The sequence below is a fragment of the Labrus mixtus genome, chromosome 1 (assembly GCF_963584025.1).
Source record: "Labrus mixtus chromosome 1, fLabMix1.1, whole genome shotgun sequence".
Taxonomy (NCBI): Eukaryota; Metazoa; Chordata; class Actinopteri; order Labriformes; family Labridae; genus Labrus; species Labrus mixtus.
The window spans coordinates 14,353,636-14,496,621 of NC_083612.1; the positions used below are offsets into that span (position 1 = coordinate 14,353,636).

Consider the following 142,986-nt stretch of genomic DNA (forward strand, 5'->3'; position numbering starts at 1 on the left):
AACCTTGCCGAAATGTCCCTTCTTTGCACAGTTATTGCATTTAACATGTGTAGCTGGACAGCTTTTATCATTAGCCAAGTGCTTATTCGAGCCACACCTAAAGCAATTCCGTGGGTGCTGGCTACCACTTGCCTGTTTCTGATGGCCTTGTGGTTGTCCAAAAGTATGTGCTTTAACTGGTTGGGTTCCTCTTTTGCCTTAAAAACGTTTATTTGTAAAGTCTACAGCTTGTACAGGCAATGCAGGTGTCGCACGTGTTGAGGAAAGCAGTGTGGAATTTTTAACCGCTGCTTCAACTTAACACGAGATCATCAGGGCTTTGTCCAGCGTTCAATTTTCCTCCTTCCTCCTTCCAGTAATTTATCTTTAACAGCACTGAGATAAGCATTGGATATAAGCTGGTCTCGAATCAGCTCACCTTCCATCTGTCCAAAGCCACACGGCGCAGCCAAAGCTCTCAAAGCAGCCACGAGCTGGGTCACGGTTTCATCAGCTCTCTGAAGACGCTGTCTGAATGTGTGTCTGCATGCTAACACATTCACTTTCGGGACAAAGTGCTTCTCAAGCGCCGTCATGGCTTCATCAATTGTAGTACCTTGTTCCGGTAGTGTGTACATTAACCATTGTCCCTCCGGGCCAAAACAATGTAGAAGTACTGCGCGGCGTCATGCATCGGGCCATGTCTCCTTTTGCGTTTATCACTAGCATGTAGTTAAGTTCTACCATGTTTCAAAAGGTAACAGCGGCTCACCAACGTGCTGCAGGAAGGACGGTGGGCACGGCACAGAAACGCTCATCCTCGTCGCCAATTGCTATGTTGGTGAGTCAGGCAAGGGAGACGACGAACTGTTACGGTTGTTTATTCACTGCTTGTCTCTACATGTGTGTCACACTCAATCCTGTATTACAGCTGTTCTTCTTTCCTTTACCTTAAGCCTGGTACACACTACACGATTTTTAAAATCTTAAACGATTTTGATAAAGTGAGACACCCCACACATTACAACAATCATGTCCGATTAACAGTTCAGATCGCATAGTGTGTGGTGTGCAACGAGACGATCAACTCAGCACACCACACACTAACCGATTCAATCGCCGACAACCAGGGTCTCGACTATCACAACGTGTAATCTTGCGTGGTCAGACGCGATTTAAGAGTAAACAAACATGACAAGCAAGCTAAATGTGGCTAGCTGTTAGCTGGTACATCCATTACGGTAAACATTTTGGACAAACTCCTTTCCTTGTCAGGTGGATTGTGGTTTGTTTTACAGGACACGTTGTATATAACTCGTGTTGTTGCCACAAATCAACAAGTCGGTCCTGCATTCATGACATCCATTTAACTTTATGCTACGCGATTGCTTTTGTCGCCATTGAAATGTTTGCTGTGCTTCCTGCTTCAGTCAGCTTGCTTCCCTATTGGCTATTGTTCCGTTCCACGTGACAATTCACAGAGTCCGTGCTTGGCCGTCCTCGGTGTTCTCCCCACACCACAGGATTTCTGATCGTAAATGTTGAACAAGTTTAATATTTACGATTTCAAATCGGGGCGGCCCCGATCGTCTTCCGAGCAGATCGGGGAGGTTAAAATTACTCTTAACACACCTCACACCGCAGGAGAATCTGGCAAGATAATCTTTGGAACATCAGTTAGACGGGCCTTTGCTGACTTTGGTCGGAAGGGGGGAATCGGGTCCAAAATCGGCACGATTATCTTGTAGTGTGTACCCAGCTTTAATTGTCTCACCTATCCTCCACGGTGTCTCACTGCGCCCCCTAGCTGACTGAAGGTGTAACTACACTCAAAGTATGCAGAACGAACATTACAAGTATTGCATTTGTAAACACAACAACTACGATACGAAGTTACCAAAATAACACACGAAACACTAAAGACTAAACTAGAAAACACGCAAGGGAAACACCAGGGACGAATGAGAACTAAAAGATAAATACATCTAAATTGTGACAAAACTAAACTAAACAGACCAAATCATGACAGTTTGTGAATACAAAACTCTGTGTCTCTCTCTCAGGCCTTTTGAGTTAGAAGTAAACATTTCTGTAGCTAACAGTAAAAAGTGAAAGCTACAGGTCCTGGGCTTAACTTGTGCATTCTTGCACTCAGGCTTTTGTATCGCGAGAGCAGGGAAAGGAAAGAAAAAACAGTTTTGGTGTAAGTTGAGCAGAGCAGGGATGAGGGAAGAGCTGTGCAGAGAGGGAGAGAGAGAGAGAGAGACACGCTTAGTTTTGCTCTTCTCATCCTCTGGAATGCATCAGCTCCTGTAACTTATCTGTGCAAAGTCAACACACGACTGGATGCGCACGAGCAGACTCCAAAAGTTACCATGCGCATCTATTTATAGCATCTCAGCGAAAGATTTGAGTGACTTTTCTTCTACTTTTCTTCTTCTTCGTCTTCGAAGTTTGCTCCTAAACGTTTATCCAGCAATACCTGCAAGAAAAAGAGAAGCAGTCCTCTGTCGGGTCTCAGGCGAATCTCCTGTTCGGGAGACAAGGTAAAGTAACCGCTTAGTGCGCAATTTTGCTCATTTTTCACAATGCTTTTTTCTTCGATTGAAAGTTCAGTTATTTTCTAACTTCTAATTGGTAAAAGTCATATCCTACCAGCTACATTTCAACGCGTATAGTTATTTTTCTTTTGTGCGCAGAAGCATCTCCTGCGCTCTTCTCTGCGGCTTTTTTTTTTTTAAATTTAATTTTGTTTGTTATAATTTTGGTTTGCAGCTTTGACTCCAGACTGCAGAGGTCGACAGGGTTGGGAAACTAGTTTCGGAGACTTTTACTCTCCCGAGTACTGGACTTGTGCACTTGAGATCGGATAATATGCCGGACAGGAAGAGTAGAGGACGGCTGCTGCAGTTGGCCGTGGCTCTGGTGGCCTTGCTGTCGCTCTGCGCCGAGCTTGGAGACTTTGCAGAAGTGCTGGAGACCGGGGACAGCGAGCTGGTGACCAAGCAGACCGACTCCAGAGCCAGCAGGGCCAAGAGGAGAGGAGGGTCAGACGTCCTCAGAGGGTAATGTGAACACAGTAATCCACATTAGTTCAATTTAGGATTCACTTATTTTATTTTATTTCTGGATGCCCACTGCTATGATTAAAAAGAACATATTTCTGTGTGTTTTAATTTGTAAGTGGCTCAGAGCAGGTGTTTGACAGTCTTAATGTAAGTTTAAAAACTTTTGCTTGTGTTTTATTAATCTGGCTGACTGAGTGCCATGAGTGGCATTGTCTATGATGGGAAGTTTGCAGCGAAGTTTGGTAATTAAATACTGGCAAGACTATCACATTCCTGCTGACTGCAACAATAAATTACATCCAAACAAAGGAGGCCATTGGTCGTGTGTGGCTGGGGCAGAGAGAGAGAGAGAGAGAGAGAGAGAGAGAGAGAAACAGCTTAATCCCCTTTCTGGCCAAAAACACCACACCCCAGTTGTGGATAAATCACATCTGCAGCTGTACACAGTGGGTCACTGCTGGAGAGGTTGTGTGTGTGTGTGTGTGTGTGTGTGTGTGTGTGTGTGTGTGTGTGTGTGTGTGTGTGTGCGTGTGCGTGTGCGTGCGCGTGCGCGTGTGTGTGAATGTTAAAAAGTGATTGAGAGAGAAAGAGGGTGGAGGAAAAGGATAGAACGAGTGTCTGTGTCCAGTGATGACAGCAAACAGCTGATGAGGGTCACACAGTAGACAGCTCAATGAGCGTTCTCCACAGGCATTTTTATTTGACATGCTTTAAGTTAATTTATCAGAACATCTGGCTTCACGGGCAGGAAGTGCATACAGGCTGCACACTGTGTCACGCTGACTTACCACAATAAGAATGTTTCAGAAATCCGACAGGCTTCATTTTTCACCTCATGGATGTGGATGTGGAGTTACTGTGTGCAGTATATATTCTGACCCCAGGGCCAGTACAAGCCCAGCAGGCGATTTACCAGTCATGTAGGCCTGTCATAGACCTGTAGGGGGCAGGATGGCCCAGGGTTCACTCTTATGCCACATTCATATTTTATACAGGTGCTGCACATTCCTTAAATCACCTTGAACAGTGACATTTTTTCCTAACAAAAGGAAAAATATTGTACAGCGAAGCTCCAAATGCCTGTGTGTGCAAGATAACTGCACGATGTAAAACTGTCCTCAGTCCTCCAAAAGTCCTCAGTGCAGATAAAGGTCTCATGTGACTGCTTTACTGTTAAGTATTATGCCCCTTAATTTAACGGGTCATGGCTTATATTCAACTTTTTCATGGATTAATGTAAAAGCAAGACTTTCCAGTTGTATTGGATTACGATGGTACCCATTTTCAAGTATTTTGTATAGGACAACAATTTCAAAAAATGCAGTTTATTATTGATTAAACTACTGGCTACCCAACGGGTCAATCCATCAATTAAATAGGCAATTTCAATAACAGAGGTTAAAGGAATATTCACACGGCTTATTTTTTCCAACCAACTGTCCAAACCTATAAAGCATTACAAATATGTTTAATATTTAAATTCTTGTCCTCCTCCTCCTCCTCCTCCTCCTCCTTCTTCTTCTTCTTCTTCTTCTTCTTCTTCTTCTTCTTCACCTTCTGGACTGTATTTGTCTCTTTTTCTCATGTCTGTGCTTTCTTTTTGGGTTTGTCTTATATTTCTTTTTTGCTGCTGCCATTTTGGCCAGGCCTTGCTCGAAAAAAGAGGTCATTTGATCTCAAGCAATTCTGCCTGGTGAAATAAAGGTTAAATAAATAATCAAAATAAATAAAGAACAGAGCAGGAACTCCTCATATTTGAGAGGCTGTTACTATGAAACACTCGATCAGAATATGGCCGAATAGTTTTCTTGATCTGTAACATAGCCAGTAGCTAAAGCTAGCGGACACGTGCTGTGGAAAAAAAGGAAATCTTTCCTTTGAGTCTTCAAAGGACTTATAAAGTGTAAGCCTACCTCAAATCTATACTTCACCACAGTACTCGAGTAAAATGACTTGGTTACGTTGGAGGACTCTAAGTGCACATCCTGCAGTTTGTGGATCAGGTCTAAGTTTGTAGAACCATCTCAGGTCTATGGAAAGAGGAAATTATGTCTTGTACAAATCTTTACATATCTTAAAGCCCAATAGCTCAAGCCTGAAAAGGTAAATCTTTTTAAAATGGACCTAATTGAGAATTAATCGAACTGTGTAACTCAGATTATTGACTTTCTGATTCTCCGTCATTCACAGACCAAATGTTTGTGGCTCAAGGAACAACGCCTACTGCTGCCCAGGCTGGAAGACTCTGACTGGAGGGAACCAGTGCATTGTTCGTGAGTATCACCTCTATTATTCCACTACTGTTGTTAAGTTTTAGTAGTAGTTTTTCACCAATCCTCCTGACGTTTGTATCGGAGCTACCCAAACCCAACAATACGCCAAGGATGCAAAGTTGTTGAAACCTCCTGACACTTGTTGTAGAGAAACCCATCAGGCTAACCAAAAGCAAAAATGTAGCTCTCTTGAACATTGTCCAATCAGTAGCATGAATGAAATTATTCATTATTTTATTTTAATTGATGACTTGCAAAAAGTGAGTCTGATCAGGATCTTTTTCAAATGTATAGATTTCTTCAATGGTCTATGCTGTACCATCAACAAAGTTACATTTGAAATGGGCCATTACTTTTACCATGATCAGGCTAGAAACACACTAGACAACGACAAATGTAACCTCCTTGGTTGATGTAATAATTCTTATTTGGTTGCAATATCAATAACCTTAAACATTTCAGTACATATATTAAAAAACGATGCAAACTGTTAAATGCTCGTGTTCTTGGACTCATCTGTCTTTTCAATACATGTTTGCAAAAGCTTTTATGTGTAATGATTTTCCATTTTCCGAATTATTGACTTACTTATAGCATTTTACACAGACACTCACAAAATATCTCCTTTGAATTGACCCAATCATTTTCACAAGAGATGGGTTAGTGTGGCTAATGGTAGGTGATAAGCCGGTAACATGACCTTAAACAATTGGGATAGGTGATTAAGTTTGGTCCATTTACTCTGGTATTCTGGCTGTGATTTATTTTACTGTTTATTTTCTTCACTCTTCACTCTTCACTCTCTCTCTCCCTCCTACTCTCTCTCTCTCGCTCTCCCTCCTTCTCTCTCTCTCTCGCTCTCCCTCTCTCTCTCGCTCTCCCTCCTTCTCTCTCTCTCTCGCTCTCCCTCTCTCTCTCTCTCTCTCCCTCCTTCTCCCTCCTTCTCTCTCTCTCTCTCTGGCTCTCTCTCTCTCTCCCTCTCTCTCTCTCGCTCTCTCTGGCTCTCTCTCTCTCTCTCTCTCCCTCCCTCTCTCTCTCTCTCTCTCTGGCTCTCTCTCTCTCCCTCCCTCTCTCTCTCTCTCTCTCTGGCTCTCTCTCTCTCTCTGGCTCTCTCTCCCTCTCTCTCCTTCTCTCTCGCTCTCCCTCCCTCTCTCTCTCTCTCGCTTTCTCGCTCTCTCTGGCTCTCTCTCTCTCTCTCTGGCTCTCTCTCTCTCTCTCCCTCCCTCTCTCGCTCTCTCTGGCTCTCTCTGGCTCTCTCTCCCTCTCTCTGGCTCTCTCTCCCTCTCTCTCCTTCTCTCTCGCTCTCCCCTCAGTAGACAGGAAGGTCTGAGAGGCTGTAGGGTTGTGTGTGATTGCAGTCTGGCCGTTCGGCTGGCCGGATGCCTGTCACAGCTTTAATGACGTTGTTTAGCAGTGGGGTTCAGGGAGTAGGGGTCAGTGGCTGGTCTCTACCTGATGGGAGGTTGGGGAAGGGGAAAATGGTCTGTGGGAAAGAGATTAACTGAGCAAAAACAGCCTGCTCCATCTTAATACACGCACTAGTACACATCTATGGCAAAAAAACTCAAAGAAGAAAATGGCTCAGTGTTGTTGCCAATCAAGCTTCTTCCATGAACCCATGATGAGGGTTAGAAGGAAGAATTGGCCATATTTGGACTGTGGTCTGTTTGAGATTTGAAATATTACAGATGAGGGTTCAGTATGAGGTTTAGATCGTGGACCAAGTTGTACCAAATGAAATTTGAACCTAAAATTCAAAATCTGCAGCTGGCAGCATGAGGAGCAACAGATACATTACATGAGTTTTCTCCCACGCACAATCAAGACAAATGCTGGTGCAATAACATAAGTGCTGTTATTCCATCTTGCACCTGACAGAGGACGTGTTTCTGTTGTTTGACCGGGTGTCATGTTCTACTTCTTTGCAGCAATCTGCCGGAGCACATGTGGAGACGGATTTTGCTCCAGACCCAACATGTGCACCTGCCCAAACGGCCAGATCTCTTCATCCTGTGGATCCAAGTCAGGTCATTATACAGCACCTCCTCTTTTCTCCGGGAATGAACTCCTTTGAAGCTCCCTATCATCAGCATGATGGGTTTTATTATATAGTATAGTGTGCTTAGATTGGGTGGGGGTTAGCTGGTACATGGCCAACATATAAACACGTCAGTGGTATGATTTATGTAAGGAGTGTTTGTCGAGGCTAAATGCTTTTTGGAAAGCGAAGCCTTGACTTCATCTTTTTCTTTGCATTTATTTAATAAAGGATCTGTAATCTTAAGAAGAAACATTTCAGCATGCAGAAACAACAAAGACAAGCAGTGATACAGGACACAAAATAGGCCGTGCTGTCATTTCTTTTCCACTCTAAGACAAAAGTCACATCGACTCTAAATGACTCAGACCTTTTAAGCTTTGACCACAATGTGCTGTTTTTAATTTTTCCTCAACTTTTCTTCTCCTCGTCATGAGTAATGAGCACTAACTAGTGGTGCAAAGTATGAGATACTTAGCCAAAAAATCTCCTCAAATCATCCAAACAGATGATATATGTTGCAATCACATTTCTGCAAATAGCGGTCAATCTCATCGGTTGTTGTGTGTGTGTGACTGTGAGTTTGTATGCGTGTGTGTGTGTGTGGATGTTGGAAGATGTCCACAGTAAACTCTTCCATGTTGCTCTCTTGCTCCTCTACTTGATGTGCTCATCTGTTTGCACACCATAAACTTCTAGGAAAACATATCTGAGCATGATTTTTTTTCTTCTGAAACACGGCTCAGAGTGCATTCTGTTCATGTTTAAAATCTGATATGATGTGCATGTTTGTGTACCCTGAACTTAACTCCAGTGTTGCTTGTTGTTTGTGTGTGTCTCTGTGTGTGTGTTGGTATTTTCTTCCCACAGTACAACACTGTAACATTCGTTGTATGAACGGGGGATCGTGTGCTGAAGACCACTGCCTGTGTCAGAAAGGCTACGTGGGAAACCACTGCGGTCAACGTAAGGATCATTCTGAAATGTCACCACTGTGACTCACTTCAACATTTACTTCTTAAATCACAACGTTTGCGATTTTCTGAAGAAAAAGATATGCTTAAAAGTCTAAATTTCTGAAAATGTCTTTTGCAGTTTCTGTTTAGTGCTAGTAAGGAAAGGTTTAGAAGTCTTCCGGGTTTAACTATGATGGTTTGCATCTACATGTTAACATTAACCCTCATGTATCATTATGGACATTTTTTTTCCATAGTGACTTAAGAGGGTAGTAAATTAAACTGATGCCTGAGGGTTAAACATGTAAATGGGAGCATGATGGTAAGCTTATGTTAGCATTTAGCTCTGCTGTGCCAAAGTGCAGTCTTTGTGCTACAATGTAGGAGCTGTTTTAAGAGTCTCTTATCTTTTTCTGTTGGGAAGTCAATCAAACTTTCAAAGAGGTATGAAACGACTTGAAATAGATGCAGAACTACTAAGAGACACAACAATTACAAGAAAATACAAAACAACCAAAATGAGGCACAGAGTTACCACAAAAAGACAAAAACTCACCAAGCAAAGGTGCAAAACAACCACTGAGACAGAAAAAACTCGACCCAGAGAAGAAAACGTGTCTTTGAATCTCTCGTTCTTGCTTTTATTTATGATGGTTCGGGGGCATTTTCGATTGCTTCACAATGCCATCAATGGGGCAAGAAACATGAGCGTTTAAATGGTACGATACCAAAAACCTCCTGGTTAGTTTGGAAGCCCAAACAAAGGCGAACTGAAATATAATGACTCAAAATCTTTTAAACATCTTTCGCATACAGACTTCCTGTTCAACTCTGAGCAAAAACACTATCTATGGTTGTGTGTGCACTGTTTTCTTGTTTATTGAAGGATCCTTTCCAGCAGTTTGGGTGTGCTCACTTTTGTTTTACATCGAAATAAAGCTGTTGACAGATTGTGCTCAAACTGTTAGCTTGTCTGCGGCTGAGTGATGGTTGCTTGTTTTTTGCAACTTCTTTTTCTTTTTTTTCTTTTTTTTTTAACAATGTCACTATGTTCCCAGATCTCTGCAATGGATTTAGTGACTTAAATGTTTTCCTAACGAATATAAATGATTGCCAAGATGATAAACATGAGACCCAAATTGTATAAAGTAGAAATACTGAATCCCAATTTGTTCTCACAGTAATGCCCTCATGTTGCTGTTTGTCATTGTTTGTTTTTACCTCTCTTCTTCTGCAGCGGTTTGTGAAAATGGCTGTCAGAACGGAGGACGGTGTGTGGCTCCCAACAGATGTGTGTGTACTTACGGCTTCACCGGGGCTCAGTGTGAGAGAGGTACGGATCACCACACTGCACTACATAGCATTTCTCTCTCTCTCATCTTACATCACACTGTCTCTGTGCTCTACATTCCCCACAAGTGAAGTGGTTTTTCAAAGCCACATGTGTTGCTCTTGTGAACGTGACTTGATGTTGTACAGCGGTTTGTTTTTTTGAGACTGAAGATGACTCGTGCTTAGTCATGCCGACAGCTCCAGGAATGTGGTTTGTTGTGGAACATTTGCATGTCAAGCTCAAGCTCCGAAATGACCATTGTTTTCCACATCTGCTCTCGAACAACGCTCTGGGAAAAGTAATTTCTGTGACTGTGACTGATCGCTGTTTGTTAACCAAAGACCTCCCAACCTTGTGAGTAAAAGGCTCCAAAGTATACAAACACACGCAAACCAAGGGCCGCCTGCGCTGTGGTTGTGAATCAAACGTGCACGTATAGAGGCGTGTGTGTGTGTGTGTTTTTCTGTGTCAGTGCCAGGTTCTTCGGTAGTGATGACCTGTAGAGGTCAAAGAGGTGACCTCGTAAAGCTAATATTTGGATTGGAAGCCGAGCTCCTAATTAGTGACGACTCTTTTAATGAGGCCATGCTTCAGAGGCCTGTTAGTGAGGTCTGGATTTGGGTTTTTCCTCTGGTTTACTTTAGTGTTTTCTTCAACCCTGGACCTATTAAGACACTATCTAGCTGTGTGGTGGGTTAGCATCAGGCCTTATCTGCTAGAGCACACATCTGTTCCTCTGGTTTCTTGTAGAAGCTTATCCAAAGGGTTTATGAGACTGAATCACTTTCTTTTACAACACACATTATCTTCTAGTTTATATTCTTCATGGAACACAGCACAATATTTACAGTAATTATTTCTACAGGGAAATGATTTACAGGCAAAAAAGATTGTCCACATTTGGTTTTGAAATTTTGATTCAGTGTGTAAGGTGACAAGCATGTGAACCGACCGCTCGCTGCCTGCTGCTCTATGAATGCTACTTTCTTGTCTGTTATAGTGGAATAGTCGTGGCATGAGAGAAACAGGCATACTTTTCTGTTGTTTGTATTTGTTATTGTGTGTCTGGGAACAGCTCCCTGGAGACCAACTTCCTTCTTCATTCATTCACTTTAGCATAGTGAATGGTGAACTTATACCCGAGGCATCCATATGTGCCACTGTGTGTTCATACAGAACATTTGATTTGCCGAGCTGGCCAGTACAAGATATCCATACGGTGGAAGTGCTGAATATGAAGTAATACAAATCAATCAATCAATTGAAAAAGTATGGACTAATCTGTCATGAATTTATTTAGAGATATTTTTGTGCCTTTGTGTATGTTATAATTCTGCTATAAGCTCATTTTAAATGTATGACAGTGACAACGCTATCCTCCACTTAAATCCCATTAAAAGTGATGCTACTTAATTCTAACATGGTGGAGGACATCCTAATGCCAAACATGGAGGATAATGAGGAAGAGGACTATCTTAAACAGGCTACATTGATGCTGAAAGTTAGTGACATGAGTTGAAGAGAGCTTCTTCTCTTGTTTGTTTTCAGTAGGGAGCATTTGATGAATCAACTTGACCTTAAGGTATTTAACTCTTCATAGTGATTAAGTCAGTTTAGCTCACAGGTAAAGCATTGTGTAAACCCATGGTTGCTATTTGTTAGGCTTTGATTTGGATTGTGACTCCTCGTGGTTGCTGCTGTTTTCTTTTTAATGTATTTATTGTTGGCAATGTGCTTGCATTGTATCTTTTTTTTTGGTGTCATAAATCCTTAGATCCTTAGAATCCTTAGCTTCCCTTGCTGCTGCTTGATGTCATCATTATTCACAATTATATTTCATTATTCAGGCTTCAATATTGGACCACATATTGTATCATTATTATCACATACCAACAAATTGATCAACAATAAAGGAGTATCAGTATGTACAGCTCTGTAGCTCTCTTGATTACTCCTGGAGAGGTAGAGAAAGTAGGCCAAGGGATACAGTGGCGTTTTGGGTTAAGTTACTTTCACTGGAATTTCGTTGGCAAGGATCCATCACATCCCATGGGAAAGCCATTGTGCTCTCACACAAACACATGCACTTTCATTAAGTACATGTGTACACACATTCTTGTGCACATGCACAACCCCACACTGTTTTTAATGCAATTTACAGAAACGTGCCCCACTATGGCTTGATCTTATCACATTAGCAGGAACACAAGGTATTTTGCTGACACGTGATCTCGACAGGGGAGACGTAGCTGCACTCAGGAGATTCTCTTGGATGCAGAAATACGCTGGTGCTATCAGGGCTCAACATGACCACATCACCACTGCAGAGCTGTGTGCTGCCAGAATGAATGGTGATCTGCTGACCAGCGGTCCCACAGGCACAGCTGACTGCCGTGAAAATGCAGCCTGGTACATCAACGTGTCCTTTGTTGGTCACAAATATGATTTAGATTGGAATGTGGGATGGGTGAGATCCAGGCACACTGCTGCTGATTGCCCTCCGTTTCTTTTTCTTTTGCTCCTGCTGCAGTCGTTTAGATGACGAGTAATAGACTCGAGCTTTTGCTGTGACGCCATTGCACTTGGGATGATGGTGAAAGACAGGCCTGAAACTAGGCTACACGTGAGATCCTGAGTCAATAAGTCAGCAGCCATGCAACAGTGGGGAAGTCGGTCAGTCATCTGACGGGCTCTCTAGTCTCTGAATGCCTCGCTGACTTTCCCCTATCTGGCTCCGTTCTAGCCCAATGCAAACCTCAGTAGACAGATAACTAAATATGTGTGTCAGTGTGTGTATGGATGTTTAAGTGCGTGTTCAACTCATTAGTCCTGGGAGGATGAAGAAATCTGCTGACGGGCCAATAGGGAAGGCCCCACCCAGATATAAGACCCCATTACACACAGACACACACACACACACACACAAACACACACACACACACACACACACACACACACACACACATACACATAAACATATGCGTACACGGGTACATGAGAACACACATTACGCATATATTAAGGTATGTAAAGATTATGTGAGCAACATCTGCAAGGGTTAGTTTGAGGAAGGGTGGGAAAGGTGGACAGATTTTTGAGCGTGTGTACAAACATTTTGGAGTTAATCCAGGAAACTCTTTTGACCCACTTCCCGATCGGCTTCCCTCCTGTGGTCGTTGTTGTTAAACTCAAATGTCATTTGCATTGTGCTCTTAAGGTAACTACACCTTTTTTACGAACATGAAATCGCTTGTTTATACGGGTCCAAATAAACCTGCCTCCTCCATATTAAGATTATTTACCAGAAAGACCAACACGAATATGAAACATGTTTACAAAAAGTAGAGCAGTGGTTTAGCAAAAAACCAGGGCAACATTTTTGTGTGTTTCGTTCTGTTTTGAGATCATCTTTGGCTCGACTGCGAACGAGGGGTTGGGACGTTGGCTGAGTTTCTGTGTGTGTGTGTGTGTGTGTGTGTGTGTGTGTGTGTGTGTGTGTGTGTGTGTGTGTGTGTGTGTGTGTGTGTGTGTGTGTGTGTGTGTGTGTGTGTGTGTGTGTGTGTGTGTGTGTGTGTGTGTGTGAACATGTGCGATTGCTCCCAGATGTACAGGACATGGGTGGATCTCCCAGCTGTATGCCGTTCACAGAGAGACAGTGAGATGACAGATGAAATGACACCACTTTCACTCAACAGCTGTCTGCTTCTCCCTGTTTACCTCGGCTGACTGTTGAACTGTGCGCATGTATTTGTATTTCATGTTCAGAGAAAGCCGTTTTCACATATGCACATAAGAGTCCTCGCTCAGCAGTACGTTTTTTTTTAATAAGCCCTCTGAGAGTTAATAACTGACATTCTTGAGTTTTTTTTAGGAAGAGTTTGACAGTGTCAGAAACACAATCTTTATGGCCGAGAGTTAGCTATGCCAGGTCTGATATTAAACATGAAGTGAAATTAAGTTTTTGACCTTGGTTTAGTTTAGTTCAGCATAGAGAGCCAGAAACAAAAAAGAAACAGCAGACCCAGCTCCGTCTGAGAGGCAACAAATCTAACTGAAAGTTCACTTATTAATATTAAGACATTTAAGAAAAGACTGACCAGTAGACCAAGCCAGGCTAGCTTCTTTTTAGTATGTATGCATGCTGCTGTATGCTAACCTAATCTCAGCTAGCTCTCAGTGAGAAGGACAAATGAGTGTGTCCCCTAAAGTGTTCCTTAAATTCTGCATAATTCTAAAGTAGTAAGTAGTTATTTTCAGGTCGCTCTTAAATTAATTTAGTGACTGCAGAAGTCCAGTATTCTCCTCAGAAATGTACTTGAGTACACCAGTTACTACAAGTTAGCAGATACTTTCCAGAACTGTTTGAAGGGGAGTTAGATGAAAAATCCCCATCATCGGGTCTCCAGTGGAGCCTGAGCAGAAGGGAAACGCGAAGGAGAAGGAGAGATGACCCAGTTCTGTTCACACAGCGCTGGTGCCAGAAGCAGTGAGACCGGGGAGGCTGTGGTGCACGTGACGGGTCTGGGCTGGGCCCCGGTCCACACGGGAAACGCACAATGTCTCGTTTGTTTTAAACAACTGCGCCGTTGGAACTGGTCTCCCTCTTTCCCCTCGCTGTCTGTTGTCTGCCGTGAAATGTGGAAATGATTTTTGCCTTTGGATCTCGGCCAGATTCTTTTGGGAGGGATGAGTTTTCTCCCTTGCTCTTTCTCTCTTTTTTTTTTTTTTTTTTACCTATCTCTGTTTCAAATCATTCAGCTGATAAAAAAACTGATTTTGTTAAAACTGTGGGGAGTTCACAACTGGGGAGTGGGGTTTGGAGAGAGGACAGAGTAAGGGGAGACATGCATGCAAGCAGTGACAACAAGGGAATAAGGATTTAACCAGTTTGAAGAGGAACAGAGGGGAGGAAACTTTCTTCATACTATTGAGTTCAATTTTTTTCAAACTAAAGATATTTAGTTTGATTTCTAGGCCGCTGCAGTTAGTGTGGAAATCACCCTCTGTGCTCCTTTGACACGCCCTGTCAGTCAACCTCTGATGAGCTTGGGGACGGTGACTTGTTCTGTAGATTGTGATTTACTAGAAAATAAATAAATAGATTAATAGAATAGCAGCACACCACATGGTAAATGTGGTAAATTTCCCTGAAGAACACAATACAGGTAACTGAGAATATGATGATCATTTAATGCGTGCACCAGATTGATTTTTCATTGTCTGTGTGTCTCCGCTTATTCAAGCTTGTGTCTCTGACTCTCCACAGCCGCCCACACAACTTTGAAAGCTTTTCCAGACTCCTTTCCTATCTCGACTCAGAGACACACATATGCACGGATACTTAAACTGCACGCACAATGCACCTGAGAGCCAAACCAATTAACATGCCAGGAACAGACAATACATTCTTTATGGAGCGTGTTACTGTCAGCCCTGCAGCACTTTCATCACATATAATGTGAATGAGTTGTAGCTGTCATGCAAAATTACACTCAATTTGAGCTTTTCTATTTGTTAAAGCCAGAGACAGTTATTCACTCGCAGAATCAAGGTCAGGTGTTTCAGCTTTGACTTAGCTGATTTTTGCAAAGTTTTGGTGTAATATTTTTTTTCTCCAAATCTCTCTTCTCTCTGCTTTTGTGTGATGAACGGCTACCAAACGATTTTTTTTTTGCTTTGCATTTTCACTGAAAACAAGGAGACAAAAGAGAGGTTTTCCAAAAAGCTAACTTTTTTTTTTTTTTCTTTTGCCTCTGCAGATTACCGTACTGGGCCATGCTTCGCCTCGGTGAATAACCAGATGTGTCAAGGCCAGCTCACAGGCATTGTGTGCACAAAGACTTTGTGCTGCGCCACAGTGGGACGGGCGTGGGGTCACCCCTGTGAGATGTGCCCTGCTCAGCCTCAGCCCTGTCGGAGAGGGTTCATACCAAACCACCGCACCGGGGCGTGCCAAGGTAAAGTCTGTTTCTCAGCGTCTCTGTCTCTCTTTCTGTTTTTGTCTCTTTTTTCCCTGTCACTCTCCCTCCCTCCTTCTTCAAGTATAGTACTTCAAGCTGTTTCCTTCTTCTCTGTCCATTTAACTCCTTCTTTCTCCTTGTCTGCTTTCAATACTCTCCCTTTGTCATCCCCTCATCTCTACCCATCATCCCCTCTCCAGAGGATTAGTTCTAATTGGGTTAAATTGGGGTGGGTGGCAGTGCCTCCTGCATGTGTATGGAATGCCCGCAGATACCTGCTGTGGCAGGACTGTCAGAGTCAGTAACACGGGTCAGTGGCGGTGCCACGTGGGAGAGCTCATTTCTGGTAAGACGGCCCTCAGCCTGCCTGCTCCAGACCCAACAACATCAGAACCTCTGCAGGGGAGGCCGACCTGAGCCAGGACCCAGAGACTGCTTTAGGTCACAGCCTCTTGGAGGTTTTCAGCTTGAGACCTATGTTTTTAATCTGTCAAATTCATTAAATTAATTTAGATTTACTCACAGGATCACAGATTTCACCATCAAGTTCAATACGAGTGTAGTCCTCTTCTTTCTGTGTTTTCTTTCCTTTTTCTATCTCTCCCTTGGAATACTTGGCTTTGATTTCTGTTTCTTCAGCAGGAGACATTCCTCTCTTGCTTTTGCTTGTCCTTTGTCACTCTTTTTAACACAGGAACGTCAAAGCCAGACTATTAAAACAGACCCAACTTAATGGATCAACATACAGGCTTGTGTAGAGTTGTGTGTAAAAGCAAGTCTATATACGTGTGCGTGTGTGTGTGTGTGTGTGTGTGTGTGTGTGTGTGTGTGTGTGTGTTTGTTTGTGTGCATTGTGTCATTTTTCTTCTTTTACACATAGGGAATTTGCTCAAGTATGTGATTAAAAATTGTTTGCTCTTCATGCACAGATGTGGATGAGTGCCAGGCCATCCCTGGCATCTGTCAAGGAGGAAACTGTATCAACACAGTGGGATCCTTTGAATGTAAATGCCCCGCTGGGCACAAGTTCCACGAGGTCACACAAAAATGTGAAGGTAAGAATCAAGCTAGCAGCCATTAGGTGAAAACTGTAAAATGTCTGACGTTCAGCGTGAGCTTGAATGATAGAGTGGGCTAAAACATTTTTTTCCCCAAAGTTCCTAATTAACAACGTTAAAGTACATTTAAAGCCACATCCGTCTACTCGTGGTTAACTTCACCTCAGTCGTGGTTTTTTGATTATCACTTTGTGGGGAGAGACCACACAAATGCCACTTTGCCCTTCCCTTGAAATACATTTAATTAAACCAAAGCAGTGCTCTGCTTTTTCTCAGTATTCCTGTTTAACACTTAATTGTAATGTTTAAAAGAAAATGTTTCATACTATACTGGATGTGTTAAAGCAAGACTACGGAACTTCTGAAAGAAAAAATAACAAATTTCCCCCTAACAAATGGAAAGTCATGATTCATTAAAGACACTTCTGCCTGATTCAATAAATCAGGAGTTTTACTTCTACAACTTGACCTCATCTGGTATGTCCAATAGCTTATGGCGGCTAATGTTAGATAATGTAAATATTCCATAACATTAGCCAATGTAAATATTGCTGTTTAATGAGTAATTTCACTGACTTATGTTCTCGACTAATGTTTTTGTGTCTTTTGTTTAGCAGTATATGCAGTTATGTGTATGCAAATGGAAAAGTACCTTGCTTTGGGACAGCTTCTCAGCCCGGGCTGTCATTGTACAATATGAATCACAAGACAGCCAGAAGATATTTTTTTCCATGTCAGTTTGGAGAGACATTTTTCTCACAGCCGGGGATCCTAACTATTTTTACGACTATATTATTCCATTCTGACTGGCTCACAGAATTGTTCGATCTTTCACACTTCATGCTCTTAGCCACTGAGAGACTCACAATATTTATCAGTTTAGCTGACAAATCTTAAATAAAGTCCTTTTCTCTGCTACACTTCTGTTGTACCACATATAAAGCCCGCAGTAAGCCTGTGAAAAATATCTGCTCATTAGGACATGAATACGACAATTTCCAGACCAAGTTAAAACTCAGTCTGAGCAGGGTTTTGTGGCACCCATTTACAGAGTGAAATATGTGTGATTTTATGCCCAGAAATAATTGCAGGAAAACTTCTGGACTGTGTAAAAGACTTTTTAAACGAGTACGAGTTACAGTGAATTTCTCAACAGGCTCTGTGCATGAGGGTTTGCACTCAATGGTGCTAACAGAAGAGTAGCAACGGAGGCCAGGGGAGATTAAATATCCTGTGACTATGGCTTATTTCCATTTTCATCGGAACAACATGTCCGCTCGTCACTCTCTTCGAGATTTAATTTTTTTTTTACGTTTTTTTTTGTTCTTAATCGTTCTTTTATCAAATCTTTTGATTAATTAGTGGTAGCAAAGAAAACACAAAAACAAAGTAATTTCCTTCTCTCTTCTGTGCAGATCTGGATGAGTGTGCAAACATTCCTGGTCTCTGTGGCGTAGGTGAATGCTCTAATACTGTTGGCAGCTACTTCTGCAAGTGTCCACAGGGATATTATACCTCTGTGGATGGATCCAGGTGTATAGGTGAGTCCTCATACATTGTTGTTGTCTCATCTCTCTATGGACTTCCCTGTCCTTTCTTTCGTTTTATACATCGGATATGTGACACGCAAATAGTCAAGCAAAATATCTTTCCTTTTCCCACCACATTTTGGTTCTTCTCTTCCTTTACGGCTGGCACTGAGAGAAGGAAGAACTGAAATCTTTCTCGCGTTCCAGCTGGTAGAATTTAGGTCAGTAGTCACTTGACTGTTTCCACAACAATGAGCTATATTTCTTTAAACTCAGAGAATGTGATGAGTGAAGTAGGGTTAGCTTCTCATGCTCAGATTGCTTTGTTTTTTTTAACATCATGGATGGAAAAAGTCAAGTATGTGTTCAACTGTCAGTCGGTCTGGATGAACAGTGAAGTGTTTGCTTGTGTGTCATTGAACAGTCCACATCCTGGGAAGTTGATAACAGTGTATATATTCAAACACACACACACACACACACACGCACAGTCACCAAAAATGCCTGTCCAGCTCGCAAGTTCAGCTCCGACTGACCCAAAACAAACCAGGGAGGAATTTGGGTCAGAATGGTCCCATTTAATGTTCATGCACATACTTAGATGTGCATGCGTACACACAAACATATGCAATCACACACAGCTACAAACCCCCCAGGAGAGGATGTTCCTGAGGAAGGAATGTCTGAGTCTTTTGCTCCAGAAAACTGTTGCGCCAAACAGTTCAGCCAGTTTCCCATGCAGCAACACTTAAGCATTAATATCTTCGCTGGCCCCTCAAGGTACCGACTGATTGTCCTCCAACCAATTCTGCGCTTCACAGACATCTTGTCGAGCTTAACCGAGCAATCAGCATTGCATTCACCGGCCTCTCCATGTAAATGCACTATACAGTATGAGCTTGGTTTGAAACAAGACATGATATATTTATATTAGCAGGGAATCTGAGTGTTAGTCACACCAGTGCACAGTGCCAGAAACTGCAGGATGCAGGAAAGGTTGTCATAAATAGGAAATGATGACTATTTGAAGTGGCTTCCATCTTTCAAATGATGGAAAATCTGAAGCTATGATGACTGCTTTTTTGATTGTACTTGTGCCAATTTGCTCAACATGCAGACAACACATGCCATATTCTAAACAAAAGGGTTAGGTTAACGGACGTCATGCTGTGTTGTTTCCCACAGATGCTCGTGGCGGGTTTTGCTACGCTAGCCTGCTGAATGGGCGCTGTGCCAACCAAAACTCACAGCCGTTGACTAAAATGCAGTGCTGTTGTGACAGTGGACGGTGCTGGTCTGATGGGTCAGCTCCTGAAATGTGTCCCATCCGTGGAACAGGTGGGGTCCTCAACATCTCATGGCCTTTAACATCTCTCTCTCTCTCTCTCTCTCATACAGTATGTATCTGTTTCTCAACACTGGATTTTACCTCCTGATTTTTCTCCCATGTGCTTCTTTTAGAGGAGTACCAGAAACTGTGCATCCAGATACCTGATGGCAACGGTGGAGGGTTTGTACCTGGTCGTGTTCCAGGAAGCCCCGACCTACTTCCGTATCCTGGTCAAGCACCTGGGCCAGGTCCTGGCCAGGTGCCCTTAATTCCTGGTCAAATTCCCATCCCGGGCCAAGGACCTGGTCAGACTCCAGGCCAATATCCAGGTCAGTTTCCAGGCCCATTCCCAGGACAATATCCACATTTTCCAGGACAGCTACCTCTACAGCCTCCATTGCCAGGTCAGCACTTCCTATTGCTTGTCTTTGATTAATTTTTCTACTTAGAAATGAATTCTTCAAAGTTTACATTTAAGCCATCAAAGCTAATAAGTCACAATTCCTGGTGTGAATCAGTGGATTTGCGTTGCTTGGCTTCCCAATGAACTTTTCTGTTTCATGCCATTTAGCTAAAAAGTCACATGTTAATGAAGGGAAACTTGACCTTTGACTAAGTCTTGGTTGTTTCCTAATATAGAGTTCCCTACTTTATTTGAGTGTTGGTACTAACAAATCCTAAGTGAATGTGCAGAAAATATACGATCTGAAAGAGGACATTCTTTCATAATTGCATACTCGACTATGTCCAGAGTCAAATGAGCCATTTTCAAAATCATCAAACATTTCCTCTTAAATCATTTTCATCGTTTGGCCAAGTTTATGCTAACAGCAGTGCCTCAATGTAAATCATGGAAGGTCCTGCCAGATTCTAGTACAGTTTAGGTGTATTGTGTTGGGCAATGCTTTTTAAAAACTATTCTTCCATATTCGGGGCAATTGAAATGTAATGTTTCCTTCACAACTTATCTCCTAATATGTCATTTTTTTCTGTTATCTTTTTTTATGAAACCAATTTGTGATCCATCCATGATGCATGTGTGTAAATGTTTCTGTTAGGTCCCGTTATCCAAACCCAGAACATCACCAACATGTGCCAGGCCTATCGCAACCTCTGCCTGAATGGGAGGTGTATTCCGACGCCAGGCATTGGATATCGCTGTGAGTGCAACATGGGCTTCAGGTTGGATTCGCGAGGAGAATGCTTAGGTAAGAACTGACAGATTGAGGAAGAAGTTTCTGACCCCACCGGAGAGCATGGAGAAAATTAAAGACGGAAAAATGTAATGAGCTTTATGTTTCTTTTAAAGATGACGACGAATGTGAGCGAAACCCTTGTGCACATGGAGAGTGTGTGAACACGCCCGGGTCTTACATCTGTCAGTGCCCCGCTGGATTCCAGACAACAGCAACCAGAACAGAGTGCCGAGGTTACACACACACACAAGCACACAACGCACACACGAACACACACTTCAAGAGGATGTATGTGTTTACAACACCATTTGTTTATTTCTGCTAGATCTGGATGAGTGTGTGGCCAACGGTCGAATCTGCAACAACGGCCGCTGTGTAAACACAGTGGGAAGCTTCCACTGTGTCTGCAATGCTGGCTTTGAGATTTCATCAGATGGCAAGAACTGTCAAGGTCTGTCAAGTTTTACATTTATAGAGTACAGACATTTTTAAAGTGTAGTATTCCGTCATAACGTCAGCATGTGTAATGTTTAGGTTTAATGGGCCATGGATCTCTTGAGTGAGGTTATTTAATACCAATGCCTGTTGAAGGAATGTTCTGTAAGAGATGTCGTTTTAAAGGATCATGCTGGTGGTTTTGTGTGTTTTAGCCCATTTAGTGCAAAATATACACATTTTATACCACTGATTTTATCCAAAGGACCCATGCATCCACATTTTTCAGCTCATTTTAGGTTTTATAAAGTGTTGAAAACTTGCAATGCTATCAAACTTGCTTTAGCTAGGTAGTTTATCACAGATCACCCTTTTTCCCATTGAGCTGCCAGTGAACTCTAACCCCATCCCTTGCCTTTACTCTCTCTCTGGCTCTTTATTTTTATTCTAGACACATTTATTTCTGTCACTTTTTCTTGGGAACAAGTGTAGGCAACTTTATAAATGCCTTCAAGGATAGGCTGTGTGAAAATATGCTGTTTTCCCAGATTTTTTAAAACACAGCTTTGAAGTATTGATAACAGTGTTGGACCAAGCCGACCATAGTTGGCTGTTTCGAGCGGCTACAAAACACCAATTCTGATTGAGAATACTCTTGTTTTCTCATGTCACATTTTATTATGTACACGTAGGAATTAGGTTGTCAGCCGGGGGTGTGTTGTAAAATTTTGCCTGTTGCTCAGGAATGGTTCAAAATCCAAAATGACAGAGTTGGCTGCTCAATTCTCGACATTTTTCACAGATTTATGTGGTTTCTTTGTGTTTTTCTCCTAGACTTGATTTTCTATCAGAATTGGTAGCTCGCCGATGTAATCTTTTGGTGTTCAACATCCAGTTCCTTAATGTTAGAGAACTGAAATGTACTACGAAGGGTTTTGAAAATAGTGTTAGCTTGCTAATGCATTGTTAGACAGCAGCAATATGACTTCAATTGAGCTCAATCAAGCTCTGTGACAAACTGATTGTCAAGACGGTCATAAAGGAAACATGTATAAAATGTATTGTTATCGGACTCAACCATGCAAAACCACCAGTATGTGCCTGTAACCATTGTATCTTTATGTCTTAATGCACTGTTTACCAATCTTTCAATGTGTGTGTGTTCAATCACAGACCAGGACGAGTGTCTGATCAGGAATATGTGCCTCAATGGATTGTGTATCAATGAAGATGGCAGCTTCAAGTGCATCTGTAAACCTGGATTCCTGCTGGACACTAGTGGACGCATGTGTGTAGGTGTGTTTCTCAGACGGCCCACGGACTGACGGATTATTAAAATCACGTCTCTACACCACCAGAATATACTTTGAGTCAACTGTTATTCGACCTGTATTTTTAGCTAGCTAACCTCTCTGTAATGTTAGTACTTCTATTATTCCAGCATTAAACAACAAGCCAAAAATCCCCTTAAAAACCACGGAAAAATCCCTCAGCATCCTGGCAAGCCAGCTGGACTGGGGATAGTTTGGGCCCGCCTTTTTTCAGATTCCAGCAGACAGCCTTCCTAAAATTATTCAGGGCAATGAAACGAGATTGAGCCTTTAAAATTGACACAACAAGCAACAATGGTCAGCTGTTTGATCGGGAGACAAAAACGTGCGTGTCACATAGTGTTTGACCAACAATTTTGTCATATTGCGCTAACAGAGACTGTTAAAATTACTGTAACATTTTAACCTTACATCAACAAATGTCCTGGGAAGAAAACTCTTTTTATTTCCACCATCTTGTTCCACAACGCTGCAGATACAGACGTTTGATCTCAGAGACACTGACCTGGTTAAGTCAGGGCAGAATAAATAAACAGGAGAGCAGGGTGTGGGTGAAGTGTGCTGATGTATGCAGTCATTAATGAACTGTGTAGTCTAAAAGGGGCCCTGGGGCCTCTTCATCTCCATCTGCAGTCTTGGTGTTCCCCTTACACACCCACTCAGAACACACACTTGATATGTGCACGTCCTATCATTGTTCGTGCTCATTATGATAATTGTTGTTAAACGTTGGTGAGATCAAGGTCAAGGAAACACATTTCTTCTTAGTTGAGGAAACTTGTGATTTATTTTGGGGCTTTTTGCCTTTATTCGATCGGACAGTGGATAGAGTAGGAAACTGGGGAGAGATGAGGGAAAGGAACCACAGGTCGTGCTTGAAACCGGGCCGCCCGCTTGAAGGATTTTAGCCTCTGGGGCGATCTAACCGTTAGGCCATCTGCGCCCCTTGGCTGTGTTCTTAATAAACCCAGTATCTGGGGGACTTTAGCAACCACATTTTCAGCAGGAAATGGTTTACTTTAAATTGTTTCTGGCCTCTGACCATTCATTTTTAGGACAGAAATGTTTGAATGAATAATTCTCTGCATCTGTTTGTAGACATTGACGAGTGTGAGACTCCAGGAATGTGTATGAACGGCCACTGCCTCAACACGGAGGGATCCTTCCGCTGTGAGTGTATGGCCGGGATGGCTGTTGGCCTGGATGGACGGGTCTGTGTTGGTGAGTACAATTTGAATGTGTTGATGTGTTCATTTGTCCATCTAACTCCCTCACTTCATGAAGAAGCTTTACAGTCACGCATTTCGTAAGTCATACAAGCAAATTTGTCCAGATTTATTCTTTAAAATGTGTCTGATAAAAAATGTCTTTGACTAAGTTTGGGAAAGAATTGGTACTTCCAGCTGTTTCCTACAAACACACATGTTTAGGTTTAAAATTATTTTCTCTGATCTGACAAAGCTTTTACCAAAATGTTTGTCTCAATTTGCGAGGTTTCATCTCCCAGCTGTCTTATTTATTTGAGCTAGAACCTTGGTACAAATATTTTCCAGTTGAGTGAGAAATTGAGCTAAACTGAAAGTGACAAAATGACATTTTAATAAACTTTACCACAAACATCCCATCCTGTTTACCTGCTGCAAACACATGCTCATTATCATTAGTCACCATGTTTTGATCAGTTTTGATAAATGTTGTCCTGTCTCCTTGTGCTCCAATCTCCTGGACTGGCACTCAGGGACTATTTATTTGCAACATTCCTATATCCCCCCTAAATGACATTTCTTTGTGTATTGTGCTGGAAGTGTTGAAATGCTGTTGTTCAGTCTGGGTGACTTTTCTACAGGATGATATCAGCGCACGAGAATGCCTCAAATCCCAGGATATTATGGAGAGAGAACAGCCGTTTGTTTTGCCAGTGTTGTTGTTTATTGGAGCCATGGACCCTTGCCTCCCTCCTCTCTTTTTTTCAATCCATCTCTACTCTCTTTCCAGATCTCTTGCTTCATCTGCGTTTCTCACAAACTCCGTCTCTCTCATTTTCCCCAAAACAGACACGCATATGCGCAGTTCTTGTTATGGTGGCTACAAGCGAGGGCAGTGTGTTAGGCCTTTATTTGGAGCTGTGACCAAGTCGGAGTGCTGCTGCGCCAGCACAGAGTACGCCTATGGAGAACCATGCCAACCCTGCCCACCACAAAGCTCTGGTACGGATATTCAAATCACTCCACCCTTTATACATATGGAGCAACCTCCTGCTGCCTGTAACAGAAACACACACATAAAAACAAAGAGCTTGTGTTTGATTTAAGACACATACATGACAAAATGACAAGATCAGAAACGAGGGTAAGAAGACAGAAACTCCTATTGTTAAAAGTCATTGACATCCTCCACAGATGCAGACACACGCACATACATTTACACACACACACACACACACACACACGCACACACAGCATCCAGTCACTTGTCATTAGTCCTGCCAATTAAAGTTTCTGTATCAAAAGATGCCAGCGCTGCACCACGTTAAGGAGGTGGTTTTATTATACATCCAGGCTTAATGAGAAAGCATGGAAATGGATAATGACATGCTATTTAACGATTCCCCTTGAGATCTCTTAGATTTTGGCAAATGTGAAAGTTTCTGAAACACTGTAATTTCTTCTCTTTATCAACTGAGCTGTGCTTTTTTTTTTGCTTTTTTTGCAGCTGAGTTCCTGGCTCTGTGCCCCAATGGGGGTGGCATAACTGGTGATGGAAGAGGTAAAGAACTCAGAATCATCATTTGTATTTTTCATTGATATCATAATGGACCAAACTAAGTTCGATAAATGAAATGTGATCATTACTCGAGCTCTATTACTTCGATAATGTTTTGTGCCTTCACAGACATAAACGAGTGTGCACTCGACCCTGACATATGCCAGAATGGCGTGTGTGAGAATATGTTGAGGACCTTCAAATGTGCCTGCAATGAAGGATTTGAAGTAGACCTGACGGGCAAAAACTGTGTTGGTAGGTTCACTGTTCTCAAAGTCCTCATCCGCCAAGAAAATTAAGAATTACAGCCCTCACAAAGCCAAGGTGAGGAAAGTCATCAAGTGTCTCTCCTGTGTTTTTATCCTTAGATATTGACGAGTGTCTGATGAACAGACAGCTGTGTGAAAACGGTCTGTGCAGGAACACACCTGGCAGTTTCACCTGTCAGTGCCCCAAAGGATACCAGTTTGATCCTGAGACAGACATCTGCAAGGGTCAGAAACTCCTTCGTTCTGTAACACATTTCATCACTGCATGTACTATGTCTGCATTTTTAGAAGAATGAGAGATAGACAATTTAATGGGGGAAAAATGTGGGGTGTGTTTTTGTCTCCTTCAGATGTGGATGAATGTCTGTCTAGCCCGTGTATTAATGGAGACTGTATGAACAGCCCAGGCTCCTATGTGTGTTTGTGTACACTCGGCAGTTCTCTGGACAGCTCTGGACTGGAGTGTATCGGTAAGTAAACATTGTGTTGTTTGAGTCTTAGATCATCACCAAAATCAAACTTTTTTTTTTTTTTTTTTTTTTTAAAGATTTATTTTTGGGCTTTTTGTGCCTTTAATGGATAGAGAGGACAGTGGATAGAGTCGGAAATCAGGGAGAGAGAGAGTGGGGAGTGACATGCGGGAGGGGGGCCACAGGCGTGGGGGCGAACCCGGGCCGCCCGCTTGAGACGATAGCCTCCATACATGGGGCGCGCGCACTAACCACTGCGCCACCAGCACCCCGCTCTTTCCATAACTTTTAAGCAAAATAAACTCCTGGAGACAGACTCTAGTGGACGTGTCTTCAAGTTTTCTTGCAGCTTCAGTCGGATATTTGATATATTGAAAATATTGATGAAGGCTGCTGTGAACACATGATTTCTATCTATATAAATGACAGGCCTGTGATGCCATGTTAATATTTCCTACATTTAAAATGAGTTTTTAATTAATGAGGCAAAGATAGTGGCTCCTATTCATTTGTAAAGTAACCTGATGAAGGTGGTTAAATTCTTGTCAGATTTCCCATAATTGCAGGTGCAGATGGCTGTGTGCAGGAGTTTCTTGTTTCCAGGCAAAATAGATCTGAAACTTGAAACACTTGAATGAACTCAAGGAGTAAAACTAGTGATCTTTTTCACAAATGACTGATGTAGATATGATGAAGTCCTAGACAAAATGGGCTTAAACAGCTATCTGTTTGCTATCTATTTCTACATAAATGTGTAGTAAGTAGAGGTTTTGTTTCATAAAACAGAGACAACTAAGAGCACATGCTGGTTGAAGATAGTGAATGATCGCTGTGAGGTCAACATCAATGGGGCGACTCTGAAGTCACACTGCTGCGCTACGCTTGGAGAGGCCTGGAACAGCCCGTGTGCCAAATGTCAAAAAGGTGAAATGACAAATATACACACTTTTCTAACCACATTCTGATTTTACCAGTTACCAGCATTGAATGACACTGTAATATGTGCTTTGAACATTCTCAGATCCAATCTGTGGTAAAGGCTTAGCTCGAGTGAAAGGAAATGTCTGTGAAGGTAACGTCCATGTAGACACAGAAATTCAGACCGTTTGTGTTTAATGTGAGGGACTTGAAACACTGGAGCTGTTGTTGATCCTGCTCTGGTTTTTCTCTGCTGACTGTCAGATGTGGATGAGTGTCAAGTGTTTCCCGGAGTGTGTATCAATGGAAAGTGCATCAACACGCCAGGCTCCTTCTTCTGCCAGTGCCCTCCTGGAATGACTGTGGATGTCAGTGGCAGGACGTGCATTGGTGGGTGCAGCATAGATGTAGTGGAGCTAGACCTGGTTCATCTATCTTTACTGTAAACTAAGCTGTAAATGATGCGTCTGTGGTTTTCCAGACCTGCGTACAGAGCAGTGTTACCTCACCCACGAGGACGAGCGCTGTGGGACTCCTATCTCAGGGAAGCACCGTGTGGACGCCTGCTGCTGCTCGGTGGGTGTAGCCTGGGGCCCCGAGTGTGATGAATGTCCTGAGAAGGGAACTCCGGACTACACCCAGCTCTGTCCTCGAGGCCCAGGCTTCTCACACAGGGGCGACTTCATCAACGGCAGACCCTTCCTTAAAGGTAAGGTGACATCCACAGACTGGATCAAACTCACTGAGTCGTTTCCTGACCGTTCTTTCACCTGTGTTTCTGCTCTGTACTTTAGATATAAATGAGTGCAGGATGATAAACACCCTCTGCTCGAATGGAAGGTGTAGAAACACAATCGGGAGCTTCCGCTGTCGCTGTGATAACGGCTACGCCCTGGACTCGGATGAGAGAAATTGCACTGGTGAGAGTTACTGACTGAAGCAATTTGCTGTTTAGTGGTTCAGTCAATGAGCTTATAAAGAAATTAATCAACAACAAGTTGATGCTTCAGTCAACTTTTAAGTACTTGTAAAAACAAACATGCTGACTACTTTCTGATTCCAACTTCTCCAATGTGATTATGTGTTGTTTTTCACAGTTTATATTCTCATTTCTTTTTCTTGTTTATTTACTCTTTGGTGTCTTGGCATCTTGAAAATACTCCCTACACTTCTAAAAAAAAGGACATATTCCATTATTTTCTGATGCAGTCTAACTGATGAGTACTTCCAAGCTCATTAATCGAGAAATGGTTCATTCTTCAGTTGTTAGAAGAGCGTGTATACATGTAGCTGCTGTTTTTGGCTGCAGTGTTTGCTCAACATCAGCTATGACAATATCTTAACTCCATTGTATCCTCACAAGTCAAACCACACTCCATCAGTCCCCCCCCCCTTTCTGAACCCCTCTCCCAACACTGATTACAGCAAAGTGGTGTTAAGCTGTTGCCTACATCCAGCTCATTCGGTCTAATGGCAGTCTGGCTGCTTTGGACTTGTTGGAGCCAGTCCCTGTAGTCTGCTTAGCTACATTACTCCTCTGCTTAAATGTGCACACATCGCTTTAGGTTTAAATTCCAGTGCCATGGATTTATTCTCAAATAATTTATAGGCTCTTAGTAAGTAAATGATATCTGGGACCTTTTAACCCAACATGAGTGAGATCCCAGCCCAGAGTCTTTTTGTTAAGTGTTTGAAAATGTGGATTAAATTCAAAAGAGATCAGGCCTTTAGCTTTAGACTTCAGAAGAATCTGTTTGAAGAGTCAAGTCTGCATGAACCATCTTCAGTTCAGCTCTTGATCTCATTTTATAGCCTTCCTTTATGTTGTAACCTTTTGATAAATATGTTGTGCTTTTATGCTTTGTTTGCCTAACATTGCAAAGGATCGCTTAGTTTCTTTGACTACTAATCCGTTTCACCATATCTCCTCCGTCTCTGAGTTTAAAATAAGCCAGAGTAGCTCTCTGAGGGATCTCCTGTGCTCTTTTAAAGGAACGTTCTTTGTGTCTGAGTTTTGTTGCATTTCTTTCCCTTCAGACATCGACGAGTGCCGCATCTCCCCGGACCTGTGCGGACAAGGCAGGTGTCTTAACACACCAGGAGATTTTGAATGCGAGTGCTTCGAAGGCTATGAAAGTGGCTTCATGATGATGAAGAATTGCATGGGTGAGTGACAGACTCTGACACACCAACACCTGCAGACCCTACAAATACACGCATATTAAATTATATAAATTCTTCTGCTCGAAACGATTTAGTCCAGTTACATGCAGAGGCAGCGCTCCTTAGCATGAAGTCATGTAGTCTTTTTGGACATGAATTAGAAACCTGATCTCCTTAAAGGCTCTCAAGCACACCCTGTTTAAGTGGCATCTTCTGAGAGCAGAAGAAAAGCTTTGCCAACCTATAAAGTTTAGGGAAAGCCTGCCGCACAATCCAAGTCCCCATCACAACCCTGCCGTCTCTTCCACGCTCCCTCATGGGCAGTAAGCTCTGGACGAGGTGCTTAGTCGAACATGCCAGACCTGAAACTCTCTGTTTAGACGTCTGATGTCATCTGAAATTTCCAGGCTGTGTGCATTTGTATATAAATGTGGTTGTGTCAGAGAGAAGGAGAATTAAAGAGACTTTATGTAACCTCTGCGAGTTTTGAAATGGTCTAGTCCGCACACTCCGGGTGTCGTCACAATCGCTTTGCAAAACTGCGCCATGAAGTCTTAAAGATAATTGTTCTTCATTACATTTTTAAACTGCATATATGCGGGGAACACAATCATCTGCCCAGGAATACGATTTTTTTTATATGCAGCTAAACTCCTAATGTTCTGCCATCTGTGAAAATACTTGATGCTCTATTTTTTGCTCTGGGCTGCCTTTTCGACGCCGTTTGATTAAATTCTTGGGAGAAATCGTACACACAAAATGGAGAGTCTCAATACTTTTGTTGGCGTAAAGCCGCCGTGAGGCCAAAATTGGCGAGACAAATTTACTCGCACGCTGTGGCCACAAAAGCAGCTGGTGTTGGAAATAACGTAGGCTGGGTTGCAATCAAGAGCCGTCTGGACTGACTGGACGAGCAGGCTAAGGAAAACAACTAACAAGTACATTTTTGAACATTTTTTCTTTAAAATGTATTATTTTGTCCCCCCTGCCAAGCACAAAGCTGTTAATTTCTTCCCCTCAATCTCACTTAATCTCATGAACAAGATTACGGTGTAACCGAGATGAATTTGACCTGTAGTTGTGCCAGAGGGTCCTGAAGCTGGCTTTGGAAAAATAAACACAAATTAGAATATTTGAATCTGATGGGCTTCATTGGAAATTCAAAAAATGTGTTTCAATGATTTTCTTGGTCGTCAGAATTTTCAATACTTTCATAATGTTTGATACAACTTGTTTTAAAAAATACGATATCTCTGTTTAATGAGAGATACTATCTAAAGGTGCAGTAGTTTATAAAGAAAGTAAAGATCATCAGTCTTAAACCAAAGCTGCTGCAAGGGAAACAGAGAGAGAGAGAGAGAGAGAGAGCAGTTGGGTCAGTTCAATAAGGGGCAGAGGACTTTTTTCTTTGCTGTGGTTTGAGGTATCGATATCGTTTGCGGTATCGATATTGTTCTATTTATCTAGTACTGTCTCCAAATTTAAAATTCTGTAGTCATGACAACCCTAAGCTCTACCTGTGTCTGTACTGAATATGAGTGCCTTCTTTCACCTCTAGACATCGATGAGTGTGAGAGAAACCCTCTGCTGTGCCGTGGAGGTGAATGTAAAAACACGGAGGGCAGCTTCCGGTGCATTTGCCCTGAAGGACACGAGATCGCCACTGATGGTTCGGCCTGTCTAGGTGAGTGATGATCATCATCAGAGAGGAGAGTCTGGCAGACACTTCTTCTCTAAACCTTTGTCTAATCTTCTTTCTTTGAGAATTGTTTTTGTGCTTGAGTACGGTTTCGACTTTATTTTCTTTGGAGATGAAAGAAAGACCGAAGAATGGAAAGACGCGCAGAGGTTGAGACGTTGTCACAGAGCAGGCAGTCTGAAAGAGAAGTGTGCCTTTCATGGTACCTCCCTCCATCTGCCTCTGTGTGTGGCCTCAGTGGGGCCGATCAGGGGTGAGAGTGTCAGAGTCAGGGCTCTGTACGTGTGAGATAGATGTTCTCTAACACATGGGCTGATATGAACTCAGGACCATGTGTGTGTGACTTCATCTCTGTTGACATGTTTGCAAAATAAGTGTCTACTTAGATCTCAGCATGATAAAGACAAAAGAAAATCGTTTGAGGAAGAAGTGATTTACAGCAGCTTTAAACTGTGTGTGCTTATATTTGACCTTTTGTTAGGTCCTGAAAAAAAAGAAAAAAAAGTGATTGTTTTTTTTGTATTTGTTTGAGTGATACTCTATCTTCTTCTGTTCATATACCTTTAAAAAACAAGATCTGAAATGTCTGGCCTTATCTTGTACTCGTAGGATAATTGACAAAGATACAGCCATCTTGTCTGAGTAGGTTCTGAGTCATCTGAGAAATGTAAGCCTCTGTGGATCATTAGCATGCTTACTGGGTTAACGACTCTGATGTGAGTCATCCTTGATTATTAGTATGCTAATGATCCACAGAGGCTTACATTTCTAGCTCTGTCCCCCAGATAGTAGACCTTTAATTCTCTTGTGCACTGTATAGTTTAACACTCCTCACGTGCAGTTTATAGACTTTGGCTGATCATACATTAATCACTGGGTGTCACTCTGATGACCTAATGGAGTGTGTCAAGGTTTCGGGCCATGACCTAATGCTAACTCGCTGCCCCGAAGCTCATTTCTTTTCTTTATTACCACCCAGAGAAATAAAAACAATGAAAGCATCAGTGAACACTGCCCATCTCGCCCCATCTAAGACAATGGTCCTTATTGTCCTTGGTGAGGCAATGAACTGAACTGTTTAAATGATGATAATGATGATAAACTTTGGTTGTTTAGCAGATGTCATACAGAGGGGTGTGACACAGTGTGCTCAATGATGTCATGTTACTAGTGACTCATTTATCACCATTTGATTTGAAATCCACAATGAAACATCTGTCACAAACTGACCTCCGGTTGTTGGTATTCATTGTACTCCACTCTTCTCAAGAGGGTGGACATTAAAATAATTATACACCATTAAGAGCTCTAACTGAGCAATTATTTGTGGGCGTGGAGTTTAAAAGTTCAAATTAAACCATGTTGACAATCAATTAGTTGTTTAAGTCATTGTCAACAAATCGCAGGTTTCAAGTAGGAATAATTGTTGTTTTTTGGACTTCCATAGTATTTAAATGAATGACTTTTAAATTGAACAGTTTGGTTTGGTTTTCTGGGAGATTAAAAAATGAATTTGAACTTGTTGTTTGGGGTCGGGGTCTTTCTGATGTGAATTTCCTTTATTATTTATTTTTTATTGACTTTCTTGGACCCAACAGAAAAATGAAAATGAATAAAAGGTGTTAGTGCCAGCCATAGATGGGTGCCTTACTCAATCAAACTATGAAGGGCGACTGGTTAGCATCGAGGAGCACGTAACAGATTCCATAAACTGACTTTTGCTGATTTTAAGGATTTCCACTTTTAGCGATCATGAAAATATGATACTGATTGTTTCAGCTTGAAACATATGGTTCATCACAAGTCATTAAAAAATGTGTGATAGAATGTCATTATTGCTTTTTCTTTCACAGATATTAATGAATGTGAGTTGAGCGACAGGCTGTGCAGGAACGGCCAATGTGTCAACATGATCGGTCGCTACCAGTGTACCTGTGACACAGGATACAAATCTACTGAGAACAGACTGGAATGTGTCGGTGCGTACTGAACTATCACCACTTTCTTTCAAAGCTATTGCTTTTGTTACTATGGATACAATCTAAAGGTTAAGTCCTAGCAGTATATCATGTTAATGAATCTTTTTTTGCCTCTCAGACATTGACGAGTGCACTATAGAGAACGGTGGCTGTGAGACTTTCTGCACCAACTCAGAGGGAAGCTATGAATGCAGCTGCCACAGCGGATACGCCTTGATGCCGGATCTGAGAAGCTGCACTGGTAAGTCGTTTTGTGTTTGCATCTCTGATTCCATATTCATTCATAATGCACCTCCTCCTAACAGCCCTGAAGTAGATCAAGGGCACAGTTAAGAGACACCACATTGAAGAGCTGGAAAGAAGCCGTAGATCAAGAAACCAGGTTTATAGAGAGTAATGCTTTGATTTAATTGGAATGTGCTCAAAGAAATCATGCAGTTGTCTGCAGAGAGAGCTAAAGACACAGTCTTAACCTGCCCTTTTGATTGCAGATTCAAAATGTTACTCAATAATGATAATGATGCTTATATATCAGTCGAGTAAATTGCATTTCTTGCTTAGAGGGTATAAAGTTTTTACCCCTGAGGGCAGGCTTCACATGTTGTTCATACTAACTCCTGCCACTCCTTTAATTAGCAGATCCAGATATAGAATCAGAGATCAAGGCAGTGCAGGGTAAATTTCAGTGTAGTTTGTTTAGAAGATAGACTGAAATTACATCTGGATCCTGAACTGACCTTGTTGATTTAAGAGAGTAAAGATTAGTGAATGTACACCAGAAGTTCTTTTCATATACCCATATTTGGGTATGTTTAACTTTACTTCAACATTCCCACCTGGATTATACGTTTTAAGAACAGTTTTTTTCTTGTCCTTTGTATTTTCCCATTTCAGTTTCATCTGAATGTCTCTGTCTTTAATCTTCAGATATCGATGAGTGTGAGGAGAGCCCAGAAATCTGCGATGGTGGCCAGTGTACCAACACCCCAGGGACGTACCAGTGTCTGTGCTTTGACGGTTTCATGTCATCAGAGGATATGAAGACTTGCCTGGGTAATCGACTCGCATTGCAATTCATAAAATAATACGCTGCAGCTTCCCCAGCGATAAGTAGATCCAGCTCTCAGAGATTTACTGAAAAGACAAAATGATCAACAAATGGGATTTCCAAGATATGAGTCATGAGAAAGTGACTTAATGAGTCAGATCTACGGGGCTGTGTGTGAGAAAGAAGAGAGTAATGTTGTTCTTGTTAATTTTAAAGACAGCGAACATTGTGTGATTTGGGGTTTGCAGGGAGGAATGCATGACATTTAGACGTCTGGTTCCACTGAGAGAGAAAACAAAAACCTGACATCAGTGATTGAAATGCTTTTGAACACGTCTGCACAAACACATGCTCACATTACTGCTTTATTTATTAAAAGTAAACATATTTCAAAGCCTTCATATAGTTCATTATGTTATCTTTTGTGACTCGCTTACACATATCCCATCAGAACCTTTCTGGCAGGCCACATCTGCAGTAGCTTCTTCAGGTTCAATTATTGTAACAGATTTTTATTTATTGCAGTTGTTTTTAGCAAATTACCATTCTCACTCTTTTTCTTTTAATCCTTGTTTTCCCTCCTTGTTTAGATGTGGACGAGTGTGAGTTGAACCCAAACATCTGTCTGAGTGGGAACTGTGAGAACACAAAGGGATCCTTCATCTGTCACTGTGAACTGGGATACTCTGTACGCAAGGGCACCACAGGCTGCACAGGTGAGAGACACAAACACACGCTTGAGAGCATTTTTACACAGCACAAAACATCCTGTCAGTGGAACAACGGTGATTGGAGTGAAAGGATGGTGAGTCAGTGGAGGACTGCTGTTGATTAAGTGGTGAATGAAGTGTGTGTGTGCCTAGGTGGTTTTGTTGAAGACAGGAGTGAAACCATGTAGAAGAGAAAGGCGAGAAATGAGAGAATGGAAGGAGAATGAAATTCTGGCTAACCAGAAGCAGCTCTTAACATTACTCAGACTAATTCAAGAGCTCCTGTCTGACTAGATGAGAAACACGCTTACAAACACACAGAACATACCGTCACATGGACTAGCAGCAAAACAGCAGGACCAGTGAGATCACTGTTTTCTGACAGATGCAAGCATCACATTGCACCTTTGTTTATTCCTTTGTTGCTCTTTCATTAAGGTCATTTAAACATTACGTGATGGTTGGAAGAGTTTTGTAGCACGTAATCACCTGAAACGGCTCCAAAACACATAAATACAGTCTTATGCTAGTTTTGACTCACTTCTAGTGTAGCCAGAGATAGTCTATTCCTGATTTATATGGCCACTTTAAAGTTTGGGGATTGGGGGCTAGTAAGAGCTCAATCAGTGATCTTATCCAGCCTCCTTTCTGTGATCCAAGTGAGTCACAGTCAGCAGGAGCATGTCCTCCTTCTAACGCAAATAAACAGGTCTGTCTGACCTTCAAACTCATTCGCACACACTCTTGCTCATTCTAATCCCATTAAAATGTCCATACAGTATATTCCTTGTTTTGAGAGGGCTAGAGTTGCAGTAAAGCAGCCGGTTCTGATTCACAGGTTTGGAATTTCAGCCTCAGAATACCAGAGAATTAAGACACTAATTCCTCTCAGGCAGGCAGGATGTCTTGTAATAGACAAGCAAACAAAACTTGCTCATCTTCAACGGCTCCCCTTCTAACATACAAAATGCATAAGACATTGGTTGTCTTTGTCGAACAAGCTTATCAGACCATGTTGGTATGTGTGGACTGAATCTTCTTGCATGTGTAAATGAGTGAGTGGTATTCTCAAGCTCGATCTGATCCAGCTGTTGATGAAGCTCCCACAAGAATGATTTCCCAAATTGTATTCCACAACACTTAGAGGCAGGGTGCGGGTATTCTTATTTAGCACTTTTGTTTTTTTAAGTTATGTTTTGGAAAGTCAGGAGTGGGTGGAGATGTACTGGTAAAGTTTACAAGGCTGGGAGTGTCTCAGCTTTAAAGAGAAGACCAGGGTGAAGTGTTCAGCGTGTTGACTTTTATTATCTCTTAGGTAAATGACAACACAACCAAACAATTTGGGGTGAAGCAAGGTTATTTTACCTTAAAAACAAAACAACAAAAAGTCTTCCTTTTAGAAATATTTGGTTGAATTCAAAAGCTACAAAACTTGCCCTTGATCAATTGAATAGATACTACTTCAATACTACTTCAACAGTGTTGCTTGCTCCTGCATCAATAGCAGCTTGTTAGGCTAACGTATGCAAGCTAAATTAGCAAACTTTATAAAGTCTACTTTATGTCATTGCAAAGTGAGCTGTTTAACTAAACTCTACTGAACTTTTTTTTTTTACTTTTGCTACTTTTGTAAAACATTTTAATGATCTAAATTATCGAAATAAAACCAGTGGCCATAGTCTCACTGAAACGCATTCTGCTTGGTCGTGAACTAAATAAGCTAATGTGTTTCAATAGCTAAGGCTAGCATACTTAAGAAATCTAGCCTACTAGCTACTATCATTGAGCCAGTTTTCTAACCTTAAATGAGTCCTCTCTTCTCATGCTAACGCCACGCCACAATACTTTTTAATATTGTCTTGTAAAAACTTGCAGTCTCACATTCCTTTTGCTCAGTAAGATGCAGGCTTTTGGGGCTAGTGTGAGTTACTGTTAGCAAACTTAATTTAGTTGTGTAGGTTAGGCTACTGATCAGTCTTAGTTTTTTCACTTTCTGTAAATATCTTTAATTTTTTCAACAGTTAAAATTATTTTTTTTCATTTCCTTAATAGTTGATTTTTTTCTACTATATCTAAAAACTTGAAAAGTTTTAGGATTAATCTTATTTCAAAACTAATATAGCAGCATAACGCTATTTCCAAAATACACGGAAAAGTCAGGGATACAGATAGAAAAAAATCCTGGACACTTTTAAATGAAGAGAGTTGAGAATATTGTATATGCTTGGATTGGCTTGGATTGGTATAAATATTTTTTAAGTATTATCACTCTGCTGATTTTTTTGTAGTATATCACTGCATGTCCAAATTGCCTGAACACCAGCCACTTTAAGGCCTTATTTGGACTCGCAGCCTTAATCAATTTTTATGTTCTATATCCAGATTGTAGCCAGATTGATTTTAGAGTCACAACATCCAAAAAATAAAACATCAAATATGGTTATTACAATTCAGACCCAAACCACATGTGGACATGTTTTGAAATATGAATCTACTCGTATGTTTGTAATGTCTGGACACACTAATCTAATCAGATCACTTTCAAACATTGCGGCCAGCCTGTCTAATGATGTGATTTGAAAAAAAAAAAAAAGATTTCCCGGCAGTCCAAATGAAGTCTTTGACATGTAGCAAGACAGGTGGCAAACATATAGACAGGCAACCAGGCAATCATACAAACTGGGAGACAGATAGACAGGCAGGTAGGCAGATGTGTTGTTCCCTCTTTTCTCCCCTTTTTATCCATGTTTCATCTGTCAGGCATTAGTCCTTGTTAAATCAAGCCTCTTGTTTGACACCAGCTGTGATCGCTGACACGCTTGCATTTTACATTTCCAATTGAGAAAATGTGTGAGTGTTTGTTGTGCTCTCTGTCATCAAAGGCTTGGGGGAAATGATCTTTAACTTTGTCTGTAATCCAGGGAGATTCGCCCTCATAAGAAACCCCTCATCAAATGTAGTGTAAATACACTGTAGCCTCTCCCCGGGAAGACTGTAAACCAGCAGCACTAATCTCTAATTGACAGTGCTTTGAATTACTACCCTCACACACACACACACACACACACACACACACACACACACACACACACACACACACACACACACACACAAAGTGTCTTACAGGCTGATAATACCTCACATCTTGATTGAGTTCTTTAAATGGCTTCTCTTGATGTACAGGGACTGCCACAAAAACACATGACCAATCCCTCTAAAAAAGCTGAAACAATTGCTTTTTTCCCAGCTCAGTGCCAGGTATTGTGTTGATCAGTGTTTCACAGGGTGTTTTGTTTTGGCTCATATTAGCAGCCATTATTGTTGTAGCGAATACAGTTTATTTTTTGTAACGGTGCCATGTTTTCAATCCTGTTTTTGATTGAGATAGCTAGATAACAACCTGCAGGATGTAAACAGAACATTATTATAGTAGCCAATTTAATTGTCTCTATTGGTTTTTGTTCATGTATTACAACAGCGGGCCACATACAAGAGATGGACAAATATAGAGAGGTGTTTTTATAACCACTTTGTCTGCTAAGTACCTCCATTTTTCATCCATTGGCAGAATTCAGATGTAATTACAATGTCTTTCCTGTGAAGGAATGTTTATTTGTAGAGTTGGCACATTACTACATCACACTTTTATGGAAATGATATTTGGAAAAGATTGAATTTCCAAACTTGACATCTGGGGTGGTGAGAAAACCAAACACATGCATTAAAGAGAGCTTTTACAAAAGCCTCATATGAGAGGTGCAGTGTCTGTGGATCTGTGGGTGAAGAGGAAAATCTTTGCCTAAAATAACCTCAGAAATTCTTGTTCAGGCATAGCAGACAGAACAAGGCCTCAGCGTAAGGATATCGTTCTCCCTCTTAGCCTTTTTAGAGCTCTCTGGACGCACAGTGAAACTCCAGAGACCGGGGCTCATTAAACCTCTGCAGGAAGGCTATTAGTATCAGAGATCATGAGAATGTCTTCATGCCCTCCGCTCTGAAATACAACTCTCAGTGGATGAAGACAGTGACCCAGAAAGACTTAGTGCTGTTGCTCCTGCTGGTGTCTTTATACAGTTCAAACCAAGCATCAAGTCGCTTCCCAAAGCCAAGAACTCCCCAGGAATGAGAATGCAAATCACCAGACCATCAGAGCAATGTCTATGTTTCCTTACCTGACTTCTTGTTTGTTTTCTCTTTGACAGATATCAATGAGTGTGAGATCGGAGCCCATAATTGTGACAGGCAAGCCACATGCACCAACACAGCTGGAAGCTTCAAATGTAACTGTGCTCCAGGGTGGATTGGCAACGGCCTCAAATGCACAGGTAAGTCTTGAGGCCTTAAACGATCACAGTACATTGTAGTATTTATATTTGTAATATTTGGTAGTAATATGCATAATATGATGCATTAAAAAGCCTCTTTCAACTATTGACCAAACAAAAGGATAGCTTGGAAGGTACTTGAGAGTGCACAAGTCTGCTAAGGCTCATCGTCCAGTTTATGCAAATATACTCTACATGCAACCGTCATATATGTCTGGTTATATTAGACGGATCAGCTTGTTAATGAATTAGATTTAGATTGGAATCAGCTTCACAATTCCACCATGACCTTCCATGGTGAAGTACCTAACTAAAGTCTTTCCCACTTACTGAGTCCTGGTGCTGTAAACAGTCACATGGCAAAAACTTTTTTTCTACCAGTTCACTTTTTATTTCCCCCCCGTCTGAGGAAAGTCTGTTGTGTGTTGTGTTTCAGACCTGGATGAGTGTTCCAATGGGACACACATGTGCAGCAACAACGCTGAGTGTCTGAACACCATGGGTTCATATCGCTGTTCATGCAAGGAAGGATTCTCTGGAGATGGATTCTACTGCTCAGGTCACATATACAAACCAATATCTGAACCACAATTTTGGCTTTTAAAAGATGCACAAATGCAGTATGTGCTTACGGACTTCATTTGTGTATATGATGACAACTACAGACAGCGATGAGTGTGCAGAGAACGGCAACCTGTGTGAGAGCGGCCACTGTCTTAATCTGCCTGGAGGATACCGCTGTGAATGTGACATGGGCTTCATCCCCACTGTGGACGGCAAAGCCTGTGAAGGTAAGGCAGCAAAACTCCTGACTATGCTGGCTCCACACCTTTACATTGGTGCCCAAATCATTAATTATGTAGAGTGATTCAAACAGGTCTGGTGTTGGTCTGGTGAATGTTTGGTTTCCTGTTTGGAAAAAGAACCAATCCAAAACAGGCAGACTTCAAGTGGAACTTATGAGATGATGTTTTGGACAGGGGAAGTACACAGGATGCTTAGCAGCTAAGTGGTTTTAATCGTGAGAACATTTCTTGGGGAATGACAACAGTACCGGATTATGCTTTGTTTCCTTTTCATATTTGGCTGAGGATTTGCTTTGTTTTGCAGTGGGTGGGGTGGGGGTGGATTCCATCATAGCACTTTGATAGAAGCAAACAAAAATGTAAAAAGCAAATACATCAGGATCAGTCAAAAGTATTTTTTTTAGTTTAGTCAGCAAACCAAGGCTGCATCTATCAGCAAAGAGTTCTTTTTATAGCTTATTTTAGTCAGTCCATATTTGTTTTTCCATCTACAGTATTTTTATATATACTATTACAGTGTGTCTTTGAGAAAAAGAAAACTTCAGGTGGGAGCAGGATGCTTATTTTTCCCGACTTGACCTGGTAAGGGTTAAAAAATGAGCATCAGGCCAATCAGTGGCAGAGAACGGTCTAGATCGGACTATGCCCAAGTGAGAAAATGTTCTTGGGAGTTAGCTCATGACAGCTTGCAGTCATTAACAGGTTAAGTAATGTATGAGATATTTAGACACAAGATTGATTGGGATACATACTTTTCCATTGTGTTTCTTGACTTTATTTATATGAACTCGTTTCAGTCAGGTCATTAGATTTTAATTCCTAAGCTAGTAAAACAAAGCTGCAGGACCTTTTAAGTCCCACTCGGGTTATGGATCTTTGGATCTATAACCTTAATACTACACTTTTATATTCTCCAGGTTAACCTCATATACTGTGCAAAATGTATTTTTCAGGGATAATTTAATTTGGATATAGAATTAAAAAAATTGAAGAATGAGGTAAGATTGCATGTAGACCTTATTGACTAAGGAGGTGTATAAAAACCTAACCTGCGCTACTGTAGTGTTAACATATGAACACGTTTATCACTGGTAGCAGAAAGAGCATGATTCATGCTCCCAGAGATACAGTAAGACATTGCTGGATTCAATTGAATGAGCAGACTGACCTCATTGTGCTGATGTGTCAAACATCCTGAAATAACCTGTCCGGTTCTCCGTGCATCAACTTAGGCAGGACTGGACAGTAATGACTTGTGCAGAGTGTAATGATGTGGAAGAGCACAATTTCATAACCTTGGCTGCAGCTCTGATAGTGTATGTGTGCGTCTGTCTGAATATGTCTGGGCATTTTTTTTTGCCCCAGAACTGTCATTCTTTAGCAGAGGTGAGCGGCCTTCACTTCCTGTTGCTGGCTGCCAATTTTCCACCATGATCCCATGATCCACTAATCCCTCACAGCTGGGTCTCTCTGTCTCTCTCCCTCTCCCTCTATCTCTATCTGTCTCTCTCTCTGTCTCTCTCTGCCTCTCTTTATCTTTTACAGACATAGATGAATGTACCTTTGCTGACATCTGTGTCAATGGACGCTGCAGGAACATCCCAGGGCTTTTTAGATGTGAATGTAACATCGGTTATGAACTTGACAGGAGTGGAGGCAACTGCACAGGTAAGGCCAGTCAAAACCCAGAATCCAACTGCTCGCTTAAATGAAACTGTATTTGTGTCTAGTGAGCTAAGACAATACGAAGGAGTTTATAAAATGAATGTATCCACAGCAGTCAATAAATTATAGATATTTTAACCCCAGTATAAACGTCTCCTGTTTTCCTTGCTGTCATTCCAAACAATGAATACATTAAATAGACTTTTGTTTTGTCTGCTTTCTCAGATATCAATGAGTGTATAGACCCGACCATCTGTATTAATGGAATCTGTGTCAACATCCCTGGAAGCTACCACTGTAACTGCCCTGCAGACTTCGAACTCAACCCCACACGAGTGGGCTGTGTAGGTGAGACTCAACAGGTTCTCAACTCACGCTGTTGGTGCTGATGTTGATCACTCTCAAGCAGAAGTATCTGTACACCTGAACTCTCTTGTGCATGTGTGTGTTTGTGTGTGTGTGTGTGTGTGTACGTGTACAGACACTCGCTCTGGAAGCTGCTACCTGGATGTTCGTTCACGAGGTGATGCATCAGAGAGCTTGGACTGCTCCAATGAGATCGGAGTTGGCGTTTCCAAGGCGTCTTGCTGCTGTTCCCTGGGCCAGGGCTGGGGAAATCCATGTGAAAATTGCCCGTCCGTCAACTCTAGTAAGTCAACACAAACAAAATTAGGACTTGTGTGTATTATGTATGAGTCATTTCTTATGCTGCCTTCAGTTTAATAGCATGGTATGTAACCTCTTGACATAAACAGCCAAAAACAGGTCAGTGAGATTACATAGAACATCTCTTGGCAGCCACCGTGGAAATTTGTGTTGCCCACCTGAGTCTCAAACATTGTACGTTTAAGTTTTTTATATGTCAGATGTGCTTCAAAGTTTTCTCTTTTTCATGAACATGACACAAATTGAACCAAATCACAAATATATAAATACACAAATGTACATTTTAAAACGTTAGGTGTGAGTTTGCTGACAGGGTTCAGGCTACTTGCGCTTGTCATGCAATGAGTGTGTTTTGACTGTTGTTGTTGTTGTTGCTGCTGGTAAAGATGAGACAGCTTTGTGCAACTAACCTGAAATTGTGAACAGATGGCTCAAAACACTACAGGGAATGACTCGCCCTCTTTAGCGCAGGGAAATGCTTGCTTCTATGACAAAAACGGAAACTTTTTTACTTTGGCTTTTGTAATTCTGAGTAGCTGCAGTCATGTCCGGTCCACTGGGCTCTGTGGATCCCTTTGAGATCTGAGACGGCTGGTCAGAATAACCAAAACAGAGTGACAGGAAACGAGATGACGACCAGAAAATATACTATCCCAACTGGGCATGTGACTAGTCACAATGTCTAACAATTTCTGTCAAAGTCTGCACAAAACAAGCTCTCATTGTGGTTTGTGTGTGTTGTGTCATTGTCCCTGGTTAATGTGATGTGTTCTGTGTTACAGCTGAGTACAAGACGTTGTGTCCTGGAGGAGAAGGTTTCAGACCAAATCCCATCACAGTCATCTTAGAAGGTCAGCAGCATGCTTTTATTTTTCTGTGTGTGATCACCCCTGCTTAGCCGTAAACACTCCCAAACAGATAGAACAGCCCCACCCAAGATGCCTCTGACTCTTTCCTTTCTGTCTCTTTCAGACATCAATGAGTGCCAGGAGCTGCCCGGCTTGTGCCAGGGAGGCAAGTGCATCAACACCTTTGGCAGCTTCCAGTGTGAATGTCCGAGAGGATACGCCCTCAACGCAGAGACCAGAGTCTGTGAAGGTATGTTATCTACACGTGTATTTTCATGCTGCGCCACAGACACATGAGCGCACAGGTGACCGATTCCTCTGTAGCTCTTGCCCTGGGACGTTTCAGTTGGGAGGAAATTGAGTCCAGCCGTCGATGCCTTTGTTCGACGAGCACACATGGAGAGGGAGGAAGGAGCACTGAGAGCGAAAAAGACAAAAGAAATATTAACCGTTTTTGTCCCCTGGACAACACTGCAGCTCATTCCTGCTCAATATGTCTCTGCTCTATTTTTTGTCTGTGACCCAACAAAGCTCAGTCAGGAGGATGGGACAGCTAATGGCCTAACTGTGTCCAGAGGAGCAGCGGCTCTGATGTGGTCAGCCCGCTCCTCTGCGAAGTACACTGCATCCCCTGAAGACAGGGCAGAGATGGCGGAGGGAGGGCGGAAGGAATGAGGGATGGGGAGAAATAAGAGATTCAAGGGAAGGGTGTTTAAAATAGAGAAACATGAACACAGAGGAGAGAAGGGGGATAAGGGGCGAGACAATAACGTGGCTCGCAGTATGTTAATTAACAAGTGTTTATTGGCTCAGAGAACAAAAGCTGGTGTCTGCTCTATTAAGTCCAGGACTGCAAATTCACTAAGTAAATCGACAGTTCAGCTGTGTACAAGGAACAAACACTGCATTTACTTTTTGGCATCAATCCTAGTAGACAAATATTTGTTGTGCAGCAAGTATAGTAAGAGGAACAGAAATTATTAAAAGGTATTAAAGCCTCTGCTGTGGTTTTTAGAGTTGTTATTTTGGATTTGGGATGGGCAGATTGTTTAATTAAGATGATGATGAAGTTACCTAAAGACAAGCTGGGAAATAATATGCTCAGAAGAAGACAAATGCAGCCGTCAGATGTGTATCATGAGTCATTATTCTACTAATGGAGTGTTAATTGGACCAGTATTCTTCAAATCAATGAACTCATTTCCTTTCATCTCTCTGTGCACAGATGTCGATGAGTGTGAACGACCAGGCATCTGTGGCCCAGGCGATTGCTACAACACCATCGGGAACTACACCTGTATCTGCCCTGTGGACTACATGCAGGTCAACGGAGGAAACAACTGCATGGGTAGGTCTTCATGACACAGCCTCATGACAGTAAGAAAAAACGACAGACTGTTGAAGCCGTGCAGTGTAAAGTTAAACTGTTTATTTTAATAAACACACATACAGACATGAGGAAGAGCTACTGCTACAGGAACTTCTACACAGACAACGGCACATGTGACGGAGAGCTGACCTTCAACATGACCAAAAAGATGTGCTGCTGCTCCTACAACATTGGCCGTGCATGGAATAAACCCTGTGAACGCTGTCCTGTGCCCAGCACTGGTGAGGTCTCATACAAACGCACACTCAGTAGAGCACACATATAAGTAAGAAAGTAAGCTTTTTACCCTCATGTCCTCTCAGATGATTTTGCGATCCTGTGCGGTAGCGAAAGACCCGGATATTACATCGACATCACCACTGGACGTGTCATTGGTAAGATTTCAATTCAAAGGTTGATGTGGTAAAGAACGACGTTTATTTTGTTCTAATCCTGCCTTCTTGTCTCTTACTCTTGTTCTAGACATTGATGAGTGCAGGGAAATCCCAGGTGTGTGTGAGAACGGAGTGTGCATCAACATGGTCGGCAGCTTCAGGTGTGAATGCCCCATTGGCTTCTTCTACAACGACAAGCTGCTGATATGCGAAGGTGAGTCAGCACTCTAAACTTCTGCTGGAAATGATGCCGTAATGCAAAAATGCTGTGTATGCCTGTTTTAATAATTCTAACCTGTTGTTAAAAGTCTTTGAACACCACTGTCTGTGTTGTTTTTAGATCTTGATGAGTGTCAGAATGGACCAATGTGCCAGCAGAATGCAGCCTGTCTGAACATGCCTGGAAGCTACCGCTGCGAGTGTAAACCTGGATATCGCCTCACCTCCACTGGACAGTGTCTGGGTAAGGCTGTGGGGGGGGGGGGGGGGGGGGGGGGGGGGGGGGGATCAGCTTTGGGATTTAAAGTGGTTAAAAAGTGTCAGCAGCACTCAGATTATCAAGCAAAAGAAAGACCGTTAGCTCAACTTGCAACGGTTAAGTCAACTCCTGACGACCTTCTTGGAGATTATGCAGAATTGTTGGAAGCATGGAGCAGGATTATAGAGAAGATTAGACGAGGCTGTCAGAAGCTGCTGTCTTCCATGAGGATGATGCAGACTCCTCCGTGCTTCCTGTGGCCTGATGCTGTCCTGTCTCCTGAAGCTATTGCATCGAACTCAACCATATGAAACTCTTTAAACTCTTCATTCTTGCCAAAAAATCTAACACCAAAGGCAGCATAATAAGAGTCAGACTGCTGATACATTTTTCATGGTGGGCTTGTTATTAAGGAATATCTGTTGCTTCCTGCTTTTCATGAATCCCCTAAAACAAACATGGTCCGACTCTTTCATTAAAAGTTTAATAATAACGATGTTAACTCCGGTACCATGCAATATTACATTGTTATTATGTAACAGAACGAACGGCCAGTTCTCTTTTCTGCAGAGAAATTACAGCATGCCTGTATTAGTAACTATTTGTGGCAAGTAGAAAATATCAGAAGTCATTTAATAGGTACTAGTTTGAGTACTGAATACCTGCTAAAAATGTATCAAACATTTACAATTAATAGAGAGTCTGGATTGTTTTCCAATCATCAAGCTGCTCGTAGACTAATGACTGCCTGAAGTTTGGATGTTTGTTTATGCAGGACTGTTTCAATTTCAAATTGATGCTTGAAGAAGAGGTGAACTGTCACCTTTGTCTAGGTTAAACTGACATGTCTCATGTAGGAGATGTGCAAAACAACCGTAGAAGATGCAACATTATGGGCTGGCAATGCAAGGCCTATCTTAAAGTAAATATTAACATTAATCAGACCTGTGTTTTTCTCTACACACCTGGAGAGATAAAGGAGTAGTTTTAGAATGAAAGTACATAAAACTGCATTTTGCATGAAAAGATGGAAATAAAGAAGTACATTGAGGGACACTCATGATTTGAATTATTCCCATAAGTTTACCCTTTCATTTACATGTAGAAGAAATTTGAGCCGAAGAAATTCATCACACATTTGTAGTGACAATGTAAGGTTACATTTCCTTTTTCAACACAGCTTACTCATTTGACTGGACCAGGGTTATAATTGTTGCTTATGTGTTGGACTCTGTGTTTCTCTGCATTGTAGTTTGACCTTGAATTTTCCACAGTGTGACAGTTGATTTCCTCCTTTTTCAGACCGTAATGAATGCATTGAGAGCCCTGGTGTATGTAATCCTGGTCAGTGCATTGACATGCTGGGGAGCTACCGCTGCATCTGCCCCAATGGCTTCAAACCAACAAGAGACCAGTCGATGTGTGTGGGTAAGTTGAGTATCATCCTACCAGTTCTGTGATTTCAGCAGTGTTACTCCGTCAAACAAGTGATGTCGTGGTAATGCTGCCTCTAAATGAAACTGATGATTATTTTCTGGTTTCAGACGTGGACGAGTGTGAGAGACAACCCTGTGGAAACGGGACGTGCAAGAACACAGTGGGCTCCTACAACTGTCTCTGCTACCCCGGCTTCGTCAACTCACACAACAGTGACTGCATAGGTGGGTGCATGTAGATACTTCTAATTACTGATAGATAAAATAGAAAAAGCAAGAGCCCTATGGACCCAGTGTGATAAATATTGTTTTGTCTTTTGCATTGAACAGATGTAGATGAGTGTTCCACGCAGAGGGGCTTGTGTCGAAACGGCCAGTGTGTGAACACCGTGGGCACCTTCCTGTGTGTGTGCAATGACGGCTATGAGCTCACTTTAGACGGCAGGCTTTGTGCAGGTAAGGAATCTGCCACATTCTGATTATTATTTGTATTTAATCTGAGTGTAATGATCTGTTTTTACAGTACAATCCATTGTATATTTCTTTATCTCTCAGATATAAATGAATGTGCCGTGAATCCGGGCACATGTGGCGCAGGAACTTGTCTGAATCTGGACGGCTCCTACAGGTGTATCTGCCCGCCGGGCTACTATCTCCATGAGGAAACTTGTGAAGGTACGGCAGCCAAATGCTGGTCCTTTCTGTTTCATGCTCCATAAACATAAGCCAAAAAGAAAATTTCAGCTCAGGCAAGGCAGAGAACCCAAACTATACATGCACAAATCACAGCTTTAACTACCACTGCTTAGGTGTTAAAGAACAGAATGAAGAACATTTATGCCCCCCTCTTTCTTACTCCTACTAAACCCCCCCTCATCTCCCTTTCACACGTGGGAGTGGGCCCATGCCAGAACTCTTGGATTGTTTATACAGTGGAACCGATGAAGAGATATTCGGCAGACTTCAACACATTCCTGCTTTGCGCTCTGTTCCTGGAAGCAGGGAGGAACAGTATTGGATTCTCAGCATCAATTACAGCAGCAGCTGGTCATCGTGATGAGTGAAAACGTGACATAAAGGCTATCCCTAAGGAAACGCCTTTTTATTAAACTATGTATGAGTTGAGGTGGATTCTATTTTATCTCAATAGACCGTGACGTACAGGTATGATTTCACCCCTCCAGCTCTGACGGTAGTTTAAGGAAAAATGAAACATCAATGAACCGTGCAGGGTGGAACTCTGATGGTACAAATTAGAAGCAGATTCAAAAATGTGATGAGGTGGTTGATATCATTTCTCTTTGTGTGTCAGATATCGATGAGTGCTTCCTGTCTCCGGAGATCTGCACATTTGGAACCTGCTCCAACACTGAAGGAAGCTTCACATGCTTGTGTCCCGACGGCTTCCAGATCTCTGACTCCGGACGCAGATGTTTAGGTATCTGTGTGAGTGTGTGTTGGTGTGAGAGGAAGAGTGGCAATGTAACTGTTTTAATGCACGAGGTTGTAAGTGCAAAGTGTAAATACAAGTGTATCTGTATAGTCTGGTTCTGAGTGTGTGTGGAGACTATGCAGCAGTCAGTGGTGTTCGGCTTTTCCTGCTTTTTCATGATAGCACACTGTGTTCCAGCTGGGTCTGCTGCTGCTGCTGCCTCAACAAGGCCAGGGGTGGCTCTGAACAGATCACTTTTCCATTTCCTCAGTGGTGTGTGTGCGTTTGTGTGTGTGTGTGTGTGTGTGTGTGTGTGTGTGTGTGTGTGTGTGTGTGTGTGTGTGTGTGTGTGTGTGTGTGTGTGTGTGTGTGTGTGTGTGTGTGTGTGTGTGTGTGTGTGTTCATGTACATATGTGTGTTTTTGGGTTGGGGAGCACTGAGTCTTCAGTTAGGGAGTTCCCCCTTCCAAACACTGAAGGGATGACATCATCAGTTCAGAGAGGAGGTTCACAGTTTGCATTTCACTTCTCTCTCCGGTGTCTGAGGGCGGGGGGAGATAAACACGTGAAGATGGGTGGAGGGTTGAGCAACATGGGCGGTAAGGGAGACAAAGGTTTTCTGACAAGGACAAATCCTGTCCCATTTACAAAATTATTTGTGGGTCATTGTGCACTAACGATGCTCATATTTTAATATATTTATATTCCATTTTCTTGGATATAGTGTGACAGGAAACCATGACTGTTAATATAGTAGAATAAAGTTATGTTATACTCAATATTTTTCATAGATCTCCATACTTCTAGTTCTTAGAAATAAAGACATCAGTGAATCAATAAGAGATCAATTAAAGACTGTTACACAAGTTACCTCTGTGGCAACAAGTGACAGTTATGTGATAATGGTAAATACATGAATAAAACCCGAGTACGAAAAAGTACTTACAATCAGCAAACAGATTCAGACGGTTACACTACATCATCAAACTACAGGTCTGTAATGTTAGCATTAGCCACATAAGCTGTTAAACCAACCAAGTCATGCTGTAGCTGCATCGCCTGTGTCTGTGTTGAGAGAGCCAGGTCAGGTGTTGATAATGAGTTCAAGTTGAACAGTAAGAATTTGTTGATTATATATAACTTAATTTATAACTTTGGAAACACACTAGCACTAATGACTCTATAGTTTATTGGGTTTTTTATACACTGAGGTGAAAAGAAAACGTGGCCTCAGATAGAAATCATGCACACCCACCTCATGGCCTCAATCCAAAGAATGATGAATGACCACACCCTGCATTTGAAAAATAAAAAATCCTGTTACATCGTGTCACGATAACAATGCTTTAATCCCAGAAACACACAAAAGAAGGCAGACAAGTGTGTGATGAGGACAGAGCGGAGCTGTTGCTCGCTCTGTCGTTAGCTGTGGTCTGAGGATAAGATTAGTTCATACCTGTAGTGTCTGCGCTAAAGTTCACCGTAACTCCAACACTGTTTGCTACCTCAAACGTTGCAGTGGAAACTTCGCCTGTTGTTTAGTCTTAACACAGTTATGTTTCCCTGTAAAAGTCAAACTCCTGCTTAGGTCATAGAAGGCAACGCAATAAACAAAGTGTCATATGCACATGTGATTAAAATGTGGTGATAAGACGTTAACATTAGTGCAGTTAGACGTGTTTTTGTAAAGACAAGGCTTCACATGGTAGAACAAAGGGAGAGATGATTTCTTACATAGAATCATTGGTGGAATGTGATCACTTATTGTGTTGATTAATCAGTATTGTCAGGGGTCAGAATCTTAATAATGGTACATGCAACACTCACCGGTTTGACCAATTGTATGCCGAAACTTGAACGACTGTGAAGGCGTCGATGCAGATCACGATGAGGCCGCCAACAGTGTAGCAATATGGATCAAATGTTAATTCCATAACGATGGTGTATTCCGGAAAAGCCATCAGCTACACCTACTTGCAGTGAAACACATAATGTTGGGGTTGGTGACACAACTGTGTTGGGTCTCTCAGTCGTGGCTTGGCTGCTGGTTAACTGCGGTTCAGCTGAAACCGATGCTAATTTTTCAAAGAGCAACCAGGTCTTTTTGTAGCACATCCGCTGTGTTTTACATCACTGCAGGTTTGTCGATAGCTGGACTGATGAGAGACGATGTTAACGAACAATCAGATTTTTCCTTTGTTGTTTTAATAACGTTAATTGATCATTTCTAAAATCACTGTTTAAAGGAGAGACATGGGGGATGATATGAAACATGGCCCCTTGGCTTGAGTCATACTTCAGATATTGCAATAAGTAATGTGGTATGTGTCTTAACCACCAGACCACTAGGACTCCACAATTAATGACATGTTTTAAATCATAACGCTGTCGAGGTTTTGGAAAGTTCCATAATTATCACGATTAAACCATAAATATCTGTCACCACATTCAGATGTGTGTCATCAAGACTCTCAGGCCGAGTGTTTATCTAACTTTAACTTATTATCATTCATAACTAATTATGAATTTGTTGTCTGTTATTTTATTTTGATCCAGTATTGTAATCCATCTGTGATTGAAAGAAATACAAAGCATTGAACATTTGAACATTTGTATCATATATTCAGGGTCATAAACTATAGAAGAAGAATGACATATACACGTGCAGACGTACATGTGCATGCACTCACACACACTTGCTCAGCAGCTGTGCGCAAAGCACCATAAATCTCTTTGCGGAAAGGCTGACAAATCAGTTTCATGGAGGAGGGTAACATGACACTCTTTGACATTCTCCTCAAAGCACCAGGTGTTCATGTATGTGATCCTTGCCTCTGCGCCAGGTGTGTAAGTGTGTGTGTGTGATCTATGGTGGTCAGAAAGCTTATTTGTGTTGAGTTTAGTGAAGGCCAGAGCTAGCAGGAGAGCACGGCCATATGCTTCTCATTAGAAGTAAGGGCCTGCCTCGTCCAGGAGGAACAAGAGCCCTCAGAAAAAGAGAGAGAGAGAGAGAGAGAGACACTGGCAAACACTGATCACTGAGCGGAGCTGATTAGCCAGCCTTTGTTCTCACTACAAATACTTCACGAAAATATAGAAAACATTTCTATAAATTGGAAGATTTACTTAGAATATGTTGTAGTTAGATTTAATTTATAGTAAGGGTAAGGCAGGGTTGGTAATTTTCTCCAGATACACTTTTTAAGATTTTGGTTGAAACTGTCTTTAGGTCCTGACAGAAATGAATAATTCATGTGCTCTGAAAAAGGAACGAAGAAATCTGTCATCTGTCATCTGTAGCATGTAAAGACTTAGACCAATGTCTGCCACGAGGTACCAATCTGATGACCCAATCACACGCCTCCCTGTCTCCCTGCACGTTCTCTAACCCATACATGCACTAGCCCACACTCAAAGCACGAGCTGAGCTCCGCTTCTGGACCAATGGCGCTTGTGCATGCAAGTGAGGGGCACTGAGGGAATACTACTTTCAAAATCATGTTTTAAAAAATTACCAACCCTGCCTTTAAGCCTACCTGTGTACTCAGTACTGATTTGGTGGCTCTCTTAAAAGTAGTGAAGTTCGCAGTAATCTTCGAGTGATCGGGTAGAGAGTTCCAGGATTTTACTCCTTTCACAGAAAAAGCTGTTTCAGCAAAGGATGTTTTGCAAAATGAAACTTTACAGTTGCCTCTTGAAGCTGCTGCAGCCCTGTCGTCTCTGTTTGTATTTTCAGAAAGGTTGAGGAGCAATTCTCTTTAAACGCTTAAACACAAACTTTATGGAAGTCAATTTCCTTCTTTATCAGAATGATTTAATTGAAAAATATGATGATGAATTTGACATGATTTGAACAGATTAAAGGAGATGCAATTAGTGTTATTTATATTTTTTATTTTTTATGCTTTAGTTAGTTTGTTAACATTTTAGGCAAAGCCAGGCGAGCAGTGAATCAGCTGTTGGCTCTTGGCTGACATGACAGTGGTATTAATGTGATCATTTAACACGGCAAGAAAACAAATCAGCAAATTGTATCCACATTCAAATAAATCATTTGAAACACAGTAAAGTGGTGAAATAAACAACAACCAAACTGACTGCTGTTGTGCAATCCTCCTTTCTGCTCCTTCTTTCCTTCTGATTTGTGTTAATTTCTTCCTTCATTCCTCTCTCTGATTTGTCACGTTGTTCCTCTGTGTTGGTTAACCCTTAGATATCCGGGTGAACTACTGCTATACCAAGTTTGAAAATGGCCGCTGCCAGGCTCCAAAGCCTCAGAACACGTCAAAGGAAGTGTGCTGCTGCACTGGAATGCCCGGTCAAGGCTGGGGAGACCCCTGTGAAATCTGCCCCACTAAAGGAGAGGGTGTGTACACTTACGGTCAAAACAATATGAATGGTGTTGTTATGTTGTTTGTGACTTTTCCAACTTTGTGGTTCCAGAAGGGTATCCTCTTCTCTGTAAAAATGAGGGATATCAACGGGGAAAAGACGACCATCAAAAAGGTGTGTGAGTGTCATTACCATTAAGTCATCATAGTCCTGCTTGTCTGTTCAAGTTTGTATTCACAAGATGCTGATGTATTTCAATTGCAGATGTCGATGAATGTCTCAATAACCCTTGCACAAACGGTCAGTGCATCAACACAGACGGCTCTTTCCGGTGTGAATGTCCCATGGGATACCGTTTGGACATAAGAGGAGTCACATGTGAAGGCAGGTTTTGCCACTGTTCTGTCTCTTTAAATATCCACTTGGTTGATATTGATCTAACTCTTAACATGCTTATTTGGATGTGTGCGACTTTCTTCGATACAGACACAAACGAGTGTGAGATTGGAAATCCCTGCGGCAACGGCACGTGCACAAATGTCATTGGTGGCTTTGAGTGTGCATGTGACGACGGATTTGAGCCCGGGCCAATGATGACCTGTGAAGGTATGCAAAGTTCTACCTGCACACTCGCGTCCATCAGACTGTGTCTCATCTCTGAATTTCTGTACTTCTACTGTAACTTGTTGTTGTCTGATCTTCTCCAGATATCAACGAATGCGCCCAGAATCCTCTCCTGTGCGCCTTCCGCTGTGTTAATGTGGTCGGCTCATACGAGTGTAAATGTCCCACCGGCTATGTGCTGCGTGAGGACAGGAGGATGTGTAAAGGTACCACAGCTAAATGACTCACTCGTACACTCAGCTTTATCAGTTATGGTCCATTTACTGGACCAAGTGTTGGTAGAAAATAAAAAAAACAGTTACCTCATGGAGACGTTTCCCCATCCATAAAGTTACATAACACACTATCTCTGATCCTCTGTCTCTGATGAACTTGAAACAATCTCTGGAAACAGCAACCTGGCCGAGGCACTGTTTACACCTCAGCTCTCTTAGATAGCCCAGTCTCCATGGAAACGGTTGTATTTGGAGGGAAGTGCAGACACGGGAGGAACATCTCAGTGTCTGTAGCCTCACTGTTTATATTAGAGCTCCAAACACATCGTCGACCCTCTTACCACACGTCTGTTAGCACTACAGAGCTCAGTGTTAGGATTAAACCTCTCGTGTGCAGTTTTAAGTATCCACGTTACATCACTGCTATAGGTGCACTCACTTGGATTTCTCTTGAATTGTTTGTCCTCTTACTCCCAGTATAATGTTTATTCTCCAGATCAGAACGAGTGTGAGGACGGTATAGATGACTGTGCCAGCAGAGGCATGACCTGCAAGAACCTGATTGGTACATACATGTGCATCTGCCCCCCTGGATACACACGCTCGCCCGCTGGGGATGGCTGTATGGGTAAGATCATCATGGTTTTATAATGAATGAGAGAATAAACACAAGATAATTGGTGCCCCTGTGGACAAAGGTCTACCTCTTAACTCTTCACTGAGTATTTCCTCTTCTTTTTTTTCTGATAATAAAGCTCATCCTGTTGTCTTTGCACAGTAAAATATATCAATCACTGTGAATCTTTGCCGTGGAAAATGTAACATAAAAGGTTATTTTGGCATTTGGCTGTTAGTTGTTTAGTCGGTCACCTACCACACAGAAAAAAGTTACAGCAATTACAGACAATTATATATCAATAATCATCTTGCTGAAGGTCTTTTTTTGCTTTTATTTGTTATAGAGGTCAGTGTATTTCATTACAGTAGCATTAACTCCACCCATACTCTGCACAATGAATAACATACTTTGGTACAGTCAATAATTTCCATACAAATGTTGACTTCTTGGTCGAACATCCACTAAATGATTTAAAAGGCTATAATGGCACGTCTTAATCTTGTAACTTCTCCTGGTGTATGTACTCTGTCTCAGATCTGAACGAGTGTTCAGCCAAACCAGCGATCTGTAAGAACGGCCGCTGCGTGAACTCAGTGGGAAGCTACCGCTGCAACTGTGACAATGGATTCGTGGCTAACCCTACGCAGACTGAATGTATTGGTACGTACATTGTTCATTCTGATTTGTTCAAAAGCACCGTCCTGTTTGATATCGGCTTTTAGGTGGTATATTTGTCACTTAAAAGAGAAAAGGCGTGTTTAAACTGTGTTTTGTGTCTATATTTCAAACATCCCTGACTGAAATAAGAGGTAGAAATTGGATAAGAGGCTGGGAATGACGGTTCAGGATAACAAAAGTTTAGAAAGATTGTGGAGAATATGTAGGTGTTGAGATATGGGTCTGATAATCATCAAATAAATATGCCTCTGGTGTCACTGGTTTTCCTATTATTTTACTAAAAAGGTGGACGTTTTTACAGTATCAGTGTAAAAAGATCAACATTAAAAAAAGGTTAAATAAATCCTTTATAAAGAAACGTAATGTGTTGTTGTATCTGAGATATAGAAGAAAAGGATATATGTTCTTAATGAGAGTTTCACCTATTCCATGATAGCCTCCTCCGGCTAGTTAAAAAACATGTGTGTTACTGTAACGATAGAGGCAAGGAATTCCTTTCAAAGCCTTTCTCCCTAATCTAAATATATACTTCTGGATGGACGTGATGTGTTGAACACGGAGTGAAAACCCCCAGCTGAAAAACAGTGAGAAAAACTCTAGGGAGATTCTGTAAGTTCTGAGGTCTTGTGGCTATCTCCCTCCTTACAGACAGTGATGATAGAGCGCTGTGGGTTATCTAGGGGCTGTCTGGTTCTCTGAGGCCTGGACCCGTCTGGGTGGTTTGGTGTGATTTCCTCTGGACCACCTCTCATGCTGTCTGTTTGTCTCGCTCTCACGTTTTTTTTCCTCCCTCTCACTTCCGTACCCTCCAGATAACCGTGAAGGCTTCTGTTTCACTGAAGTTTTGACCACTCTGTGCCAGATGACCTCTAGTAACAGGAACATGGTGACCAAGTCAGAGTGTTGCTGTGATGGAGGCAGAGGCTGGGGCTCAAACTGTGAGCTCTGCCCCCTGCCCGGGACCACCCAGTACAAGAAGATGTGTCCTCTTGGACCTGGGTACACCACAGATGGCAGAGGTATCTTAGTCTTACATGAGTTTAAATTAAATACTGTGAAACATTTCAGATCAAACTAAACTCGATGAATTTTATACTGTAAAGTTTTTTTGTTTTTTTAAATATAAAGCACTTACAGGAGGTTTCAGTCCCAAACCATGAATCAAAGGTACTTCATTTGTTAAGTTTCCTCAATCCATCCAGGCAACAACTCATTTCTATTTATTTCAGGGGCTTGCTGTAGAGAGATGGATTGATTTTGAAAATCTATCTTGGTTTTCATTAAGCTACAACATCCACATTTGTGAACTTGCCTGCAGAAAAGCATTTCATTCATTAGCTTTGATATGAGCAGATCAAACCCAGAGCACCAACATGAAAATAGAGTTAGATCTTTTGTATTCCAATACCCCTATTAGTGCAAGACTGCTCCAACGGGGCAGTGTTTTCAAAAGGAAATGGTCTTAGTTAACAGACAACTAAGTATTGTATTGTTTAAAATTATGGATTTTTCAACAAGTCCTAATTTCTGCAAGTGACTATTCTACTTGGAAACCCTACAGAAGATTGGTTGCCTGCAAAGAAGGACATCAATTGTTCTGCTTTGTTAATCTGTTTGCAGTAATTTGTACACATGGAAACACTGTTCTGGTTCTTTAAATCACCAGTGCTGGGTGTTAAATTAACAGATGGTTGTCATCTGAGATAATCAGTTACAAAACATTCATTTAAACTGACACATGAATAAATCAATGCCTTGCACATTTCTCTATACTTGACACAAGACTGATGCATAACTAAATGTGAACAGAATATTTTCCCCCCTAATGTTTAGTGGAAATAGGGCACACAGCTGTTATTCACTACAGAAATCCAGGTCTTGGCAGGTTTTTCTCTCAAAGGAACCTGGACTTAAAGCATACACTCCTATTCCCACTCGGTGAATTAACTGGTAATTCAGTTGTGATGAGTTAATCTGGAGCTAACTCTCCTTGTTTCTGTGCAGATATTGATGAGTGTCGTGTGATGGGGAACTTGTGCAAAAACGGTCAGTGTATCAACACTTTGGGCTCTTACAGCTGCACCTGCAAACCTGGCTACACCAATGACATCAGCAGCACACTGTGTGTGGGTAAGGCTTGTTTTCACCTCCAGTGCTTACACTTAATAGACTCTTTTCCTTCCATGTCTACTCCCTGCTCTCATTCCTGCTGTCTAGTAAAGAGGTGAAGCTACGTGGATGGACAGCCCACACACTCCCTTAAAAAAATGCAGCCCCAGTCTGTCTGTCTGTCTCATCATCTCCCCGTATGGAATTTCTGGCGACAGGATCAAACTCTCCTACTCTGTCTCTGTCTCTCACTCTTTCTGCCTCACCATTACCCTCTCTCTTTTTCTCTCATTTAGATGTGGACGAGTGCATACAGGCACCAAAGCCTTGTAACTTCATCTGTAAGAACACAGAGGGAGGCTATCTCTGTTCCTGCCCCCGTGGATACATCCTACAGGAAGATGGGAAGAGCTGCAGAGGTGACATACACACACACACACACACACACACACAGAACAAAACTGAAACTCTTAATATGTATGTGTCCACATTAGGCCCAGTTTTGCTCATACCATTTGGATTAAGTGGCATGCTTTTAAAATAGGTTACTTCTCTTGCAAAGACCAGCCGAAGGTTCCTGGCTGCAGGACAAAGTTCCTCCTGCAGACAATAAAGTTGAAGTTGAAGATCTCGCTTGACTTAGTTTCCAGGTTGGAGCAGCTGTAGTGCTGAGTAGACCGGGCCCTCTGCCAGCGCTCTCTGCTCACTGTCCCAAGACGCTCCATTGGGGCCGATGTGTCCATATGCACGTGTTCGTCTTTGAACGTGTACCCTGAATCCAGATCCAGTGACACACTGCATCTGACCCTGTCGATGTTTATCAGGCTTGTTTGTGAGTCTAAACAAGTTTGCACACCGTGTTCAGTTTTTAAGGGCCTCTTTCATCTTTATTTACCAAAGTTTAAGTTCCCCCCTGTACAGTCCCCCTCAGTGTTTCCGGCGTCTGGTTCGTTTGCAGTTCATTTGTAGGTCAGTGACTGTAGAAGGACTGGAATTTGACTCATAGAAAAGATCAGCCCCCATACAGTAGTTCACGCAGTGATCTGACACAGATTCACCCCCGAGTATCTTATATGCACTCCAGAAAAGTAGAAGCAGTTTTAGATAGCTCATTTTGAGTGATTCTTCTTTTCTTTTTCAGATCTGGATGAGTGCTCGACCAAACAGCATAACTGTCAGTTCCTTTGTGTTAACACCATCGGTGGTTTCACCTGCAAATGTCCTCCTGGCTTCACCCAGCATCACACCGCCTGCATCGGTAAATAAACACACACAGAACATTTATCATTTACTTTACATCCACAAAGTTTGTTAGAATTGCTTTCTACTCAGCTGTCTGTGTTTTCCCTAAAATACACCCAGCTACTACTACTACTACTAAAATACAAATGTTTAAAAAAGAAAAAAAGATGATTTTTTTAGCACAAAACCAACGTTAACAAAGAGCTTTACAAAACATCCAGCCCAGCAACAAAATACACAACAGTGTAGGGATTAAACAGGAAGACGTAATAAATCATAATGGAGGAACAACTTCTAACAATACAAAAAAAATAGATAAATGTTTACTTCAGAAGTGATTTAAAGGAACATACTGATGTAGCAAGTTAAGGTTTTCCCAGAGACAAAAAGCCCCAAATGCTCCCTCCCTTTTAGGTTTGAGGTTTGAGGAGGGAATGATGAGGAGGTTTGAAACACGGCGTCATACTCAAACATCATCAGACTTTACTTCCATATCATACACCCTGCTTCAAATCCTTCATATTTTTCCTTTTTCACTGGATATTTTCTTACAGCGTTTGCCAGCCCTGCTCCAAAAAAGACCTCTGAACTGCCCTCTTCTTTAACCTTTACTTCAGAGCTAATGGACTCCGGCTGATATCACACTGATCTCATTAGGCCGGACCGGTCAGGAGTCATGGCAGCTTAGCATTGCTTTGTTATGGAACTTTGCGGCGGATCGCCATGACTACCACAAGCTTTTTTTTTTTCCAGACCATAAAGCAGCTCCCATGACCTCACATCAAATCAGGGACAGGGAACCCTCAGTTGTTAACTTCAGGAATATTCCCAGGCTAATGACATTGAGTAGGTGTGGATGTGTTTTTGAATGTAGGAGTTAGTACCATCAAGCACGTCAAGCACTCGTTTGAATCTTACTTTAAGGGATAATGTGCTGAACCCTTTCGGGGCATGTGACTATTGCCTGAAATATTGAACTAAGCACTTTTCCAGACATATTTTATTAACTGTTTGTTAGACCTTCTCAGTCCCTCAGAAAACCTGTTCCTCCTAACTGCTGCTGTTTGGGAAGAGAGTCGGGGTTGGAATCACAGGGTAACTTAAAATATGATGTGATACAATACGCTCTGTGTAGCCCAGGATAACAATAACGTCACAGCAATTCTGCAATAATCAAATTATGTCATGACAATCATTTGACGATATGTCACGATATCTGAGAATGGAGAATATAAAATGCAAAAAGTATAAAATATAAAAGTGCCTTATTAGTGTATTTATTCAATGAAATTTGGGGTCAGTTTCACCTCTTATCACACATCCTTTGAATTCTTTTCACTGACGTTACCTACTTTAGTATGAGATGAAATTTAGATAAGACTTTTTATCCCTGAACTCTTTTACACTGGATTAGTCCCACCCACAGTCCATTTGGATTTGCCCTATTCTTTGATAGAAATATCCACTCTCCACAATTTTGAAAAGTGACTCAGCAAATCCAAATCAGGGTCTCAATCAGCCTTTGTATCACGTTTCCTGTGTAACCCTCGTCTGAACCTTTCCCTCCTCTCTGTGTAGACAACAATGAATGTGCATCGGACCCCAATCTGTGCGGCTCCAACGGTGTCTGCCAGAACACTCCGGGAAGCTTCAATTGCGACTGCCAGCGGGGATTCTCATTAGATCCAAACGCACAAACCTGTGAAGGTCTGCAAACAATTCATCCATAACACATTATCAGCTCGTTCAATACAGAAACAGGCTCTAACAGTAGTTCTGTGTGTGGTCGTCTCTGACAGATACGGACGAGTGTGATGGAAACCACAGGTGTCAGCATGGCTGTCAGAACCTGGTGGGCGGATACAGGTGCAGCTGTCCACAAGGCTACCTTCAGCACTACCAGTGGAACCAGTGTGTGGGTGAGTTATACCACCGCTGCTCTTTTTTATCAGCAAATATAAAAATTCTTTCCTTTTAGGAGCATCCTGGTGACTTGGCCCACAAAGTATGTACCATGCAGGCTTGATTCTCTGGGCTTCAGCTTGGCCTGCAGACCTTTTTTTAAAACAAGTAATTCATCCCTCATCTCTTTCCTGCCACTCTTTAAATATAAATATGTCCAACGTGTTTTTCCTTTCCAATGAAAGTTCAACCCTTCCCTTCTTGTGGTAAGGTCATGGGAAAAGGAAATGATGTGTTAAAAATAAATGTCTGATATCTTCCTTTAAACCCTGAAAGACATCAACGTTGTTTATGATACTATGTATGCACTCTTAATGAATGAAAACAGACAAAAACAGGAACTTTGAGGGCGACAAAAGAGATGTAAGAGGCTAATGGACTGACCAAAGGTCCGCAGAGGGGATAGGGTCTTCTCCTTTGCCGCTCCCACCCTCTGGAACTGACTTCCAAAAACATCAGAGACACTGTCCACCTTCAAGAAACCCCTTAAAACTCACCTCTTTAACATCGCCTTAACATGCCCATCGCTTTTGTTGTTTGTCAGAAAAGTGCTTTAAAAGTCTAATGTATTATTATTATTATGAAAATATCTCGCTCCAGTGGCATAATAAAGTAGTGAAAATTGAAAAACAGGAGGAAGGTGCTATATTTAAATCTATTGGTCATGTAAATTATAAAATTAACTTAAACATGGACAAGAAGTTGGTTCATTTCAGTGTTCCCCCATGGATACCCCCAAAATAAATGTTAATGTTTTTCCTCCAAGCCCTGAACTTATTTACAACAATCGTGTCAGACTTTCCCAGTATTGTTTGTGTCCTTTAACTGGAACGACCCCTTGTTTGTTTACTTCCTGTCAACTTCCCGCCACCCAGATGAGAACGAGTGCACGAACAGCCAGATCTGCGGTGGAGCATCATGCCATAACACCCTGGGGAGCTTCCGCTGCCTCTGCCCCACCGGCTTCAACTACGAGCAGACGAACGGAGGCTGCAGCGATGTCAATGAGTGCTCCACCAGCCAGAACCCCTGCAAGTTTGGCTGCTCCAACACAGACGGGGGCTACCTCTGTGGATGTCCGACAGGATACTTCCGCGCTGGACAAGGGTACATCAGTGAATATCTGTTTGAAAACTATGTGACGATTTTTCCAGTTGACTGATGACCCCGTCTTTGTTTTCAGGCACTGTGTCACAGGTCTGGGATTAACGGGTAGCGGCTCCAGCCCTGGAGAGGGAGGTGAAGAGGACGAGAATTCCCTCTCTCCTGAGGCCTGCTATGAGTGTAAGATCAATGGGTATCCCAAGAAGGGACGTAAACGTCGCAGTGCAGGCTCAACACAGGAGGACCCTCAGGAGGACCCTCAGGAAGACCTGCAGGTACAGTATGCAGCGCTGGAGCAACTGATGAATGCGCTTTCAGGTCCTTTTTAAGGCAACTTGAGGGTTTTAACAACTTAGCATTAAGTAAAACTGAGACTAAGTTAGGTTTATTATTGGTTTATATAAGTCATTTTGGCCCAAATTGTTGGTATATGTCAGTTAGGCCAACAAAATCACTAACAAGTAAAGACTACAGCATGTAGCCCCTGGTATTTTATTCCTTGTAGCCTGGGAAGATCATATGTTAGCATATTTAGATCGTCCTGTTCGTCCTGATCGTCCTCTCTGCCTGTTAATAGGTTGATGTAAAGTTTGTTTGAGACCTCCTTTTCAATATGGGACGGCCCTCGTTCAGTTTAACCACACGCACTAACCACTGCGCCACCAGAACCCCTAGAGAAGCTTTTTTTTAAAACTTGTCCCATTGCCTTTTCTTGATAGAAACATAGTGTACTGTTGTTGGTCATGTGTCTTGATATTAAATGAACTCATTTGGACCATTTCTTCTTTCTGCAGCTGACCGAGGAGAGGGTCAGCCTGGCCAGCGTGGACATCGAGGACACCCTACAGTTCCACCTGAACGTCAGCGACCTGAGTACCCGTGATCACATCCTGGAGTTCACCCCTGCCTTATCCACCCTCGAGGACCATGTGCGCTACAACATCGACTACGGGAACGATGAAGGCTACTTCAAGATCAACCAGAGAGAGGGCGTCAGCTTCCTACATCTGAACAAGAAGAAGGCCCTCCCACCCGGGGCATACTTCCTACAGATCAGCAGCATGCCTCTCTACAGGAAGAAGGAGCTGGCTGAGCTGGAGGACCAACACGATAAAGACTACCTCACAGGACAGCTGGGAGACGTACTGAAGATGAGGGTGCAGATCATCCTCCATTAACCGTCACAAGACTGAGGCGGGCAGATGTTGCCATTAGCTGCTGATCCAACGTCAGGCTCACACTTCCCCAGAGGCAAAACATCTCTGACTCTGGATCAGTGGTTTGAGGTGACTTCTACTTGCTCCTACAAGGAGAAGAGCTCGCCACCAAAGAGACAAGGGGACGGGGGGAGGGACTGCATCATTTGATTGCCAAAGATGATTCTACATATCATAGATACAAGTTCTAGGCAAATGCCAGCTGAGTGGGGCAGTATGAAAGATTTCAGTCAAATGAAGAGTCCTGACACGCGACATGAGCGGTGGGAAGCACTATTTAGAGTGTGAATGGCTTTTTAAATGTAGGGTTTAATGTTGTACGATGATATGTGGAATCAGGTGCCACTTTGAAGGGCATGAGGACTGCAGGAAGCTCTAAAAAATGGTTTGTTTTTTTTAGAACTCAATGTAGGTGGAATAAAAGGGTAGGTCCCAATAGTCTAAATAAATTCATTTCCTCCCCTCAGGTGAATGACTGCACAAACCTGGATCAATGAAAGTCAGCTCATTTTTCCTTCCCCAGATGTTAATTTATGGAGTGAAAATTTGAAGAAAAAAACAAAAAAAGGTATACAAATGCTAAGGAGAGGAAAGGAACCCACTATGGACTATTGAGATGCAGCCACGTCTGAGCTTGAATGACTCCTACTGCATATTTAACTATGCTTTTCCATCTTTTCTACTGACTAGAATATTTCATATTTACTGGTGCTAGCAACACGACCACATAGACTTCTGAATGCACTGTACTACTATACAAAACTCTGTAGTCAACAAGATACAATCCCATCGGCCATTCTGAAGATGTCACGTCTTTGCAACAGTAACAGCTAGCTTCATCGCCTGAGCGCTCTCCTCTATAGTACATGTAAATTGTGTTTATACTGTAATAATCAATGCCACTTTTAATCTATGAAGCATTTGTAAACTCTAGGAAGCCCCTGGAAAAGAGGGGTTTGTAATGGTGCTTATAATGACCAACTACTTCCTTTGTAAACTGTATACATACACACACCTGCACACACACACAAAACACACATTGATGATGCCAAACCTGGGCCTTCATGATTATGCACTGAGGTCTTTGTGGCCACACATTCTCTCACAAGTACAATCAGTGCTGCATTGCCACAGACCTGCCTGACACCAGTCTGTGTTCTCTGTTCACATCAGTGAGGGTTTAGTTGTACATTCACAATAAAAACATATTTTTGGTGTTTATGTATTCACTGCTCTTTAAATCCAGATTGAATTACACAATGTTTGCTTCTTGTTGGATAACCATTTTCAGTCCTGTGTTCAAGAACAGTAAAATATGATTCTGTTTTAGTAACAGATACACACATTATCCTGACACTGTTACAGCCGAGTTCTACTGGTGAAATTTGATTCACTGGGCTTAAATGTTTTGTTGTCCTGCAGTGCCACCTTGTGGCTATTCTAGTCACTTTAGTTCTAAAAAAAATATTTAAAAAAAACTTTGTGTAGGCTCAGATAAAAAAAAAACCTTAATCAGACATGGGACTGACACAGTCCAGTAAACACTCTCAAAAGTACAAAACAATTAACTTTATTTAAATTGATCAATATATTTTCAACATATACAACACAACAAAATGGACTTTTAGTTTCTTCCAGTTGATCCAAAACCTCCAGCACCACGCTCGGTCTCATCAAGTGTCTGAAAGAACACACAGGCATGCAGATTTTGATTTAATATATGACATGGAATAAAACTAACAGCAGCTCGACCAATGGAAACATCTGACAATGTTCATGAAAGTATTTAACAGGTACAATTACACATGATGCAAGTTTATTAGGTACAACTAGCACACCTAACTTTGCCGCCTGGCCTCATTAATGTACAAAGGTTTGAACAAAATTCAAACAAACAATCATCAGTCGTAAAAATGCACTTAAAAATCGCCACATCTTGACAAGTGATTATGAGGTTACCTAAAAAACTCTATTAGTTTGTTTTATAAACAGACTAGTATTAACCTGCAGTGTTATTGGCAAGGTGGCCAATAAACTGTTGTAATTTAATGGATGCAATTTACCTCAAGCTCCTCCAGATCTGGGTAGCAGATCCGCTCACAAACCAGCTGAGCAATTCTGTCGCCTTTTTTCACTAAAGGGTGAATCAGAAGGGGAGAAATTAAATTTGTGAACTGCAATTTTAATTGTTGTACTTCACACAGAGTCCAAGATCCGCCTGACTGGCTTTTAAGACCCCTGTACACGATGCAATGCTAAACAAAAAAGTGCATAGCTAAATACTTAAATGGTTATCATGCCAGACCATAAATGTAAAGGTAAAAACAACATCCAACACAGTAGTTGTAAGTTTACTTTCAGCCAGTTTTGTGCTCTCCTAAAATGAAAAGAATCTATCATCTCTTTGCAGTTAGACCTCACCGTAGTTATACCGTCTATGATTCTATGGGCTACATATCGCCTTGATGAAAAGCTGATGATTGTTTCACTGATGCAAATACTCACCCTCAAATGTTTCCTTGCTGAAGTTAAAGAGCACAACTCCAACATTTCCTCTATAGTCTTCATCTACAACCCCAGCTGAGGAGAACATGCAGAGAAATTGCAGCAGTTCAAATCACTGGCACGACAAGGGTTAAAACATGATCTACTTTAATAGTTTTTCATGGTAAGTAGGTCATGGTAGGTAGAAACTCACCACCAACATCAATAAAGTTTTTCACTGCCAGACCAGACCTCGGTGCTGGGAAGGACAACAAAAAAAAAAGAACAAACCAGTCAGACGTGTTCTTCTGCAGTGCAACTCAATTTTACCAGCATGAGATTCTTTAAATAAACCATGCACATGACTGTGGAAACACAGGAAGACAAACAGGTTATACTTAAGATGGAGGGTTGCATCAGATTTTTTTTAAACACTTACCCACTCTCCCATAGCAGCCATGGGGAACTGCTATCTGGATGTCGGTCTTTACAATGGCCTTATCCAGAGGACCAATGGAGTAGTCATAAGCACTGTTAATATTCAGAATGTTAAGGTCATCTGATTTACATGGCTTTATATTCATATAACAGATATTCACACTCGGTAATGCATACTAAGTGGATTGAATATCTAGTGAAGGCTAGCTTACATGTAAAAACTAAAATATTATACAACATTGTCCAGAATTTCCACACTTTTACAACTGCTTGTTACAATTTCTGTTTACTGGACAGACTTTATAGTCACATTTTTTTTTTTTAAAGTGATGCACCCTGCCATGTCTGTAAACCCAAATATAATTTTAATTCAAGGAACATCTAACCTGTAGAGGTCATATCCTGCTGCTTTTGATGATCCTCTGGTTGGTTTCGTTGCATGCTCAGACAGTTTTGCAAATCTGAGGACAGGTCTTTCTACTGCAGGCTTTGTTTCTGTCCTTGGTCTCTTTGATGGAGAGATTGCAGAGGCATCCGTCACTTCTAGAGCAGGCATGTTGGAAGAAAATCAGAAAGCTCCGAAAATTATTAAAATGGACTAAAGACAAACTACAAGCAAACCAGGAGACAGAACTAAGGCAAACTACGGTGATGGTAAAAAACTTCTTAGCTTCTGCTCAAGCGTCTTCCCGGTTTTACTATTTGAAACTGAATTTCCCGCGCTAGAAGTTGCGCCAAATAAGCCCCGCCCCGTTAAAAACACCATTTAAAGAGACAGGTCGCTTATTTATAATACATCACAAATCACAGTGAAACTAAAGCCTATACGAGTTTCTACAAACATTTCATTACAACTACCACTGGCAGAAAAAAATGCATCATTATCACATTCATAATAATGTATGATCTGTAACCATGACAACCCCGCATAGCGACGCTATGGTAGCAGCGTCCACAAGTTCTCGCGATACTCCCTGACATAAAAACAGCTGACAGAAAACAATCAAACTAAAAGCACAGCAGCAACACAGCATTTTGGAGAAGACAAAGCCTCATTTTACTTACGCATTGCGACAGAATAAAGCGGTGTGCGTGGTGTTGGTGGTATTTACTCGTTCAAAGATAACATGTAACGCAAACATACTCAAACAGAAGCGTTCTGTAATATGATGCTAGGCATGCTAGCAAAGCTAACGTCAATAAGCCCTTGACATATTGCTGATGATAGCGGTATGAATCCGGATTTCTAGCTTGCCTTTGTTTTGATTGAGCGTCTGAACATGAAGTTCCCTCCCTAAGAAACGTGGCGCAATGTCACAAAATAACGAGCCGTGTAGGTAAAGATCCCTTAGGCGTGGCAGCAGTCGTGTCATGTTGTTTCCTAACCTCGTCTGTGAGCTAAATGCTGCTAACTGGGCTTTACATGCTCAGCAGCTGATTTTCTGCAGCACTTCCTCCTCCTGCTGCCACACAGCTCCTCACTCTTTCAAATAACCTCCAGTGATCAACATCAAATATTCACTTGAAAATAAATATAGCGAATCTAAATGTCTGATATTCAGTACTTAATGATACAATTTGGCTGAAAAATCAATTGAAATGTGTTTTCTCAAAGTGTTATCATATGAGATTAGAGAGTCAGACCCTGAGTCTTTGATCCATTGCTGCCCTCCATAGGAAATACTTTGGCATTGGCATTCAGGATGTTTGCCATATATGCTCATTATGATAATATTCCAGACTTTATGTCTGACTTCTGATGTTTAAAGTTCTTATTTATGAAATCAAAAATATGTGTGTTCAGAATTAGTGTCAACCAAATTTAAACAAACCTTGCACTTTTTAAAGAGGAAAATGATTCAGTACTTCTTTGTTGATGTCGCTAATATGACATATCACACACATTGCTGGCTTGTTAAAACTTTCAAGGTGCATGGGCTTTAAGTTTAATTTCTCATAAATGTATACAGTGTGATAAGTTGTAACTGCAAGCATCATACAGCTAAAACAATATTATTATTATTTCTTTATTTACACTCGAAAATCATTGAGAGCATAGCCCTCATTTACAATGACGTCGAGCAGGATAAACAATGAAAAATAACAAACATACATATACATATATATGTACACATACACACATAAGCATATGCATATACTGTATACATAAACATATATATATATACACACATCATATATAAACTAAATCATTTAAAAACCAACAAACAGATAATAAAAACAAAATCAATTAAAACATGTGCAATCAGAAGTAAAGGCGTTAATAATTAAAGATCTAAAATGGCCATAAGAGACCAGTGCCTTGATTTTTAAAGTGCCTTGTAAATGTAATATAATCACTTAATAATAACAGAAACAAAAAAATAAAGCAACTTAAAGTCTTATTAAGTCTTTATTTTCGGGTAATCACAATTATATATTTAAATATAAAGTCAGACATAAGGCAAAACATATACAGAATAATTGGCTTTACAGTCTTTAATTTCACTCAATTTTCCTTAAACCAAAAGTGTGCTGTGATAATAACATGAAACATGTCTTCAAAGTATAGCGTAGGACAGGTAAACAGCTTTTTTATAACAGTGTGCATATTTTATACTTAGTGAGTATCAAAGAATGTTTAAAAAATATAATTTGTACTATATTTTAATAAAATAGATGCTGATCATTTATGAAAGGGTTATTTGCTTGAAAAGTATCCACTGGTGAATTCAGTCTTCTACTATGTACATTTATTTTACAATCACAGCAGCAGGCAACGTAGTCATTCAGTGTAACTATTGAGAGCATACTTGTATATCTGCCTTTGTTTGTTTTACTGATCTGACCAAGCTAGGAAGATGTTTGATTTGACTTTGTTCTAACCCCAAAATGAAGTGCTTTTGTTATTGTTCTTGTCATAGAACAATCTGAGTATCTCACCATATTTTCCATACTAGAGCACTGTTGCAAAGAGCTTAAACTTTGTCCACGTTCCTCCATTCACATTCAGAATGTCTGACATTTGCACTTCTATATCAGAAAAGCAATTTTTCCTTCTTAGACGGGTCTTGTTCCTCATTCAAAGCATTTATGAAAAGCGTTGAGTGCAGCTAAGCAGTTTAAAGTTATACATTAAAAAAATACAAACATGTTAATGGTACATACACACAGGCTGTGACTGAAAAAAAGGTCTTATTGCAACTGTCAAATTTGCCAGCTGACTTCTTTTTTGCATTTTTCCCTTTTAGGTATTTCTTGCATTTGTTTTTTTTGACACTTGGAATGAAATGCCCCCTCCGCAGAAAGAACTATATTTGCTCGTGTTACACTTTGTTGTTCTTGCACCAAAGGTCCTTGCACTCTTTATGACCACTGTCCGACAATATGGCACTACCATTTTTTCCACTATAACTACCTGTCTCCTATGTTTAGCCTGCAGGGTGCTCAGGAGTAGAAAGTGAGCACACTCTTGTGGTTTCCTCTGATGAGAAGGGTTGGTGGAAGGTCCTTAGTCAGTATGTCCAGCCAGGCCATGTAGAGGAAATCAGAGACAGACCCTTTACGAGCGATGGGCATGCTCCTGCAGGAAGTTTACAAAGACTATGTCAGACTATGTCCTCTCCACATGCAGTATCATCCAGGCACGAGTTGTTTATACTTACACAATGATGAGATTGGCTGATTTGGAGTTTTCCTGAAGCACCTCATTCAGTCGTACCTGGAGGTTTGTCTGTAAACAGGCAGCATTCAGTTTTTAAGAATGAGCTTCAACCAATACCAAACTCATACATAGAAAGGTCTACTGCTATATTTGAAGTCTTAATTCAGTGACAGTGTTCTCACCTTCTCCTCAAAGCTGCTCAGCTCTTCGTCAGAGATTTTCCCGGGGTGCTCTTTCTTCATGGCCTCAGCCTCAGCGTAGTCTTTGGAGCCCTCATGCAGACGGAACGGCTCGATCATGTCATGTAACTTCTTCAAGCTGGAGGAGAGCAGATAAGAACATGAGCTGACTTCTTTTTTAATGGTAATAGGCAGTCAGGAGGAGATTACATTTTACTGTCACTGTGTGGTCTTCTGTAAATAATACAAACTCAGTTACCTTTCCGAGCGGGGCTGGATATGGATGTCATCAATAACATTGATGTCGGTGCAGTTAATTCTGAATTTTTCTAGCAGGGATTTCATCCTGCACGACAGATGATAACAAAGTGAATAACTTTAATATGAATTCTGGAGATAATGTTCTATTAGCGGGAAATAACTTTGACTAATGGATGTGATTAGCTGATTACTTTTTCGTTTTTTTACTCACTCCTGTTTATCTTTCTCAGATTGTCCAGGCTGCCCTGCAATGAAGATCCTTAATTTACAGTCCTTCCACTTCTTCCTGGTGGTGAGGATGTAGGGGAGCAACAGAGTGAGACCTGACAGAGGGGAGGTACACAACATGTGGTTAAATGAATGCAGCGGGTTTGATGATACAAAACATGAATCTTTGCATTTCATTTTTGCAAAGGTGATCCTTTTTTTGGTACTTGGTAGCTTTTTTTTTTTCTGTTTTCAAGCAGATCTAAAACACTAACTAGAGAATTACCAAGTCGTTTCTTCCTCTTTTTCCTTGTGTTATAAGGCTGTTGTTTTTAAGGAAGATTCACCTTAACTGAACTGAGAATCTAAGGACAGAATGTGTCCAGGCTGTGGAGATTGTAAAACCTCTGAATACAAACTTGGATTGGTTATTTTGGTCTTTATATTTTGGGCTTTATAAATAAGATAAGACTTAACTGACTTGCCATTTAATCTCATGGTTCTATCTAAATTCATCCTCATTAAATGATCATCAATTTGAATGTTGTCTTTTCTGAGGAACTGTTCAGTATGTGTAGTTCTTTCCTTTTTCTTAGTTTTTTATGTGAATGCTGAGGTGTTGTTTATTACTCTGTCTGTATTAAAAATAACTTGCTGTGTTTCTGTGATCGTATCTATTACAACTTTTGGGAGGTCACCAGATAAGACCGCTTCAGAGAACCAGCACTTACCGCCGTCATCAAACAGCCACCACACATCAATGGTGCCTTTAGGCTGTTTCTTCTTGAACTGCATGCTGGCCTCCACCAGCCTCTCATTCATCTTGGCCACCTGCATGGGCGGAGGGGCGCACACTGACACTGTAGGAGAGAGAATAAGATACAAGAAATGAGATGTGGAGGAGGGAGGGGCACCGTAGGAGGGAATGTAAATCAGTGAACGAGTGCAGAGAGTTAAGTTGGATGGGAAAACTAGCGCTAATCAACATTAAGAGCTGAGCCTACATCAGCAGGAACAGCCATCTTTCAGGTTTAATGTTCCAATGAGTGCCACCCAGATTGCATACTAACGACAAGCCCAGCCTTGCCAAGATGCAGCTCAGTGTAGTGTGTGTGTGTGCGTGTTGGAGTGTGTGTGATTTAGAGACAGAGACGGATCGAGCGAGCGGCTGCCTGCACCCTCTGCTGTCTGGGTGAAAGGGCTGCTCTTAAGAGATGCTCTTCAAACTGGAACCAAAGGGACCGTATTATTGGATTACGCCCTCACAGACATCTTTAGTTGGAGCACTTGATTCAATTATTTCTCGATTGAAGTGTAGAGAAGTCTCCAAAAGAACAACGTGTTATTTGCTAAATGTATGCTCAGTGGAAATATGAGTGTGTGTAGGGGAGACTTATTTTTACTTATATTTAAAGATCTCTTAATGCAATCATGACTTGCAAAAAATGTGGATTGGAATTGGAGATTTTGAGATGGATACCTCTGGTTCTGAGCACTTGTTGAGATGAGTTCCTGGACTTCCTGAAGAGTCCTTTTGATTTCCCCCCGTTCTGCATCATTTGTTTATCCAGCGCCCGTTGCTCCTTCTCTGCCTGTAGCATCTCATCTGAAAGACACACAGAAGTAGATTCTCCATGTTCACATTCAAATGTAGCTGTTATGAACGTGTGTGACATTATTGTGTGTTACCTTTGTTACAGTAAAGATTTCTACAGGGCACAGCTATCATCTGACAGTTGTTTTGTATCTTATCTGTCCACTGTCCGAACATTATAAATACTAAGTAATCTACAGAACAAAGTGCCCTGACTTATCACTGTTATTTTATTATCAGGGACTGCAGGTTGTTGTGAGAATACAAGTTAACCCATTGAAGGATAAATGCAGCTTTTTAGGAATAATTAGTTATTAAATTCTTGGTTTAAAAAAGTTCTAAAGTATATCAAACCAGACCTGAGACACTACATCTCTGTATTTTATAAATACTCATACAAATGTCATTTTCTATGTTTGTTGTATAATTTTTAAGGAGTATATCTTTACTTTATTTCAGACCCATAGGTCCATATGAGAAATATAAATACAGGACATCATCAAAGGGATAACATCACTACAGCTCACAAGTTCTTAAAATACAATAACATGATTGTACACATCCTGCATCCTATTTTTATGATATTGAGCATCACTGTTTTCAAGTGTAGTTTGCTTCTTTTTTTTTTTTAAATATACAATTGTTTGTAGTTATACTGATGCGGTTGTCCCTGTGGATTAAAGCAGACGGTCTAAAGAGGATATGTACTGACCTTCTGCCTCGGCAATGTGAGACACATCCAGTCCCTCGTCCATTCTCAGCATCAACGCCCCGTATTCAAAGTCAAACGCATCACTGTCAAAGGAGAACAAAAATCAGGACACCACTTCCACACACAAACCTCATCTCTGTGTTTAACCATTGGTTAAGTTACTGTTATATGTGCTGAAGTGTGTTTTTATTTGTGACTTACTGCAGTATTCCCACATAACTCTGCACTTCCTCTGTGCCGGAATTCCTCCAATTCCTCTTGAATCCTAACATCAATGTGTTTGGCTTCATGCGCCCAAGACCAGAAGCCTGTAAGGAGAAGCATGACACTTATTGCATAAAGATAAAAACACATAATCAGTTAACTGGAAAAAAAACACACAGACGCCATGTTGCCCTGCAGTTGTAAAACCTCCAAAAAAAAAAAAAGAAATCTCAAGAAGTTTCAGAGTGTCAAAGACAAGAAGGTCGTAAAGCTGTTTTACAGCCAGAAGTTATGACCCAATCACTCAGCCGATCTCACTTTGTCTACAGGGACTCATCCCGACAGTGTTAATCAATTATGGCTTTTAATCTGCCACGCTGTTTGAAGTAAGCAATCCTGACAATGAACCGACACCTTATCTCGAAAGTGCGATAGCCAGAGCAATAAGACTGTTCCTTCTCCTCATTAACTCTACCCTATTCATCCTTCTGCACTAAAGTCATGTCTGGATCCTAAACACAAGTCCAGGCCTGAGTCATAGCACAGCAATAGATACTCAGGTTTATGAGGAGGGAACACGACAATAAAACCTGTTTTTTTGTTTAGCTTGAATCTCACTTCTTAAACATGCAAGTTACACATTAATCAAATGGATTTTTCTTGGTTGACTGTTTTTTTGTTTTTTTGTTTGTTAAAGATCATGACCACACTGACCTGCAGAAGGCTCTCAGTCCCTTCCCTGAAGTGGTCACAGGCCACAGCAGCATAAAATGCCTGACGTTTGCTCTTCCTCAGCCACTGTTGGTTCCTCTCCATACCAGCGTTCATCTCATTGAGGGCCTCTGATCTCGGACCCTGCAGAGATACAAACAAACAGCAGTTGTACAGACAGTTGGCATTTCCCTCCTCCCTGCTTGATATTCGCTTGCAGTCTGCACTCTGCACAATTCAAATTGGCTTGATGTGCAAATCTTGATTTGAATAGAAGGTTGAAATTTAAATAAAGGTTTGGGATGAACAATATGTGCTGCCATGGTCATTTCCATTGTTTATGCATATTCAAGTATTGCATTAGAATATAACCTTACCACAATGACTTCACAGATTATACAGAGTCCATAGTTCTTTGAGAAGGAGTGAGCCAGGTCCAGGAGAGCTGGCCTGGTCCGTGCTGAGCCTGTCAGTGCTAAGATCTGAGGCCTGAGACAAAAACAAGAACATATTGAACGCCCTTTAAGCTTTTTTTTTTTCTCACTATGTTAAGCACAAGTTGTATTGCTTCCAAATACATCGATGCAATGCAGACGCTTACCTGAAGTTCTTGACGTGATCATCAACACCAGACAGAGACAGAGCGTTGCTGACCGCGCTCACAAATGTCACCGCCTGCGTCGACGAACCCCAGTTCACATCTGAAGAGAGGAAAAGAGAACAGATTAGTGCTATGATGCAGGAGTAATGGATGCACTTACAAACAAGCAGAGAAATGTGAACAGGCAGATTGCAGTCACCTGGCTTCTTGACTGTGACGTAGATGTAGAGGAGGATTTCAATGGCGTATGTGAGGAGAGCAGCCCACCAGTTGATGACAAACATAACAGCACAGCAGAGCAGAGCGCCCAGCAGGGAGAGCCACATGTTGTAGAATTTGTAGGCTGGTCGCCAACCTGAGATAGAAGAAAGCGCATATTAACTAACTGTCAGAGTAGTCAAAAGTCGCCTCTCTGAAAAAAACAACAACTTCAGTGCATGCCTTTCAACTCTTTAGACACCCACCTGGGGACTTTGCATAGGATGCATGGAAGCAGGAGAAATTGATAAGCGCGTAAGATGCCAGGAAGAAGTTTGAGATGATAGGAGCGATGGTGTTGAGATTTCCTACAGAGACAAAAAAGTGCATGAAAGTTTTAGTAAGTTTCTTTTATTGGACATCAGTAAACAGGTATTTTTTTTTTAATTGAAGCCTAAACTCAATAATGCACAAGAGGTTGTGATGCTATGGCCTTGCCATGGTAGACAATAAGACTGACCAATGAGAATGAAGGCTACAGAGATAATGAACGTGAGGATGTAGCCACGAATCGGCTCGTTGTTCTTGCCAACTCCCTTTGCAAAGAAGTGCAGGGCTGTGTAGATGTTGTCTTGGCACAGAGCCTGAGGAGAGACAGAGTTTGATTAATCTCAACTTAAAATGAATCTAAACTTTGCATTAGACCTCGAAAAATGTGAGTACGTAACTGACCTGGAAGACTTTGGGAGCACTGACAAGTGAAGCCAGGGCGGATGAAAGTGTGGCTGAAAAAGTTCCAGCAATGATGAGAGGACCAAACCCAGAGACCATGGTCATCACCTGGAGCAGAGAAAAAGTACAGGAGGGCATTAGAGTTTGCAGAAAAACATCCCTTCTAAACTTAAAAGCTAGAGACTAAAAGACTGTATACCTGGAAATTGTTCATTAAGCCATAGTTGCATTTCTCCTCTGCACAGGAGGAGAAGTCGTAGCCCAGCTCACATGCAATTGAACCGTTACACTGTATCGCAGAGGTGATGGCGTCAGTTATGTTCCCTGTAGCATCACGGACAACAGTGGCAGCTGACCAATCAGAGAGAAGAACAGATTAATTGCTTGGCAACCGGCCCTTGCAGAAATACTAACACATCAGTGTTACACATTCTTAAACTTCTTAAGTAAAGGGAAACTCAAGTGACTTCGATGAGAGGATTTTTTTAAACAACAGAAACAGTTTGTCATCGGAGTTGTATTCTACTGGTCGTTGTACTTACAGACACACAGGGCCACACCCATGTAGGTGACACCGGTTATAAGAATGGCCAGCAAGGTACCTTTAGGTATGGCGGCCTGGGCATCCTGTAAAGAAACAACAACACACAAGTGTTTGAATAAAAGTTCAGTCAAAACAGAAAGCATGAAGGAAACTGTTTCTGCATTTGTTAATAAAGTTGATCTTCATACTACAAGTGTTGATGGATTACGTTCCATTACGTTGATGGATTACCGTATTTCGACCTCTTCTAACTGTTTCTGCATAAAATATATTGACCATGGAAGTAATCTCAATATAGCATATCTCAAATATATATCCCAGGATTCGCACAGAGCCCAGCATGTTCCAGTGCAGCTTATGATTAATTTGCACGATTCTTATTAAATGATATCCGTTTGAAAAAGTTACCCGCAAGTCGCCAGAGATGTTGGCTCCGGCCAGGATCCCGGTTGCAGCTGGGAAAAAGATGGCGAACACGGAGAAGAACGATTCTCCTTCTCTAAAGTCCGGAGTGAAATTCTCTAAGAAGATTTTTGCTGTGAAAAAGACGGTGTGAGAGACACGGAGATGGGGGGAAAGGACATACGTTGAACAGTGCTTTTACTATTACTCAAATGCCATTTAGAACCTTTTTAGTTCAATGTTTTCCAGCATTGATTTGATGACGTTTTCTTACAGTTATAATTGAAGAAGCCTTGTGATTTTTTGCTCTCTGTTGCAGGAATGAATGTTCCTACAAATACATTCACAATGGCGACCAGCAGGATGATGAGTAGGACAATCTGGGCCTATTGGGACAAAGACAGGAGCGAATTGAATACTTTTATGGACGGACACGAGGTTGGCAAACCAGCAGAATAATGATCTTCTCTCACCTTGGCCTCCCATTCCATTCCAGCCAATGATATGCCCAACAGCAACACAACTGTGATACAGCCAATGATTCTGATGTCATTTAACGGATCCACCATGATGGAATCGAAGTCCTGAGTTCGAAAGATTGGACAAAAGAGGAATGGATAAGTATATAATCTAATATCCAGGATTAAAAAAAAAAAAAAAAAAACCTATCCACGCTAACACCACACACCTTGAGCAGATCCACCACAGTCTCAGCAAATCCCACCACATACATGGCAACAGCCAACGCATTGGCAAAGGCGAAGATTAGGCCAATGGAGCCGCCGAACTCTGGTCCTAAACTTCGAGATATCAAGTAGTATGCTCCTCCTAAAATGAGAAAATGAGATACATAGAGTAGTGGATGATTAATCTCACATCACTGATTCATTGATTTAATGACAGAAAAAGTGAGGCAGGCTGTAAAACAAAGAAAAGGCCTCGAGAGGTGACATTGAGCCGTGTGTCTTTATCTACACACTCTGTCCTCCTGGTCATTTCATTGTCTCAGTAAAAGATTTTATGTCATGATGAATGTGGGTCATCTCAGGTTATATGCACATATAAATAGTGTTTAAACTATCGGTGCAGCTGCTGTGGCGCTGTTGTCTCACTAGCTGTTATCTGGAAAATTCCAGCCTGAAAGTTGTGTTCATGCGGGGATTGATGACACGTTTTCTCACCTCCTCTGACCACACCGTTAGTGCAAATGGCCGACATGGAAAGGCCGGTGACGGTGGTGACCACACAGCTGAGACCAATGATCACAATTCCCAGACCTGCAATGCAAACAAACCACAGCTCTTAAATCTAGATTTTTTTTCCAGCAGCAACATGAACTGTTGTATTTTTTTTTCAGTAGTCAGTCATAAAACATTGTGATTGTGACATGGACCCCTCCTCCGCACAGTCACCTTTAAACTCAGACAGAGTCAAAGTCCGCGAGGAGTCGGGAGGCTGTAAGTTACAGCCGTCTCCTCTGCCTGCAGCTCTCTCTGCTTCTCAAAACCATTTAGTTACGCAGCCTGAACAAAATACCCGGCCGATCGATACATTCCTAAGCAATGAACACACTCATGAAGCCATTCACACAATTGCCCCTTCCCCTCTCACTTAGACACACACACACACACACACACACACACACACACACACACACTGTACTGCACTGCTCATAGAGGCCCTGGCTCTCAGAATAGACTTTCCGCAGGTTTAGATCATTATGGGAGCTCAGAGAGGCTTGTTCAGTCGAATCTGCCCGATTCAATCACTCCTTTCTAATGAGCAGGGGGGTCTATATATAATCCTGTAATTGTCCACGGAGGCCCTGGAATTACTGGTAACAGCAACCTTATTTCTTTATACCCAGACATGGAGGAGCTGTTGTGGCTAAAAATAGCACACCTGTACAGGAAATATAACTGGTTGAACTCTTGTACATTTTAATGCACGCACCAAAAGAAAGAAAGATGGAAGCTAGAAGTCGCACTCACCCCAACCTGCCTGACCAAAAATCCATGACACGCGAATGAACAACATGACACCCCAGATGTTCAGCATGCATCTCACCTGAGGAAAAGTAAAACAAGTTGAAGTTGATAGTCTTCAATGTGGTCAGTGTTTTACTTTTAAATATCATACCAACTGTAACATATAGATGTTAAAAATGTTTCAATTTCAAACACAGATCAAAACATCCTGAACTTGTACTCTTTTTGGTATTTTTACAAAAGGAAATTAAAGACATTTCCTTTAAATTGGAAGTAATAACCTAAGTCAACGTTTGTATCACTTTTGCTTCACTATCATGATCCCTGGTGTTTATTTTGTCTCATTTAAAGCTAAACTCCTCACACTGTCTAACTCACAAACAAACATTTATTGGCAACATTTCGGGAACAAGACTGAAACGAAATGTTATAAATATTTGTTTGTAAGTTAGACAGTGTGTGGGAGTTTCCCTTTACTTCTTTGATGGACACATTGCTCTCCTACCTGTCTCATGAAATGGATGTGCAAAAGTTTTTTTTATATTTTGTCTTATTTAACATTTCACTGACTTTATTTTATTGATTTCCAAAATGTTATTGTTTTTCTGTTGGGATCCTTTAAGTCTTACATGTTATCTATTGTTGGCAATTTTTATTCCTATTTTTCATCTCTTTGTTCTTATGTAGGGAGATTAGTGCTGCATGTTTGTATGTAAGGTGCTATTGCTACTTAGCATTTAAAGTGGGTATTTTTTTATCTCAAAGCCAGCAGCACAAATGATCAACCAGCAGCTCCTGAGAAAATGCAAATCACTCCCAGTTTGTGAGAAGTGCCTGCACTTGGCCACCGCTGTGTTACGGAGACACGCAGAGCCTCGTCTTGCCGGGCTGCGGTTATGAGGAGCGACCCTGCTCCTATAAAGCACCAGGAGGCCGCCATGACCCAAAATAACTCACCAGGACTCCTCTTATCCAGCCAAACTTTACTGCTCCTTTGGCATTGGGAATGGCGGACTCCAGGTCATCAGAGGGGGTCCCGCTGCTGCCCTCGCCATCATCCTCCACAGTGTCTGGAACTTGTATCGCTCCATTCTGATGGGGAAAGGAAGAGGGGAATAAAAGAGAGAGAAAAACATGTCAACTTGACTGGATATAACATTGAATTTTTTTTTTCATGATTGCACTTTCAGCTTTTTAGGTGTTCAGAAACATTTTTCTGTTGTAAAAAATGTCCTCCTTTTTTTTTTTTTTCAGTTGATCTAAATCTTATAGCAGGGGTGACCCTTTAAGACGGAGGGCTCTTCTGCAGGTTGCCCTGCACAAATAAAAGTAAAACCCACGTAAAACTAATTCACATACAATGTCAGTCAGTTAGATTTTTTCCTTTCATTGTTTTTGAATATATCATTGTGTGTTTGGCTTCCTCCGGTCGTCTCTGAAATACACCAGAGAGAATTTAAAGAGGGAGAAAATCCATAGAGGTCTGATTTAGATGAACATTGATTTAGACATTACACAGCTTTGTGTCTGATGCTGTTGTCAGAGTTGAAGAATAGAGAGAACAACAACATCACATTTAACTGTTGTATAAAGATGAATAATGACTGTGAAATGACTCTGCTGCCATAAACTTTAAGTCAATGAGAGCTCATTCACATTTGTTAAAAAAGGTTTTCAGCCTGTAAGTTGGATTTGCTAGAAGTTTATGATCACAGAAAATGGTTTTATAAAGTCGCTCCGATCTTAGCCATTGAAACATGTCACTTGTGCCAGATTCATTAATTTCTTGAAGGTGTAGATAGTCAAACATTTCTGCATTAAATGCAGATTAAATTAAGTCTGCTCTGTTTAATCTTTCTGGTTAATTTACGGGATCTTGAGTACTTGCTTCCCCATGAGACATCTTACAATTATTTGTCATGTCAAGATGCTGATTATTACATTATTGCATTACATATTCACATTTTATTAGCTAGACCCATAATTTCAGAGTCATTTTCTACTGGTGAAGACTGCTTGAATGCAAATCTTTTCAACCTATAAAATCCTAATGACCTATAACCCCAATTCTTTCGCAACCTGCGGCAGTATAAGAGCCCAATAAAAAGCACTAAAACCTCTAAAGTGTGTCGTGTGTTGAGCACTGTTGTGTCCCAGAAATAACTTTTGGTGTCCTTCTAAGTTTCATAGGTCTTGAGGTGGAGATTTTAAAATGAAGTGATGATGTTTGTCTGAGTAAACAACTGTAAAATAGGCTTTCACTTCCGTGAGTCTTTAAACAGTGCAGATCAGGAGCAGAATAAAGCTGACAGTTACAGAGTCAAAATCTAGAGAAGGTTAAGTGAAGGACAAAAGAGGATGCAGACCTTTTCTTACAGAAAAAACTCCAGAAATGAGAGAAGTAAGGAGGATTAGTAGGACCGTCTCTCACAGACATGAATGCGTTTACCTTCTGAAAGACGTCATGCAGCTCCTGTAGGGATGGTCGAACAGCCCGGTGACCGCTCACACTGCCCGCATTACGATAGAAGTCAATGTTTGGTACCCGGTCCAGTGTGTCATGACCAAAGGCGCTGACCACAGAGGGCCTGACGGTGCGGTGCTCCTCATAGACAGGAGGTTCATCCAGGTTGGCATCATACGCGGGGTTCACATGCTCCCCTCCGTTAGATCGGATCCTCTCCATCAGGTCTTAAGTGTTTTAAAACAGCAGAGCACTGCATGCACTGTTGTGGTTATCCTTGTTTATTGACGTATAAACTAGGCTAGGATTAGATATATAGAGATGTCTTCCGCTCCTCTGAGCGTCTTGTGCGTAAACTGGGTTTGTCTTAGATGGCCTACCTTTATACCCTGCATCCCAGGGTCAATGCCTGGCTGCCTGCTATTGGCTAACAATTTAGATCAACCCTCAGAAAAGTGAACCAGGGGTGTCAGATATGTCCTTGCTCCATCCTTAGGGGACACAAAGGCATTGCTTACTGATTAACCAAGTCATAAAAGCCGAACGAAAGAACTCTGGAGAATTGATTACTAATATTATTGTCCGAAGTGCAGGGAAACAGCACATGTTGTTCTGTGGGCGCAGTTTATGGACCTGTGGGTAGTATTTCCTAAGACCTCTTTGCATGAATCATAGAGGAAAACTCCTTACAAAAGTTCAGAAAAGAACATAACTAATATGGCCACTCGGAAAAAGTTTCAAGGTCACTTACCGTTTATGATGTGTATGACTATGACAGGAAAGACAAGATTAATATTAGTTGATAAAGAATGATTAATTTCATAGCAGATATATTTGCAAAGGATATAATCAGGAGAGCTCTGATAACAGGAGGGAAACCACTCTCTTATATATCGGGCACATTAGAGTTTTATAACTGATTATGTCTTATCTCCAATAACTCTCTGTCACAGAAGAAACTGCGATATTCATGAGCTAAATGTGAGTTAATATGAGACCATGAATTACAGGGACATGCTGGAGGCACTTCTTAACAGCCACATGACTTCTAAAGTGCCTTTAACAGACCTCTTAACAGCTAAACTTCCTTATTACTGATACACCGCAGTGATTTATGCACACAGTAAAAGGCAGGCTAATGACTGGAAATATGACCTTGGCAGTACTGCAGGCTGAGAAAAACACTCCAACACGTGTTTTATGTGCAGATTGAAAGGAAGCATCAATTGCACAATGGTTATCAGACTCTGAATGCAGTGGATCAAAGTAACTGAAATAAATTTTTCCACATGGACCGTAATGAAAACTTCAGGTGCCTCCGTGTTCCTCAGAGGTCGTTTGAGGCTATGCAGTGAGTTCATAGCAGCAGGTGCATATGCTCCAGTTTGCACAGAACAAGGGAGTCTGCTCTCTAGTTAATGTGCAAAAGTCCCAACAGAAAGAAAAGTGATTAAGAGCCAAAAAGTGAAGAAACCAGCAGACAGGATTCCTGACATCTTAAAGGGGGTTTTAAAATACAACAGGGTGGATTCACTTCATGGCATATATTTGCAACTGCAATTATCTCAATTATGCTTATTATAACAAAATAAAACATCTCCATCAAACTTGTTATATTATGTTTGCTTTTCTGTAGTGGACCTTGTTAGACATATCAGATATGGATGTCTTCATTATTCATCATTTGAATTTCACTCTGGATTAATAAAGTCTATCTATCTACCTAGTATGTGATCCTATCAACTGACCTTATCTATCCTGCACTGCAGATCAGCAGATCAAGTTATCTTAGATTAAAAAGAGAACAAAGTATGGAATAAGTTACTAACTACAAAGTAAAACTTCCACACGTAGTTTATAGATCTCCAGACTCTGCAAACTGTCTCACAGCCTTGACTCAAGATTTTCTTGACTGTGATAATTCCAGGACTGTAGCCCAGTAGCTTAGTCTGCAGGGACTTGGGTTGGGAACTGGAGGGTGGACCAAGCCTGGAAATTGGTCTGGAGACATGCCACTTCCTGAGCACTACTGGAGTACCCTTGAGCAGGGACAGCTCAGGAGCATTCACTTTAATATTGATATTCAAAAAACAAATGAATTAAATGAAAAAATAATTTATGTGTGTAAATCTGTTAGGCTTCCTGAATTAAAAAATATTAGCCTTAAATGGACTCAGCTTCCTAAACATTCTTTAATCCTAATGGTAAGACTCATTTTGAAGTGAAAGAAGTGTAGTTTTCATTAGGCCTATTTATATTTGAAAGCAACAGTCACCTGCACATAACCAACAAAAGATACTGAAACACAAAGCAGACACAACATTTTGCTCTGGATCAGTTAAAAGTTAACTATTAGATTAATAGCTTTAAAATGATTAATAACTGCTATAAAAAAAAAAACAATAGGTAATGTGAAGTAATCATTGACCTGTCCATTCAGGCTTCTACAGCTGACGTCTGAACTCTAACTCAGCCTGGACACTCAGCAGAGTTATAATGTCACATCACAGATGATTTTTTTTTTTTTTAAACCACCTCTTTATTGTCTTTTATAATAAAGCATAAACAGTGTATAGCAAAACAGTACACACAATACGAAAACTAAAAAAGAGGAAATAAAAGTAAAAATAATAATAATAATAATAAAAACAAAAACATAGCAGCCCTACTGACAGTCAGATCTGTTCATCAGTCCAAACCTCATTTTGTATGTCATTACCCTCCATGAAGTTGTAAAAAATAGTCCATACTTTCCAAAACTTGTCAAGTTTGTTTTTTGAGAAATAGCTTATCCTTTCAAGAGCAAGAAAGAGAGTCATTCCGTTCAACCACTGAGAGACTCCACAGGTTGTCCGTTTCTTCCATGAGCGAGCAATGCATCGTTTGGCCTCCAGGAAACAAACATTGAGTAGATATTTGACATTATTTGAAAGTGCAAAATCATCAGGATAGATATTAAGGAATACACAATTTAGGGTTAAGAGGCACCTTTTTACCGATAATTTGACTGCACGAGTCCAACACCTTTTCCCAGAAGCAGATTATCAGTGGGCATTCCCACAAACAGTGAGAGAGACCCCTTGTGGACACCACATTTAATACATGTGTCAGGGATATTTGGGTTAAAGTGACGCTACTTCGCTGGAGTAGCCTAATGTAGCCTATTGTCCGGTAAGCCATTTGTACTGTAATAATTTGGAGTGTATATTAACTGTTTGAGTTTGAACTAAGGAGCATGCCACTGACCATTCCTCAACTGTTATATTTATCTGTAAATCCCCTCTCCAAGCCTGAAGAATATTTCCTGAGGATTCTTTACATTTTTTTACGAACAGGTTATACAGTAAAGACACCTGTCCCCTGGACTCAAGATTATCTAAAATAATGCCCTCTAGGGTAGATAGATGGGGAAGCTCTAGGCTGTTATTTTGCCTTGACATTATAAAACTTCTAAGCTGAAGATATTTGAAAAAGTGCTTATTGGGAATGTTGTATGTAGCTTGAAGTTCCTGAAATGACATTCATTTATTATCCTTGTAAAGGTCAGATACTTTCGCTGCACCCCTACTAGCCCAGAATTTAAATCCAGGGTCTGCCCTGCCTGGCCGAAAGTCATCGTTACCAAAAAGTGGTGTAAAATGAGATAGCCGTTTACCCTCCCCCAGATGCAAAAGAGCACTGTACCATACCATTATAGTGTTCCTCAAGAAAGGGTTTTTTGTTTGTTTGATTAACTTTTTCCTATCTGCAGAGTAAATATACAAGTTTAAAGGGATTGCAATTGACTGGGATTCCATAATAACCCATGATGGGGGGTTATTCATAACAAAATAGAACATAGCTGCTCTAATTTGAGCTGCTCAGAAATACCACATAAGATTTGGTAATTGCAGTCCACCCCTATCGTAAGGCAAATATAACAAGGAAAGTCTAAGTCTTGGGCGTTTGTTGTTCCAGATAAAATTGGAAAATGCTTTTTTTAATACTTGAAAAAAGGAGGGTTGTGGAGAAAGAGGTATTGCTTGGAAGAGGTACAGAAACTTATGCAAAATTGTCATTTTTATGACATTTATTTTTAAACATTTATGCGCCCAATCAAGGATATGGGTAGTTTGTTCCACCTGTTAAGGAGCTGCAAGACTGAATCTGTGAGGGGGTTATAATTTGCATGGATAATTTGGCTGATAGTGGGGGTGATTTTAACACCTAGGTAAGTAAATTCCCATTCACAAATGGGGTTGAAATCGGAGGGTTGAGTCATTCATTTTCAGCCAAAAACATTATTACGGATTTATTATTATTTATTTTGTATCCTGAAAATGCACTGAAGGTTCGTATCAAGTCAAGTAAGGCAGGTAAAGTTTGTTGCAGGTTTGAGCAAAACAAAATTACATCATCTGCATACAGGGCAATTCGATGTTCGATATCTCCTAGTTTTATTCCTGATATATTGATATGTTTACGAACAAACATGGCTAGTGGCTCAATAGCCAGAGTGAATAAAAGAGGAGACAGGGGACAGCCCTGTCTTGTTCCTCTATTGAGCTTAAATGGGGTTGATGTAAACCCGTTAGTTAAAATCTCAGCTTGTGGGTTAGAGTAGAGAAGCTGCTCCCATTTGAGAAACTTACCCCCAATACCAAACCTCTCCATAATTTCAAAAAGATAATGCCATTCTCTTCTGCCAAAGGCCTTTTCCGCGTCCAAAGACAGAATAGCATTGTCTTTGACATTAGTTTTCTCAAAAACTACGTTTAGCACTCTTCCTATGTTGTGAAACCCCTGCCTCCCCTGCACAAATCCATTCTGGTCAGGGTGAATAATTGTTGGTAGAATTGGCTAGTACTTAATTAGTACTTTACATAAAATCTCAAGATCATTATTGAGAAGAGATATTGGCCTATATGATCAACACTGAGTTGAAGGCTTTCCAGGTTTAAGTAGTAATGTAATAACAGCAGTGTTAAGCGAGGGAGGAAGGGATCCTTTATCAAATTATTGTCTGTACATATCTAGCAAAGGTGGTATTAGTTTGGACTTAAAGATTTTATATATTTCAATTGGAATCCCATCAGGTCTGGGACTTTTTCCTCCTTTCAAGCTATTTATAGCCTCAGACAGTTCCTGTGTCCCAAGGTCAAGCTCTAATGAGCCCAGAATTTCTCCACTCAGGGGGGTAAATTCTAGTTTAGCCCAAATTTTTTTTTGAAGATTTGGAGCTGAATTTGAATACTCAGAGCTATACAAGGAAATGTAAAATTCTAGAAAAGAATTATTGATTTCCTTTGGGTCAGAAGTTGTCACCTCATTATCTGTTTGAATTGAGTTGATTGCTTTCTCTGTTTGTAACTGTCTTATGCGCCAAGCTAATAGCTTCCCAGCTTTCTCACCATGTTCATAATAGGACTGTTTTAGTCTCATCTGGCTTTTTGTTGCCTTATTTGCAGATAAAACATTATATCTAGCTCTCTGTCTATGTAGTTCCACAATTAGCTGTTGGCAAGGATTATGGCAAATTTGAGTTTCAGTTTCTTTGATAGATTTTTCAAGTTGTTCCATCTCTATCCTGTAAGATTTGTGTTTGAAGCTAGTAAAACTTATCATTTGGCCTCTTAAAAAAGCTTTAAAGGCTTCCCACCTCACAGCTGCAGATGTTTGATCAATATTGCTTTCAAAATAGACATCTATTTGTGCCCCAAGAAATTCTATAAATTCAGGGTCCCTGAGCCAAGAAATGATGTTGAGGCATGGTCTGAGATTATTATGCTATCATACCAACAGTTAGTAATTACCGATACTAAGTCTGCAGAAACTAGGTAATAATCGATTCTGAAAAAGGTCTGGTAGGTACTGGAGTAACAAGAGAAAGTTAACTGATTTGTGTGTCTACTTCTCCACACATCAATTAAATTAAAATCTTTTATACACTGAAGCAGCTCTTTTCTTGTCTGTGGGTGTGAGGTGTCTATCCCAGTGGATCTGTCCAGCTCTGGCTGTAGTACACAATTGAAATCACCCCCAATGATAAGATGACCAGGCAGGGCAGTTAATGATAGGAAAAGGTGTCCGTAAAATGTTGAGTTATCATTGTTTGTCCCATATACATACCTGACTGAAAGAATTTGACATTGAACAATAAGATATCTGCCAAAACGATTTAGGAAAGGATCTAGGAAAGTTACCTGCACCAAGCACCACAGGCAGCCACTTCTCCAAAAATGAGCACAAATCAGTCCCCTCCCTCCCTTCCGGGAGGCCCACGAGACGAAGGTTTGAGAGACGGCTGCGGTTTTCCAAATCGTCCACCTTATTTGTTAACTCCTCAATGGCCATTTTCATGGTCGTGTTCTGAGCTAGCAGGGATTTAATGTTGTCCTGGTTAGCGCTAACTCTATCTTCAGCTTCAGAGATACGAACCGTCACCGCTTTCAAATCAGACTGTAACCCTTGAATTGCTTCAAAAAGTCAGTCGAATCTTAGCACGAAGTCTTCCTTCATCCCTTGAATAGCGGACGAGATATTGCCTGGGCTGGTAGCTATGCTAGATTTCTGTGGCTGCTCTGGTGGTTTCGGTGGCATTTGGAACTTCACTTTGCCCACGGCAATATAATATATGGTGGTCAGAATTAATTGTGGTCGTTTAGTTGCTAGATTCTTTGAACTTGATGGAGGCGAAGTCCATCACAGATGATTTTAGATACATTAAAGCTCTATATTAGCAAATGGATAAAACAGAGGCTTTTTAATAACTAAAATAATGGAATCCCGGCCAGGGACACTGTCTCTTCACTGACTTGATTGTTTAAAGATATTTGGGGAAAAATACAGCACAAATGTTGCACTATTACAAATCTACAGCACTTTTAAAAGTATTGGCATAGCTTCATAGAAAGGCCTCATATCTCCAACAAATCAAGGACATAGCATGTGTAGTCCAAAGACCGCGAGTAATAAAACTGATGATTGATAATCAGCAGAAGCTAAGGTCCGTTATTCAGCTGACTCATTGGTCCGTCACTATGTAACAAGGATTCTGAAAGCACTCAGGTCCTATTATCTTTCAATCTAATTACATTAGTTCCCTAACTACTTCTGTGTCTTCACATCAGAATGATTGTTCCTGATACATATTTGCTTCGTGCAGAAGAATTGAAGCAGATCACTTGGAATATGCAGGGTGTAACTGTCAGCTGAAGTCTTGCTTGAAATTGTTCGGCACAACAATGATTACAAAGAGATGATCAGTCGTCTCTACTTTTCTTCCTGTCAAAGAAGGGAAAGTAGTTTATGGTGTATTACAAAAACCTCTGACAATGTACAACCTGAGAGCACACTGAGATATGAAAACACAATAAAAAAGGAGACACTTTCTGTGACCATTTGACAGGTTTATCAAGTGTTACTTCCTTTAAGGTTAGTGAGCCAAAAGAAGAAAAGGCCAGTGTTTTTCCCCCAGACTAAAAATAGATTTCAGATAAGGATGTCACATAGGTGACAGAGATAATGGTGCAATAGTGCATTCCTGGTGAGTGATGTGTTTCAAGGGAGTTGCGCACTATAGCCGGGTCTGAAATTGAACTGGTCACAGGAGGAAAGGCTGGTATGGCTCTGCAGCTTTATTATGACGTTACTGTCTCTGAGGATGTGTGTGTGTGCATTGCTTTTGCTGCTATGAGCCACTTTCTCTCCATAAATCATGCACATAGACACTACATGTCTGAACGAGCATCTACTCCTGTTTCTTTTTCTTCCAGCTTCAGCAGCGATGGAAAACTACTGCTAGACTACAGATTTGGAGGCAACGTAAAAAAAAAAAAGGCTTGAAACTTTCATCTGCTATTTCATGCGACTAATAAATTCCAGCAGAGTAAACGGCCAATTGCCAAAGTGACAGCATTTGTTTTCATACCTGCTTTGCTCCACAGACTGCAGTAAAGGTCCAAAAGGCAAAGATTTGAACAACAATGTCATAAAGTGAAGAAATTCTATTTATTTCACATCACAATCAAATCTATATCAATGATAAACCTCTACCATCAGCTGAGCAAGCAACAGGTCAGGAGATGCACTATCTGTCATCATGATATTCCACACACTGCCACTCTCACGCTCACACTCACACAACCAGGTGCTTTAATGTATCTAGATGAAGGCACATAAACCCATTGAAGGTCACAGTAAGGCAGATTCACAGCACTAAGGAGAAACCGTAGACCGTAAGAAATAGCAAAGAAACAGTTTGACCAGTCTGTCGTTTTTTTTTTTAGAATCTCAGTTTGTCCTGTTTCTCCTCTGTCTGGAGGGAAGAGAGCAGGTGAGGAAGAGTGAGGATGGCTGAGAGATAGGAGGAAATAGATGTCCACAAGAAGTGCTGACAGACATCCCACCCCTGTTTTCATGTGACCTTTTCCTTTTCAGACAGGTTGGGAGAGTTTATCCTTGTCATTAGAAAAACTAGCAGCGCTTAGAGAGAGAGAGAGAGAGAGAGATAGAGAGACAGTCCTTTCTTGTTTTAAATCCTTGTTTCCTGTAAAAGTTCTTTGGCTTGATCGCATCAGCCAACCTTTAGACGGAATGCTTCCCGGACAGTCCATAAATCAGCATTATTACATTTCTTTACAGACATACTGTCAAAAGTAAACAGTCGTGTTTTTTCTTTAGCTCAGACGTGAAATCGTGCAGAACATACAGAACACCATCAGCAGCAGTACAAACTCTGAGTGATGTTTTTGCATCATTTAGAAACAGTAACACCATAATGTAAATCACAGTTTGTTCAGTTGGCTTTCCCATGCTCGGAAAGGACCGAGCCTACACACAAACACAGCAGCAGCAGTATCCTTTGGATCACCAGCAGACTGGATCAGACGAATCCACAAAACACTATAGTTTGACATAATACCCTGTATCCAACCATGTACATTCTAGTGCAGAACAGCTCAGCTTTGCAGTGCTGCAACTGCTCTGTTTCCCATTCATATAAGGAATCTTGTCCCTGAGTCTTCAAACTACATCTGAATAATTTCCTAACGTGTCCCATGAACGTCCTGCTTTAACCACCTCTACAGACATTCAACTTAAAGGTCTGGGTTAAAGGGAGCTACAGCTCTGTACGTGTAAATCTATGAGCTGAATCGCCGCTCCCTGGCAGATTAAGAGACAAAAAGATGACACAGTGTCTGCCCCTCACATTCGCTCGGACATACACAATAACAGACATGTAGTCACACACAGTAGAGAGGCTCTGATCGAACAGCACACACACACACACATTTCACAACATACACAGCTCCAGTCTCTTGGGTTAGAAAGTCACAGAGAGATGTCTTAATGGCATGTCAGTGGCAGGTGCAGGGCTGTGGCTTGTGTGTATTTGTGTCCATGTATTTCTAGGCATTTTAGAGGACATCTATGGATGTATTGTCTCAGTGTTAAGTCAGGGCATACTCAAACGTCCCTTTCTCAAGCCCCTCAATGCCGTCTGCCCAGTTGGAGGAGGGCATGCTGCTGTAGGGGTCCAGCAGGATCCTGAAACACCTCACTATCAGCAGCCCCAGGAACACCAGCAGCATCCCCACAAAGGCGAACGCCGTCTTCTGCTCCAGAGTTAGAGAGTGCGCCATCATGTCGTTTCCGCTCATGGCAGCAAGGGAGTGGTTGTAGTGGACGCTACACATGGCAAACCAACGTCTAGGTGCCTCATCTCTCCTCTGATAGGGTCAGGCATTTAGAAGCCCGCATGTTACCTGCACAGAGATAGCATGAGGGCTTCCGATTAGTGCTGCCTTGTCTCTTGTGCAGAAAGAATCCATTTAATAAACCAATTTACATTTCATCACAGTCAATGCATACACTGCGTCATCTTTAAGAAATAAGGATGCGTGTATGGGAATGAGAGTTCAGTCCTTTTTTTTAAATGAGCTGACCATGAAACATATAGGGGTCACAGGTTTTCTATAAATAGCCTCTTTTCAATGTGCTATCAAACAGATGTCCAAAGACTTTGTTCGATCCCTCCCTCACTCTGCCCCTCTGGGAATTTTGCAGAAAATTACAAAAGGCAAACATGAACAGAAGAGTGGGGGGACACTGCAGGAAAACGGGCTCAGGAATATGAGCCAATGCTACGTCTTTATTCCTTTAAGTCGAGTTAGAATAAGAGTATGCCGCAGTGCATAGCCAGCAGTTAAACACAGGCAAAGCAGTGAGATATCAGTGATGAAGATGTGACGTTACATATATTCAGTTAATAGGAAAGGGGCTCTCTAACCTGTTGCGTGCGAGCAGATGCCTTCCAGACACCGCAATTCCATTAAACAGGACAGTGATGGTTCTGGATCAAACATGATCACAATAACTGGTGTGGTCACACAAGAGGGAGTCTGCCTCTGTCATTCTTTTCCCGCAAATCTTTCATATGAACACAAGCAGCAGGTGGCTGGATGGAGAGGAAAGGAGGGAGGGGGTTAAGATGGGAGAGCGAGTACATGCAGACAGAGACAGAGGAATGAACACAGAAGACAGACGAAGGAGATGGAAGTAGAATGATGAGACAGCTCAAGTATGCCTGGTGTGAGGGACAGAGAGGAGAAAGGGAGGGAGAGAAGCGTGAAGGAGGGAGAGACTGCATTGACAGATTTTTTTTTTGGTGGGGCTGTCTGAAGGAAGAAAAAGCAGGCATCTCACCATCATTATCGCTCCATCCTTATAGACCTGTTGCTGCTGTTTTCTCCGGGCAACTCCTCTTCCTCGGAGCCTTCAGACACGTATCCATTAATCCGTCCATTGCTTTAATGCTGGAAGCGCAGGGCTAGCCTGTCATCTAAACAAAAAGCGAGGCACAAATGCAGAAATGAGGCTGGATCGAGCTATGTTATGTGTCTCCTCTCAAAGAATCAGCTCCTCTCCTCATGCTCCCTTACTTGCTGCCTCCTACTCATTATCATTCTGTTTCTCTATCTCTCCCTCAAGAAGCACGCACGCTTGCTCCTGCTGCATGGCAACCACTTGTTAGTCTCACTCAGCTGCTCTGCTGTCTCACTCATTCACAACACACACCCCCCCCCCCCTTCTTTCAGCAACACCAGTAACAGATGCAGCAGCAAAAACAAGCAAGTTGCCTCCTCTTCTTTTTCTTCTTTCTCCCTCTTCACTCTCCCCTCCCTGGCTTATTTGGCTTTTCTAAAATTACTCCACCAAAATGTGTCAGGAATACCATGGCTTAGCCAAGACTAGAAATGCTGCCTCTCACTGCTCCTGGCACAGTAAATGATGCTGCAAAGGGTAGTTTTGGTACAGCACAGCATTATCCTGCAAGCCTTGTTTGATGATGTGTTTTTAATTGGTGCAGTTTGCTGTGGTCAAATTGAATTAGCCTCTCTGCTTTTATGCTTATGAAAGTAAGGTCCCCAGACAAGTAGGGGGGAATTGGAGTGAACTAAAAGAAGTATTGTATAGGTCATCTGATACCCCAGTGTAAAAGAATGCAGCAGTGAAGTGTCAAGCCATCGCTTTTGTTGGTGTGCAGCGCAAACTCATATCAGCAAGCTGGTTCGTCTCATAGTGGTGCAGTGGCTCGGATCTAAGGATAACCTGAGCCACAAGGGAGATGGTCATCACTTGTTTGATGTACAATAATTTATGGCTCAGAGAAGAGAGCTCATTTTTTTTTTCCAGTTGTACACAGCAGAGAAAATCCCTCTGAGAATCCAAGCACAGCCATGAACTGCCTCCCTCACATTTACTTTTGCTTCATAGTTGAAAAAGTTTTTAATGCCTCTGCAGTGTCTTTTGATCTCTCTTTTTTTTCCTCCTTGGGTCAGTAGCAATTTTTTCTCCTGCTGTGCTATTAATTCTTGGATGTATTTGGGAAGAAAAGGAGACTACAGCACCGCAGTGATTTATCGACTGAGTCAGCTTCTCATAAGCACATTTTTATTTCACATTTATTTCAAGGACAGTTCTTGTAAATTGGATGAGGAGATGTAACATTGTACAGCCAATAAAACTATTAGACATTACCTCACTGGCCTCATGTCAATTAAAAAGACAAGGTCAGAATGGAAAACTATTGGGGCACACTCACAGCACAATAGTGCTGCAGATAGTGTGATATTAATCCAAATGAATTTGCTGTAAAAATGGATGTCATTGGAATGTTTCTATAAAAATGAACACAAGTTATATCACTAACATTGGGATATTTGCTTATGAACTGCCTTTATCATATCGGTCACAATCAGGACAAGCAGATGTGCTTTGGCTCATGGGTCAAGGTGTCCTCATGTGCTTTGAACCTGGGAGTCTTAACCTGTTGCATAAAGTATAGACTCCCCAGTGGCCATAGGACAAAAGGATAAAGACTGTTAGACCTTTATTTCCAACAGGCAAGAGGTCAGGAGCAAAGCTGATATTGAACACTATATAACAATGATTCCCTTTCAATGTTAATGAGCTGTACACCAAGCCCTCCTGTGATAATACAATCTGAAAGTACAATGCAGTGGAAGTAGTAGTAGTAGTAAGATTTTAAATACCTCATTAGACCGCCCCATTACCCTGACTCCAGCAATTACTGATTCCTCGGTGGGCCAAAAATGTATTTACATTTCTATAGTCCATTGTAAATTAGATTGTCATCTGCAAATGATAGCTATTAAGTACAATGGAGGATTAGGATTCGAGATTAAAGTCGTACATTTACGAGATTAAAGTCATAAATTTACGAGAATAAACTCGTAAATTAACGAGTTTGAGACCAGCCTGCGCGAAAATTATTAAAGTAGAACTCTTAAAGTCTTTAAAGACTAAAAGAATAAAGTCGTTATTTTAGTCTATATCAGAAGAGCAGCAGCATCCTGTTCTCAAATGACAAACATGGAGCATCTTGTCCTAAAGGTTTCACTAATAAGGAAATAGGCTACTTCCTTGTGTAGTCGGTAAAAACAGTTAGCTCAAGAGAAGTTTTCACTTCAACTTGCAAGACCTTGTTTATCTGTAAAATGATGAACAGGACACAAACTGGCTCTGCACATGAGACACTTTAACAAGGCAGATCGATAACAGACACAAATAGTTGTGTTGGGGCTTTACTTATGCAGATATGAAACTACACATGCTTTTTGGCACATCATCATCTTCACATTGTCATAAAATATCAGCACCCTGAAATGATACTGCAAGAAACTGTGGTTTTTCCGAAGAACCACACTGACTTGGAGGAAGTTGTCTGCAGAGGAAAATACTTTTCTAGTTCTACTTTCATCATTTTGCTTAGGCTGGTCTCGAACTCATTAATTTACGAGATTATTCTCGTAAATTTACGACTTTAATCTCGTAATTTTACGACTTTAGTCTCGTAAATTTACGAGTTTAATCTCGTAAATTAAAAAAAAAAAATTAACGTGGCCCTAATCCTCCGTATAATAATAATAATAATAATTAAGAATATATATGATCTTAAAAACATCTCAACAAAAGTAAGGACATTTGTGTTTGGTAGATTATTTTTTGCTGTAACAATGCTTCTTGGCAATAAATCTTGTACCGTTGGAAAGCCTGTTTATTTCCCTTTTAAATGGTGCCACATTTGTAAGGAACATGCATTTGTGGGATAAGCAGCAGAGCTGAGTATGTGAGTTGTGCCCATGAAAAATTTACCAAATCTTCTCTGCCAATGCAAAACAACTTATTCTGCTGTTGCTATTGACTCTTGTTTTGAGCTTCTGATACCCCCGGTGCTGACAATCAGGTGCCTGATTGGCAGTACCTGTGAGCATGAGCCCTGCTACAGTGGTGAGTTGGTGTCTGCTCCAAGCATGCCACGTTTGACTGATCTGGATAGGGTCTGTGCCACAGGGCTACTTCAAGCTGGTGTTCCGCACAACCAAGTTGCAGCATTACTTGGAGTGAGCCCTAGTACCATCTCTTAACTGAAGGCCAAGCTCTATATAACAGGGGATGTCAGAGACAGGCCGCGAAGTGGACGTCCCAAGAATACTACACCCCAAGAAGACCATTTCCTAACCCTGTCAGCACCTAAGAACTGCAGGTAATCTTCTACAGATTTGCAGTCAAGGTTTGCAGGACGATATGGCCGATGGCTCTCTACCAAGGAGGAGGCCTGCCATGACTGCCCTTCACCATCAGGCCCGTTTGCGCTGGTGTTGGCAACACATGCACTCGAACCTGAACATGTGGAGGAACATTATGTTCAGAGATGAGTCCAGAATCTGCCTATACAGCAGTTGGATAGTGGGGTGAAAGTGTGGAGAAGATGCAGAGAACGCTCTCCTGATTGCTGCACTGATAGGGTACCTGATTATCAGCACCTGGGGTATCAGAAGCTCAAAACAAGAGTAAATAGCAACAGCAGAATAAGCTGTTTGGCATTGGCAGAGAAGATTTGGCAAGTTTTTCATGGACGCAACCCACATACTCAGCTCTGCTGCTCATCCCACAAATGCATGTTCCTCACAAATCTGGCACCATTTAAAAGGGAAATAAACAGGCTTTCCAACGGTGTGAGATTTATTGCCAATAAGCATGTTTACAACAAAGAAATAATCTACCAAGCTCAAATTCTTTACTTTTTGTGCGATGTTATAGTTATGGAAGAAGTTGCAAATACATAGTTATTAAAAAATGATCTTAAACATATTTAAGCCTATCTATATATGGGGTCAGAAAACAGACTTAATGTTTTCATAAACAAGCTTTAAATAAAGTATAGCTTGGAGGAGTTATGCAGTCTATAGGGCGAGGGCTAAATTGGGGAAATGTGAGTTCATCACAAACTCCAATATTGACCTTTTTTGTTGTCATTTGATCTGGTTGTCCTGTTTGACTGAATTGTTTCTTGAAACTAACGATGAAAGTGTCCTCATGTTTCATTTCTTTGTTTGGTTTTTACAAGTGCATGACATTTTCTGGAGGGTTTCAAAGGAAACCACTACTGGGAGGTCTTACTGTTTCTGACAAATATCATCACAGGTTCAAGTCCAGTTTCCACATTTTTCCTAAGAAAAATATGGCCTCAAAATTAGCTGAATGATTGAAGCTCTACAGTAACATGAAATATGCTGCATTCATCTGTGTGTTGTGTGACGAAGACAAGCCATCAAGGAAATGCATTTTCATTTTTAATGATCCGAATTTCATCTACAGATTAACACATGTACTTTACTCCATGTTAAAGGTTAACTTTCCTGCTATGTAACAGGTCAACAAGATTTACAGTCATAACTGGAAACTGTAGCAACTGTCCTGACTTTTTTGATAGTATCGATTCCTGAATGAAGTGAAAATTAGTTTTCAGCAGATAGGTCACATTGGTTTTTGAGTTATGCTATGCAGAGGGTAGCCCTATAACTTTTAGAATTAGAATAACCTTAATATAGCCCATATGTAAAACCCATATGATAGATAAGCTCTCCTATGGATGAACCTTAAAGCCAGTAGTATGCGGCAATGCAACATTATGGATGCCAACCGCCTTTAAAATTAATCGAAGAAGATGACTTGCTGAGCAGAGAGTCAAGTTGCAAAGTATTGTTGACATTGAATGTATTCCTTCAATGAAAGAGCAATGAATGAGCATTACTCAAATAGTTTCAGGAATTTCAGGAAGGTAGCTCATCTGCACAATATAATTTGCAAAACGACATCTGGAGAGTAGGCTTCTTTATTTAGGGACTAATTGATTCTGGATAATTGTTCAGGGTGTGCCTCAAGTAGGCCCACCAGGATCAAACTCGGTTTTACAGGTCTTGCCTAGGGCTTGTGGTTTAGTATGGTATTTTAATGCAACTTTAGGTATCAAATTCTACTCTTACTTTTTAAGCCACTCTATCATTCACTTATTAGACTACATACTGACTTCTGCGACCGTCAACTTGCCTCAGGGACAATCATGTTGTGCACTACCTTTTCGAGTGTTACCGATCGTTCCACCGCGGCTGCCTAGCAACATCTCCCAACTCTCGCGTTGACGGCGCAAATCCCACTGCACATTTTGAACTGCGTAGAGACCGGAGAGATCGTGAGCAGCGTGTGTGGCAAGATAATCTTCAACATGGCAGATGTTGTTATTCTCGACGAAGAGTCAACGCAAGAAGAATCTACCATTGATGAATCCGTCAAGTCCGAACCCGAGGAGACATCTGAAGAAACACCCAACGGCGTGAAACCGTGAGTGGAAAAAAAACCTGCAACCTTTAGCTCGCTCAGCTAAAATGGTGTCCTGTGATGCTAGCCATTGTCAGCTAAGACGTCTCTTAGCATCCGCTGTCCAACGTAGAAACCATGCAATTTTATAGTAACCGACCAAAGGTTTTGAAGCCAACACAACACAACACAGCGAGTATTTCACAACCCTTAACAATATATTCTCCAGCGTGCATTTTTGTCCATAACGTTTACCTCGCTGCTATCGATTAGCCTAGTGCTAATCTTTGTTGTGTTAAGTGTTAGCTCACGTTTGCGCTAGATTGAAACTCTTTTTAAATCCTTACGTAGAAATGTTACAATATTCCAAGTCGATAAATTCAACATAATTTAAGTAGTTGTAACAACTCTGTTGAACTTCAGTGGGATGCACGTTTAACTGTGCAGAGCTAATGTTAACAATAACGCGCTTTTAGCTGCTAATGGCTGCACTGTAAGTAGCATAGTAATAATAACTACATCCTTATTTATTACTGTAAGTAGCACAGTAATAATAATTATATCCTTATTTATTACTGTAAGTAGCATAGTAATAATAATTATATCCTTATTTATTACTGTAAGTAGCACAGTAATAATAATTATATCCTTATTTATTACTGTAAGTAGCATAGTAATAATAATTATATTTTTATTTATTACTTTGGATATTTAAGTGATGTTTTTATGTGCAATTGGAGACATGTGTTGATAAATTTCCTAAAATACAAAATACAAGGGGCTACGAAATACACTTGATGTGAAGTTTTTAAGACATTAATAATTTAACATATTTCCTATGACTACATTTTTTACATTTAAGATAAAGATAAAGATAATATATACTTTTATTCATCCCAGCAGGGAAATTTAGGTGTTCCAGCAGCCAGCATACATACAAACACACAACACAACACATATATACATACATATCCCACCCATACAATAAAAAACATGAGCCCACAATACAGTTTGATATATGATATATGCAACTCAGGCTAAAGTTTAAAAGTTTAAATGTCTTCTGTCCTTACTTAAAGGGGAGTCGTTAATTATGTTAAGTTTTTCATTCGTACATATTCAGTTTCTTTGCGATGCTTTTTAGGTTCAGTGGTAAAATCGTGTATAGGTCTATTACTCTTAATTTTTTTTTCCATATATGGTTCAATAAATGTGTTTTAGCTTTTATCCATACAAAGTAGGGCTGGGCGATATGGACCAAAACTCATATCTTGATATTGAGTAGCGGAATGGTGATACTGGATATATATCGATATATATTTTATTAACAGTGAAAACACATGGGAAAAATTAACTACCTGTTTGTGAATTTAAAAAGTAATGTTATAAAATAGAAATGTTCCTTAAATACAATAAAAGAGAGAGAGAGGAGGAGCAGGGTTAAGAGGGACAGACAGTCAGTCATCATCAGTGAGATGAGAAACAGGTGACCTGGCACCTCTATAACGTTATTTTAATGCAACATAGACTATATTGATATTAACGATATTGCCTTACCCTATATCTTGTTTGAAAATATATCGATATATCTTAGAAACTCGATATATTTACCAGCCCTAATACAAAGTTTTACATTTAAGTACTTATACATTGTTATTATGCTACTTCGAGTAGCTACTAGATTGTTTTTTCCTTGAGGTAACTGTTGTAATTTGAATACCTTTCATAGAGCCTACCAATTCATGTTAACCTGATATAAGTAACATATTTTTTCACATGTATTTTGATATATGGACAGGAATGTGTGATTTTGAGATTGGCTGTTCTTTGTCTGCAACTTTGTGTTTGTTTTAGGGATGCTGATGAGACTAATCCTGCCAAAGACAAGCATGAGTCTAAAGAGAAGAACTCTGGGAACAGAAGAGGAAGCCGCTTCCATCCCTACAAAGAGAAACATGGTGGAGAAAAGAAGGGTTCTCATAGGAACCGGGTGTTCATCAGCAATATCCCATATGATATGAAGTGGCAGGCAATTAAAGATCTAATGCGTGAGAAAGGTAATGTGCCCAGTGATGGGGATGGTCTCTTCCCTTCTCTCTATCTCTTCAGCTGATTAGAAGTTATTGACATTTTTACTTTGATGGAGCATCTTGCTTCTTGCAGTAGTAAATTAGTTTGTAGCTTTCCATGCAGATAGTAGGGAATCAACTTAGTGTGATATTAGGTTATTGGAGTTTTCAATTAAATTTTTTGGATGGGCACCAATTTAGTTTGGGCTGATATGTCTGTGAGAAATGGAAGATAAACTGAGTTACATTGTCACTTGTTTTTATGGCATTGTCAGCTCCAAAATGTAACCTCAAATGAGTAGTAGAATTGATTGTTGAATGATTTTGTTGATCTGTTGCTTGGTAAGTTTTGATGATATGAATGAAAATATTGTAATGTTTTACTTTCTGAATTATGGGGGTTTAAAGAGGCCTTTTGAAAGGTCAAAGGACAGCTTAAAACTCTCAACTGCTATGAATGGAATCTGTTGACAAACTGATCATGTCGAAGTCTTTTGAATTTCCCAGGTTTAATGTAGCTGTGTTTCTCGCTGGCCTTGGCCTTTGGGTGTCTCAGTCACTGCCCAGAAAGGCATGGTGTTGTCTGGTGGGATGTTGGTCTGGGCTGACTGTTGATCATTAATGGGAAATGTCCACCTGTAGCGGCATTGCCAAGGCCTACGGTGACTTGAAGACTTGGTGACTTAAATTCCTTTGTTCTTTTGGTATTTTTCCTTTTGTATGTCTCATGTAGTTGGTGAGGTTACATACGTGGAGCTCTTTAAGGATGCAGAAGGAAAGTCAAGGGTAAGTGATGTGGCCAACTTGCTGCACGAGGTTTTAAATGCCCTCAGCAGGCTCTTATCAATCAAGTGCTCTCTTAGGTTTTGATCCTTTGGGTCTTACTAAGTCACTGAACTGGAGATACTGAAGGTTGTGTTTAGAGCCTGATAGATGGCCAATGATTGATATTCATTTGAAAGGGAGATGTCCTGTTGATTTTGGAAAACTAGCCTAACGAACTCATCTAAGAGTACATTTTGCTTTTGTTGTTGTTATTTCAATTGGTGTAAAAGTTTGTTTGTTTGGCCATTTTCCAAAGGGAAATGTGGGTTGTGTGATTTGTCTTATCGATTAACCCCCATGTCTCCAAATCTTTTACAATTCTGTTATATGGCACAGCTCTCTCTTCAAAGGAACAAACAGCCTTGAAAGATAATGTAATGATTCATTGTTATGTTTATATATAAAAAATGGAAGTCATGCATTTTATAGAAACAAATGTGGACCACACCATTTTTATTAAGTAAGTTGATAAAACGTACCCCTAAACATTGTACTAAATATGTATTTTAGTGTCTTTATTATTTTCTACTTCAGAATTTATACCCAGTTCAAAACACTCAAATGTTTTAGCTAGACTGCAATGCATAGGAATAAATGTTTACTGAATATTTTAAAGGACATTGATATTTTTTTTGTTATTATTATTAACTATTAAATGTCAACACTCAGTTTAAGAAAATAATAAAGGTAATGTCTTATCTGTCTTTGAAGTAATGTCAATTTTAGACTTAAACACAACCAAAAGTGCTGGTGCAAGCCAGTGCAAAAACTGTCCGACAGGCACGGAGTACAATTTCAGAAGCATGTGAATACATTCAATTAAAAATGTTCTTTTGCTTGTTCCAAATATTAATTGCACTCTGTTTGCTCCCTCCACTATGGACATCTGTGCTACCTGGATTCCTATGTGGCCTCCTTGTGCAGGGTTGTGGGTAAGGAATTCTTCAAATCTATCAAACATTCAACTTTTTATTTTTTTTACATGAGATGTTTTATTTTTGACATGTGCTCATCAGATATCTCTGTTTCCTTCATTTAACAGTGTGGTTGAGTTCAGAGATGAGGAGTTTGTGAAGAAGGCAATAGAAACAATGAATAAGCATGACCTGAGTGGAAGGCCACTCAACATCAAGGAGGTGAGAACAAATGATAAATGTTACATTAGAGTAGTGGATAATAAGAACTGTTTTACCATCTTCATGTTGTGTTCTATAAAGTTCTGAAAAATACATTATCTTAAATTACAATGTGGAAGCACTGTAGATAACCAAAATAGCCCCCAATGACAGATGGTGTGTTTAGGTCTTCTCTGTTTACGTCAAAATCAGTCTGATTCTATTGTTTCCAATTGGAAAGACCTAACTTCCTGCGAGCAACACGGCGCAGTGTTTCTGTTTTCCTCTCTGTTGCTCGCGTAGACGGACGAGGAAGGAGGGGGCTCTACACTGCACTTGCACTCGCTTTTCTCAGTCAACAGAGCCTTTTAGCTCGTCTTACATAGTGGAGATAGTGGTGCATTAATAATATCTTCATCTGTGATCGAAATGTTGAGCTTTGACTTGTGTCAACAACACCGGAGAAAAACGTTTTTTCTGGCTCACCGCAACCATTTATTTCCGTGCCTCTGTGTGTTGTGATTTGAGTCTAAATAAATAAATAAATAAAAAGCATCACATTTCAGTTTCACCTGCAATACGAAAGCGCTAGATGTCATATTGTTTGCAAGGGGAAACTGAAAATCACAGAACAAAGAATTCTATATTTAACAGATGCACTGTGGACAGCCAGCGTGCGATCATGCTATTAGGACATGGTGTAAGTGTTCATAAATAATTGCAGGAGTCGATAGCACCAAAGTACGAAAGTTTAATGGAATACACACACTGAGATGCTGAATTTGTCAACAGGTATCATGTAATGCATAATAGTCTTTTACTCGACTTGATTCTTTGGGTATGTTGAGATGGCACATTAAAGTATTGCAATCTGTGTTTTTTTAGGACCCTGATGGAGAACATGCTCGGCGTGTGTTGCAGCGCATGGGAGGAGGTCAACAGGGAGGTCGTGGGCAGGACATGGGGCCTGGTGGGATGAACATCCCTCACTCCATCACCAACAACCCCAACATCCCACATGACATTATTCTTGCTCTGCAAGCTGGACGATTGGGCAACACAGTGTTTGTGGCCAATGTGAGGACATAGTAGTAAATACTTTCCAAGTCTGGCTGTTGTTAACTATTCATCTCTTAAAAAGGTGTAGAGGAACAAAGGGGGCTTTGGCTCTGTAGAAGAGTCGTTTCTCTCTCAACTTGAAGGTCGCATGTTGAAGTGTCCTTGGGCCTCCCGCTGCTATGATGGTAGCATACATGCCAGTGGGGCAATAGCACGGATAGGCAGTCAGGCTTTTCTCGTAACATCCTCTGCCAGGTGTAAACTTAGTATAAATGGGTGAATGTAGTGTAAAAGCACTTTGAGTAGTGAGATTAGAAAAGTGCTCCAAGTCCACAAGCTATTTATCTTTTACTTTGTTTTACAGCTCGATTTCAAGGTGGGCTGGAAGAAGCTGAAAGAGGTGTTTGGAATGGCAGGTGTGGTGAAGCGGGCAGATGTGAAAGAAGATAAAGATGGCAAGAGTCGCGGCATGGGAACAGTGACTTTTGAGCAGCCACTGGAGGCTGTGCAGGCCATATGTATCCTTCAGAGTTTAACACTTGTGTAGAAAAGCACTCAAAGCAATGCTTTACATTTCATAGAGACCTTCTCCTTGACTCAGGAATCAGCCATGTTCAATGGACAGATGCTGTTTGACAGACAGATGCATGTTAAAATGGTATGTTGTTTTAAGTTATTGTATCGAATTTCTACAGAGAATTAGAAACTGGACTTCAACATTTATGTGTTGCTTTTACAGGATGAAAAATCTCTTCCCCCTGATGATTTCCATCAAGTAGAGAAATCTCCTCAGTTACCACGTGAGTGCACTGTAATCCTCTTGTTAGTTTTTGACACAAAATTCACATCCATAGTAATAAACTCCGTGAATTGTGTGTAGGGTGGATTTTGTCAGTTTACGAGATGTTACCCTCTGGGAGCAAAAGGCACAATATTTGAAAGTGTATGTATTGTTTAGAGAAGTTACTTAGATTACTTAAGGCTTAGATACAAAGTATTCAAATGTAAGACAAAAATGCATTATGGCAGGCTCATTTTCTGCTCTTGTTGTCCGTATTTCTATCCACCCTAAAATGAATTTGTTCAAACTTTTCTTTGTGTTGGTTTTTTGTGTGCAGGGGGTCTTGGTGGCATTGGGATGGGACTGGGACCAGGGGGGCAGCCTATAAATGCCAACCGTCTGAGTGGTGGAGGAGGAATGGGCTCCATGGGGCCTGGAGGTGGAGGTCAGGCACTTCTCAAATATTATTTGTGATTCTTGGGTAGAAAAGTCCCACAAGTGCTTCTTTGAGTTTATTACATGCTGTGTTGGAAACCAGTCTGTCCCTTTAGGCACATGCTTCTCAAAGAGAGGCAGAGACATCTCTGCTAGCTTATCAACACATTGTCCAATGATTAATCAACTTTGAATATAATTCAGTTCTGTTTAATGTACCTACAAACCAACAGACACAGGTAATGTGTAAACCACTCAGTCATTGACACTTGGCTGAACCCTTTCCTGGCTCATCCCTTGACCCTGCGGTCATCTCAGTGTGGGTCAAAGAGATAAGAGAAGCGGAGCTCCTACCAGCTGAAATACAGAACTTTTTTTGTAATGCCATGTTTCAGGGTCTGACTGTGTGCCTTTAAGTAATGTATGTTCAGAGTTTGGAACAATCAGGCTACAAACTATACACAATTGTGTTTTATAGATATGGCCAGACTGACCTCATCTTCTGCCATAGGTATGGATGTTCAAGGTGGTGGTGGAATGAATAGACTTGGAGGAGGTAAATTTTTCCTTTTGAACATTTTTTTTCAGCTTTTTTTGAGGGAAGGAATGAACACTTACAAAGTGTGTGCGTCTGTTTTCAGGAATGAGTGGCAGCGGGGGCTATGGGGGTATGGATAACATGGGCAGCATGGGTGGCTTTGGAGGGAGAGACATGGCACCAGTTGGAAGGATGGGAGGTAAGTGAGCGTATTCTTTTGTGATATCGAGAGAATTGGTTATACTACAAATATTTAAATTCACCTTTGTGTTATTGGCATCTTGAGTTCAAGGTTATTTTTTTCCTCTTCATTTAGATATGTTCCGGTCAGGAATGGGGGGAATGGATCGCGACTTTGGCCACAGTGACATGTCAATGAACCGAGGATTTGGAGATTCTTTCGGAGGAATGGGTAAGTTACCATTTTACCTCAGGCAAAGCTCATTCCAACATACTAACTCCCAGACAGAGTCGAGTGTATGCATGTTATTCTTTCTAATTTGGTTTTGTTTTGATATAATTTAGGGATCGTTTTGTTGTTGTTTGTGCTCTTCTCTTTACAAGCTGAGTGGTTATTTGCTTGTCACTAAACTGTTGAACTATGGTCCAACCTAATCTTCATGAACTTTCCTGTAGGTGGAGGTTTTGGCGGAGGCATGAGCAGTGGTGGCATGGGGCATATGGGAACTGGACTAGGTACATGAATTATTCCATTCACACCTTTTTCTGAATCTGTCATTTATCACTTCTTCCTTTAAAGATACACACCAGCTTTGGAGGTTCTTCTAAGATTTAGTTGGATCTGTAGCAGAGCGGCATGCCTTTTTATTATTAACATTTAAAGTTAATAGCCCTCACAGTTTTATAGTTATTTAATGGTTTAAACTGTCGATAACTTAGATAGAGGCATTAGTATAAGTAAAGCATGATGTACACAGTCATTATGTGTCATGCTTTGCTTAATACATGATGGGTAATAAACAGCCGTTTTGTCACATAATCAAACATAGAGTTCTGTTTCGCTCTGGTTTATGATGCATGCTGAGGGAGGATCAATGCTATTTACATTGATAACATAAGTTATAGAGTTGCTGTAAGAGTCTGTATTTCACTTAGTTTTTATTGCGAGACAAACTGCCAGAGAACCACAAAGACTTGATGATCTTGGTTTGAATCAGATATAAATGACACTTGGCTGTTGCAGATTAACCCATCAGGTGGGACAGTTATAACATGTTTTATCAATGACACTGTCAATCATTATTTATATAGCACCTCATTCAAATCAAATGCAATTCAAAGTGCTTTACAGCGATTGAAACCCAAGAAAGAAAATAAGCTCATCAGTCATGTGTGGCATTGCCTTTTTGACGCTCTATTTTTCTGCAAAGAAGCCTCTGCATGATCCTGTTAACCTCATAATTTACTGAAGAGGTGTCTTTCCATATGTTGTGCTATTGTTGCTATACCTCACGGTGATTGGCACAGCAATAAAAGGAGTGCTGTGATTGGATTAGAGTTTATTTTTTAATCACCACAACATCTGATCACTACTTAAGGTAGCCTCCTGCCTTTTGCACTGCTGGATGAATAAATCCAAATAGCACCTGCCAGTCATTGTTAAAAAAAAAACAGCCCTTCACGTTTAACTTGCATGAGTGAAATATCCTTGGGTTGTACACAAATTACAACGCGGAAATCACGTGTTTATGAATCCTTTGTAATTTGTTTTATTATATTTGTCGACCTGGTCCAAAGTCTGCTCTACCTGAACAAACAATGCCACAATGACATCATAATCTGACAGAAAATTACGTTTGATGATGATTAGCATTTTACAGTGTTTATACACACCTTGTTCAGGTAGAGCAGACTTTGGACCAGGTCGATAAATATAATAAAACAAATTACAAAGGATTCATAAACACGTGATTTCCACGTTGTAATTTGTGTACAACCCAAGGATATTTCACTCATGCAAGTTAAACGTGAAGGGCTGTTTTTGTTTTTTTTTAACAATGACTGGCAGGTGCTATTAATAATAATCAGTGCTGATGCCTCTCTATGCCGCCCTTTGAACAGTGCACCATGTTACTCTTCATTCAAAGTTTTTGCTGTTTTATTTGCAGGCAGTGGAATGGGAAACATGTCGATGGACCGGATGGGCGGCTCCAACTTTGACCGTATGGGCATGTCAGGCATGGACATGAACCGTGGCTTTGGTGGCTACGGAGGCGGTGGACCGGGCCACATGGGCGGGGGCATGTTGGACAGAGGCTCCGGGTCCAAAGGCGGCTGTCAGATCTTTGTGCGAAATGTAAGTGTGGCTTACATTAGTGAAAGCTACTATAGAGCTTAAGAAGTCTATCAAACAGGAGCGGGGTTACTGCGCCATCTTAAATACCTCCCTGAATTTCATGATAAATATGTTTCCTCTGCATTGATGACATTGTATTGATTGAGGTTTAATGGGACACACCCCATGCCTGCCAATCATTAACATAATGTTATAATAATGCTGTAAATGAAGAGCTCATGACTGACTGGGTGGATGAACTGGACCTTAACTTCATTTTTTATTTATGATTTATTTGTGCTTTATTAATGCACTTCTCATTTCATGTGCATCTTGTTATTGATCCAGATATCATCCAGATGATCATTTTGACTGAAGTATTAATTCATTTCCATGTTTTGTGTTGCAGCTGTCCTATGATCTGACCTGGCAAAAGCTGAAAGAGAAGTTCAGTCACTGCGGTATGTCTATTGTTTACTATAAACTATGATTTACTATGATGATTAGTTAACATGTGTTTTTCTTTATTCACAAACCCTTTTAAGACTTCTCTCCGACCTTGAGTTATGAATGGCTGTGTAACATTTAAAAAAAAAAAAAGGGGGGGGGGGGGGGGGGGTATAACATTCAACATTGTGTTCTTCAGATTGCCTCATTCGCTCCTGTTTGTCTCCTACAGGCCAGGTAATGTTTGCAGAGATCAAGATGGAGAACGGAAAGTCCAAGGGCTGTGGAACAGTGAGGTTTGACTCTCCTGAGAGTGCCGACAAGGCCTGCAGGATGATGAATGGAACCAAGATCAATGGCCGAGAGGTGGATGTCCGCATTGATCGCAACGCCTAGAGCTTTTGTAGTAATCATGCTAACACACTTCCACATTCAGCCCTCTTGACGATGATCTTTTGTTTTGTTTTAAAAACACAATTACTTCATATCTCCGTGTGTCCACCGTTTCATTTTTTGTTTATATAAACTACATAGCTCTTTTATCTTTGTTTTGTAAACCCCTTTTTAATTTGTTAGGCAGTTTATTTGAACAAATAAACTTTTTAATTTTTAAACCTGGTGGTTGTAAAATCTTCTGGGATCATCGAAGTCTTGAGTTGTTGTTGTGTAAATGAGATGTTGATCTATAAAGAATTATTGCTCGACACTGCCATACAGTGGCCTGATGATGTGGGGAATTCCACTTAAAACACAAAGGCAGCAATAACAACAGAGTGAAAACAGAATCAACATTGATTTTATCAGGCCTGCTCTCTGACAGTTATCACAGGAAGCCGTTTCATTGTCCACAGATTGGTGTTAGTTTCTGTTTGTCACTTAATTAAACTGGCATGGTTACACATCTAAGTATAGATCAGTGTCTGAAGTCCAATCTGAGCTTTGAATGAAGTGATAAAAACAGAGGAACTTTTTTTTTTTTTTACTTTGTCAGGAAGAGCAGAGTGGAAAGTTTTTTGTGTGGCTCTGTCCGCTTTCCTCCTCACAGGCCATAAGGAGATGCTCATAAAAGCTTATCAGAGGTTGTAGATGTTGCCTCTTTTTCTCTTAACTCACCCACTTACTTAAAAAGAAGGACAAGGCCACATGAGAATAGTTAACACCTTTATTACTTAACTGAGTTGTCAGTTCTAGATTTATTTGACCTCTGCAGTCACTCCTGAGGCGGCACAGTCTCTGTTTATGGGTCTTGAGTAAGACAGAAGACATCTCGGCATTGATAGCTGGGCTTCATTTTATGATAAGTCCATTCTGGATCTCACAGGCACACACAAGCGAATGATCTCTGGTACATTTCCTCTTATAAAGATCATCCTCTTCATGAGATGTGACCAGCACAAGTCCTTACAGCAAACTATCTTTAGAAGCATGTGAGTGGGATCATGCTTCACTGTCTTGACAATGTAAAGATTTATATACTTGGAAAACAATTTGTTGTGTTTATGGAATGTTAACAGTTTCCGAGAAAATGGCTCCGGTTCTGGGAAGGTCAAATCTCAGTCACCGCACAGTTTTATAGGATTATTCCCAATAATCCCCAGCTCATAGAGGATGGACAGAGTGGCAAAGAGGATGTAGCAGAAAAGACAAACCAATCCCAACTTCCAATCCAACTTCCATCCATTAATATGAACGGCTGCAAACAGGAAGACGATGGAAAGGAGGAGTGTGCAGGCGATGTAGACCAGCCCATTGCTGTTGACATCTACAGGGTTGGCGGTGTCCACAAAGACGGTCTTGATGAACCAGGGCAGGCCCAGGCACAGCATGTCGAACACATTAGAGCCCACAATGTTGGACATGGCCATGTCAGCTTTCCCTGATGACAAGAAAATATGATAACACCATGGATGGAAGTTAATCCACACAGAACATCAGTTTATGAATTACCTCTTGTTATCAAAAGGGCTGATATGAAATTAATCTCAGTGGTGTTAACTTTAGAGTTGTTATACTGGGCCTTAAACTAAATCCAGAAACACTTGTTTACCTTCTCTGGCCACCATCACACTGGCCACAGTGTCGGGTATACTTGTTCCAGCAGCAAGCAGGGTGAGTCCCATCACTGTATCAGGAATGCCAAGGGTCTCGCCTGTGCAAACATAGTACCAACCATGAACCATGTCAGAATACCCCTCCTCCAATAACCTCAATCTAGGGAATGAACAGCAGCTAATTTGAACAGTGGTCAAAGGGTTAATAAATAATCACTGGAGGCAGGGCAGTAGCGCGGATTGGAGAAATAATGAGGTCATAAGACACAATTCCCCTGGCAGAATCCTACCAACCTCAGGAAATTTCCATAAGCCTCTAACTTGACTGTAAAAATGTTTAGCAGTTACAGAACACATTTCATGTTTTATTGAGTTTTTAACTTTTCTGTTACATGAAGCGTTTCTCCTGCATTCTGTGCTGGGGAAAGAATTCACCGTTTAGTCTTGAAGTATCTGAATGAGTCTAAAGCTTTATAATCCCTTAAAGTAAACTCTCTTTCATGTCACTATACGTCCCCCAAATTAGTGGAAAATTATTAAGGATATGAGCGTTTGTCCTCATTGTCAGCAATGAAGCTAATCAGGCGCCGTTGTGGGAAAATTTACTTTCAGTAATCTTAATCTCCACCGTTACCCGAGTATTAACCAAATAGTTTGAGCTTCCAGTGGATCATCACACTCCTGCCTAATGCGGAGCAGCAGCAAAACATTCTCCATCACATTCTGAATGGATGCCTCGTACCTGCTCGGTCCCGTGCCTCCACTTTCATAACACTACATTTTTTCTCCCTTGTGAGCCCATCTGAAGACTATGGCATAATAATCCCATTATGCTTCAGTAGACCTACCACCATCACATGATGGAGCTGCCCTTATGAGCCTGCTCCTAGGTCAGTTTCATGTGTCTGAACGTAGGGGGATAGAGCTTCTTTTCAACCCGTGCCTGTGGATAGTTCTGCACTCACACGTAGGGCTCACATGATTGTGTATCCTTCGGGGGGGAAACGCACTGTAATCCTGCTGTGGCTAGTGCACATGGCCTGCTGGAGCTCCAATAAACCTCTCCCCGCCCCCCTTAACTTTGCAGGACGATGGCATCTCAAGAATTAGCCAGCAGACCAACATGTGATTCTACTCTGCAGATGAGACCTTTTTCTCACAAGCTTGAAACTCTTGTGATCCCCTGAGGCCCTGTAACCGCTGAGTGATGGGCTGATTCACACCTGCTACTAAACGACTCAGAAAAAGCAAAGATTTACAAAGTGGTAATAATGATCATACCGACGACGGTGACCATCCACACCAGGATGTACGTGAACCCTGAAATCCAGACAGCGGACATGAAGAAGGTTACCATGTACCATCTGTTCCAGAACCTCCTCCTGCAGTCAGGGATGGTGAGGAAGAGCAGGGTGATGATTGGCAGAGACAGAACCCAGAGGATGCGTTTGAAGTCGCTCTCCGGCATTGAAAACACACTTTTGTGCTCTGCTGAGATGACAGAAGAAACATTTAAAGAATGAAAATGTAATCAAAGGTCATACGAGTCAAACATCAAGTCTTTGACTTGGTACAGGTGGACATGCCATGTTCAAATGCTGGAAAACCAGATCAGGTGTTTTACCTTCAGGAATCTCATTGAGGCCATGCAGGCTGAGGGACAGGTGAGAGTATCCTGAGTCGTCCTGGAAGATCCCGCTGTCTGTCCTGGAACGACTGTGCACTCTGAGATGGGTGTCATCGTTCCAGCCCATCAGTGGCTGTATCTCAGTCTTAGCAGGTTCTCTGGCCACACAGGTGCAGCACGGGCTGATTTTCCTCAGGACAAACTCGCTGATGTTAAGGTCGAAGCACAGGACCACAATGTAGAGGACGTAGACCATCAACAGACAGGCAGCATCATACCTGTTAACAACCCGAAGAACACACTTTCAAGGGTACATTTCTAACTAAAAGTGCAAATATAAGTGATTAATAGTCAAAAACCAAGCCCCCACTAACTCAACCAGTTATGGAGCTTTCAACCATAATCCCATGGCCTACTTTGAGAGAACGGACTTTGATCTGTTGTCAACAGGTGCACCAAATACAGGACCTTTGTCATGTGATAACATCTGAACAAGCTGCTGAAGAAGGCTTTGGAATCACAGTCAGAGGCTCAGGCCATAATCATAATAATAAATCAGATAGACCTTCCTATTGTTTATTAGGAAGGTTTATTATTGTTTACTAACCTAAACACGGCTCAAACTGTCTAAAATGATCCGGAGACTTCAGAAATATATTTTTAAATGTCAGGGAAACTTTTCTAATTGGTTCCAGTTTTATAATCTAAATCGTTTCTCTTTTTCTGTTGCCCTGCTATAATGATGAGACGATCTTGTTTGTGTTTCCAGGTGTATTCGTTCAAGCTGATATTTAGTAATGTTTTTTCAAATGTGTACGACAGTTTGGTGTCTTATTCCTCGTTTTTTATTTTTTTTATTTTACAATAAGCTGTGTAATTAATCTTTGCCTTATGCCACATCCCTGTCAAAATAACGTTCTGTGTGTGGACTTACACTATATCTTAGTTTGCTGTCACCAAAATACAGCAATTGGAAGACTTTATTAATGGTGAATGCTGCAATTGCTGCGTTTATTTGAGACATTTATTATTCTGCACTCTCATTGTTATAAAATAAATCTGTGTGTTAGTGTACTGTAGTACAAATTGTTTGTGATCCATTTTAAGTTGTTTTTCCTCATTGTCACAAGACACACTAAACGACTTAATTGGACTACCTTTACAGCCAAACGCACACATACACTCACCAGTAAACCTTGTTATCATAGATGATGGCAATAACAGCAGCAACACTGATGCTGTATGCCAGGCAGTCCCTGAACAGTGGCCAGCAGCTGAGTCGGCCTGCCTGATAAATGAAAAAACAGTTTCACAGCTTATGAAACACAATGTACACAACTATTCTTCCACTCTGACCCAGTTTAGCTATTATGTGCTGCTCGTTATGGCCAATCTCTTCATGATTGTTGTCAGTGTGAGGTTGTGTCAGGATGTACCATAGAGGCCAAGAGTCCACATGCAGCACAGATTCCGAGCAGGTTGTAGACTGCTGATCCGACGATGGTGCTGATCCCAATATCTCCCTTTGTCACAAACACACCTTACACAGAAAACACAAAGACAGTTCATCTAAGCTTTGAGGACAGGGTCAATGTTAATTAAAAGGTTAAAATGAGGTAGGAAATGGGGGGACGGGGGACGGTAGGGTAAGGTTAGGCCGGGACAGGGTGACAGTGCTGATGATGCTCGAGTCATCCTCATCATTACAAGGTGAATGTTAATTATTGATTTTTATTCTAATGTATTTTTACCCAGAAAGGCAGTGACCAGTTCAGGCGCAGAACTCCCTGCTGCCATAAATGTTGCTCCTGCTACATCCTGAGACAGCCCCAGACCTGTGAGACACAAGAAACACCGGACAAGCACGACAGTTTACACGGAGCGTACAATATAAAAGAACCAACAAAATCACTGACAGCAATGACCAATCATATAGTAAGTTTCACTGATATGAGCTGTGTCAAGGAAAGCATTAAATCATAAATAAAAATATCTCAACTGATTTTTTTGAACAACAAATAATGTTGAAAATGTTTGCTGGTTCAAGCTTCTGTGACTTAATTATTTTAAGATCTTTCTGTTTTATATCGCTGGTGGGAATATATTTTGGTTGTGTGCTGCTGGTCAAACAAAACCAGACATTTGGACACATTACTTGGGCTTTAATAGCTTTAACTTGTTTTGTTGGTTTTTCAAAATGTTGTGGATTTTTGCATAAAGAATCGATTCATTGAAAAATAATCTCCAGATTAATTGGTTTTGGGGGGAAAAAAATCAAAAGTTGGAGCCCTAGTTGAGTTAATAAGCAGAATAAGTAGAAAACACAACACCCACACCGTTTTTCTTCAAAATCAATCAAACTAAAACACTTTTGAATTAGGCAAACCTGCTACATAGGTTTAATGAAATGACCTATTGAGTTTATCTTATGTTTCTTTTTTTTTTTTACACATTTATTGGTCACTCTCAAGAGTCATACAACATCAGCACAGCCACATCATTTGACGTTTGTCAAAACTTTAACGTCTGGTGCTGCTGCTGCTGTGGTATTCACTTCAATATCCCTTTTACTGTACAGTTTTCAAAAATGATGATGGCATATACACATATTCTTAAAGTTGTGTAAACCTTAGGCTATAAATCCTAATAATTCCCATACACCTCAGTAAACTATTATATATAGTTCATGTGATGATGCAATGATTCCCCTCACCCTTTACACACACACACACACACACACACACACACACACACACTATACAAACACAAAATGTTTCATGTCACTCACGGTCACTGATCACTTCTAAAGATGGCAGAAAGTAGTCATCGCAGACTATAGCCACAGCGAGAAGCATGTAGAAAATAAGCATAAAATAGATGACGAGGCCTCCATCCTTCCTCTCCTGCAGTGTGAAGAAGCCTTCAGGAAACTCGGTGGTCTGCGGTGCGCTGCACTCTGTCTCATTCTCTGAAACAGAAGGACACACACACACAAACGTATCTTTGATAAACCCTGAAACAACCAGACTGTTCTGGAGCACTGAGTCGGCCTCATAATCTCTTAATGGCAGTTTCATGCTCTTTCATGCCAATAAGACACAAGGGTTAGCTGAGCAAACACTGTCACAGCTGAAGAGCCACAATTGATTACTCACACACAAACAAATCTGTCTACCTTACAAACACAATGAATTGAATGAAATGACAACAAAAAGAATCAAATGATGACACAAAAATCTCTCTGAATATGAAGGGCGATTTAAAACGCCATAAAAAGACACAAAGTGGAACACAAACATTCTTAAAACATCTGATTTTCTTACCGACATCCCTTCGCACCCTGCCTGGGTGGCTTTCCTGAGCTGATTTTGCTGTAAATGATACAAGATGAACTGTGCAATACAAAAATATTACAAATCCTAAAAAGTAAGGTATAAAATCTTTTCTCCTCTTTTTCTGCAGCACTGCAGTCTTACTCATGGTCATTTAAGTCAATAAAAAGTGAAATTATCAAAGATCCCAAGGAGTCATATGTTGCTTTAAGTCCAACAAGTTTGCAAAGATTTAATCTGAGCTAAAGCTGCTTGTAACCGCTGCATCTAACACTACTCTACGACTACAAGACCCAAATAAAGGGATTATAGGGGGGAGAAAGCATCTTTTAAGGGCTGGCGCTACCAAGTGTGGGGGATCACGAGTTGTTAGGCATTCCAGTCAACTAGAACAGACTCCGGCCTGAGGCTCATTTGGGGTGTAACAAAGCATAAAACCATCTTAACACCGTTCACATCTTTTCCACGAATTAGTTGTTCTCATTTTGGTAAAAGAATTATAACCTTAACTCACATGTTAGTAAATATTTAGTGTGTGTGTGTGTGTGTGTGTGTGTGTGAGTGTGTGTGTGTGTGTGTGTGTGTGTGTGTGTGTGTGTGTGTGTCAAGGGGGGGTGGATTGTTTATAGCAGTTTTAATGCAACAATCAATAACAAATGAGTCTACAGTATAGCAGTATAGAATTAAAATGTATGTTTCTATATATTCATATATATACACATCAATATCAACATTTGTATAAGAATCATTACAAAAAGGATGCCTTCACAAAATACTACAGCAGCTGTGAGCAAAAAGGACAGTAGCACAAAGAACAAGTGGAAAAGAAAATGAATCTAACTCTGAAAATCAAAAAACGCAACTCATGCTTACAGTTTTATATTCTAATCTATGAGCACATCCGTTCAAAATCCCCACCCACTTTCCTTTGTTTAAAAAAAATAATTAGGTCCATAATTCGCTTGTTTTGTTGTTGTGCAAACTAGTTTCATATAAATAGATTTGACAATTAAAATAAAACTAGTACAATTATCACAACCCCTGTGGGCCTATCTGTCACATCAAGCGAAAGTTCACCAAAGCTTAGCCTACTATCTCCACTCTCTAGCTTAGGTTGGTAAGGCCTTAACCTTTTTTTTTAAACCCTTAAAATAACGTTTTAAGGTTTAATTGCAAAGCCTAACAAGCTGGACAAAAAAATACTTTGAATTGGTGATCCTAAAAAATGTTTCCTTGCAATTTTGCTGTAGCCTAAATGTCAATACAAAGCCAAATGGGGACCAAGAAGAAGAGAAAATAGAAAAAGTTATTCTATTTTTCATTTCAAAATCAAAAACATGTATGTTTTCATATTCATATATAAGACTCTACGGAGCCCCTGTTGTACCAAGAAGTACACAAATATAAAATGCGCACAAGATATTAACTTTATATGTATAGACCTATATATAGCCTATGTGTATATATATATATATATATATATATATATATATATATATATATGTATGGGGGGGGGGCTTTAGGGGCTCCGTAAGACTCTCTCCTGCATCTTAATCAATAAATATTTGAATATATAAATATTTAGATAGGTAGGAAATGATTGCGACCCATTGAAAATGAGTTAGACGAACAATGGATGGATATTCAAAGTATAACTGACTGCTTTTACTTTTGGATCCAAAAAAAGTAGACCCTTGTGTGTCAGAAAAAAGGGGTGTGTGTGTGTGTGTTTGAGGAGCGACGGGGTGTCCTCGGACTTGCTTGGACATGCCCCAAGTTTCCCCAAATCCTGACAACCAGCGACCATGTGGGCACTTCAAAACAACCAGCACGAGCTCAGCAAAGACGAAACAACGGAACAGTGTTTTCAAAGCAGAAAACAGGCCTGCAGAACTATTGGTAAGTGTCTCTGCTTACTTTGTATTACAGTGGCATTTGCGTTCAAATGAAGTCTGCATGTGTTGGGCTAAGTCGGGATGCTCACACGGCGTGGTTACCTGAAGATTACCTGTTCATTCGGCTTTGAATAAGATTTCACTGGCAATCCAAGTAAATCAGCCAAATGCAGCACTTGCTACTATTGTTGTGATGGATCATTTTGAAAACACATCAGTGTTTTTCTTATGTTTAGAAGCTCACAGTAGTGAGCAAATGGCGCCCCCGTGTGGTGTCACTATGGTGTTACTAGATAGGTTGTTTGACTTTTCTGAGAGCGTGAGTCATGTTGTACTTTTTTACATCATACTAACTTGTAACAGTGCGTTAACATCATTGATGCCACAGAAATCCTATCAATCTACCAATCTTTATTTGTATAGCGCCAATTCACAACATGTTATGTTCTGTCTTTTGAGTGTGATGTCATCTGATTGGGATGCGAGGATTTCTGAGCTTATAATGCAAGACAGATTTCTGTGCAAACAAACAATAAACTGTTATCTTATCTTATCAAATGTTATCTCAACACACTTTAGAAAAAGCAAGCGATTGATATCCCAACATTAATCCATCATGAGCACAGCACTAAGCAACATTTAGCAAAGCAAAAGGCTGAAATCTTTGGCAAAACCAGGCTCATAAATGAATAGATAAAAAAATATGAATGATATGGCACATCTTAAATTCAGGACAATCAGTTTCATCCGGTTTCTTAAAACATTCATGCTTATCTTTAAATACTATAAGGTTGTATTCATCTAGCTTTTTCTTATATTTTACTTTTGTCTCCCCCCCCCTTCCCCATATGCATCTCTATTTAAAAAGTAGGAGGGCATTTTCTTTTTATGTTGCTATAATATAGCCTGTGGGTGCCTATATTTTTTCTTATATTATCTACCTAATAATGTCTTAATAATTACTTTGCAATAATGGTCTCAGTACAACAATGGGCTCTGTGCAATTACTGTGGTGTTTTAAGCTAATTGCACTCTATATTTTTATTTTTAGATTTATTACATTCTTTTAAAAAAAATAAGGTTTGAATGTGTATGTGGGTATGGGTGAGATTTGCTTGTCTTGTGTGCTGGTGTATGTTTGTATATTTGATATGCTGCAGCTGGATTGCTCCTATATAGTTTCGTTGTACAACATGGAATGAATGAAGGCGTGACCCCAGCAGCCTTCATGGTAATCCGTGTGTCCAAATTTAGGCTACTCTTGAATCCAGCATTGAATACCATATTTTCTGGGGATAAAATAATCTGTGGGCCTATTGATGACATACACCTACATCTTGTACTATATCACCTGTAAATAACAGAGCTAAAGCCTGGCCGTTTGACCCACTTACTTTAAAGATTGTTTTATTTTTGGGCTTTTTTTTTGCCTTTTTTAATTGAGAGAGGACAATGGATAGAGTTGGAAATCAAGGAGAGAGAGAGTGAGGAATGACATGCAGGAGAGGAGCCACAGGCTGGATTCGAACCTGGGCCGCCCGCTTGGAAGACTATAGCCTCCATACAGTGCCCCTTTGACCCACTTACTTGCTCATTGAGCCCATTAGTTGGTTATAATTGTTTTTAACAAATCCTTGTCTGACCAGTAGATGTCGGTGTTGAAGCAGAAACTCCTTGAGCCTACCTTAAAACTGTTGCTGCTAATTTCCCACTAATAACTATGGTCTAAATTGTTTGTTTCTTTTACATAAAACCATCGTTAAAACCAACCGTTCTATGTATTCAATGTAAGGTTAAAACTTTGCATGCAATAATGTTTTACCTTCTGCTATGTGTGGTATGTTTGAGTTTAAGGAATGTAACCTGGGTCATGGCAGCACCATTGTTCCTGTTAAAACCTGTGAGCTGCAGCTGCATATCAGGCTGTGTTTTATTGACAGATTCTTGTCCCACAGAGATAAATTATTAAAAAAGCACATTCTACAGCGGCCAGTGTGCTTTGGTTTCTGTGTTGGAGCAGTAAGGTAAAATAGCAGCTTGGCAAGAAGCCTCTCATTTGTCATTTGAAGCCTCTCTGTGTCTCTTAGTGTGTGTGTGTGTGTGTGTGCGTGTGCGTGTGTGTGTGTAAGAGGATACAATGGAAACTTGACAATGACCTGTTCCATCTCAGTTGTCACTGGTATGCTTGCTGTTTGGAATAAAGCTTTTTGTGTGACTCTAGTATCAAAAAACAGGAAAAGGTTTTAATGCCTCTCGTGCAAATCTTATGTCATAAAAAGAACACATTTGAAATGTGGATATAATAGCTAAAATGTGTATTGGAGAAAGAGATTTGTCTTCGAGAAGACATAGCCACGAGTTAGAGAAGTAGTTATTTCCAGTTTGTTTTTCACAGCAGTGACCTCACCGAAATAGAGGAAGGAAACAAGCCAAACTGGAGGAACCGGTTGAGTTGCTTTACTCTTTGTTATACAAGGAAACATCAGCAGCTTTTACTAGCTTTTACAAGATCTTTGTGTGTTTGTGACCTATGTCCGTGCAATTATTCTTATCATTTTCTTATCACTTCTTCGCCTTCCCGTATGCTGTTCCTTGGCTCTTGAAACAGCACAGGTCTGTTTTCGTACTTCAACTTGTTGAATCGCAGCACCCTGCCCTCGGAGAGGAGTGCTCACTGTTCAAGGTTCAGGAAGATAACGAGAGGTGAGTGGCTGACGCAGAGCTCGTGTTGTGTTACCAAAGACTCATATCAGATTACCATAGACAGCAGGTTGGGTGAAACTGTAGCTGTGTTCAGATCGCTGTGGCTCAAACAAACCAGGAACTGGGACTTACAGAGGAGTTCTGAAGAAGCTAAAGAAGCTAACAGAGGGCTTCCTGTTGTCTTTAAGAAGAGTGTTACCATGGGTAAGAAGACACAACACTGCCTGCTGCTTTGGCTGTGTTTTTCAGCACTTGATCCCTGTTCAGCTGCCATGGTGTTTTGGACAGCCGTGGTGGAAATAAGCTATGCTAACAGCAACAATCAGACTGTGGACAAATACTGTGAGTGTGGGGTGTTTGGTCGCAACTCTCATCTGGAGAAAGCTTCAGGCATTGTAACCCTTCCCAAGGGAGACCCCAAAGGCTGTGGCCCGGATCCTGTTTTCAACCGCAACAGCAGCTCACCACCTTGGATCGCCCTGATTAAAAGGGGCAACTGTACCTTCAGCGAGAAAATCAACGCCGCCAAACGACAAGGGGCAGCTGGTGTGCTGGTCTATAATTTGGATGGCAGCGGAAACAGCACAACTCACATGGCACACTCAGATGCATCTGATATTGTGGCAGTGATGGTTGGCAACTATCAGGGCATGGAGATTGTAAAGTTGGTGAAGAATGGGACAGAGGTTCAGATGCTTATCGATGTCGGCAGCGCTCACGGACCCTGGATGGACAGCTACTGGCTTTACTTCCTGTCCATCGCATTCTTTGTTGTGACAGCAGCTGCGATCACATACTTTGTGTTCATCTCTGCGAACCGTCTCTACAGTCTGAACAGGCACAAACGCACCGAGAGGAAGCTGAAAAACGAGGCGAAGAGGGCGATCGGGCGTCTACAGTTACGCACACTTCAGAAAGACGACGAGGAAACGTCAAATGACTCCAACATGTGCGCCGTGTGTATCGAATCCTACAAGCCAGGCGAAGTGGTGACGGTGCTAACGTGTGACCATATCTTCCATAAAGCCTGCATTGAGCCCTGGCTGCTGGAGAGGAGGACCTGCCCCATGTGTAAGTGTGACATCCTGAAGGCCTTGGGGGTTGATGATGAGACGAAAGGCAACATTTCCACTGATTCACCACCAGATGTCACTGTGGTCACAGTGGCAGGAGGAGAGCCCTTGTATGAAGTCCCACTGACTGACCCGGGAAGCTTTGACCCAGAGAGACATCAGCATCTCTATGACAACAGGGCCTTTGAGGGAGACTCAGAGGCAGCGAGAGGATGAACAACAGCAACGGAGACATAACAGCAACAAACCAGGACACATTCAAATTCCCTGTTTGATGTTGTGAGATATTTTTCCGAGATACAATGAACCAGCACAGCAGAATCTACAACTATTATGATCCAATGTGAGAAAACACTGTACATCTTGTAATGCAGGCATGCTGAAAAAGATGTTTTTTAAAAACAAAAAAAATCAAAGGATGACAAATATTAATGGACCTTTGTTTAATTATCTTGGATGCGGTTGAAGTTTCTTTGTATCTGTTTTGGTGCAAGTGTGAAATTATAGGGTGTGTTCCTGCAGGTACCTTGAGGAGGGTTATAACATCTTGTAAACACTGAGAAGTCGTGGAGTTTTGCATAGTGACCACACCAGCTAGACACTGTTTGTGAAGGAAGTACAGCAGATCATTTTACTATCTGTGTGAGGGGTTTGGGGCCAAAGTGTTCATTTCTGTCATTGTCTTTTGAATTAATATCCCTTTATTCGATTCATCTTAACAAAACAAAACTGGAGCATGTTTTTTTCCATGTTGACAGGGTGATATGCAAACACACCCTTGTGGACACACCCTTGAATGGAAATGCCGGATGACACGCATTGCACTAAAATGAGTGAATAACAATCACCTGAGGGGCTGGCGCTCTGCAGAAACATGCACCAAGGAAACATGTTTTCCAGAGATGAGAATAAGCGTTTCCAGGCTTGTTATCAGGCCTTTCGTTCTCTGATTATGAAATCATCAAAGATGACCCACAGTGATATGATGGGGCAATAAATGTCATAGGAACTGTACACAACATGCATCCAAAGAATGTAATCTTGACTGTTGGATAGGGGGGAATTAGCTATGTGATACTGTTGTTTGACATTAAATATGTACATTGAGATTGATTTGTAAATCATTGAGGTAATATAAATAAGAATATAATATATGTATAGTACTTTTCTAACAGCTGATTTGTATGTACAAGCACAAATGGTTGAACAGGTCTTCCAGGTTTTACCTCTTTCTTATTTGGAACAGAGTATCCTGCTTCAGTCCTTGTGGTCTACCTCGGCACTCTCCAGACATTTTGTTCAAAACTAAGACTAAGTTTTGCAATTCTAAGTCGAAGTGTGTCCCTCAGTGGGTGATAAAGCTAACGAGTGGTTAAATTTCTTTATCTGCTGGTGAGGAAGTGCTGATTGAGGTACTTAAGATATTTTTCTTTATTGAATCATTTTTTTTGCTATACTGTTTAACAGATTCCAGGAGTCTTAAATCATTATGTTAAATGAATATTACTTGCTGTATTAAATCACATTGATGCTTATTAAAATGCAATAAATCCCTCAAAATGAGGCTAACGTTATGAGCATACTGTGTGATCTTGTAAGAGTGCTGTTTCTGTGTGTATGTGTGTGTGTGTGTGTGTGTGTGTGGAAGCAGTGTTTAAGAGTGTGTGTTTCTCCACATCGGGCCGGTCTGTGTGTAGTCAACGGGCGTCTCACTCATGGCCATGTTCCCATTGACCGTTGGAGAGAAAGGGAAGCTGTAATTACCTCCGCACAGGTGGGAGCCGATCTGAACACGCCTCGAGCCTGAGCCAGATAATCATCGTATCATATAAGTAGGAGGGCTTGATGGAGCAGGCAGAGATATGCAGCTGTTAGATGAGGGAATGGAAATATTCATTTTTATTACCCTTCCTTTGTGTTTCAGAAGTACATCAGAGAAAACTTTTTGTGACGCTGTTGAACACATTCTGTGAGTCATGCAGGACGTTGTGATTGGTTATAAACCAGTTCTCTGAAACAGACGGCTCGTGACCTCTTAAAATAAAGTGGCTTTTAGTGTGACATCAGGTCAGAGTGATCATTTCATCTTAAGAAATGTCTTTCCTCTTGAATTGTTTAATATTGAGTAGTTTTAAAGATATAAAGAGGTGAAAAAATCAATTATTACACAACATACGTTCAAAATCTGATCTTTATTTTGGGTTTTAGCACGTCCACTGTCATATTTGTGTAGAATCGCATGCTTTATTTGTGTGGGTTTTTTTTTTTTAGAGCCAAGGGACTATTTCCATAACTCCACTGTTGTCCAGGATTTGCTGACAATGATCCTCGTTGGCATGCTTTAGCCCCGTTTCCACCAAGCGGTCCGGTTCACTTCGGTATGGTACCTATTTATTAGCGTTTCCACCGTCAAAAGTTCTTCCAAAATAAGGGATCCTACTTTTTTGGTACCCTTCATTTGTGGGGCCAAAGGTACCGATCTGACCCTAAAAGATCCCTACTTTTTTTTTTACTGTGTCCCGTTCTTCTTCTTCTTCTTCTTCGTTGAATTTAATTAATAGGGGGCTACACCGTGTTGGGCTGCTATGATGTCACACTATTTCGTAGCTGACACGGCTATCTCCATCTGGCCGTCCTTGCTCCAATACTCCTTCAGTGTTTTTGTTAATAATAGTAATAATAGTTTTCATTTTGTTATCCGGCTAATTAAATAGAACAACATATAGTCTTAAAAGTCGCCAGAGGACTGAGACCTGCACCAATGCATCATGAAAGCAAATGAAAACACTTTTTTTTATGGTCCTTGTTTTTGTGGGTTTAAGGTAAGTGAGGAGCCATAGTGAGCTGAGATGGGATGTTATGTTAAAGTTAAAAGTCTAAAGCAGGTCATGAGCTGAGGACAGACACTCAATCATAAAAAAAAACACTGTACAGTCCAGCTCGCCCATGGTGTCTCTTCGCCCCTATGAGATCAGTGTACACTGGATCTCAGGCCAGCACTCTGAGCTCCGATTCATAGGTCAGATAGTTAAAGTGGTATCACAGTGAGACAGAGAATCAATAGTGAACTAACTGGCCGGGCTGGAAACAACTGGCAGACTCGAGGTTAGAGGCATGCTCTGCTCGGTGGTGGCACTCCTCTGATTTATTGCGCTTGTTAAGAGAAAATCGAGTCAGAAGGCTTTCATTTAACGGCATGCTAGTCTTTGGCTGTACTCTAATACAGCACTTGACCTTCAGTTTCAGATGGGAATCAAGAAGTGGAATTAAATACTGTAGTGGTCTTAGAACGTATCTGCACCTGAAGTGTGTGATCACTGTAAATATCTCATGTTATTCTGAACAAAGATAAACATGCAGGTTTAAGATGAGGCTATGTTAGATAAACAGGAAGACACTGGCTTTATGTCGAGGATTGTTGCCCATGCTCCTTGTTGTGTCTCACTTTGTTCCTTTGACTCTAATGATAGAAAGCCCTGCAACACCATCTGCTGGACTAAATGTGTACCTGCAATGAATTTGCATTCATACCAAGCCAATTGGTCACAAGCCAGTCCATCGTTTCATTTTTGGTTTAAAGGTGTGAGGGGATTTTTTTTTGGTGTTCAAGTGGAAAGTACAAAAAATAAATCACCATCATACTATTGACTACTTTCATGTCTGTATGTTTAGTAGAGGGGCGACTCTTTTAATATGGCCCATGGATTTGTGGCACCTAGGTCGTTGGTCGTGAATATTTTGTAAAGTTTTTTAAAAATTCACCTGAAAATTACCTAAGTACTGTAGAACTGTTGCTTAAGCCGTTTTCACATATGCACTCCGGATAATATCTAGATAATTGCAGGAGGGCCGCGCCGGAGATTCTCCCGACCTAGCCGTTCACATATGCTCCTCACAGCGGGGGACTTTCCCTGTCAGAGGGGAGGGGGCTCGGGGGATTTCCTGAGGTAAGACGTGACGTAAAAAAACAACGTCGAAGTAGCGGCCGAAGCAACAGAGTCCGCTACACGACGTTATAATGAGAATATTTGCCTTTATATCAATGCTATGTGTAATCCAATGGAATGACAACATCCACAAAAGAGAGGAGAACAACATACTGACGAACAGAAAACATAATGCAGCCGTTTAATTACGTGCACGGAGATCGTAGTGCAGACACTTTAGCCGGTCACTATATAAACGTCATTCTCTTTTCATTGGCTGAAATTGAAACATCCGGAGTATATTCGGCCGCGTTCAGACATCAGCTCACTCGGACTTTCTGCGGATAAAATACTAGGGGTCTGGAGGAGAAACTCCGGGTAAAGACCGCGCGATAAAATGCGGCTGTTTGCGTTCACACATAGCCTAAAGTCCCTCCGGGTAGCCAAATCTCCGGAGTTTTTCAGGAGATTTCCGTATGTGTGAAAAGGGTTTTTAGAGTAAGTATTTGTGCTGCTTTTTGTGTATACTTTAATGTCTGAATTTGAAATCTCTCTCTCTCTCTCTCTCTCTCGCTCTCTCTCTCTCTCTCTCTCACTCTCTCAGCCTTGCTGCATTGTGGTCCCTTGTGCAGCCTCAGCAGAGTAGAGGAAAATCTTTCTAATGAAATTACAGTAGTTGCTCTCGTCTCGGCCTCCGTTGTCCCAGACAGTCTGAGTAATTATCCATATGAAGGGAGGAAATTTGATTACAAAAGTGCACTCGGAAACAAATGAATCCATTTAGCCAATACGTACAACATGAAACATTTCTTTTCTTCTCTTACTGCCTGCTGCTCGTACAAAGTGTCAGATCAAACACTCTGGTTAGATAAGTGTTATCCTCCACTCGGCTTTCTTAGCGTGTCATTGGCTCTGTGATTAAGAGCAAAGATTGGGTATACTACTCACAACTTCTCTTCATCCCCAACAGGTTTGTCTGGTTTTTTTTTGGCCACTCACTTTGTGTTCACATTATTAAAGAAACTCTTACTCCTCCTCCTTAAATAAAAGTACTTTCACTTATAGTGTACATGGCTCAGGAGGTAGAGAGTTTGCTGCCAGCATCTCTAATCGGGAAAAGGAAAAGCCATCTCCTGTACTGCATAAATCTCTCTCCATATAACCGTATATATACTTTCAAGTTACCAAGACTGCAGCAAAGTTTCAGGTTTGTCCAGCTGTGAGCTCCCCCTTGATGTTGTCAGCCCTTCCTTCCTGTTGTTGGCCCTCTGGTAGATCAGATAGTGCTGAGTGCACAGGACAAAACAACTGTCATCCTGTGTCACCGTCGTTTCCTGTCATGTCCTTTTGACAAGTTGGCCGGCTCGCCCTGCTTTGCTCTCTTTTTCCTGCTGACAGACAGCAAAAAGGGCAGGCAGGCCAGTGTGTGAGGTTAAAGGAAATAGAGAGGATGTCAGAGGAAGAAACACCTCCCCCCCCCCCCTCCGACTCAACGGCAGGGGAAGGAAGTGATGTCATAAAGTTATCTGTCTCTCATACAGAGGCTTTAGTTTGTGTTTTTAGATTCACTCCTTCCAGTTTGAACTCACTATTCATTTTCATGGTGAATCTGGTGTGGTTCAGGAGCAGCTACGGTGCAGAAATAGAAAGTGTGCCATCTACTGGAGACATATCAGTATGGCATTGTGTGAACTAGCTGAGAAATGAGGAAAACCTCTTCATTGATGATACTCTGAAACTGTTTGAAAACTTGACTTCTAGTTGTGATTTTTATGCAAGTGTGCAACGTTTTGTGTATGTGTTGTTCAGTTCACCAAAATAATAGAGCACAAACTGTTAGTCGGTTAATCATTTATATCTGTTAGTTTCAGGAATCAATCCCAAAGAAAAACTTGTTAGCTTGAGCTGAGTCAGCAGCTTTTTCATGTGAGTATTTTAGTTTGTTTTTGTCTCATATGATGGCAAACTCATTATATTTGACTGTCAAGGGTAAGCCTTCTGTTCTGAGAAACTGTGAAGACATTTCTCACATTTTCTCTGCATCCAAGCAAATGAGAAAACATTCATCAGAATAACTGATACTGAACATAATGGTTTCAGCCCTTGTATTTAGACATCTTAATTACGAGTAAAAGCAGTAGATGTCTCTATGTCCTGCTGTGTGGTGCAGGACACATTTGGTATTCTGTCTGCTGCTGCGGATTCCAAACATTCCCAGCATTTGTGCATGTTATTACCTCCGTGCTACCCCAATCTATCTATCATCTATTCCACAAACACACACACACATCAGAGCGAGAGAGCCAGAGACAGAGAAAGATAAAAAGAACTCCTCTGTGTGCCTCAAGAGAAACCCTGCTTTAAAGCAGAAAAGGTCTGAGAAACACGTCTGCATCCACAATCAGCTTCTGTCTCAGCAGCCAAAGTGATGCCTCAGCAGCGAGCCGGCACCTGTCTGGGACCGGCTCTGTACTTATCAAACCCATTTACTCAGTATGAATCCAGCCTGCATGAATCCTGTGTGGTTTCCCCCCGTCAATAGCCCTATTTGTATATACTTCATGAAATGATTTGTCAGCACTCCTCAGTCTTAATGATTGAGCTTGTGCACCATCACACGCTGGAAAAATATCCTCTTGTCTCTCTCTGAATGTTGATGGCCCGAGGCAAGGTTTCAACTAAAGTTTTTCTCCTGGAAGAAACTGCCACTCAGCACACATTGAGGACACGAATCAATGATCAAGCTGCTTTTCATCAACTCCTGCCATTTTCTCCAACTCCATTCATGCACTCATTTCTGGAGGCTCGCATTGCAGAAATGTCAATAGCCTGTGAAAGTAGGCATGTGTGTGCTTGTGAACGAGTAAGTGTGTTTGTGTGTCATGCTCTGTCGCAGCAGTCCATCCATCCAGCCTGATTAACTCCTGTTGCCCGCGGCGATTCATTAATGACCCATTTGCTTAATTGTAAAGAGTTAGCAGGACAAAGGCACAGAGGCAGTACCTGGGGGAGCAGAGTGGGGGGAACAGGGTGTTTGTGTTTGGATTTAGACCAACGGTAGAAAGCAAGAGAATCTGAGGCTGGAAAATCTAAAATAGATGTAAAAATCATGTGGAGAAGTCTCAGGCTCTTGCTCTTTGTCTTTTCTTTCTGAACTTACGTTTTCCTGTCATGTTATGTTTTTGTGTCACCGTGCATTGTCAGTATGGCTTCACATACGTGTCCAACAATGACACAACAGAAGCTTCAGGTTTGTCTCTGTGTCTCTTTCTGTGTCATTGTGCTGAGTCTGCTTTCCTGAACGTGGTGCGCATTGTCGACAGTCACCCCGTTCACTCCGGCCATCTGTCGCAGGCCTGCCTGGGCTTCCCTACACAGTTTGTCCACAAGCTGTGGCTGCCATTTGGTTCCCCAGTAAAAGTCACTTGAAGGTTTGTCCTAATTTTTTGCACACCAAGGGTCAGAGCTGGGATATCGACCAACTTCAGCTAGATGAAAAAAAAAAGAAAAAGAAAATGTCACTAAAATTAGAGCAGATTAGAGGCCCAGGGAGTGGTACTCTTCAGTGTGCAAAAATAGATAAGCTATTGTTTTCATCATTCTCATATTTATATAGTATGTATTTCATACTAGAATAGGCAACAAAAAGAAGGGAGGAACTAATAGGAGAGCTTTCTGAAAGAGTTTTATTTGAAGGAAACATTAAACATTAGAATTATTAGCATTTGTTAATCAGAGTGTATATGTAATGAAGTCACAATAATCCTGTTTAATGTTAAACTGTGAACAAAAAAGATTAAGACTATATATAGGAGCCATATTGTGTATTTTTAACTCTGTTGGTTGGTTGTCATGTTTCAGCCCTTATATGTTATATGTTTTATGTACTGTCTATGCAGCAATTTCCCAGTATCCGAGACAAATTTCTCCCTAGGGAGACGAATAAAGAAACCTTGACCTTGACATGGGTTTGATATAGTTTCCGGTAATTTGCAGCGGGCCTTGTTTTACCTCATATTTTTACCTGTGCATTGGTGGGGCGGGAGGCTAGACAGAGAGGGTGAGTGGGTTTGAATATTTTCTCTTGACCGTCATCGTTATCTTTATCGTCATCATCGTATTAATCATCATCTTTTGCATGTTTTGTTTAACAAATCAACAAACTTATCTGGACTTTTGAATTTTATTTTGATACGAACGAGTCGCAAGTAAATGGTAAATGGACTTGAGCTTATATAGTGCTTTTCTAGTCAAAGCGCTTTCACACCACCTGTCACACCCACCCATTCATACCCTTTCACACACTGATGGTAGTGATCGCTATGTAGTATCATCCATCAGAAGTAACTAATCCCATACACATACACAGTAGGAGCAATTCAGGGTTAAGTGTCTTGCCCAAGGACACATCGGACATGTTGCTCAGCTGGGGATCGAACCCTCGACCTTCCGGTTGAGAGGCGACGACTCTACCAACTGAGCCGCAGCCCACGTGCAGCATCCTCTAATCTAAGCCTCCACAATAGGCCTTTTTCTGTCTTCAGGAACTTTTTCATAGCTCTAGGAACTGTTGGAACCCTCCCCCCCTTTTTATTGATTCCACACTGCAGGAGCTATTTTAGTTCCTAGAACCCTTTTTAGAGGAACCTTTTGAGCTCCTGCTTCAGAGTAGGTACCATGGCGGGGCGAATGCAGACAGAGGAAAGTCCCCATGGTGTGTAGTTCTCAGGGAACTCCCTCGTGGATAGTTCCTCTTCAAAAAGTCCCCAGAACTGTTCGGTCCAAAAACACCCAATATTATACTTAACTATTTTGAATATTCGCTGTTCCTCGACTTTCTCTGATGATGAATATAGTACAGTGTGCATCAGTACATAATCAATGTTTAACTTCATAGGTAAACCACCACTGCTAGATGAGGAAAGTGTAAGGGATAGTCTGTTTTTTGTAGTTCCTCTGCTTCTCTCTGGTGTGTGTATTCTGTGTCTGCATTTCCCTCAGCAGTCCCTCGCAGGTTTCTCTGAATTTATATTCATGCCAAGTCACCAGGCTGGAGTTGGTAATGTCTCCTTGCTTATGTTTGTTTATACAGAACAGGCCGCTTTTATAAAAATGTGGAATAATATAGAATGTGGATGGAAATGGGGAGGATGATACTGTAATAGCAGAAGAAAGCAAGGAGGCTTCAGATCTAATAAAACCTAGAGGACAAGTAAGCACAGAGGTACCGTTGAAATGTCAGGAAAGAAGACAGGACACAAATCAAAGTATTCTCAGAGAGGACTGTCCTGAATGTAGGGTATATAAATGTCAGCTCCATGTACTAGATCATCAAAATTACACCAAAAAAGTCTCATCAACATGTGCTTCTCGTCATCATAGAATAGAAAATTAGATATTTCTGTGATAAGACTTATCTCAGTTTACATGTCTTCTCTTTCTCCAGCCAAAGTGTTTTTATTCACTCCATTTATCACTTATTTATTATTATGTTCCGCCTTTGATACTATTTTTAAGTCTTTCCTTTTCATGCTGTAATTAATTTTTATAAAGATCAGGCGCTCATGCTAAAGAAATTAAGGTCCCGACCTGAAGGGGCGGAGGAAGGAGAGAGGGTCGGGGGAGGAGTGCTATATTTGTACACTCTGGTTGATTCAGCCCCTGAATTGTTAAAATCAATGAAAACAATGTTAAAAAGAGGAAAAGTTACTTTTCATTTGAATGAATCAGCTGGTGTGTATTAGAAGTCGTTTTCATTTAGATAATATGAAAATTTTTGCTCCGGGCTTGAGTCGGTTGATCATCAGTTTTTTTTGTTTTATGACTTCATGACTATGTTTCTCCTTTCCATCATATCTTGTTTGTGGAAACAACATTATCATCATATTTGATCCTTGTGACTTTATGAAGTGCAATAATATTTAACACACAAACAGTCACATGACAATCAGATAAGCAGCAAGCAGGAAACTAAAGCCTGAGAAATAAAAACTTCATCAACTGGTTTGTGCATTTTTTGAACTTAACTCTGTAAGATTTCAGTTACAACTTTTGTGCTAATCAGTGCAAAGTAGACTTCAAACCAAAGTTTCTGTCTAAACATGGATGCAGCTAAAAAATAACTAAACAACATCAATGTTAGTTGATCTGCCAGACAGAGTGTAGCTGGTCTGTTATCAATAAGGATCCTATGGAAACTATACATTCTCAGCACTGAGTGTTTTTTTTTTTTTTAACTTTACCAGACTATATCTTAAAGGGACTCTTCACCCTCCTTTTTTATGCTTATATAACAGTATCATAAAGAGTGGGCGGGGCTTCTGGGCTGACTAAAGGTTCCTTGGGTTCATTTATCTTTATCTTACTTCCCCTTCATCACACTATCAGTAAACACTATCAGTACACTAAAATATTTTATAATTTGCTTGTTGTTTTTTTAAATAATATTTTGAAGTAATTTTTTTTGTCTTTTTGAACTAAACATGAGGCCTTTTTGTAACTCTTTAGTTTTTGTTTCAAATGTCCGCAGTGAACTTTGTGTTGTTAGAAAAAACAAAAGGTGTTGTTGTATCAGGAGGAGAATGGAAGGCTTTGTCCTGACTTTCTATATGTGCAGGCATGAGTTACATCCCAGTGAAGCTTCCTTTGTCCAAGCAACGGGATAGCTGCTCTGTGGCTGAGCTGAGGCCAGAGCGGGGGATGGGTGGAGGGAGGCTTGCGAAGTTGAAGCTTGGAAACGGATACTAGTCCCCGGCTTCAGGTGGGGTCATCTAGAAAAGCATGTGAAGCAGCGTAAAACAAAGAGGATCTTGGCCTCAGGCTGGAAGAGGATTGTTTCGCAGATGAGACAAAAAGAGGGACTCACTTGACAAAGTTTGTTTGTGTTCAGATTTTCTCTAACCACAGCCGCAGCTCTTTGTGAGAGTTTCCTGTGTGGTCTAGACTGAGCATGGATTTGTGGTTAAGGTGAGGTATGCCACCAGGGGAATAGCATTCAGTTGGTGTATGATGTCAGTAGAGGTGGCACCATTCTGAAGAAGAAGCTCTTTACAAATGGTTTACAACGATTCCATTTATTAAAGATTAATGCATCAGGAAGACTGAGCACATATTTTCTGGAAAATGCCCGAGAGCTTCTGGACCACAACCGATTTATTAACAACATGAGTGTTTACAACTGCAGGCTTGAGGAATTGTGGTAAAAACCATTATCAATGACTCATTAACGTATATAGCTGCAGACGTGATGGCTTTTTAAGAAATGAGAAGCCAGTAAACACACCATCACTTCCACAGTTGGAAATGTCAGGGCAACCAGCTGAGACCCAAGGATGTCCCTGTTCCCTGAAAAGAAATAAACAGGTTCATGTATTCAAACTGCTTAAAGGAAGAATATGCGACTTTTTGATCCGGTAGATGTCGCCCCTTGAGCACCAGCATGAAACCAAAACAACTCGCGCTGCATTGTTGTGTTAGCATGCTAATGCTAGCGATCTTTAGTTTGCTCGTATCTTCACACTGCATGTAAATTTACACGAAATGACCATGATTTAAAAACGTTTAAGTGACATTCAAATAAGCAGTGAGTACAGTATGTTGTTCTTCTTTCTCTAGTCCCTCAATTAAACAACTTTTATACGCAAGGGGATGCCGGCTGTCTCGATAATGTAAACAAAGTGTAGCTACAGCGAGGAAAGCTCCGAAAGCATCACAGACAGCGGGACTCGTGGTGTTACACCCATTGTAGACAGTCATGACTCACAGAGTTATTTTCAGAGGATATACTTGATTTCTGCTACATTTAAGTGTGAAAAATCACGTGTTCTTCTTTAAAAGAACGGAGCTTTAATGTCTTACTGAGCTGCACAGATGCAGCAAGGGGGCAACGACTGTAAAGTTAAGCCAACTAAAAGTAACAGCAACATTTAGCAACTTAGCTAAATATTTAGAATCGTAACATGTACTTTTAACATTTAGATGTAACATTTATATAGCTAAATGTTTAGAAATGTTTCTGCTTATTTAAGTGTTAAGTGTAAATCGACGCCCAATATGCAGCGTGGCAGATTTAGTTACATTTGGACATAGACAGGCCAGCTGCTCTTTTTCTATTCAGAAAAAAAAGGTGCTCTTGTCTATATTATTCATATACTGGGAGGTAGCCAATCTTTATTAAATACTTCTAATTTACAGCTGATTGGACAGAAGTCAAACACAAATATTTTGCTGAAGCTTCCCTCTCAGTCATGTTTAGATGCGGTCCACTAGCCTATTGTTTAGAATTGCAGTTGAAGTCAGATGATACATTAAAAAGCACCAAAGTACACCTGCTGAAGAGCATGGTTGCTTTTCCCGCGTGAAACCCACGTTAATGCAGGGCCTTCTGCCTCGCTGTCCATATTTTTGTGTCCCTCATGATGTGCTGAGTGAAGTTTAGAGTTTGCTCCCCTTCACTCCAGAGTTCTCAGCCAGCGCATGAGGCAAAGCCTCGAAGGCTTTAACAAACGGTTTGATGGCGTACTGCTCCAGACCAGAGCAAGACTCTCCATACGAGCTGATCTGTTTGGCCGGCTCGTTCATAGTGGCTCCTGCTCCGGGTACCAGGCGTTTGTCCCTGACCAGAACCTTGAAGGTTTTGACTCCATCATCTGCAGCCCTTGTCATGTCATGTGGTCCATCAGGTTGTCTGTGGAGCCTTTGATCACGACTGTCGAGATGGCGCCCGTGTAGTCTATGTACTTCATCAAAGAAGTTGACATTGTTTTAAGTTATGTAAAGTTGGTTAGGCACGCACGTTAGTTATGTCAGTTATGTTAGTTATGTGAACACATGTTCAAAAGTTATGTAACTGCCTGCCTACATAAGAACATTTAAATCCAGACCCTGACCCTATTTTCTCGACATAACCAATTAGTTTGAAGCCTTGAAATAACAAAACTTTTTTTAAAGTTTATCTCAACATTGATTATTGTTGAAAACTCATCAAGTGTGACCTTTTGTGAAGAAAACTTTTCATTGAAGTCTAAGCAGATTTATTATTGCTAGAGTGGCCACTTAATTTTTGTTCAGGCTTATCCTAAGAAAGGCTCAGTTGACTGGGAGCCCTGTATGTACAAACTGAACACTAGAGTGGTTCCTATGTTGTCATATTTTAGAGCAAAGGGGCACTCATGACTCTTTTTCAGAGAGCAAATGGTTTCACAAAATGTCAGAGTATTCCTCAGGCTGTACCTACAATGACATGTGCAAAGCTAGAGGGATGTATGTGAGCATTAGTATTTGTTAATCAATAACCATGGTGGTTAATTTTAACTTTTATACCCGTTGCATAATCAGTGCCTCATTGGAAAACGATACTCGCCTAGTTTAGACACACACAATGTACATAGATGAAACAGCCTCACACACACACACACATTCCCTCAATTGATCCTCCTTGTAAATAAATGTAATTTACAGCCATTGAGCTGAACGGGCCCTCAGAGTTCAGGCACGGCGAACTCGACTAAATCAACTCTGACTCCAACAACAAATCTAACAGCAGGCTGGTAATCGAGGAACTGAGCAATACTGGATCAATGAGAAGGGAAACAACAGATAGAGAGAGAGAGAGAGAGAGAGAGAGAGAGAGAGAGATGTAGCTCTAAGAGAGGAGGAGGGATACACCTCTTTCACCTACATGCATGAATTCACACACACACACACACACACACACACACACACACACACACACACACACACACACAACCACAATATACAATGTCTTATCTACAGCCTGAGGGAGTCAGTGAAAGTCGGTGAGGTACCCCGCACAGAAATAGTCGCCACGGCTCTCCACGCCTCTTGATTGCTGCTTTAGATCTCTGCAGGTGAAGGACAACATTGTTCAGGGGTTTTGTGGGAAACCCCGCTTCTACCCCACAGTGGTACCTCACATTTGCATTTCCTGAACTCATATCTCTCTGCACTGAATTCCCGTCGGAGAACATCCCTGGACTCATTATACATATTTTGATGTGGAAACCTTTTCCTGAGGGATTCATACGTTGATTGGCTTTAATTATGTGTGTGTGTGTGTGTGTGCATTTCACATATAATGAGCCAAATGTGTGTGACCGTCCATGTGAAGTGACGTGTGACACTGGTAACTGCAGGCTATGATGGGATATTTTTCCTTGTGGGTGACTGAGTGAACACGTCATTCTCTTCAGGCTTTTATTTTCTTGCCCCTTCAGTCAGATTGTCGGTGTGTATATGTGTGTGTGTGTGTATGATGTGTCATGTGTGCTTGTATGGCTGCGTGTGTGTATGATGTATTATGTGTGCTTGTATGGTGTGTGTGTGTGTGTGTGTGTGTGTGTGTGTGTGTGTGTGTGTGTGTGTTTGTGTGGAGGGTTAAGAAATGGGCCTGTCAGAAGTGAATGATCAGACTAATCAGGTGGAACACTGCAGACAGCAGGATTAAGACGCAGGAGAGAGAAAGCCCGAATATAGCCAGGGTCAACACACGTCTCACGCTAGGGGAGTGTGTGTGTGTGTGTGCGCACTGTAGAGCCAGTCTTGTGATGCCCCATGATAGGCCTTTTTTTTTTCTTTTTTTTTTTCATTTAATTGCTTTACAGTGTTATGACGTGTGAGTCAGAAAATCCATCATCAACATCTCAAAACCTTTTTTTCTTTGTGAGGAGTCAGGTGGGAGTTTACACACACACACACACACACACACACACCCAACTACAAATCTACAGCAACACTGACATCGAGCACAATCAGCCTTTTAAGTAGGACACCCATGCCAGTTAACAAACAAAGCTGCTCCTTTAAAGACAATCCCCTTTACCAGCAGGCCTTAATTGCATTTGCTTGCTAAGTGGAATTACTTTTTTCTGGAATAAAGCCTGACACATTGTTTACCTCCCATAACAACCAACCCATTTAACATAAATGAACCTTACAAGCCTAAACGGATAGATCATCAGCCCAGAAGACAACAGCCTGTGTTTATCTGCCTCATCTATCCATTTAGTGATCCAATCACTGATAAATGTACATTCTCTCGTGCTGACACACATATCCGGCTTTCGTTGGTTTCTTATTAGACAGAATAAAAAACAATAAATATTAATGGCCACTCTATTAGAAGATAATGCTCTCATTCATAGTCATCCATTAATGTTTGTTTACACAATTTGATTAGACCATAACCCCAGCAAAGGCACATCGTGCACTTCCTCGACGTTGTTTACAATGGAGGAATAATGAAAGTGTGGAAGCTAATTAAACTGGAAGTTGGATACGTCCCATTAAAGTTTACTCACATTTGCTCATATTTGGCAATAAACTGCTCTAGGACCGGGACAAAATATCAATACAGGAATTTATCGCTGTCCTGACTGGTGTGAAACATTTATCCAATCACTGGGGCCAAATTCGCATATTTTATTTTTTGAAGATATGGCACTCTAAAATGATTAGCCTGCCAATTTGACTCACTGCGTCAGTACTTCATGACTCCTTACTGTGGCGCTAATGACATGAATGAGGGTAAAATGAACAGAAGCCTCTTGGCCAAAGAACAAATTGTCAACGGGATAAAGATAGAAGACAACAGCTGGATAATGTTGGAGAGCGGTGAAGAGAAGTTAAAGAAAGAAGCATGATAAGAGGTGAAACTGAGCCTCAATCGCTGTTGATAAAGTCACATTACACAAATCCTGCACTTTACAATATTAGGCGCATCCTCAGTTAATCAGTTAATCAGATATAGTGTGTTTAAAATGTTTAATCCGTTGTTTATGTTTACTGTAATGCACCAGAAACAGACACATTCCTTCTTTGTACAAATCCATTTTACAACAAATTCTAACTTTAATTCTGATTCCGATCAGTAGCATGTGACAAAGACGCTCATGACACCACCAGATCTAACCTTTGTCATATTTCACATCATGTTGTTATAATACATCTCATTACATTTTCAATCAGAGTTGCACAGCATTGTCAAACGGTGTGAATCCAATTTTCCCCCTCTTTCCCCCAAGGTTTTTCTCATATTTCTCCTCTTATTTCCATCGCGCGTGTTCCTCCCTCTCCTCCTCACTCTCTGCCGTCCCTCCAGTGCTGCTCTAATTAAACACGGGGTCGTTCGGAGTGGTGGTACAGAGTCTTCCAGCCGAGCAGAGGAGAAAGGCTCTAATTCCAGCTCTCAGGATGGAACTCTGACACACAATGGCCCTGCCATCCTCTCTGCCCCCCCATAGACTCCCATCTGAAAGCCCTCTCCTCAGGCAGCTTTTTAATAGGCCTCCCCTCAACCGGCACACACACCCACACATATAAACACACATGCATAAGCACACGCAAAAACACGTGCACCTCTGCAGTAACATACATATACAAAGTACACACAGACTCACAAGACATTGGCCCCCTGAGTGTGTGTGTGTGTGTGTGTGTGTGTGTGTGTGTGTGTGTGTGTGTGTGTGTGTGTGTGTGTGTGTGTCTGTCTGTCTTGTGCTGCAGCTCACACTGCTCTGGGCTTTTTGAAGTGCTCCTTAGGCCAGGCGACAGCCTTTTTACTTTCTGGCTCATGCAGAGCAGCGACCGCTATGCTAGGGCTAGAGCTCTGACCAACCTGTATTGTAAGAGGAGCACTCAAGAGCAGACTGTTGAGGACCAAAGGTTCTTTTGGCCATTTTCTCAACATGATGTGGATTTTAAAAGCACTTGATGCAAACTGATTTAACACAAAAAGGAATTGTAAAAAGCAGGTTGTTCTGCCTGGATACAGTGTCACTGTGCTGAAACTGTATTTAGATTGACAATTTCTGTCAGAAAAGTCAATCCAAGTTTAGGATGGTCATCACGTCCAATTAGGCTAGTATTGTTTAGGTAGCCTTATACTGTATATGTAGCCATTTTCACATATGCACTCCTGAAAATATCTAGATAATTTCAGAAAGGTCCGCTCCGGATAGTCTCCTGACCTGGCTGTTCACATATGCTCCTCACAGCGGGAGACTATCCCTGTCAGAGAGGAGGGGGGGGGGGGGGGCGGGGGGTCTCCTGAAAAAGCTGACGAAGCAACAGGGGCCGCTATAAGATGCTATAATGAGAATATTTGCCTTTATGCTACGTGTAGTCCACCGGAATCAGACTATCAAAAAAAGAACGGAGAACAACATTCTAATGAACAGAAAACGTTAAACGCAGCCGTTTAATTACGAGCACAGAGATCGTAGTGGTCGCATGCAGACACTCTATGCACCGTGCAGCAGTCACAAGATATAAATGTCACTCCCCCCTCCCATTGGCTCGAGCTGAAGTTTCCAGATGATATCCTGCTGCGCTCTCACATCAGCTCACTCGTACTTGCTGCAGAAAAGCATTTAGGGTTCTGGCAGGAGAAACTCCGGGTAACGTCTGAGTGAAAAATGTGGTTGTTTGCGTTCACACATACAGCTCCGGGAAATATTCAGAGTTTTTCAGGATTTTTCTGCAAGTGTGAAAGCTCTGTTCACGTGGCTTTGCTTTTAATCCCAAAAATTATTTCAAACTCAAATGTGTTCATAAAATTCATGCAGTTGTCCATGTGACACCAAGGTTATTTAAGGGGGGACGACGGGTTTTGGATTTGTGGCTGAATAAACCAAAAAATAATAATCTTGCAAAGTTTTATTTTCTATAATGAAAAAATGCCACTTAAACAAAAAGTTGATCTTACTGACAATATATATGCCTCATATAGCGCCACACTGTGCCGTTAACCTCGTCTGTCTAGAAGCTATTAAAAGCCAAAGCCGGACCATTTTACTGGCAGACATTTTGTTTCACAGAACATGGAAACTTATTTTTAATACGTGCAGGTGTGAATAGTCACAAGAGCTGCGGAAAGTAGTCCTAGAAAAAAAACAAAATCAACTCCTTTAAGTTCTTTTTTTAAACAAAGTCGTGTTTAATAAAAAGTCAAATACACATGTGCCACTTTGCAAAGGTTTTCATCTTCATTAGTAAGCCATAGTTTCATTGCATAATGTCCCAAACAGAGCTATGAGGTGGATACACTTTTTTACGAGTTAAGTTCAGGTTTACTGTAAACTCCATGAACAGTAAGTTATGAAATATGTTTTCATAGCGACTGTATATCCAGAGAGATGAAACAGATTGAAATCTTCTTTTAGGTCCTGTGTGGGTATGTGCTGATGGGGAGGGGGTGGTGCTAAGCTGTATCCTGTGAGCTCAGGGTATTGGGTGCTTGTTGAGTTGTTTTTGCCCTGAATGATAATTCTGCCTGTTGGAAAGACTAGGGGTTGTTGTGCAACATCTTGGCACTCATCTCTTCCCTCCTTTCCGTGCCATCTTCTCCCCTCCGTCACTCTCTGTCCTCAGTCCTCTTTTTCCTTACAGCTACCCTCCTTCAATCCTCTGCTCCGCTCGCTCCGAGACTGGAGAAGCGCCTTAACGACACAAAGAGACAGTATTCAACAAGGATGGGACGAGACACAGAGGGCTCATTAGCTCAGTGTGACGCCCATTACGTATTGATCTAGAGGCTGTGGAGGACAGCGAGGCCAGGTTTATGTTTGTATCAGTGCAGCGGAGAACGGGGGACAACAAGAGGGAAAAAGTTCTTTGCTATGTTGGCCTATAGGTGTTTGATCTGATTTCTCCTCAGTATACATGGTTGGTTGGCAGATAGCTGTGGAGTAGAGACAGAAAATTGGGCCGCTGATACTACAGCAGCCTGCTTGTGAAATCTCTCTAGGCTGATGTGCACGGACTATAAGCCCATTGATCTGTTGGGAGAATTAATTTGCTCTGGCACTAATGCAGGACGGGGCTAACTTCATGTTGTTAGCCAACGTCAGATCCAAGCTATGTTCAATTAAGCTGCGTAACAAAGGCAGAGTGCTGCACTTAAAACTGCCGTGCATAATCGGAACCATGGGACAGAGTTACATCTGAGTACTTTTTGTAATTCATGTGGTCTTTTTTAAGTAAGGATGTGCTCTGATCTGTTATTTATGCGTAATCGTCTCATTCTGACTTGAACCACAATTAAAAGGGCCCTTTGTTTTGTGAGGGAAATATTGCTGCGTATGGTGTAAGATTTTGATAATTATTACAGCATCCTGCTCATTTTGCCGCAGTGTTTGCTCCAGGGTAAGTCAAGGGTCTATTTGTGTTTATTTGTGCTGCGGGGGTTTTTCCCAGGCTCATTCCTCTGCAGGTGACGAGGGCACCTTCGGCTCAGATGTGCACGTTCGTGTCACCCCTCAGGGATAGGGTGTGTGTGTGTGTGTCGGGGTGTGTCTCCAGGTGAGTGTCTGGGAAGATGTGATTTTTCAATGACAAAGCACCGTAATAGCAGGCTAGGCTTTAGTCATAAAGCAATTGGGGATAATCCACTGGTTTACCAACAAAGCTCCCAGAACACCCACACTGTAAACGGCCTGGGTCAGGGCTTCATAGGGGGGAATAAAGAGAGAGGGAAGTAACAGAACAGAAGACAGAAAATAAAATAGAGTGGTTTTTTTAACACAGACAAAGAAGGTTTGTAATTATGAAACCATTCAGGAAATTTGTGGTGATAATCTCTAACTTGAACACGTGAAAAACCTCATAAAAAGAGTTGTTTGCAGTCTCAGTCAATGAATGCTCACTCGATAGGCTTGCTGAAACTTGCACAACTCCTCGTCCTCTTCTTCAAAACACACACTTTTCTCACACACGTTCAAGCGTATGCCCTGGTGAGCAGATGAAATGTGACAGATAAGTACATTTACCTGCAGGTGTTTGAGCAGGGTCTGTGCATCTTAAGGAACGACATCGGACAGATATTCATCTCCCTGCTGCTTTTAACACGCTGTCTCTGTCTCTGGATGCTTTCTCTCCAGCCACCCTGTTGATGCCATGCATGGCAATTCCTAATGACACAAATCTTGATTCAACACCTTGTCACTTTAATTTTCAAACTTATAAAAAGCCAAAGACGGCGTTAGCCCCTCTTTAACCCTCGCACTCCACATGCTCCTCTGGGATTTGGTCACGAAGTGCTGACTGTGCCAACATTTTGGGGAAAAGCTCACAGGTTTATTTTCTGACATATTTTCCAGCTGTGGGTGGGTCCTCTGAAGGTGATAACAAAGATATGTGAAGGCTGCCAAGAATAATAAAACATTTGCCTGAGCAAAATCCTCTAAGTTCAGCTGTAGTTCTGATTGATTCTGTTCTTGTCTCTATTCGATGTTGAATGCACCATCCTGGCAGAATTAGGCAGCAGACTTTTTGTACCTTTTTAGAATTAACAAAAAGAATTAGTTAAACCAATTACAGATTTTTCCCCCCATAGGGTTTCAAATACATTATTATGTGGCTAACTCGGACACAAGTAGCTCATTTTCACTTCACGGTACGACTGTGCTTGACTCAAATCAGTCTGCTGTTGGTACCAAGCAGCATGCTGAAGTGTTGAAACATAAAGATAATCTGGAGGTGCCAAAAAACTGCAGTTCCTCAAGTGTCAACAGTCTGGAGATTTCTCTTTGGCCCTATGTTAAAAAGCCCAGTTTGACAGTATGGTGCTCAAAAACAGTCTCTTATTTCATTATCTCTAAAAATGTATTTAGGGTGGATTTTTAGTTCGGCCAAAAGTTTTCTTTTTTAGTCATTTTTAGGGGTGTGACTGATTAGACTGACAGGTGGGCCCACCTGAACTCCACCTCTATACCTGTTTCTGGAGAAGCAGAAAGTTAGTTGGAGTCAGTGTTTGCATAATGGTGACTGCCATCATTTGGCTTCACAGCACCTCCTCAGAAACCAATGAGTGACATCACTGAGATTATGTCCATGTTTCATACAGTCTATGGTTGGTACCTATAACTTTTACTGACAATGTCTCCCACTGCATTATAGTAACACATCGATGCAGGCAATATTCTTAAATGCTGTCATAGCAATGTGAAACTACCTTCAACATAAAACACAATTTAAATCTTCACGTCTTTAATTAATCACTCCCATTTATTTCAACTCTAAAGGCTCTAAAAAACTGTATGATAGAGTGTTTTGTTTTTTAACTTGAGGCATCAGACCAATTTTGACTGGACTGCAAGAATATGCAGTAAACAGATCTGACGAGTTACAAAGTGACTTTCTACATTATAAATACTTTAAAAACCCTTGTCCTTGTTGCCTCCGCACAATTACATCCATAGTGAACCAATTCCATAATTTTGCTAAATAACAATGTTGCTGTAGAAAACACAGGTTGTAGTGCAGATGAAACCATAAAAAGAGGTTGTCATGTCTTTTCTTGAGGTTAACCGGGAGCAAAGCAGCCTTTCACTTAGAAGCTGTTACATAATAAACAACTGAATAAAAATCTCTGCGGCCCCTCTCTCTCTCTCTCTCTCTCTCTCTCTCTCTCTCTCTCTCTCTCTCCGGCCATCCCTCTAACTTTGTTGATTGTTGAGCTTGACTTTTTTTTTTCATTACTCAAATTTATGTCTCTACTCATAAAGGAATAAGAAAAAGTAGACCCTATACCTGTCAGCACTTCCCTTCCTCGTATTTCTACAATCCCCTTCTCTTCTTTGCGTTTCCTTGCCTGCCTTTTAAGTCACTTTTCAAAGCAATATGTGCCATTAGCCAACTGTCAATGTGAGGGTGCTTGGCACATGGATTAGACTTTGATGGCTTTCCCCCGACTGCAGAGGCTGAAGTGCGAAAGCGTCAAACTTTTTTTTTTTTTCCAATCCCACTCAGAGAAATTTTCGGCTTCTTCCCTGTCATTTAATTCCACTTTCAAATGAAGCATTACCCGGACACTCTGTCAGACTTTAATGCATCAGAGAGAGAGCAAATGTACTTGCTAAAGCCCACAAAGAAGCCCTTTTAAGCACCTTTCCATGACTGAAGCTCGTAAATGTAATTGCTGGTTTCACCTCCGGGCTTTTAAGAAAAGAGGACAGGAAGGAGTACAGATGGACGATTTTCAGTCTAATCACTATCCTTAAATTTCTAAAGAGACGCTGGCGAGAAACGGACCAGATCACTCTCTCTATGGTTGTATGTACTACGTGTGTTCCTGTGTGTGTTGGTTTGGTTCTTCTGTGTTTTGTGTGCATGATGCGGTTTCCAAGCACAATTTAATCTACTCTCATATTAAGCAATTTACTTTCATCTTCCTCAATCGAGATGGGTGACCTTGTTCCACTTACACTTAACCAAGAGATGTTTTTTTTAGCATCTGCTTCCTCTGCCGCTTGTGAAGTGGGATAAACACACAGACACATGCACGGACACACAAAGACATGTCTGCATGACAACCAACGCATGCTTTTTGTCTGGGAACAGTCGGTGCTGGTAATGAGTCTAAGTGTGGCCAGGCGGACGGAGCAGTGAATGAAACAGCTACAGAATCACTGGCTGTGTTTGATTTGCCTCCACTAATTCAAAGAGACCATCTGATAAATTGAGAGGATGGGATGTACATCAGAATAGTAAGAGGCGCCTCTTTGTTGTTCCTCATTCCCAACCAAATCACACCCCCAACCCCCGTTAGAACACCCAGAGGGGAGAATGTTTCCCTTGTGTGTGTGTGTGTGTGTGTGTGTGTGTGTGTGTGTGTGTGTGTGTGTGTGTGTGTGTGTGTGTGTGTGTGTGTGTGTGTGTGTGTGTGTGTGTGTGTGTGTGTGTGTGTGTGTGTGTGTGTGTGTGTGTGTGTGTGTTTTAGAGAGGGAGAAAGACAGAGCTGGGTTGCTAGGAGGTGTGAGTTTTCAGGAGGTCCTGCTGAAAGCAAATGAAGGAGCACTTGTGTCAACATTCTGACAGCAGCGATGAGCCACAAAGCCTCCTGGCCAAACAGCTAAAGGGCTGCATAACCCCGCTCCAAAAAAAGCAGGAGCGGTGCTCTCCGAGCCCTCCTTCACTTCTTTTTTATGTGCAGACCAGTAAGATGGAACCATTTTTCCTTTCAGTCTCAATATTTGACTTTGAAAAGTTTCCATGGTCGTTGCTTTTAGCCTTTTTCAGGATGTTAACACTGAAATGTAAAAAAAAAACAAAAAACGTTTACAATGGGGGAGAACTTGTTTGTGATGTGATGATGTTTTTGACATCTTTGCTGTATTTGATAGATTGCTGTGGAGAGGCGCACAGGAAATGTAGGGAAGGAGAAAAAAGTGGGGGTGACATGCAACAAAGGCTCCTGGTGGGCTTCAGACTGAGATGTTGCTGTTGATATGTGAGATGTGGTTTGCCTTTTTAGGCTGCAAAGCCACTGTGAAATCTGTGTTTGTGACACATGCGTCTGCATTTTACTTTCATGTTCTAACGCCAAATCTTTTTTTTTTTTTTTCCTGTAATCGTGTGAGCGATACATGACAATTTATGTCTTTCTGAAACATAACAGACAGGAAGTTTAATCTGTTCTGCTAATCGGAAACATATACTAGTGACTATCTTTCATCTAACCATCATTCCTTTTTCCCTTTGTTGCTGGCAGCTAATCTTACCACAGGCCCATCTGTGCGTAACACCATGCAATGGCTGTTTATGTTGCACGTCTCTTAAGCGTCTGCATGTGCTTGTGTGTGTGTGTGTGTGTGTTAGCCCTTCCACAGCTCATTGGTGGCTCAGATCTCATGCCGTGAGCAGTAGTTAGTCCAGATGTTTGGTGGCTACAGGAACATGCTACTTTGGAAACTTTCCCACAAGCTATCTGGTGTGGTTGACTCTTTGCTGGCCCCAAACTTCAAAACAACCCAGCTCTAAAAATAGTCTGAGGCTCTTAATCATTCTGCGGACTCTCGCTGTCTCTGATAGTCAAATCAGAGCTCAGCAAGGACACAAGCAGCATTTCCCCCAGACCAGTCATGATGCAGGGACAGAAAACATCTACGGGCTCTTAAGATGGTTACACAAAGGACCACGCATCTGAATTTTACAAAACATCCAACTTAAGACACATAAATAAGGGAACCCGAGATTAAAAACAACCCTCAAAGACGGCTCTGTCTGTGCCATAATGTTTTATTTCAACTATACATGCCGTGTTAAAAAAATCAACAAAAGATATCATGAAACAAAGACCATCATTATTATTTACACATTCACAGTACAATTTTACAACATATCTACACGCTCAAATACTCTGGAGGTCATATATACAGCTGGCCTTGCATCGCCATGTTGCACAGTATTAAAATCAAAAATTACATGACAAAATCTGGTTTATCTGCACACACACACCAAGCTCAGACTGAAATATAAAGGCTTCAATTTGGATTGCAACAGAAAGACCCAGTTCATATTGCAATGTACAAGGCAGTTGAGCAGTGTGTGTTGGCTGTATGTTTGTGATGTCAGTGTGCATGTATCGAGTAGAAAAAAGAGCCCAAACACTGGTTAGATGACAGGCAGAAAGTCTTTACATACAATCATCACTTGTAAACAAAATGTGGCTTTGGGCTTAACAGGCAACTGACACTCGGATAGGATTGCAGATGCAGATATAATGAACCCAATGCTAAGAGATGTGATCCCCCAAGCGTCCCTACTGACCAATGGAAACAATTCCTGTCACTACAGATTCTGCATGACCGCCGCCCATGCCAACAGGCGGCTTTCACATGAACACCGTGTTGATACATCGGCTGTGGGCAGGATGTGCTGCGTTGAGCTGACTGCTCCACAGTACAAGGTCTAACCACCCTACATCCCACTGTCAAGAAAATACATTCACAGCATGGCACCTCTATGTGCTGGATTGACACCCATTCTTTCAACACCGACAGTAAAGGAGAAAATTGATCCATACTCATAATGAAGATTTTTTTTTTTTGACTATCCTTCAGTAAAATTCAAAAGTGGAATGTTTTTCTGCTGTTTCCACATCACTCCAGTTTGGATTAGGTAGTGATTTTTCAACATATCCTGCTGATTTTGAATTATCTCATATAAAAAATGTGTATATAGTATATGACAATAACATACAGAGGACCAATTGACATTGCCAATATTATATAATGTACTAGTTTATTTTGTGAATAAGGCACACAATGCACAGATTCAGGTTCACTTGCCTAAAAATATTTATACTCCTTATTTATAGTATTTAATTATATACAGGATCTTGTCATTCCCAGCATGACTCGTTTGGACACATTGGTAATTGTTGTGTTGATTGTACACTGGCCACTCACGGGGGAAGCTGCACAGGGAACACAGGCTGCAGAAGACA

General features: G+C 41.2%; 7 protein-coding genes and 1 pseudogene across 16 annotated transcripts in view; 3 read left to right on the forward strand and 5 right to left on the reverse strand.

Annotated features, from left to right (window-relative positions):
• Positions 1-2,272: 2,272 nt before the first annotated feature.
• fbn1 (fibrillin 1) lies at positions 2,273-63,243 on the forward strand. Its single transcript, XM_061033872.1, has 65 exons — positions 2,273-2,525; positions 2,755-3,044; positions 5,238-5,320; positions 7,249-7,347; positions 8,229-8,324; positions 9,552-9,647; positions 15,407-15,604; positions 16,537-16,662; positions 18,081-18,206; positions 19,380-19,532; positions 19,656-19,928; positions 20,583-20,732; positions 20,834-20,953; positions 21,046-21,171; positions 22,329-22,451; positions 23,585-23,707; positions 24,541-24,693; positions 25,199-25,252; positions 25,379-25,504; positions 25,618-25,743; positions 25,869-25,988; positions 26,775-26,912; positions 27,010-27,060; positions 27,171-27,296; positions 27,388-27,615; positions 27,701-27,826; positions 28,944-29,072; positions 30,628-30,753; positions 32,622-32,747; positions 32,866-32,988; positions 33,675-33,800; positions 34,386-34,511; positions 38,708-38,830; positions 39,267-39,389; positions 39,496-39,621; positions 41,182-41,304; positions 41,527-41,649; positions 41,783-41,950; positions 42,750-42,818; positions 42,940-43,065; positions 44,041-44,163; positions 44,268-44,426; positions 44,508-44,579; positions 44,668-44,793; positions 44,920-45,042; positions 46,360-46,485; positions 46,602-46,718; positions 46,824-46,949; positions 47,049-47,168; positions 47,806-47,931; positions 52,138-52,290; positions 52,368-52,430; positions 52,521-52,862; positions 52,964-53,086; positions 53,592-53,723; positions 54,249-54,374; positions 55,205-55,411; positions 56,397-56,522; positions 56,798-56,920; positions 57,643-57,759; positions 59,322-59,450; positions 59,543-59,662; positions 60,581-60,812; positions 60,889-61,084; positions 61,604-63,243. The coding sequence occupies exons 2-65, from the start codon at positions 2,854-2,856 to the stop codon at positions 61,985-61,987; spliced, it is 8,859 nt and encodes a 2,952-aa protein (XP_060889855.1). The 5' UTR covers positions 2,273-2,525; positions 2,755-2,853; the 3' UTR covers positions 61,988-63,243.
• Positions 63,244-63,580: 337 nt separating this feature from the next.
• On the reverse strand, positions 63,581-66,363 carry dut (deoxyuridine triphosphatase). 3 transcript variants are annotated; one of them, XM_061033959.1, is made up of 7 exons: positions 66,204-66,363; positions 65,335-65,491; positions 64,950-65,041; positions 64,725-64,769; positions 64,532-64,606; positions 64,090-64,160; positions 63,581-63,707 (listed from the first exon to the last, which is right to left on the reverse strand). In XM_061033959.1, exons 1-7 carry the CDS (start codon positions 66,319-66,321, stop codon positions 63,651-63,653), a joined length of 615 nt encoding a protein of 204 aa, XP_060889942.1. In that variant the 5' UTR covers positions 66,322-66,363; the 3' UTR covers positions 63,581-63,650. The 3 variants fall into 3 exon arrangements, with proteins under 3 accessions (XP_060889942.1, XP_060890038.1, XP_060889971.1); XM_061034055.1 differs by lacking the exon at positions 66,204-66,363 and adding an exon at positions 66,014-66,197; XM_061033988.1 differs by lacking the exon at positions 66,204-66,363 and having other exon boundaries at positions 65,335-65,683.
• A 593-nt stretch (positions 66,364-66,956) lies between these two features.
• On the reverse strand, positions 66,957-79,780 carry slc12a1 (solute carrier family 12 member 1). The gene is made up of 26 exons (XM_061033883.1): positions 79,392-79,780; positions 77,900-78,034; positions 76,946-77,021; positions 76,136-76,231; positions 75,643-75,782; positions 75,428-75,538; positions 75,229-75,340; positions 74,961-75,088; positions 74,551-74,635; positions 74,208-74,359; positions 74,009-74,116; positions 73,797-73,920; positions 73,543-73,644; positions 73,278-73,433; positions 73,079-73,178; positions 72,855-72,966; positions 72,481-72,621; positions 71,764-71,870; positions 71,563-71,645; positions 70,737-70,862; positions 69,988-70,116; positions 69,261-69,372; positions 69,048-69,134; positions 68,792-68,927; positions 68,611-68,678; positions 66,957-68,528 (listed from the first exon to the last, which is right to left on the reverse strand). The coding sequence occupies exons 1-26, from the start codon at positions 79,626-79,628 to the stop codon at positions 68,393-68,395; spliced, it is 3,099 nt and encodes a 1,032-aa protein (XP_060889866.1). The 5' UTR covers positions 79,629-79,780; the 3' UTR covers positions 66,957-68,392.
• Positions 79,781-95,408: 15,628 nt separating this feature from the next.
• Positions 95,409-105,749, forward strand: myef2 (myelin expression factor 2). 4 transcript variants are annotated; one of them, XM_061034138.1, is made up of 16 exons: positions 95,410-95,594; positions 97,425-97,627; positions 98,373-99,396; positions 99,507-99,600; positions 100,465-100,656; positions 101,003-101,156; positions 101,247-101,296; positions 101,378-101,438; positions 101,757-101,864; positions 102,333-102,365; positions 102,496-102,591; positions 102,709-102,804; positions 103,029-103,088; positions 104,522-104,709; positions 105,098-105,149; positions 105,368-105,749. In XM_061034138.1, exons 3-16 carry the CDS (start codon positions 99,290-99,292, stop codon positions 105,529-105,531), a joined length of 1,455 nt encoding a protein of 484 aa, XP_060890121.1. In that variant the 5' UTR covers positions 95,410-95,594; positions 97,425-97,627; positions 98,373-99,289; the 3' UTR covers positions 105,532-105,749. The 4 variants fall into 4 exon arrangements, with proteins under 4 accessions (XP_060890131.1, XP_060890121.1, XP_060890112.1 ...); XM_061034129.1 differs by lacking the exon at positions 102,333-102,365 and adding an exon at positions 102,366-102,410; XM_061034121.1 differs by having other exon boundaries at positions 95,411-95,594; positions 102,333-102,410.
• A 534-nt stretch (positions 105,750-106,283) lies between these two features.
• slc24a5 (solute carrier family 24 member 5) lies at positions 106,284-112,299 on the reverse strand. Its single transcript, XM_061034108.1, has 9 exons — positions 112,137-112,299; positions 111,602-111,781; positions 110,565-110,648; positions 110,250-110,353; positions 110,001-110,101; positions 108,811-109,091; positions 108,468-108,674; positions 107,183-107,284; positions 106,284-107,011 (listed from the first exon to the last, which is right to left on the reverse strand). The coding sequence occupies exons 1-9, from the start codon at positions 112,297-112,299 to the stop codon at positions 106,689-106,691; spliced, it is 1,545 nt and encodes a 514-aa protein (XP_060890091.1). The 3' UTR covers positions 106,284-106,688.
• A 4,375-nt stretch (positions 112,300-116,674) lies between these two features.
• LOC132967893 (RING finger protein 148-like) lies at positions 116,675-119,390 on the forward strand. The gene has a single exon (XM_061034162.1). The coding sequence runs from the start codon at positions 116,944-116,946 to the stop codon at positions 118,030-118,032; it is 1,089 nt and encodes a 362-aa protein (XP_060890145.1). The 5' UTR covers positions 116,675-116,943; the 3' UTR covers positions 118,033-119,390.
• A 10,658-nt stretch (positions 119,391-130,048) lies between these two features.
• On the reverse strand, positions 130,049-130,501 carry LOC132978857 (T-complex protein 1 subunit theta-like; annotated as a pseudogene).
• Positions 130,502-141,760: 11,259 nt separating this feature from the next.
• The window catches only part of sema6dl (sema domain, transmembrane domain (TM), and cytoplasmic domain, (semaphorin) 6D, like), a 20,759-nt gene continuing 19,533 nt past the window's right edge, over positions 141,761-142,986 (reverse strand). For all 5 annotated transcript variants that reach the window (XM_061034175.1, XM_061034194.1, XM_061034202.1 and 2 more), the window contains one exon: positions 141,761-142,986. This exon is cut by the window's right edge and continues 2,604 nt beyond it. The gene's annotated coding sequence lies outside the window, so the exon portion shown is untranslated.

Excerpts from the sequence above, each read along its gene's own strand:
- dut (XM_061033959.1), bottom strand. The coding sequence starts at position 66,321 with ATGACACGACTGCTGCCACGCCTAAGGGATCTTTACCTACACGGCTCG. Across the intron at positions 65,042-65,334 it reads GCAGGATATGACCTCTACAG|TGCTTATGACTACTCCATTG; the intron begins GTTAGATGTTCC and ends GAATATTAACAG. Across the intron at positions 64,770-64,949 it reads TGGCTGCTATGGGAGAGTGG|CACCGAGGTCTGGTCTGGCA; the intron begins GTAAGTGTTTAA and ends TGTCCTTCCCAG.
- LOC132967893 (XM_061034162.1), top strand. The coding sequence starts at position 116,944 with ATGGGTAAGAAGACACAACACTGCCTGCTGCTTTGGCTGTGTTTTTCA.
- slc24a5 (XM_061034108.1), bottom strand. The coding sequence starts at position 112,299 with ATGACCATGAGTAAGACTGCAGTGCTGCAGAAAAAGAGGAGAAAAGAT. Across the intron at positions 111,782-112,136 it reads CAGGGTGCGAAGGGATGTCG|AGAATGAGACAGAGTGCAGC; the intron begins GTAAGAAAATCA and ends CTTCTGTTTCAG. Across the intron at positions 108,675-108,810 it reads CCTCAATGAGATTCCTGAAG|AGCACAAAAGTGTGTTTTCA; the intron begins GTAAAACACCTG and ends TCATCTCAGCAG.
- slc12a1 (XM_061033883.1), bottom strand. The coding sequence starts at position 79,628 with ATGGAGAGGATCCGATCTAACGGAGGGGAGCATGTGAACCCCGCGTAT. Across the intron at positions 75,783-76,135 it reads TAACGGTGTGGTCAGAGGAG|GAGGAGCATACTACTTGATA; the intron begins GTGAGAAAACGT and ends TTCTCATTTTAG. Across the intron at positions 73,645-73,796 it reads TGTAGCCTTCATTCTCATTG|GAAATCTCAACACCATCGCT; the intron begins GTCAGTCTTATT and ends TTGTCTCTGTAG.
- fbn1 (XM_061033872.1), top strand. The coding sequence starts at position 2,854 with ATGCCGGACAGGAAGAGTAGAGGACGGCTGCTGCAGTTGGCCGTGGCT. Across the intron at positions 32,989-33,674 it reads GGATCTGAGAAGCTGCACTG|ATATCGATGAGTGTGAGGAG; the intron begins GTAAGTCGTTTT and ends TTTAATCTTCAG. Across the intron at positions 41,650-41,782 it reads CACACGAGTGGGCTGTGTAG|ACACTCGCTCTGGAAGCTGC; the intron begins GTGAGACTCAAC and ends GTACGTGTACAG.
- myef2 (XM_061034121.1), top strand. The coding sequence starts at position 99,290 with ATGTTCTTTTGCTTGTTCCAAATATTAATTGCACTCTGTTTGCTCCCT. Across the intron at positions 100,657-101,002 it reads ACACAGTGTTTGTGGCCAAT|CTCGATTTCAAGGTGGGCTG; the intron begins GTGAGGACATAG and ends TTTGTTTTACAG. Across the intron at positions 102,592-102,708 it reads ACCAGTTGGAAGGATGGGAG|ATATGTTCCGGTCAGGAATG; the intron begins GTAAGTGAGCGT and ends CTCTTCATTTAG.